Below are 144,179 nucleotides of genomic sequence, written 5' to 3' on the forward strand. Positions count from 1 at the left end.
AGGGTCAATTCTCCAGTCCTTACTCTGGCATAATTCCCATTGACATCAATGTAGCCACCCGAAAGAGGACTCCTGCTTTATCCATTTCTCAGCAGTAATGTAGCGATACCAAGGTCGTGAACCACGGACTCGTTATAGAGTTGGCAGAGAAGATGCTGTAGTTGAAATATAAATAATCATGCAAGCATTTAGGTACTGTTTAGTGGGTTTTGCCCCCCTCCCACCCGCTGCCCTTGCAATGTATAATAAATGGGTAATCATTCTTAATTCCCTTACTGGTGTTTTATATCTCAATAGCACATTAACTGCCAAGTAACTAATGCTCTGTGGACTGCTGGAACTACACACAAAAGCTATAAGAATGCTTGTGAAAAGCTTTATCTTGATCAATGTTTATACAAAGAAAGCCACTTAAAATAAGTTATTGCAAATATTAAAAAAAAAAAATGTAAATCACCATGTTAACTGTAAATGATATCCCTGTGCATTGCTGAGTTATTTGTGTTCCTTCCTTGCAAAGATTTTCCTTTGTGGGCTCAGTGAAACTTCCCATCATTCCACTAAGCCTTGCAAGGGAATTTCTTTCTAACGACTGGGCAGAGCCGAAATGTAGCTGTGAAACATTGCAAATGCTCAAAGGTGATGTCCTAACAAAAGTGGCATGTGTGTGTTTGTGCTGACTTGAATTGAATGTTAATGCAGACTTAAATCACGATTTATTTGTCTATTTTCTTATGACGGCATCTATTTCACGAAGCACAAGTTTGGTGTCTTGTGGATTTCACTCAGATTGTGTATATCATCACTCTAGGAAGTGATGAATGATTAATCTTTAAAGGGCCACTGCCAAGATAATAAATCATAGATACTGTATCTATGCTACAAATATTACCTTTGTTTATCAGAAATAAGAGAATTTAAAAAAAATCTAATTAATTTGACACTATTTAAGGCTGTCATTTTCGTGTGCATTTGTAGTCACTCTTTTTCTGATTTTCCTGAGTAGAATACTATTTGGGCTTCCTGCAGTGTAGGTGAATGGTAAAATGTAAACCCATTTAATTCCAGTTTCTAAAAACGATCATGAAAACACATGTATTCATTCGTGGCCAAATAGAAAATACATTTAATGAACATTATTAAAATAAGTGGAATACAAGACGTACTATTTGAAATCCTGGCACCACGGGAGTCAAGGGGGCCATGATTTCACCTACTGCATGCATACATCTGTGTATGACAAGAAGAATGCCATTCCACTTCATGTGCAGAGAAAATACTGTTATGTATATCTCTGATGTTAAAGGGGACACAAGGCAACTTAATTGCACTTCAGTCTGCAAATGGTTTCCATATCATTGTTACCAGAAGCATATATGAATAATTTATCCAACTAACGTACTTCTATAGCCCCCATTATTGTAGAATCTGAGTCCCTAGCCATCTTCAATGCCCTTATCTTCAACACCCATGTGTGGTAAGGAAGTTCTGTTATCCCATTATACATAGGGAATCTAAGGCGCAGAGACGAAGCAATTTTCCCAAGGTCACAAAGATGGTCTGTGGTGGAGCAGGGACTCGAATGCAGGTTTTCACGAGTTGTAGGCTAGTGCCCTGACAACTGGAACAGCTTTCTTCAGAACCTTCCTTAGGATTTAAAACGTCCCCCTGGACCACCCTTCTATCAGAAAGTTTTGTTTACTTAGTGCATTTGAGTAAACTTTGTGTGCAGCATGAATGCCTCCCTGAAGCAGATTGGACGCTGGAGACCAAGGGGACATAGATGCTGGAACTAGGGGTGCTGGGGGTGCTGCCACACCCCCTGGCTTGAAGTGGTTTCCAACATATACAGGGTTTACAGTTTGGTTCAATGGCTCTCAGCACCCCCACTAGTATAAATTGTTCCAGCACCTCTACAAGGGAACACAGATGGGGGAAGGCATTGGGTGAAGGATTGTGTGTGGGAGGGGAATTCTGACTTTGGAAATGGGGAAAGCATGCCCCCCCTCCTCGCAGGGACCTTGCTCATGGTATATTCCGTTGGATGAACAAACTTTCATTGGCTAAATCTACTAGCAGAATGCAGCAGAGTGTGTGTGTAGGACAGAGAGTGTATGACGATTGGACAGTGAGAGGAAAGGAATAAATTGAATCTGAATATGTAGTGTTGCCAACTCAAGCACTCAAAAATCATAAGATTGGCTTAAAATAATGACAGGTTTCAGAGTAGCAGCTGTGTTAGTCTGTATCCGCAAAAAGAACAGGAGTACTTGTGGCACCTTAGAGACTAACAAATTTGTTACTCTAGTACTCCTGTTCTTTTTGCTTAAAATAATGAGATTTTAAAAATGCATACATTTGGGGTTCTGATTTGCCTTCTGGTTTCTGAAACTTTTGGGTGCATCTGAGTTTGTTTTTTAAGCCCTTTCTCTCCAACTATGAAAGATAAAAAAAAAATTACTTTTACAAAAAAAAATGAAAGCTGAGATTCCCACTTACTCACTTGACTCCAGCAGCTGGGGCTTTGAGGTAAACCCCAAATATCATGAGACTCGCAACAAAATTGCGAGAGAGGGCACCACTGAATACAAGAGGCGGCAAGGAAAGAGGATTACATCGAAAATGCTGGGTGGGAAGGGAGAGAGCAAAACAGGAAAAGAAATCTGAGGATGGAGGAAGAGAAAAAGAAATATAGTAAACCAGAGAGAGGCAGAAGAGAGGAGAACAATAAGCCAAAACATAGAGGAGGATGGGAATGAATGGAAGGAGAAGGGAAAATTCAGAACAAAAATGTTAACTTATTTCTATGTAATGTACAGTTTAATGTCAGAATAAGAGCTAGGCAAATAATAGTCTTATAGCACTGTCCCTCCATAGGTCTCAAATGCTTTACACAGGAAGTCAGTATGAGTTTTCCCCTCTACAGATGCTCCCTGGGTTACGCAAGACCCGACTTACACAACTTCGCACTTACGGAAAAAGTTCCATAAGCCAGAAATAGGATTTTCAAGTTGTGGAAATTTTTGCGTAACATATGGGTATACGTTTCTGACTTGCGCAAAATTCGAGTTACGCAAGGCTTTCCAGAACGGAACGATTGCGCAAGTCGAGGGGGCGACTGTATATAATGGGGATAATGAGGCACAGAGAGGGGAAGTGGCTTACCTGGCATCACCCAACATTTTCTGTGAATAGTTGCTTGATTTTTAAAATGAATGTGCTTAGGCTGTGCTCGTGTCCCATTTGCACCCCATTGCTGTGAACGTCTGTGAGACTGATTTCACTGGCAGGAATGTATACAGGAAGTGCATTCCAAAGCAGCATGTGTGAAGATTCAAGGAAATGAAATTTTAAATTCACACCGGAAGCTCTGGCATGCTCTTCTCACTAGGAAATAGAAACAATACCGTGTGACTTATCTGGCCAACAACAACTAAGTAACAGTTTAATACTCATTATTTGCTATTTGTATATTCACAGTAAAGCGTTGGCCACTGAGCCATAATGTTAAAAATTTGCAAAATGTTAGGGATGAATTTCACCCCTATGTAAAGAGCAACCCCAAGGCCTATGCACCTTAAACTCTCCAAATGGGGGCTTACATGGGGGTTAAGTGGTGCACAGGTTAGCTACTGGCTCTCTGCACAGGGGTGAATTTCACATAAGAACATAACATAAGAATGGCCATTCTAGGTTAGACCAAAGGTCCATCTAGCCCAGTACCCCGTCTTCCAGCAGTGACCAATGCCAGATGCTTCAGAGGGAATGAGCAGAACAGTAATCACCAAGTGATCCATCCCGTTGCCCATTCCCAGCTTCTGACAAAGAGAGGCTAGGGCCACCATCCCTGCCCATTCTAATAGCCATTGATGGACCTATCCTCCATGAATTTATCTAGCTCTTTTTTGAACCCTGTTATAGTCCTGGCCTTCACAACATCCTCTGGCAAGGAGTTCCACAGATTGACTTTGCATTGTGTGAAGAAATGCTTCCTTTTGTTTGTTTTAAACCTGATACCTATTAAGTTCATTTGGTGACCCCTAGTTCTTGTGTTATGAGAAGCAGTAAATAACACTTCCTTATTTATTTTCTCCACACCAGTCATGATTTTATAGAGCTCAATCATATCGCCCTTTAGCCATCTTTTTTTCAAGCAGAAAAGCCCTAGTTTTATTAATCTCTCCTCATATGAGGAGAGACCTGTATGAAAGAGACATGGTGGCTGAGGTAATATCTTTCATTGGACCAACTTCTGTTGGTGAAAGAGACGAGCTTTCGAGCTTACACGGAGCTCTTCTTCAGGTCTGGGAAATGCTACAACACCACTGCATATCCTATATGTATACATTTGGATAATGAATACCTTCAAGGAAATCACAATCTACCTGCAGATGTTTTGTGAGCAAATAAGAGGATGAATTCAAATATTCACTGTGGGTAAGTCCCTCAGTTGTAACCAAAATGTTACAGAATTATATACTGTTATTCCACAAATCCCCTCAGAGGGTCTGAGCTATCTGCGGGCATGTTTGTGTATGTCATGTTGTGCATTTTAGGCCTGATCCTGAAGCCTTTGCTCACCTGTTAAAGGTCAAACAGTCAACATATTCCAGCCAAATGCAGGCTTCGTGCTGGTGTATAAGGAGGTGAAGTGATCTGAAGTATCTGGGACTTAGACCATTTAGGATCTATAGATAGCAATCATGCCAATCAGCATGATGAATTTCACCCCAGAGTGCGTTGGCAGTCAGAGCAGCACATGGTGCATAGGTGCAGTGTGCTTTCAGGAGCTTTCCTGATTCAGAATGTGGGCACATGCACTTTACGGAGGCTGAAGTTTTGGAGTAGTTCTCACGGGGCTGCTTGCGGGAATATAGGGATCAGGGTTGGGCCCTAATAAAGAGCCCAGTCCTGTTTTCAAAGGCCCTAGGATTGGGCGGTAGCGCTACCCATTTGTGTCCAGTGACCTCAATAGCATATCCCTTTATGTTCATTTCAACTGAGTCCTGCCTCCTGTCTCCCATGAGAGACTGCTCCAGAATTGTTAGTAGCGATGATAGCGGAGGCACAAGAATCTTCTGCTCACACCAATGATGGTGCTCTCCACTCACTCTGCATTGGTGCACAAGGACAAGGCAGCAGGGAATCAGGGTTAGGGAAGTTGTCAGAAATGGGACGTTTCTGATGTAGAAAAAAAGCGAATGACTTGCACTCTGCTTATTTGATTTCTATTGTTTTACGGTTTTCCTGCAAGATATATTTGCTGCTATAAACATACTGCAGCTTGTTTTATTTCTAATCATCTTTTGGTTGCAGTCTGTTTTATGTAAACAATTTTGCCAAGCCTCTTCGGGATGTTGAGTTATTGTGCTAACTTCCTAATTACTTAGCTTTTTTTGGCTCTCTTCTTGCATGGCAAGAAAGATTTAGTGGCCAGGAGATATTAACTCACTTGCTATACTCTCCAAGCTTCTGGGCTTTGGTTAATCATTCCAGCAAAGTATATTTTATTGCTGAAGGCTGTTGACATTGGATGCTTTCTCCAGCTTTATGTGATTGTAACTAGTACATTTAATGATGCGATAATGAACAAGAAAGGTGGAAGACACATTTCTTTGATGGAAATTGCTTTTCAGCTTTGGAACCTGATTCAAAGCCTATTGAAATCAATGGGTGTCTTTCGACTGACTCAGGGTTTTGGATCAGGCCTTGAAGCTTATGTCAGAAGGACAGGGACTCGGGGCTACGTGTTTGGTTCCCATCACTGTCACTGACTTGTTTACGACCTTGACCTCTCTGTGCTTCAGGTTTTACCAGTCTGTGAAATCAATCTAACAATACCTGACAGGCAGTGGGGCAGCTCCGGAGTTGTACAAAAGAGGATGCCGAATATTATTGCTGATCACACTAGATTTAACACTGTAACTTCCCCCTTGTGCCAGTCTCATAATGCTTCTGCCTGGTTCTGTTCTGCAGTTCTGCTCAGGACCTTCACTTTTAATATCAGCTCTGGGTGTATTCGTCAGAGTACACAAAATGTCTTTGAAATGCTGGTTCAGAAAGCCTGTCTCAACCTGAGTAATGTTACTGCAGTTCATTATTTGCGTTCTTTCCACTAGCTGAAAGTGGGGCTCCATTGTCCTAGCCACTGTGCAAACATGTAGCAAGAGACCATTTTTTCCTGGGCAGTTTGCAGTCTAAATAAACAGGTAATGTGTGCAAAGAGAAACGGAGAGGTGGTGTGACTTGCCCAAGGTGGCAGAGCAGGTCAGTGGCAGAGCCAGGAACAGAACCCAGGTATCCTAAGTCTCAATCCAGTGCCCAGTCTACTGGACTGTGCTGTGTAATTACAACAACGCAGAGTAATACTTGTTAACCCCTTGGACCACTCTGCTAGTAGATTGATAGGACATCAGGATCCTCCTTTGTCCATGATACAGTGGCTCCTAGACATCCCTCCCCTCCTTTCCCATCATCTTCACAGGTTATCTTGGTCTTGTACAAGAGACATTGTACTGTAGTTTGCAATAGATGGAGCATTTTGGGAAGAGACTGGGATGGCTGTTCTATTCTGGGATGGGTCTGTTGTGACGTGGAGTACTTGGTGTCCTGTGTTATGAAGCCTAATGGGAGAGAAAAAAGCCGTCTCTCTCCTCCTGGTCCCTCAGATTAATCTAACCCAGCACACCTGTTCTGCAGGGTGAGCAGCAGGGGAACCGGGCTTCTCTCTGTGCTCAGACAGAGCTGGATGTTTCTCACTGTGCAGACAAAACCATTCACTTGGCTGAGACAGAGGGGGGCAGGGTTGTATCAGGAGAGGCCAGACGCACCATCCTCTGTGGCTGAGTTTCAGCTGGGAATCAGGATTGATTGCTTATGAAGATACTGGAGGCAGTAAGTAGGTGCTACAGCCTGTGAGCAGTGAGAGACCCATGCTGGCTGTTGTTTAATGCCAGTAGGGAACGGAAAGATTTGGGTCCATTATTGGAAGAGGGCCGTCTGCTCAAAGTTGCTTTTGGGGCTGGACCCATCAGGACCCCCACTCAGTGAGCTATGGAAGTGGCCTCAATCCATTGGTTTTATGCTGAGAGCAGCTCAGTCGGACCAGAGAGTCTGGGTCATTGTCTGTAGTGTGTGTATCATTTCACACTGATTGAGATCTTCATATTAACAGGGAACTAAAGAAGTGCTGAAAATCTGTCCTGTTGTCATCACAAAGTACTGTGTTCAAAGTACTGCGGCCGTTCGAATGGGGATGCATTATCGCCCCAGTTTTAAACACCCAAACTCGATGGACTTTGCAGTAAAAAATGTTTACTTTTTTTTGGCTGGGGTCTATTTTTAATAATCACTATTATATAGCTCTCCACTGGGGGGCTTGGTGCTTTAGACGTGTAAGAAGCCAAAACGTCCTTGGCCTCAGGAGTTTATAATCTAAGGCCTTGATCCTAAACCCCGCCCACAAAGGTGCTTAACGTTGTGTAGGTGAGTGACCCATCAGTCTCAGCGTTAAAGCACAGGCATAAACTGCTTGCAGGACTCGGGCCTAAGGTAACACAGGGTGAAATTCACTATGCAGAGAGCAGCATAACACTCCAGTCTGGGCTTTACATGGCACCTTGTGCTGGCCTTCTTCACAGGAGGGAATTTCTCAAAGGGGCTGTTCCTGCACCATTCAGGTGAATGGGAGTTTGTTCTATTGATGTGAATGAAATCAGGATTGAACCCACAGAGAATACTGTCACCAGGCTACAGTAGCATGTGTGGGTAGGGAGAACGGGGAGGAAAGACTGTTCTTTGGATAGCATGCTCTTTACTTGAGGACAGCAGATCAGATCAGTTGTTTGTTTTTTTCATACATTTCTCGTTAATGTTTTCCTAGCTGCTAAGGTGCCGCCATGGGAGCAGGTAGAAGCAGTGCTAGGAAGCTGTGGAGCAGAGCGTCAAAATGGAATGTTTTGCATATGCTGAAATGCCTCCTGAAAACTCACTTTTCAGCAGCATTGTCTACAACACAGGAGCGTTTACACTTTAAATAACCCTCCCTACCAATAACTAAGCCACCAGGCTGCACCTGTGTCTGGACTGTGTAGCCTTGGGACTGTATATCCGTAATCCGTAGTTTACTTCCTGGTGCGTGTGATATCCTTGCTTACCATTTCCATGGCAAGCTCTTTAGGGCAGAGGCCAGTCTCCTATGCATTTTCCCTGCAGCCCTTAGCACAAATCGTGGGCCTGGGCCTGAAAGGTACTGAGCCCACTGAAGTTGATCCGACTAAACTCGGCTTTTGCTTTGTATTTTATACGTAGGTGCTTACATTGCTTGTGAATATTCATTATTTCCTAGGCCTGAAGTGAGGCACAGGCCTTGTCAGCCCTCTGCGTTGGGGTGAATTTCACCCATTATGCATTGTCCGGCGGGACGGGTTGGATGCATAAACAAAAGCTGAGATATGAATTGCCAACGGCAAAGGATCATTATTTTGGGCAACAAAAGCAGATGCTATGACAAAAATAACACATAAAGGCTCACAAAAGACAGAAAATCCCATCTTCCTGATGGCTCTTTGGCCTTTCCCTCCAGCGGAGGGAGTACAAGGGCAGTAGATAGCCTCTGGGAAGGAGATTCAACAAAGAGCAAATCAGCATAATCTCGGCCCTTGGCTACCTTTAGAACCCTGACTTGCCCTTCCTTGAATGCCATCCTATTGTGCTGGGACACAATGGAGGAGAACCCCACAGTGACACTGAATGAGTTACAGTGCCAACATCTGTGTGACTGTTCCTTTAATGGGGAATGGAGGAAAGGCAATACCTTACTGATAGACTAACTTGGAAGATCAATCAGCCATGGTAGGGCCAGGGCAATCAGGGAGAAGTTGCTTCTTTAATACTGGCACTCCCTCCCTACACATAGGATAATAGGGTCAAGCCCTGCAGTCCTTACTCTGGCAACACTCCCATTGAAGTTAATAGATGTTTTCCATCCCCAATTTCCTGTGCAGTCATGTTATCTATTCGCCTGCTAGTGAAGGATTCTTCTTGGCACTACATGCTTTGTTGAGCTCAGTTTGAAATGGCCCATGCAATGGGTGATATGATGCTCTTTGAGCTGGGATCTCAATGCCCCGGCTTTGATTAATTGTTTTCTCCAGCTGTGTTGACTCACCATCTCCCCGAAAGGGCACTGCAGCCCAGTCTGATTTACGGGAAAGGCATTCATCAATAATGGATTTTTAAGACTGAGAATGCCCCTTATTTAAATTGATATTCTTTAAGATCAAGTTGAATACAACTGTCTGCAGTCCAGCAGGATGTATTTCAGCTTCCCTCAGGTTGTTCACTCTAGGATTGGCTATGATGGAATGGCAGTGAATGGATGTTTCTCTTTAAGCGTGTGCAAAAGTAATATCATCATCCCAGACATATAGATGAATAGATTTTAAGGCCAGAAGAGACCATTATGATCATCTAGTCTGACCTCCTGAATAACACAGGCCAGAGAATTTCACCCTGTAATTCCTCCTTCAAGCCCATACTTCTAGGTTGAGCTAGAGCATTTATTTCTATATTTATTTATTTACAAAGACATCGAATCTGGAACTTGGACTGATACGTTTTTCTTTCCGTAGCCAAATGTTGATACATTATCAAAGATACTAAAAAGAATCATTTTTGCAATGTTATTTGCATTTATGTAGCACCATCTTTCCAATTATCTTTAAGCACTTTGAGATGCTGATTGTCAAAGATTGAAGAAGCCTGGGTCATGTGCACAGTGGCATAATCAGCTGTATGTTTAGAAATTATCTGTTGTATTATGTATCATACTCATGGGACAACTTCCCATCTGACTGTGAATGCTACTTCTTGCAACTTTCAATCTTTTTTTTTCACTAAGGCTAACATTCCTTTTAATATTCTAGCCTGCATGAACTTGTTGGCTGGTTGATTGAAGTGAGTTTCCTTTATGAATTTAAACATCAGTATTTACTGATGTACAAAGTTATTCCTGGCAAAGCTTCTCTCCGGCCAACATGCTATCACAAGCTAATTATTATAATTTGACCTAAAAATGTTACATGTTCTGGAAGCTCTCTCTGAGATCGGAGGGAAATACTTTGAGTTTTTAATCCCTCGGAATACCATCCAAAACCAGTGAAAAGCTGATGCACTGATCTGCCTTTTGATCTTTGCTCTGTGGGACTAGAATAAAATTGCTGATCCATGACACCCTCAATTTGTCAGGAAAAACACTGCGTTTTTTATTTACTTGTTATATAGCTCTTTTCGCCAGTTTGATCTCTCTCTAAACCTTTGTATCCCCCTGTGAGAGAGCCGCACAGGATCTAAAATTAAAAGTCTGAAAAGTCATTCATGTATAGAATCATAGACAGTATGCCAGAAGAGACCATTAGATCATCTGGTCTGACCTCCTGTGTATCACAGGCCATCGAACTTCACCCAATTACCCCATGTATTCAGCACAACAACGTGTTTGACTAAAGCACATCTGCCAGAAAGGCACCCAGTTTTCATGTGAACACATCAAGAGATGGAGAATCTACCACTTCCCGTGGTAAAAGGTTGTCCCCTTGTTTGGAGAATCATAGAAGTTAGAGATGGGAAAACATCTAGCTTGTCCTGTCAGGGCAGGATTGCTCCTGATGATGTATTTTTGAATACTTCATCCGTCTTGTATTAAATATTCTGAGAGAGATGGCTTCCATTGTTTCCTTTGAGAGATTATTCCAGTCTAATGGAACTCACTGACTGGAGATTTGAACTGATTCAGTCTAAATTTACCTTTCCTTTATTTCATCCCATTAGCCCTAAAATAGTTATAACTCTTATGGTTTATTTATTTGTATTGTGTTAGTGCCTGGGGGCTGCAGTCAGGAATCAGGACCCCATTGTGCTGGGGACTGTACAGACGCAGAACAAGAGATACAACTCCTTCCCCAAACAGTTTACAATCTAAATAACCCCCATCCCAGCCTGGACCTTGTTCAGCCCTAAAAGATCCCTTTGCCTCATTGCGGGCTGCACCCTCCATATCCCTGCATAACTGACGTCCAGGAAGCAGCAAGATGCACTTTGAGAGGACTGAATAATACATAGCACTGTTCCTGAGAACAGCCGGTTCATTCGGTGCTGCCAGTCCTGCAACCACAGGGGGCTCCCTCTGCAACAGCAACAGGTTGCCGTGACAGTAGGCTGAGATGTTAACATCTCATCTTCCAACCTGCTTCCTGCTGACACACACAACTTGAGTCTGCGGACACAGTCCCACCTGGCCCCCTTCTAAACCTTTCCCCTCGCGTGGCATGGTAAGAGCTGTAGCTTCAGGTTAGGAGAATGTTACAGGAGTGATCTGTAACACAGAGATGTCTGTATATACATATATATGTAAAAAGTTACTAGAAAAGTACCCATAGATGGTACCATTATTTCCTGTGGGTTTTGTAGCCTATGCCTCTTGGGATGGTAAATGGCTTTTTGTGGGCAGCTCATAACAGGGCAGATGGCCATTCTTTGAATCTTGGAGCTTCCTGACCCATTGGAATGGTTTGCACCTGCAAGCTTGATCACTGATCATGTTATAAATCCCATTGAGATAAAGTTCTTCTGGACTCCAGCTTACAAAGCATGTTGCATACTATTCTGGTATTCATAATGTGTTGCACCATGCCTTGATCAGCTCATTTGGAATAGAGAGAGATCTACCTGTAAAAATACAAGTGAAAGTGACCGAATTAACATCGGATTAGGGTGACCAGACAGCAAGTGTGAAAAATCGGGATGGGGGTGGGGGGTAATAGGAGCCTATATAAGAAAAATACCCCAAAATTGAGACTGTCCCTATAAAATCGGGACATCTGGTCACCTACATCGGATTGAGCTTTTTATATATTTATTTTTGTAAATGTGCATGTCAGGATTTACATCTTCAGAATGGGAGTTGTCAGGGGGCTCTGTCTCACTGCTTACCAAGGCATGTAAAGCTCAGCAGATGAAATGAACATCATCTGCCTGAGTGAGCAGGCTTTCCAGAGAAGCAGTGTGGTCTAGTGGCTGGAGCACAGCACGGGGATTCAGGAGACCTGGCTTCTAGTCCTACCCTTTTTGCTGATCTATTTGGTGACCTTGAGCAAAACAGTTCTCTTTCTCTGCCTTTTCTATTTAGATTGTAAGCTCCTTGGGGCAGGCACTGTCTCTTACTTTGGCTGTGTACAGCACCTAGCACAGTGGGGTCCCGGTCTTGGTTCAGGCTGTTAGGTGCTGCGGCAATATACACATTAGTAATTTTTGTATGTCAAGTGCATGGCGGTAAAGGAGTGAAATTTACCTGTGGCCATTGTGTACAGCTGTTGCACAGCTCCCCAGGACTGCGAGCACCCTGCCCTCCACTATTTTTAGAAACACGGACTCCGTGTAATCACATATTGAGCAGCCCTCTCCCCACCCACAGCACCCTCTACAATGGCCTGCCTGGAGCCCATTCTCCTGGCTTGCAGGGGTATGTGATGCCACTCCAGTGTGGACACTCAGCCTGAAAATGATGCCTCTAACCTCTGTGCCCAAGCTTCCCCATCTGTCAGATGGCACTAGCTAACTTCCCAGCTGCACATGTGACAGCAGAGTGGCGACATGAAGGATGCAAACCCCAAGGAGGCTTATTTCAGTAGGGTTTATAACATGCTTTTAGTTTAGGTGTTCTAGAATGGCTGCAAAGAGGAGTTGTTGTGTGCGTGTGTACATATCAATCAGAAATAAAATACATTAAACACACATTGACTATTACTCCTAAAATATTCTTCAAATGTGGTATTTATACAATATTTCAGTGGGTTTTAGTTATAGGGGAAATTTGAAGAGTCTGTGTTATTTCACCATTAAGATCATTGGTGGGGGGGTAAAAGGTGTGACAGTGTTACATTTCTAAAAGGACCCATTTAACAATTAATTTTAGCTCATAAACTAATTAACAGAATTACCAGGAAATTACCAGGTAAAGTCATTCTAGACTCACGGTGTAAATGCTGTAATTTTGGGGAGGCGACGCTGTGTCTTTTGTACATTACAAAGAGGTTGAATCTCTGCTTTTAAATGGAACGTTCAACTCAGCCTCACATGTGGAGCCATGGCTGGTGCCTCTGTAATATACTGCACTAAAATAATATTGACACAATAATTATATCACCATTATTATGTGTTGTTGAAATTTGTGCCCTGGAATATCTGGGGAGAATAGAACAAGTTTGAACTGGAATAGAGTGACCGGGAAATGATTTTTTTTCAACACATAGGAAAAATAGCAGTGTACATTCAGAGTTGATAATAAGTCATATTACTAGTCTAATTTTGGGGCAGTACAATTACAGCTGTCTTGGCGTATATTTAATAGAACAGCATCCCAAACGTATAGCTACACTAGGGTACAAAGTGTGCTTAGGAGAACTGAGAGATCCAGGGAATTATATTGCAATGCCTGAGAGTCCTTTAATGCTGATGCTCAGTAACCTATATAGCACATGTATAGACCCTAGTGCAACTGGCTAGGGTGAAAACTACAGCCTGGGTAACAGTAATTTTCTGCCTCTCAGTCTTTCAGGCAGATGGTAGCATCCTTGCAACTGTTACTCTCTCTCTCTAGGGAGTATCAACAAATTGAGGTGCAGGAGTGACATTCACCTTACCAGTTAAATCAGTGTGTGGTGCAGGGAGATGACTGGCCTGAATATAGAGGCTTCATCCTTGGCAGTTAGAGCTTGTATTTGTGACCCCCATTCCAGACCTGAGTTTAACTGTGGTGTCACATGGACTCACTGGGGTATAAAGGGAGACATGTGGCTGTGAAATGGGATAGGCATGTGCTATAGTACTCCTTTAAATTCTCTCTGCTTCTATTAGATATCACCATCTTTTAAGTCCCTCCATGACTGTTTATGTTAAAGAGAAATAGTTCAAAACCAGAAATCTGGTACCAAATTGTGGATTGGGATCCAGTTTCAAATATTGCCATTGGGGATAGCTCTGTAATGTGGGAGTTTGGATTTGGATCTGGGCTCATATCCTGCAGCTCAGACCCATATGTAACACTGAACAGAGGCACCCACAACATCAGGCAAATGCCCCCATGTAGAGACCAGAGTCACTGGTCCATAACTCCACATTTAAATCCAAACTTGTGAACACAAATGTTCATTTTTTTCTCCCTTTCCTGATTTTATAGTGTCTCTCCAGGGCAGTATCAGCAGCTGCTTGGGCAAGTGCCAAGCGAATGGGGCTATGCAACCACCTTGTATGGAGAAGCACAAGCCATGCAAACAGAGCTTGATGCTATAATGGTGATGTTGATAAAGGGGCATGTGGGCTTCATCTCTTGGTGTGACCGCCAGGTAAGAAATGCTGGCTAAGACATCTCATGCTGGAGGTAGGCAGGTACAGGATTTACTCAGCCTGTTAGTTCCTTCAGAACAATTCAAGGGCTGACCCCTTTTCACTCTTGCCGTGTCTACATGAGGCTTCTTTCTTGAAAAGGTTCCACTGTTGCTGAACCTGGTTTTATTCTTGCAGGGGCAGCAATGCTAGGAGAGAAAGGGCTCCATTGGGCTGCCACCGCTGTCTTAAACACGACTTCATCAGACTTTGCTCAGATCAAGTGTAAAGTACTGGCAACTGCCGGATCTTGTCTAAATTCGGTAGATTCAAAATGGCGAGTCTTCCTTCTGTCTCCTGCGGCACAGCAATGCGCTGCTGGCCCATCCCAGCAGCAAATTACTATCTTCCTCCTGCATTGGCTCAACTACTCTGCTCATCAAGGGCGTGTCTAAAACACACTTGAACTGACACATTTGAAAACTAGAGGGGTGACCTCTGCCAGAGAACACCTGTTGAAATACAACTCGCCCTGTCTACATGGGGGTTTTAAACCATGCTAGCTACATGTTTTAGCTGACACTCTTTATCCTAGTCTAGGCAGGCCCCAAGAGAGTGGAAGGATGGAGCCAATGTCCTGTCCACAACCTCACCTGCCAAATTCATCAGCTCAGACATCTCTGTGCCTGTCCCCTGAGCACCTTCCCGGAACTGACTGGTACGGCCATTACCATCTCTGTCCAATCGCTTCTCAAGACCAATTGCTTCCTAGGGTCTGATTCTGCCAGCCTTACGCTGAGTAGTATCATACTCTGCAAGTAGCCCCATCTGGGGCTCCTCACAGTCAATGGGTATTTTGCCATAGACTTAAATGGGACTGGAATGCCACCCACTGCAGCTGCTCAGGGAGTGAGGTGGATAAAGGTGGCATAGTCAAGCCTTTCAGGATGGCTTGGGGCTGTGGGGGCAGGTGGGGTTAGATGTCGCATTATCCACTTATAATCGTAAGCTGAGGTTCTGGCCCTTTGTTTCTAATGAGGCACTGTGAGTGGGTCACACATAAGAACATAAGAACGGCCCTACTGGATCAGACCAAAGGTCCATCTAGCCCAGTATCCTGTCTTCCAACAGTGGCCAATGTCAGGTGCCCCAGAGGGAATGAACAGAACAGGTAATCATCCAGTGACCCATCCCCTGTCGCTCATTCCCAGCTTCTGGCAAACAGAGGCTAGGGACACCATCCCTGCCCAGCTTGGCTAATAGCCATTGATGGACCTATCCCCCATGAATTTATCTAGTTCTTTTTTGAACCTTGTTTTGGTCTTGGCCTTCACAAAATCCTTTGGAAAGGAGTTCCACAGGTTGACTGTGCATTGTGTGAAGAAATACTTCCTTTTATTTGTTTTAAACCTTTAAACACAAATTGTAATTGTCTTATAATTTTCATGGCACTGACCTGGCTTGATGGTTTAATGTGCATTGTGATCAAAGCCTGGAATGAAAGAGAATGTATGTCTTTTCTCAAGTAAATTTGGGTTCTGTTCTTTTTTTTTTTTGCTTTGATACAGATGCATCTGCCATTATTTACACCTCCTCTCTGGGCAGCTATTATTTAACGTGAAAAATAGAAGTAACCCTGGAGCTTGGAAGCAAAAGACGCTATGTTTGTTTTCCGAGGTACACAGGGATTCCTGTTTTGCAGCTACAACGAGCATATTTCATAGTGTTGCAGACAGGTTCTGCCAATTAACATGAATTATGGCTCCAAAAGTATTCACTTACCATAAACCTGCAGTACATTAACTCCTGAGTCCCAGCCTTTGCCATTGGCAAATTCATTACAATGCAAAACGAAACAATTTTAAAACTTGTTACTGGGAATGTGCTACTCCTGCCGGATTGGCATTTATTTAACAGAAGATATGTTCTCTCTCTGGGTTGGAAGCCAAAACTGAACACATGTGACTAGGGATTAACTCTCTCCTTGCCCTTTTGCCTGGTAGAAAGTAGGGGTGGGGAGTTCTGGAGAAAGAAAACCTCTATAAGGTTCTGTTTGTGGAGTTTCAGGGTCAGGACAGGATTGGGACCCCTTCCAATGGAACAAACAAAGGGCTCATGGGGGCCTGGCCCATCAGTGCTGAAGCCCTATGCTTCTGCACCAAATCTGTTCTAGGATGCTGGCACCTGCTCCCACATAAAGGTTGAAGCTAGATCCCCATTATTAGCCTGACTTTCAACAGCACCTTCCCACAACTTCTTCAAAATGCCACTGATTTTGCTGGAATTTTGCAGGCCGCCTCTCATCCTAGGGTAGAGCGTTTCTGTGGAGTTTGGTAAAGAATCAAAGCCGGATTCTCTGTCACATCTGCTTTGTGCCAATGTGAAATTACAAAGCAAATAGGCAAATCTGCTTTACTGGGCAGTGGAGGATTCTGCTTCGTTGGGGTCTTGTCCAGCAGTGCTGGGCTGCTTAGTATGCAGTTCCCACTCTGGTTACTTGGAATAAGGGGCATGGCTGGGGGAGGATACTTGCAATGAGTTCCCCTTCCCTGGCTTTTCCCCAGCTGTCAGAATGGGTCCTGTTAGGTTGTTGGCAGCCGATGTAAGATACAGCAGCCTTCGGAGGACTGGGATGGTGACTGTTGGCCCCCTGAGCTGGGAACTGCAGAGTTGTTTTTGCTCCCCTGGACTTGTGCTGTGTGTAGCTTGGCAGGTCCATCGTAACTGGGCCAAAACGTTTTAAAATGGATGTTTTATTGGTTCTACAAAACCCAGGAACTTTGCTCCATATTTTTGACCACAGCTAGTGGCACCTTATCTATTAGCCAACTATTGACATAGATACAGCTATAGAGCACTCCTGTAACGGTTGGAGGGGGAAAGGTTACAGAAGTTTGGGAGGGCATGGAGAGGAGCCAGTGTCCCAGAAGGGTCATGTTTGCGAGGCGGTCAGCTACTGCAGTGATGGGGCGAGATCAGTGCCTAGACAGACCGATGGATCGCATGGCTCAAAACCCTTGCATAGTGGGCCTCAAAGGGCAGCTGTTGCTATTCCAGCCTATGGGCTGGAATCAACACAGCATCCCCAGCAATATGCCAAAATTGCCCACAATAGCTAATTAGATATGCTGGGTCAAGTTCAGCCCTGGTGCGCACAGAGCTCTCACTGATATGACTGGCAGTTATGCGTGGTTGCAGGAGGATTGTCTCCCCTGGAGTCCATTCACAATGCCCTCCGTGCACAGGACTCCCATTGACTTCAGTTGGGGTGAATGCTGACCTGCCTTTAGCACAGCTGTTCTGGTAACACATCGGGAGCCTCAGACAGGTTAGACTTACTCCGTATCCACTGAAGCCACTAGGGCTCGGCTGTACTGGGAACATGCATCATGTTGGAAAACGTATTACCTAACACGACTTAGCTGGCATGCTGTTGTTTAAACCCTGCGCTGAGTGCAGACAGGGTTGGTAGTGTTCTAACTCCATGTTAAAAACTGCTTTGTGTCCTTAGTGTAGACAAAGATGGTCATGTTTTAAAAGGTGTTAGCTGGTTTGTGGCTAACTCTATCCTTGCCACACTAAGGGCAAAGCGGTGTTTAATATTTTCTAACAAGACGCACTTTCCCCATGTAGACAAAAAAAGCGCTTCTCCCACCCAGTCCCCCTACTGGGTATCTGGAAGGGGTGGTTGTAGCTAGTCCTCATATGGTCCTTTGGGCTAGACATTTTCTGCTTATCTCTGTCTATGGAGGGTTTCATCCCAATTTATGTTGTTATATCAATAATCCATAGCATGTATTCATTAGCACCTTTGCCATAACCATGTTGTTAAGTTGTGTTGCAGTGAGGACACAGAAGAAGCCAGGAAAACTCAGAGAGAAAACTGACAATCCAGCCACGTCTCATGTTGCTGCATACAGGGATTCAGGGGTGTTCTATAACACCTATGTTGTAATGCATGCCTGGGCACAAGGGGATGGCTGAAGGAGTGTCAGATGAGCGTGTGAATTCCCGGCTTTCGCTGGCCTGAGTTACTACAATAACTTATACAGCACTTGAGGTGAACCATATCTATGTGCATAGTACATCCTCCACCACAATGTGCAAAGTGGAGCATTGTGAGTCAATGAAATAAAGACCCTGCTATGGACCCGGTTCTGAGGCTTATCTTGCCAAACTCTTTGCCCTGCCGTAGCAAATATGATTAGGTAGCAGGCTTGTAGGCTAGCCTCCTGCCTACAGTACCTGTATAGTTAACAGTAACAATTAGGAGTTTGTGGTCCAAATTTACTGATGAAATTAAAGGGGTACCATTCTGTTGACCTGAGTGGAGATACAACTGTGCACCTGAGAGATCAGTGTAACCACGAGCCTTCAAAGTACTGTAAACACAAGGATTAATTGCCCTAAACCCCGTTTGAGGTACATAATCATTTAATTTGGCAGACAGAGAATTAAACAGTTTACTGAGCTGGAATTAGAACTGAGGAGTACCTGGTTTAATCAACTCGACGACAGTTCTGGTCAAGTTCTCTTCCTGCGCCCTCTCCTGTGAGCCCAGCTAGTTTGCAGCCTCCTGCTTTGCCTGCTGCTAGTAATCTTGGTGAAAAAGCCCTGTTGATAAGAGAAGACACTTGAGAAACACGAGAAGAAAGTGGATGATTTAACAGGGTTTTGGTAAAGGCTCCATAGGAGCAACGTGGGACTTTTTCAAGAGAGGGCCTGGAACTCTACTGGTGTGGAAAATGCTATACGTAGTTCAGCTGCTGGTGGTCACCTTGAGCACTTTAGGAGCTGAAGGTGATGCAGTAATGAGTGAAGCCGCCCAACGAGAGCGGAGTTACCGACCGCCCTTGTGCTTGGAGTAAGGATTGTTAGGAGACTGGAGGCAAATTTAGAATAAAAGCAACAGGCTCAATTATGAGATTAAGTCAACTGGGATTAATTGAAACCACATAAGCAAACTGAAGAGGCGTATCATTGTGGATCTAACTGGTTTTACAGAAACTCCGTCCACCAAAGCTCCCTGGCATTGTATATGGTAACAAGCATTACATGAGCAGCTGTTATGCAAGAGTTAGCTGGTGAGAGTTGCCTTTTACAAATTAACCCTTTCACCTGCCACCAGGGGAGTCAGTATTGTAACTTTGCAAAGGAATAATTAAGGTGTGCCGTGGGCGATTGGTTGATGTAATATAGACAGGTATAATACAGAGAGGCAGTGTGGTCTAGTGGTAGGGCACGGGCTGGGCACTCAGGAGGCCTGCATGCATCAGGGTGTAGCTAGGTGGCTTGGCTGTACTGTTCCCAGCTCTGCCATGTGACCTTGGGCAAGTCACTTTAACTCTCTCTGCCTCTGTTCTTCCTCCCGCCCTATGTCTGTCTCGTGAGCTTCGATTGTAAACATTTGGGGGGCAGGGACCGTCTGCTATGTTTCTGTGCAGTGCCTAGCACAATGGGGCCTCAATTTTGGTCGTGGTCTCTGGGCACTACTGGGATACGACAATGGCAATAATAATATTACCCAAGTTGGAAGGTCTTCTGAACTAGCCTAGAAAAAGAGGGGTTTGGATTCTGATGAGCAAGTACCCACCCAAAGTTAAATTAAAAGTGAAGGGAGAAGCAGAACTGAAGAACAGCACTATGCAGGTTCTGAAATAACATAGCTTGCCCCTTTCATGGCTAATAAATCCAGTCTGATTAGCAATGTGATGTTATGAAAGTGAATACATAATACTTTTATGGTTCAAGGGCAAGTATTACTGAAACACCATCTCACCCTGAGGATTTTAACTGCATATTATCAGCACAGACATAAAAAGTCCGGCTTCAAGCAATACCTCCTAGTCTAAGCAATACCACCAAAGTTAGCATAAATGCTGTAACCAGAATTGAGCCATCAGCTAGATGTGCAGAATTTATACATTTATTCATATCTATGAAATCAACTGTTTTTTCTTAATTTGTTTGTGTTTTTAAGTGTAAGTGAAAAGCAGGATTGCCAACTCTCACAATTTTATTGTGAGTCTTATGATGATAGAGGTTTTTCTTGAAGTCCAAGCTTTGGAATCATGGTATTATGTGATAATCTTAACTTTTTTTTTTTTTTTAAACACGGCAAGTTTCTAGTCCTTATGGCTGCAGAGAAAAGCTGAGAAGGTGACCCCAGTGTACCCTGAAGGCTCAGTCACCAGAAGGCAAATAAAAGAAGCCCCAAATGATTAAATCTCATGATTATCTGGGCCTGACTTGAGAATGCTTGGGGGGCAATATTGGAAAAGTGCCAAATGTGAAAACCTAGAGCCTGGATTTCTCTATGCACAGCACTGCACAAGGTTCTCCAGCCTGCCCCACCAACATGGTTCAACCCAGAGCAGGAGGGACAGTTCACAGTTTTCCAGCCTCCATGCATATCCAGTCCTTGGTGCCTCTGGTACATATGGCAACAAGGGGGTCAATGAATGGCAATTGTGCTGGTCACTTACAGCAGGAACTGGACTGAGACCACCAACTCCATTTCACAGAGCCCTACACAAAACCATTGAGTGGAAACCACGCTTGCAATTTTTTTTTTTTTTGACCTGGCTTAGGTTCAAATCAGTGAACTAGACATGAAGATTTCCATGGCTTGGAGACATCCAGTCTCCCTCAAGGACAACAAACTATGATGACTGGTGCCTTGCAAAGAATGTAGGTAGGTTAGAAATGAATTTCTGATAAATAACATGCGGAGAATGAGAGGCCTTTTATCCCTAGTGTATTTCTCTTGCAGACAGGTTCCCCATTGTACGGTAGGGTGTGTCTGTGTCTACCTCCCCTCCATTGCCCAGCAAGAATAATTTATACAGAAAACATTTCCCTCCTGTTTGAATATTCTATTTAGCATGCGAAGTGTATATTGCTGTTGGCAAAATGTAACTAGACCTATAGAAAAATTCCTGGAGAATGTGCGGGGTTTATGGGTGTAGCAGGAGGGAGCAGCTGTTCCCACAGAACAACAGGGTTTTTATGGTGAGTGAGTGCAGGTAAAGCCCTGGCTGCAGGGCAACTGGATGTGTTAGACACGCTTCCATAGTCAGAGTCACTGATGCAACAGTATTACTTTAGGAAAAATAAATGCTGGGATGTGGTGGGGGTCTGTGTGAGGCTGTGTGTATGGATTCCATGCTGTGGAAACCACTCAGGATGGTTTTTCCTGAGAGTATCCCTAAGGGCTGACTGGAATAAACTATGTACTGTGCGTAGGCTTCCTCAAGCCGTGTGTTCAATTCCCAGCAGGTTTGACTCAGTGTTTTGGCTTTCTGAGGTAAATACTGAATATCATGAAGTTTTCTGTTGGGCGGGGGTGGGTCTTTCGGAAGAACCCCTTAAAAAAACAAAAACAAAAAAATTCGGACTTTGGTGGCTTATGTCTACAAGTCCCGGGTCAGTGCACCTCTCAGCCCAGGTTGACAGAGTTGGGCTCATGCTAGCACTCTACAAATAGCTGTGTAGACAGCGCTTTGAAGTTGCAGCTGGAGCTTAGGCTCTGACGCTTACCACCCTCCTCCAGGCTTCAGAGCCAAGCTCCAGCTTGAGCGGCAATGTCTACACAGCTATTTTTAGCACACTAGTGTGAGCCCAAGTCTGCCCACCTGGGCTGGGAGGCTGATTGTCGCAGCCTGTGTAGACACACCCTTTAAAGGTATGTCTACGCTTCGAGCTGGGGCCTGATTCCCAGCTCAAGGAGATGGGCCCGTGCTAGCTGTGATGTAGCTGGTTTGTTAAAAATAGAGTGTAGCCACAGCGATGTGAGGGGTAGAAAGGGCTGGCTGCCCCGAGTTTATACCTGCTGCCTCAGAGGGCTATGTATTCGAGGTGGCTAGCTCTTCCAGCAGCTCTCACCACGGCAGCTACACTCTAAGGCCTGGTCTACTCCAGGAAATTAGGTTGGTATAACAATGTCGCTCAGGGATGTGAAAAATCCACACCCCTGAGTGCCCCACTTAAACCAACCTAACCCCTGGTGTAGACGGCGCTAGGTCCATGGGAGAATTCTCCCATCGACCTAGTTGCCGCATTCGGGGAGGTGGATTACCTATGCCAATGGGAGAACCTCTGCCATCAGCATAGATGGCATCTTCACTGAAGGACTACAGCTGTGCTGCTGTCATGTTTTAAGTGTAGCTAAGCCCTAATTTTAGCACCCTAGCTTGATCAGAGCTAGTGCAGGTAAGTCTCCTCAAGCTGTTCGGAACTTAGAGATAGTTGTAAACTTTTGAAAGACCCACCATAACGTTTTGTTCAGAGTTATGAACATTTCAGAGTTACGAACAACCTCCATTCCCGAGCTGTTTTTAACGCTGAGGTTCTTCTGTACTGATTTCCACATCTAAGTTCTATCCTGCTCAGGCTTGAATTCCACACAGAAGTTTGATCAGTGTGTAGCCAGACCAAAGTGAGATGTTCCACCTTATCTGAGGCTTGTCTCCCCTGAGGATGGAAGTGAGCATTAGGTTTTAGTGGCTGCAGTTAGTAGTTGTTTGAACTGATAGCTAAAGCTATATTCTTAGCCAAACAAACTACTCAGTCCTTCAGGAAAGAAAACTAAATACAGGTCAGATCAGCATGGCTTTGTATCACTCAGAATTGCTTTGCAAGGCTGGAAATGGGAAGGTCTATCTTTTTGTAGACAGCAGATCTAATTTCTCAAAGGAAAAATATTTTGCTGGACTGATAATGGATCTGATTCTTGCTCTACCTATTTCCATAACTTAATTCTGAAAAGTAAAATGGGTTCTTTAAAAATTAATTAGGAGCTAAAAGCATAATAGGTCTTCTCTTAAAGTTACAGTGAATGTTATGCTTAGGAAAGGTGCCACCAACTAGCATCCTGCATTGGTGGGTGGAGCCCACCAGGATCATGAAAAGTCCATCTCTTCAGATGAGGTGAGGGGCCACAGATCTTATCAGTCAGTTATGGGGGGGACAAAGACTGGAAAAAATCAGAGATGGGTGCAGGTCATGGGGTCAAAACCAGAAGGGGGCCACCTCACAGAGAACCCTGGACAAGGCCCATTGCTCTGAGGACTCTAAGGAGCCAGTGGACTATCATGCAGGAGCTCTGCCTGGAAGCGTGCATGGACAGGCGAGCAGAAATAGGCCCCATGGTCACAGAGAAACCCTTCCTCACCCCCGTCCAGTGGGGATGGGCAGTATAGACTCAAGTCTCTGGGGAAAAATCCTGGCCCTACTGAAGTCAATGGCAAAGCTCCCATTGATTCCAATGGGCCAGAATTTCACCCTCGATTCTCCTGTAAACAGTCAAAGTGCAGGCACTGCTCCAGCATGGTTCTCAACCCTGTAGAGAGCCATTCACACTCCACGTCCATTCAGTCGGGAGGTGCAGAGAACTTTCAACCGGCCCTGAGTTCAGTGGGACTAAGGTCATTCAGCCACTTTACAGGCTTGCTCAGCACTGGAGGCAACGCTCAACATCTTAATTCTGGCACCATTTTAGGCAGTCTCTGTGGTGATTTCTTTTCAGGTGCAACCTGGACTGAAGCCGCTAGATTCACTGTCCATAGGCCACTGAACAGCTGTTTGATGAAATATACATGTGTGTATTTCTGCATATAGACAGGCAGGTGCTCTTCTCCCCAGTGTAGTAGGCACAGCTACAGTTAAGGCTGAGTTTCAACTTCCATTTTGATGTCCCTGCCCTTCTCTGTTTCTGAATTTCCCACAAAGTGCCGTGTCCTGTGACTGCCCCTTAGTTCCTTGGCCAAGCACAGCCCACCTGTATCCAGGAATCACGGCTGGTGTTTTACTCTGTGGGCAGCGTCAGACTGCTAATATTCAGAGCAATTGATGTCCTTGCTTTTAGAGGAGGTGATGGTTAAGAGGTTTGTTATAGTTTTTCTGGCTTTGGCATAATGCCTATTGCATTTATTCCTAAAGATGTACAGAGAGATCATACTTTAAGGCATAAGCACAGGAGATAGAACTAAAGCTGAGCATTCAATCTCAACTGTGCATTTCTTGATGCTTGATTTCTCAACTTTAATGTTGTGTAAGCAATACGTGCTTTTGTGTATTATACACACAAGTACACATGCCCAGTGGTCATTATTCTGTTGTCCCTTCTGCACTGACAAACATTCCTTAACTTCGTTGGATATTTTTGCTTGAGAATGGCAGACTTGGACCCAGTATAACTGATCAGTTTTTTACTTGGAGATCAAGTGAGGTCGCAGAGGACTGGAGAAGGGCAAACATTGCCTATCTTTAAAAATAGGAACAAAGAAGACCTATGGAATTATAGATCAGTTGGCCCTTTGGTACCAGGAAAGATACTGGAACAAATTATTGAACAATCAATTTGTAAGCAGATAATAGGATTATAAGGAATAGCCAGCATAGATTTGTCAAGAACAAATCAATGCCAAACCAATCTGATTTCCTTCTTTGATAGGGTTACTGGCCAAGCGGATAGGTGGGAAGCTGTAGATGTGCTATATCTAGATTTTTAGTAGGGCTTTTGCCAGTCACCCATGACACTGTAATATGCAAACCAGGGAAGTGTGGTCTACATGAAATTACTATCAGATGGGTACACAATTGGTTGAAAGACCTACGCAAAGAGTAGTTATCAATGGGCTGCTGTCAAACTGGGAAGGCATATCTAGTGGGCCCACATGGGTCAGTCCTGGGGCTGGTACTAGTCAATATTTTCATTCATGACTTGGATAATGGAGTGGAGAACATGCTTATACAATTTGCAGATGAAACCAAAACGGGAGGGATTGCAAACCCTTTGGAGGACAGGATTAGAATTCAAAGTTACCTTAACAATCTAGAGAATTGGTCTGACGTCAACAAGATGAAATGTAATAAAGACGAGGGCAAAGTACTTCATCTAGGAAGGAAACATCAAATGCACAACTGCAAAATGGAGAATAACTGGCTAGGCGGTAGCACTGCTGAAAAAAATCTGGGGGTCGTAATGGATTACAAATTGAATATGAATCAACAATGTTATGCAGTTGCAAAAGACTAATATTCTGGGTTGTATTAACAGGAGTGTTATCCATAAGACATGGGCAGTAATTGTCCTGATCTATTTGGCACTGGTGAGGCCTCAGCTCGACTACTGTGTCCAATTCTGGGTGCCACACTGTAGGAAAAGGAGAGAGTCCAGAGGAGAGTAATAAATCCCTCCCTTCGGGGGGAGGGATAGCTCAGTGGTTTAGGCATTGGTCTGCTAAACCCAGGGTTGTGAGTTCAATCCTTGAGGGGGCCATTTAGGGATCTGGGGCAAAAATCTGTCTGGTGATTGGTCCTGCTTTGAGCAGGGGGTTGGACTAGATGATCTCCTGAGGTCCCTTCCAACCCTGATATTCTATGATTCTATGATAAAAACTTTGGAAAACCTGACCTATGAGGAAAGGTTAAAAAAATCAGCATATTTAGTCTTGAGAAAAGAAGACAGAGGAGGGATCTGATAAGTTAAGGGCTTTTATAAAGAGGATGGTGATCTATTGTTCTCCATGTCCTCTGAAGGTAGGACAAGAAGTAATGGACTTAATCTGCAGCAAAGGAGACTTATGTTAGATATTAGGAAAAACTTTCTTACTATAAGCACTGTTAAGCTGTGGAGCAGGCTTCCAAGGAAAGTTGTGAAATCCCCATCATTAGAGGTTTTTAAGAACAGGTTAGACAAACACCTGTAAGGTGTTTACTCAGTGCAGGAAGCTGATTTCTCGAGGTCCCTTCCAGTCCTACATTTCCATGATTCTATGATTGCCTAAGCCAGTCTTTAGTAATGAGGATTTATCTCCCTTATATTTTTCCTCTCCCTTTCTTTACTTTTTCTTCTTTCTTCCTTTTGACTTTCCCACCAGTCTTGTATCTAAAACTCATTTATCAGACAAGTCTTCCCACGTCAACATAGCACTAATGTTGTAACGTATACTGTACTTACCTTTCTGCTTACTGCATATCCAGTAACAGTATTGTTTTTGCAAGCTTCATTACGGAAAATGTAATAAAATTTTACTCAGACAAAGAGAAATCTGATAGTGTGGCACTGCTTGAAAATTCACTTCAGTATCTGAAGGTTGCAGTATTCTTTACACCCCGCTGATATTTTATTCTTTAATAAATTAGAACAAACTCCAATCTTAAAAAAAAACAAAACACACCACCACTTAAAATATGGTGCAAATGTCCTGACTTCTAGACTCCCACAAAAATATTTCAGACTTACCAGCTGCACCTCATCAAGTGCTAATTGGTGGGTATAAATAGAGATACAGAAATTATACCTAAAATGTTTTTATCTGTCTGAAACTTCTCCTGGTTTGAGAGTTTCTATACATGGTGGTGAATGCCAGTAGAACTGGTAGAAACCTTTAATATGCACCCATTGTCCCTGTATTTCTCCTGACTACAAAAACACAAAAAAACGTGTGCCCCATTTGTTTTGGCTTTAAATATAATAGCTGATTTCAAGCAAACTTGCATGTTGTACCGTAGAGAGAGCAAGTGAGTAAGAGAGCAGATATCCATGTGCTGCAGTGGGTGGAGTGCACATGTTTTTCATCCTGGTGATGTGGACACAAATTGAAGAAGTAGTCTTATCCTAGAATCCTGGCATGTATAGGGGCCACAGAAAATCCTCAGACCCAGATCCTGGTCAGCCCCACTGGCAAGCTCTGCTGGCACAAGATGGTCTGACGCATAGCCATCCAGGGATCAGGGGAGTACAAAGGTAGTTTATTTGCATCTCTCTTCTGAATTGTGGTATGTGCTCCTTGGTCACAGCCAAGGATCTCAGTCTGTATATTGATCTTTAGTATTTATCTTGTTGTGCTTCTTGTATTTATCCACATAGTTGTAGTTATCTACCAGTCTTTGTATTGCTTAGTTGCTAAATACGGGAGGCTTAAACTTCAGTGTTGTCCGGGTAAGAATCTTCTGTGTTCCGTGTCCTTTTGGGTTGTATTCCATGGGCTGCCTTTTTTTTTTTTTTTTCCCCTTGGAGATTTTTGGGGGAGAAGAAAGCTTGCTCAGCAGTGTCACCACTTCTGTGGAGGGGAGTCATGTGCAAATGGATGAATCCTGTGCTGTGCTCTAAATCTGTCTAGTCAAGGGAGCCACCCTGATCACTTGCTGTAGGGAATTTCACAGCAGGGCATCCTTCCCCAAGAATGCCTTGTCCAGCTCTGATCCTTGATATCATCAGCTGTATCCTATCTGTTGATCACCATATTCTTGGAGTAGTGTGGAAAGAGGTGGTGCCTTTAGGTACCTAGGCCAAAGCCCAATGAGAGCTTTGAAGAGGAGGACCAGAAACTTGAGCTGTATCTGATATTGAATAGAGACACAGGGTCGTGTGCAGAACACTGGTGTGATGTGTTCTTGTCCATCTAGAAGTTGTTGCTGTGTTTTGGACTAGCTGCAACTTCTCTGTGGCTTCAGCAATGCTCAGCACTAGATAGATGCATTAGGCCTGTCCCAAAGCAACAAAGGCATGAATCATTGTGATTAGGTCTTGAAGAGCAGGTCTTCTTGCCGGTCAGAAGCAGTGGAAGTAAGCCTTTTTGGCTACTGCTACAAGTTGGGCATCAAGATGTATGGGTGAGTTAACTGTGGTCACAGAATACAAGCTTCTCTGACAGTTGAGGGCTGAGCACCCTCAACTAAAGGAGACCTTGTTGTCTCAAGTTTTGTTCTTCCATTTCCCTAAGGCAAGTGGCAGCACACTGTGGAGTAATCAGATTTAGGAAGCTTTGGTTCCAGTTCTCCTTTGGATCAAGAGAACTTTAGCCCAGGAGATACAACATGCTCACCTAAAACCTTCATATTCAAGGACTGAAGTTTCCTGCAGGGCAGTTTCAAGCAAACAAACAAACTCCTGATAAATGAGAATTAGGGATTCCTTTCAAACATGCAAGGTCTTTACAGGCATTCTCTAATATTTCAAAACCAGAGGGTACAGCATGCCTAAGTCAGGTCATATGCCTGTGAACCACAGCTTATGTCTCCTGTGGTCCGTGTTTCACAAAGGCCATATTTCTGATGCCACATGCACACAAAATAAAAAGAATAATCAAGAGAAATGGCCTTCTTGATATATACCTAATAGGACAGATATATACCATATGGACCTCTGCTTTCTAAACAGATTCTAACCTGGGCTACTCAGATTTTGAGTCTGCTATATCTAGCTATCTTGTGTCTTTCTTCAGGTTTTATATTAGTGCTTATTACTATAATATTTGAAAGCCTTCCACATAAAATTGATAGCAGTTGAAAAGTCCCTTATGTACTTCATGGAGCATCTGCCTTTTCTCACTTTTGGGGGTAAAAACTCTGGGATAGTTTTGGGAGGTTGGCTGGCTGACCTGTTTGTTGCAGGTTTTTATATATAATACATATTGTGTTGAAGGCAGTGCCAGTGTGAAGAGTTTCAGAGTGTCATTCTTATTGTGAGAAAGGCCTTTTCAAAGAGAGAGGTTTTTCAGCCTTTCCTAAAGCTGGTCAGACTCCAGACTTGCCTGATACTCTCTAGACGTTCAATTTACTTGACCATCACTGTTCCGGGACTTTATTCCCAGGTATTTGCATGAGTTTTCCATTTTTAAACCACGTCCTGTGTAAATCGCTCATAAAATCATTGAACAGAACTGTTTGTGCTGAAAAAATAGGGTATTTCCTCAAATTCATACAATGTATTGTATAATTTCCAGGTAAATCTGTATCGACCCTAACTTTGCTTCCCCAATTTAGGTGCACAGTATAATCAATTCCAATGCTTATTCTTGCTCAGGAAAAAAAATTGTAAATCTCAATTAACCATATAACTATCCAGTTTGATTAATGACACTCTTAGATTGTAATTCATAAAACAAAATGCACCTTTACCCTGCAAACTGACAAGTTCAAAGTGATATGAATTAACGGCCCTGTTCTGACAGCTGCACATTCCCAAAATGTGCCGTCATAAGTATCTAGAAATGCAGTGGATCGTTGTTGGGAAAACATCTGGCAGGTCTGCACACCCTCTATGTCCTTTCCCCCTTACGATGGTGATAACTCAGCTCTCCATCTTTGTGCCCACATGCTTGCAAAGTCTGTGTTCTGTTCTAGTCTGCTCTATTAAGGTTCTTACACTGCATCCATCACTGACTACCTTCTAGTAGTGCTCTAAGCTACGTGACTATCTGTCAGGGTGTTTGTTCTCTCATCCGCTCCTCAGGAGGAGGAGCGTGTTGAATAGGGTGTTTTGTTTGGGGAGGTGTTTTAAAATATATATAAATGTAAAACAACATGTATAAGCTGGAGAAGGTAGAATCAAAGGAATGTGCCTTGCATTTGGAGCTGAAGGTGGTGAGGTTTGTGATGGTCCTCAGCTCCTGTAAGAGGTCATTCTGTAGTCTCGGGCCGGCCCCCGAGAAAGTTCTGTCTCATGCACAGACGAGCTCTACCCTTATTATAGAAAGTTCCATTGTGCCAGAGGAGCAAAGTTTTCCACCACAGTCTTCATCTCAGAGCCTTAGTCCATCTTTTAGATACCCTGGGCCCAGGCCCTGGAGCACCTTGACAGAGACCTTGAATTTGTTCGATATTCTATGGGAAGCCAGCGTAGGGAGTAGAGGACAGGGCGGATGTCCTTGTGGTAGCCTGTGTTGCTGAGGAGATGTGCTGCAGTGTTCTGTACTAGTTGGAGTTTCCTAAGCATTGAATCTTCTTGCCCACATGTATCACATTGCTGTAGTCCAGCTGAGAGGTGATGAAGGCACATATAACAGACGCTAGGTCATCATTTGCCAGGATGAGATGGAGTCTCCTAGCCAATGGGGAGATGATAGAAAGTGTTACTTGCAGATGCTGCTACATCCAAGCTCAGTGTCAGCAAGGAATCCCTGAGCTGTGGACTGAACTGACCACCCGTGGGTGTGCCTTGAACCAAAGAAGACTGCATAGTGGTTGCAAATTCTTCAAAATGTTTTCCTCTGCTCACCAGCATAACCTCTGTCTTGCTTGGATTCAGCTTCAGCCAGATATTCTTCATCCATGAGTTGATCTTGTCCAAGCACATTTTGCTGTTAATGGTGTGTTTCTATGTGGTGAAGGATAAGGAGAGCTGTGTGTCATCTGCATATTACTGGCACTTGAGTCCTTGTTATCTGACCAGTTCACTAAGTCACTGCAAGTAGATATTGAATAGGACTGGCGAGAGAATTGATCCTTGCCGGACTCAACAAGTGAGGGGTCTGGTAGTGGAGGTGCAGTTTCCCATCACTACTCCATTGGGTGCAACCAGGAAAGACTTAAACTATTTTAGCGCATTACCCTGGATCCCAAACTCCCTTTCTCAGGTGAAAAAGCAGTATATTATAGTCGTCAGTGTCACATGCTATAGATCTAAAAGGGTAAGAATGGATGTCTGCTCTCTATCCACTGTCAGCAGGAGATCATCCATCCGTGCCACTAACGCTGGTTCTGTCCCATGTACTGGCTTGGTTCCAGATTGTGCTAAGTCTAGGATATTGGCGTCAACAGGATGAGCATCTAATTAGCCTTTGCTTAACATCTCTATGCACTTGCTCAGTAATGGGAGGTTTGACACTGGGCAGTAGTTGGCTAGAACCAATGTATCCAGGGTGGGTTTCTTCAGTGTGGATCAGTCTGTTGTGTGTGTAACCCTTCTGCCAGGTGGAGCCGGCAGTAACCGGGGCCCAGTTCAATATCTAGGTATTCCTCTTCAACAATATGACACGGAACTGGCTCAAGCCCCCACCCAGTAGCCTGGGAAAATTACACACGACTCCTGGGTGCCTCTGAGAGGCAATACTTCCCCACTCGCACGCACAGAGTCTGAGTGTAGAAAAGAAACGTTTAATGAAAGGAGGGAAGTCACCCGACATTAATTAGGGAAAATGCCACAAGCAGGATTCATAATCATAAAACTGTGAGCAGGACACTCACCCCAGAGTGTGTGGGGCAGTGCCTTCTGCCTCATGTTCTTGAGTTCTACAACCAAAAGTTCCTTTACTGTGCCCCCCTCTGCTCCCTCACCAGACCGCACTCACCGTGGTTGCCCTTGGTCAGTGAGGACCCAGGGTTCAGAGGTGCATCTGTGTGAGTTCACTTCCCACCCAGGGAAGAAGGCACCTTGCTGTCTCTGCCATCTGAGCACTTGCTCTGGCCGGCCACCCCGCCAGCTGCAGCTCCTCGCTGCCTAGCCGCCCTGCCAGCCACTCGTTCCATTCACCAGTCACCTTCTGCCATCTGCCTCTCTGCTGTGACTTCTGCAGGTCAGTCTCTTGAGGTTGCACCCATCTCTTAGGCTGTCTATACTACGAAATTAGGTCAATTTAATAGAAGTCAATTTTTTAGAAATCGATTTGATACAGTCGATTGTGTGTGTCTGCACTAAGCGCATTAACTCGGCGGAGTGCGTCCACAGTACTGAGGCTAGCGTTGACTTTTGGAGTGTTGCACTGTGGTAGCTATCCCACAGTTCCCGCAGTCTCTGCTACCCATTGGAATTCTGGGTTGAGCTCCCAATGCCTGATGGGGCAAAAACATTGTCGCGGGTGGTTCTGGGTACATGTCGTCAGGCCCCTCTCCCTTCCTCCCTCCCTCTGTGAAAGCAACGGCAAAAAATCGTTTCTTGCCTTTTTTCCCTGGGTTACCCATGCAGATGACATACCACAGCAAGCATGGAGCCCGCTCAGCTCACTGTCACCGTATGTCTCCTGGGTGCTGCTGGCAGACGCGGTACTGCAGTGCTACACAGCAGCATCCCCTTGCCTTGCCTTGCGGATGGCAGACGGTACAATACGACTGCTAGCCGTCGTCGTCGTCCCGTGGGTGCTCCTGGCTGACCTTGGTTAGGTTGGTCGGGGGCGCCTGGGCAGACATGGGTGCTCCTGGCCGGCCTCGGTGAGGTCGGTCGGGGGCTCCTGGACAAAAATGGGAATGACTCCAGGTCATTCTCTTCTTTAAGTTTTGTGTAATGGCGATTCAGTCCTGCCTGGAATATCATGCCAGCTGGAGGCTTCTGCCTCAGGCTGCTCTCCCAGTCGGTAGCACCGCGCAGTTGCACCTACCCCAGCCTACCCCTTGCTCCCATGGCTCATGAAGCCTGGACAGTAGTCAGGAGCTGTTCAACTACAGGCTGAGCAAGTGCAGAATGGTGGTAGAATGTGCATTTGGACATTTAAAGGGTCGTTGGCACACTTTACTGACTCGCTCAGACCTCAGCCAAACCAATATTCCCATTGTTATTGCTGCTTGCTGTGTGCTCCACAATATCTGTGAGAGTAAGGGGGAGACGTTTATGGCAGGGTGGGAGGTTGAGGCAAATCGCCTGGCCACTGATTACGCACAGCCAGACACCAGGGCAGTTAGAAGAGCACAGCAGGGCGCGCTGTGCATCAGAGAAGCTTTGAAAACCAGTTTCATGACTGGTCAGGCTACGGTGTGAAAGTTCTGTTTGTTTCTCCTTGATGAAAACCCGCCCCCTTGGTTCACTCTACTTCCCTGTAAGCCAACCACCCTCCCCTCTCCATTTTGATCTCTGCTTGCAGAGGCAGTAAAGTCATTGTTATTTCAAATTCATGCATTCTTTATTAATTCGTCATACAAATGGGGGGATAACTGCCAAGGTAGCCCGGGAGGGGTGGGGGAGGAGGGAAGCATAGGGGTGGGGTAGTTGTAGGGGAACCCCCTAGCATGGCATGCAGCTCATCATAGAAGCGACATGTCTGGGGCTCTGACCCGGAGTGGCTGTTTGCCTCTCTGATTCTTTGGTAGGCTTCACGCAGCACTGCTGCAGGTCCCTGTTATAACCTCTGTCCTTCATGCCCTTGGAGATTTTTTCAAATATTCCGGCATTTTGTCTTTTTGGAACGGAGTTTGGATAGCACGGATTCATCTCCCCATACAGCGATCAGATGCAGTACCTCCCATTGGGTCCATGCTGGAGCTCTTTTGCGATTCTGGGACTCCATGGTCACCTGTGCTGATCAGCTCGCTACTCTGGCCAAACAGGAAATGAAATTCAAAAGTTCGCGGGGCTTTTCCTGTCTACCTGGCCAGTGCATCTGAGTTGAGAGTGCTGTCCAGAGCGGTCACAATGGAGCACTCTGGGATAGCTCCCGGAGGCCAATACCGTCGAATTGCGTCCACACTACCCCAAATTCGACCCGGCAAGGTCGATTTAAGCGCTAATCCCCTCGTCGGGGAGGAGTACAGAAATTGATTTTAAGAGCCCTTTAAGTTGACAAAAATGGCTTCGTCGTGTGGACGGGTGCAGGGTTAAATCGATCTAACGCTGCTAAATTCGACCTAAACTCGTAGTGTAGACCAGGGCTTAGTGATTTCCAGCTCTGAGGCTGGGCAGAGACACTGTCCCAACGCAAGTGATTGTCAGCTCTTTAGAGAACTTAAAATAACAAGTCTTCTCATGGAGCCTATTTAGTTCTATCTTTGAAGACTGGGGAGGAACAGGTTAAATCAGACCAGGGACTCTTAGGGAGCATCCACAGCTCCTGGCTGAGATACTTCTCCCCACCCCTCTCACTCTCACAGCCCCTGGCTTAATGAGTCCCTTTCAACTGAGCAATCGGGGCAAGCTCAGCACAGTTCTGCTCCCCTTTAGTCATACAATAAAGATCACAACATTTCACTACCCCTGCATTCAGTACTAAAATGATTTGTAACCCAACACCAGCCAAAGTTGATCACTTGGAGTTACACAGCTCCTGTCTGCTAGATACCTATGCAGAGTTCATGTAAATAGTTTGCTCCTGAAGTCTCTCCCCCTCCCCAACTAGCTGTCAGGGGAGAGTTCATTCAGACCCTGCTTACATCTGTTCATAGAGGGGATGATATGATGAGACTACATAAAATGGTACGTCTATGATCTGTGACTGCTAGCAGCAAATATCTCCAATGGCCAGTGATGGGACACTAGATGGGGAGGGATCTGAGGTACTACGGAGAATTCTTTCCCAGGTGTCCAGCTGGTGGGTCTTGCCCACATGCTCAGAGTCTAAGTGATCACCATATTTGGGATCGGGAAGGAATTTTCCACTGGGTCAGATTGGTAGACTCTGGGAGTTTTCCACCTTCCTCTGCAGCATGGGGCATAGATCACTTGCAGGTTTGGGATTCTCTGTAACTTGACATTTTAAAATCATGATTTCAGGACTTCAGTAACTCAGCCAGAGGTTAGGGGTCTATTACAGGAGTGGATGGGTGAGGTTCTGTGGCCTGCAATGGGCAGGTCAGACTAGATCAGTGGCTCTCAACCCTTACAAACTACTGTACCCCTTTCAGGAGTCTGATTTGTCTCATAAAAACAACAAGGAGTCCGGTGGCACCTTAAAGACTAACAGATTTATTTGGGCATAAGCTTTTGTGAGTAAAAACCTCACTTCTTCGGATGCATAGAGTGAAAGACAGAAGAAGTGAGGTTTTTACTCACGAAAGCTTATGCCCAAATAAATCTGTTAGTCTTTAAGGTGCCACCGGACTCCTTGTTGTTTTTGTAGATACAGACTAACACGGCTACCCCCTGATACTTGATTTGTCTCATGAACCCCAAGTTTTACCTCACTTAAAAACTATGTGCTTACAAAATTAGACATAAAAATACAAAAGTGTCACAGCACACTGTTACTGAAAAAAATTGCTTACTCATTTTTACCATATAATTATAAAATAAATTAACTGGAATATAAATATTATACTTAAATTTCAGTGTATTGTATAAACAAGTCATTGTCTGTATGAAATTTTAGTTTGTACTGACTTTGGTATGCAGCCTGTGGTAAAACTAGCAAATATCTAGATGAGTTGATGTGCCCCCTGGAAGACCTCCGAGTCCCCCAGGGCTACGTGTACCTCTGGTTGAGAACCACTGGACTAGATGATTATGATGGTCCCCTCTTACCTTAAGGTCTATGAGGCAATGAAGAAAGAAGGGAAGAGTCTTTCCCTGAAAAAGGTGTTGACTATTTCAGTCATGAGTCTCTTTCACAAGCCAGAAGGGGCATGGGTTGGATTCACAGGTCTTGGGTCGAGACTTCTTTAGGGTGTCAACAACTTACATAAGAATGGTCATACTGGGTCAAACCAAAGGTCCATCTAGCCCAGTATCCTGTCTTCTGACAGTGGCCAATGCCAGGTGCTTCAGAGGAAATGAACAGAACTGGTAATCATCAAGTGATTCATTCCATCACCCATTCCCAGCTTCTGGCAAACAGAGGCTAGGGACACCATCCCTGCCCATCCTGACTAATAGCCATTGATGGACCTATCCTCCACAAATTTATCTAGTTCTTTTTTGAATCCTGTTATAGGCGTGGCCTTCATAACATCCTCTGGCAAAGAGTTCCACAGGTTGACTGTGCTTTGTGTGAAGAAATACTTCCTTTTGTTGGTTTTAAACCTGCTGCCTATTAATACATGTAATATTTTTGTGATTTCTATGTGTGCCTCTGTTTCGCTCTGTACTTTGCATTGCTACCCAATGGGTGCAAAAGGGTTAAAAAGCTGCTCTTAAGGTTCAGCAGGAGGCACGTGGTATTGTCAAGTAGTTGGTGGAATGAATGGGCTGGAAAAGGATCGGCTGAAACCCAGGCATATCAATGGAGGATCCACCAAGACAATTTGAGACACAAACAACTGACAAGTATCCATGGGCATCTCCAGCAGGTGGAAGATGTTATCTCAGCAGTGATTGATTGGGGAGGGGAGTGGCTGGTGGAAGAGACTCAGCTGCTCTCTCCTGGAACTAAGGAAAAAGGGACATGGACAGGGATAGCCGTGATGTCTTCGATGACAGCATGGCTCACGGGAGCCCTGGCCTGGAGCTGGCCAAGCTGAACTGTCTTAATTTTTGCCTCTCTTAGATTAGCAAAGGACTTTCAGAATCTGTATGCCAGGTGACTAATAAATTGTGACCTTGTTTTGGAAAGGCTGCCTGGAGTCACTGAGATCATTGTGTCCTGAAGGGGTATAGTACAAACACACACTGGAGTATATCTTGCCTGGTTCTTCTTCGAGTGATGGTCCCTATTGTATGCCATCAAGGGTTATGAGTATGTGCCATGAGCCCAGAGCCAGAGCTTTTTGAAAGTGGTATCGCTTGCCAGTCCGTGCATGTGCCCCTATATTGGTTTCACCCGAGGAGATAAAGGGCGGGGCGGACCAACTTCGTCTCCAGTTCCTTTTCACCACCTCATGGTCCAAATCGTTATTGTGCATTCTGATGCCAGTTTTGTTATCTGCTCTGTCTTAGGCCTGGTCTACACTACGGGTCTAAGTCGACCTAAGTTACGCAACTCCAGCTATGTGAATAATGTAATTGGAGTCGACGTAACTTAGGTCGACTTATTGCGGCATCTACACCGTGCTGGGTCGACAGGAGACACTTTCCCATCGACTTACCTTACACTTCTCGTTCCAGTGAAGTACTGAGTCCACGGGAGAATGATCTGTGATCGATTTAGCGGGCCTTCACTAGACCCGCTAAATCAATCCCCAATGGACTGATCGTATGTTTATTGGGGCAGAGAGTGACACTTACTCTAGCTGACGTGCCACATATATCGTATGTCATGGCATTTCCTAAACTATGATGATTATTGACCTTTTTATTGCCAGGGAAACTGAGTCAAAGTAATGGTCACAGCAAGTGTCAGTGGGCGAATGCACTACAGTGGTGATAATGCACAGCAAAGAATGCGCTCTAAGAATATTTCTTGGTGACTCCCTGCTGCCAACAAACTCTCCCCAGTACTGCTTTGCCTTACGGGGAACTTTATTCCCAGCATTTCTTTTGGGAGCTGGCACTGCTGGAACCCTAAAAGAGCATTTTTTTACAGCTGGCTGCAGCTTTCTGTCTTCCCACTGATTAAACCCTGGCGTGGTGCTTCCTGTTTTCCCTTTGGTAGTGTTGTGGCACTAGCACCTTCTCATGTGGCACCAGCGCTGAGTTCAAAAGGTCTTGTCTCCTTCTCCTATGCTCATGCTAGCACCACACCGCACTCTTCTACTTACAGGAGTTACGTACTAAGCAAGGCCAGCCTAGACCACTATGCCCACATGTGAGGGTACAGTCTGAGAAGTGGACTTCACTTCTGCCACACTTCACCTAGCACTGGGCAGGGAAATGTTAGCGGGACAAGGAGGGTGAGGTAATATCTTTTATTGGCCCAACTTCTGTTTAGTGAGAGAGGAGAGCTTCTGAGCTACACAGAGGTCTTCTTCAAGTGTGGGAAAGGTACTCCGCGTGTCACAGCTACATACAAGATCGACCAGCTCGTTTAGTATAAGTATTCTACGGGCCCATTCAAGGTGATGTGCCCCATTAACAGCCCTGTAGCCATACGGCAGAAAGCAGGGGTCAGTGGGTTACAGGATTGTTGTAAGAAACCATAAATCCAGTGCTGACCATAATTTTTGAATGTCTAGGAAAGTTTTCAATTTAATCTCCCAGGCTTTTGAAATTGTGCAGGTTTCCTTTGGGGGAGGAGAACCGATAGGTCAGATCCAGTGATCGCTTTGTGAAAAGTGTTCACCCACAGGTGACAGGGTGTTTTTTGTCTTATCATTTTCCTGTGTGAGTTCATTCAAGAGTGTAGTGAGGGTCTGGTTTTCCCTACATAGCTATTGGGGCATTTAGAACCAAAATGCCAACATTTTTCAGTATACTAGTTGCCTTTACCACTGCAGGCCTGCAGCCTCCACTTCTCTTTATCAAATCTACCTTAACTTTTCATGTAGCAGCAAATCTTAAAAGATTATAAGGTTCTTTGAAAGCAGTAGCTGTCTCAAGGCCTCATTAGCATAGTTATCATCATACAAAATGTATGTTCTGTTCTGAAAATATGCCAGGGGGAGTGGGATCGAAAGATGGAAGGTGAATAGTATTTAGGTTGAAAATCACTAGTATTAGTATAAGAGGAGGGTCCCAGTTTCAGAGAGCTCAGGGGTACATCAGCTATATAAGTAATCATGGCCAATGCGTGATGGCAATGTTCCTTGATTGTTTTACTTTCAAAATGCTTATGTTCTTCAGACAAAGAGAAATATTGCTCCTCGACTAAGAATTGGCAATATTGTAGGGCAATTTAAAGTAAAATATTAAAACAAAACCCAACTCCACAAAGTTACTGCTGCTGCTAATGAATGGTAAGTAAAGGAAGAATGACATCATGAAACCCAAGAGGGCAAGCACCTATCCCACCATTTCCCTACTCAGGTTGGAGGTCTGGCCAGAGGGCTGACTCTCCATGAGTTTTTCCCATACTTTCTGTCAGTGGCTACAGGAATTTTTATGTCAGTAAAGGTAGGCTTACTGCCAGTCCTCTTGCAGAAGGGGTATTTATTTTACAGACAGTAGTTACCCAAGGAATGCTCACTACCAGACCAACTTTTGTAGATAGTTGGGTTACATACACTTTTAAACATTCCTTTTTGCTTCATTTTGGTGGAGGGAGGGGAGAAATCAAGGGAACTTATTTCTGCTGGTGTTAGGTTGACAGCCTGCACATAGCAGTCATCTCCCAAACACAGGCAGCAGCAGAATCTTCCATAGCTAAGTAATATGTTAACCCTGACCTGAGGGGAGCATCTTGGACAGACTATTTTACACTTCATGCAACAGCGTCTTGGCTACACCACAGTAAGTGTATAGGCGTATAGACAAACCACTGGTGTAGAAAACAATGTAAGCGAGAAGAGGATCAGGAACCACATCGGTTTCGTCTCAGCCTCCCTGCAATGGCTGTTCAATAATGAGTGCCAGTTGTCATCATGCAGCACTGGTGTAGCCATGTTGCTCCTATGTTATCAGAGAGACAAGATGCATGAGGTGATATCTTTTATTGAACCAACTTCTGTTGGTGAGAGCGACAAACTTTGGAGCTTACACAGAGCTCTTCCTCTGGTCTGGGCTTGTCTACACTGGCAATTTACAGCACTGCAACTTTCTCTCTTGGGTGTGAAACCCCCCCCCCCCCCCGAGTTCTGCAAATTTCAGCGCTGTAACGTGCCAGTGTAGATAATGCACCAGCGCTGGGAGCTATTCCCCTTGTGCACTGCGACCACACAAGCCATGTGGCAGCACTTTAACGGTGCCAGTGAAGACGTGCCCCAACTCAGAGTATCACTGCTAAATAAAAGATTTGAACAGATTCTTTAGTGTGTAAGTAGTTAACACATATTTCAAGGGACCATTCAAGGGGAAGTGGCCTGTTAACACCCCCTCCAGTCAGAGGAAAGTGGAGGGAGCAATGGTTGTGATCATGGTTTTGTGATATAGACAGCTGTCCTCTTGGAGATGGATTCAGAACCCCCTCCCCCATTTCAAACTGGCCACCAGGCAGCCGCAGCTGGTAATAGCTTCTAGTCACTAGTAACCTGGGTAGGATTCAAAGTGGCAGCAATCACTTGGGCAATGACATAACATGCCGGAGAGCTCGTGCCATCTCCATGCTGGCAGATGTTCAAGGCAAAATTTGACAGAGAAAGAAACCAGGATTTTGCAGAAATCTGCAAAGATTCAGGGATGGACTTCAAGATGATATCAGGGATTCTTTTCAATCCTAACATCTAAGGCTAAAGATGCAGCCTAGAATAGCAGACGTTAGCACAACGTGTCCTGACAAATATCTGAAATGTTTCAGGACACCCAGTTAGCGACTCAAGGCTAATTAACACACAAGGCTACACATTCATCAAGCATGTATAGTCTTGGTACCCTTTAGGCAAAGGTAGAAACACCTGTAGGTTGAGCTCTTTGCTACAGCTCCGATAAGCAGAGAAAAGGAAGCCCTGACAGTCTTCATGTTCAGCTGAAGACATTTACTAATTCACTCACCACAGACAGTATGCTCAGCAAATGACGGGTTCAAAACAAAAAGCTTTGATCATATGCGACTGCAGCTATGCCTGAGAATACACAGTCCTACTGGAGAGGAAGCAGGGATATAAAAATTAAGGGTCAATTCTAATACCCTTAGTTGTAGTGCCTAACTCGTCCCACTGGAGTCAGCTGGGACACTGTCAGTTAAGGCTTTGTTTACACTACCACTTGTGTTGGTCAAGGGGTGTGAAAAAACACCCCCTGACCAACATAAGTTTCACTGACAAAAGTGTCGGGGTGGACAGCTCTATAGTGTCTCCCACCGACACAGCTATTGCTGCTTGTTGGGGGTGGTTTAATTATGCCGGCGGGAGAGAGCTCTCTCCCATCAGCATAGAGTGGCGACACAGTACAGCTGTGCTGCTGTAAGGTCTGTAACGTAGACATAGCCCACGGCACTACTCCATGTAATCAAAATCTGCCCCCAAAGCATGAAAAATAAGCCACTCTGCTATCCAGTTTGTGTTCAATACACGTCACAGAATGCCAAAAGTGTTCTCTAAAATGCAATGGAAAATCTAAAAACCAAGAAATCACATTTCCTTTTTACCCCTTGTGTTTGCAGCTAATGTCTGTAATGTTCATCACCAGTTCTGCAGAGACTTACGGATGGGATGAACTTGACACGGCGTGGCCTTGTGTTGGCTGGGCTTTCCCCCTCCCCGCAGCATTTCCATTGACTGGCTAAAGTGCTAAAATTACAGCTGCCTGGTCTACGCTAGGAATGTAACATATGTTAAAAATACACCTTTTCCCTAGTGTACACGTGGCCTGTAAATGAAGTTAAATATGGACGCAAGTCTTTGGAGGACTAGCGCGCCGTAGGTCTGGTTAGTTGCACAGCTGAAACCTAGGTGTTCTACAGCTGTGATATTACAGTTAAAGTCCAGCCCATGCTTCTGATATGTAGGTCGGCTGCTTTAAATCTCACCAGGGGCAACTTAATGCAAAAACCTAACCCACACCTCAACACAAAGCAAAACATTGGGCCCGCTCTGGCTCCCAGCCCTCGCTGTAGCAGGGCCTGATCCTGCAAGGTATTGAGGCCTTGATCTTTAAAGGCACCCTAACTCCCATTGAAATCAGTGGCAATTAGGCATCTAATACCTTTGAAGACCTAGGTCTGATTGCCCTCACCTCTCACTCAATGGGACCTGAGGCCACTCAGGACCTTGCATGAATACTTGAGTTTTTTCATGAAACTTAATACTAAACACACCAACCCTGCAGTCCACATTAAAGCCAACTGCCATTACAATCAATGCAATTTTTGCCTGGGTAAGGAAAACAGGATTGGGGCCATGACAACTCCAAATATTCTCCACTGACCAGACTGATATTTTTACTCACAGTGAAGAGTATCTTACACCACTGTAGCCTCACTGACCCAGTGGAGTAGATATTACTCATCTAGGGGAAATCCTGGCCCTACTGACGTTAATGGCAAAACTCTTGTTGACTTCAGTAAAGCTAGGATTTCACCAACCGAGTAAGGCTTTATCTCCACCCAAAAGATGAACTGCCGTCCCACACGCCCTCCCCCATTGTGGATGAAGTTACATGGCTATAAAGGTGCTTATACCAGTAAAGGAAGGGGAATAAACGTTTTAGTAGTATAGGGTACCTGTATGTAGACCAGGGCTTGTAGTGGAATAACTGATATTGGTAAAAATTGCTCCCCTAACCACAACAGTTGTATCTGCACAAAATCTGGGTGTAGACTGGGCCTATAAATAAATATCACAATGCAGCACCATACAATATCTCTTTACCATGACAATCACTAAAGACATACTTGAAAACAGAGGATTTATTGTTGAACAGGCCCATTAAAACTGGAAAAACAAATTCAACAACTCATTTATTTGTATTTTGGGGTAAAAACGTTTTTTTTCATGTTAAAAGCAGAATAGGTTTATTTAGTGTTCATTTCACACTTTTGACAGTTGCAGCTGTCAGGAAAAGAAATACAGTATTAAAATAAACTGAATAAAGTTGCTCACCAACAAAAAAAAATTTCACACTATGCAAATCTGTGGATTGTAACATCAACAGTATAAAATGTAACAAAATCGGAATTTTAATTTTTTTTTAAAAAGCTTTAAAAGATAACAGTCCAGGCTATAAAACTATATAAGCATTGTATAAGAAATGTTAAAGTCAACAAGTCTACAGATACATCTTGTAAAAACCTCAATAAATTATATATATATTTATAATATCTAATAACATTTGAAATCATGCACAAATTTGTACATTTTTAATGGGAAACCTAATGCTTTAGGTACTTGGAATGTACAATTAGCAGACATTTGTAAGAAAATACCAAAATTTCTTTTTAATTTAAAAAAAAAAATCTATAGAAATCTACTTTCTCAAGAACTTCCACTGACTTAACCTCAAACTATAAATTATTACTTTTATGAGAAGAGCATTGTATTGCTAAAAAAATAATACTAATGTGAGATGCTGTCAGCCTGTTATTTTGAATCACTGATATTTTGTATGCATAGGAGAAAAAAATAAATCAAACAACCATGTAATTATGATATTTGCCTCTTTGTGTTAGTAAAAGAATTAAAATCTTCTCATAAAAATACCTCCCCATGCCTTTCTGGTCCATACTAAAGTTCCCCTGTTTATTTAGTGTGCTTTTGAATAGTGATTTGGCACAGAGGCACATAAATAGTATACAAATTTAAGTCCATCAAATTAGGCATTATTGGCATTTTTAGCATGCGTTAGACTTAAAAGCAATATACAATCATTTTACTTCCCCTATAAAGAATGCGGCTCCTCTTACTGTTTTGCCAGTGTGTTATTTCTTAAATCCAAAAATGCAATGATACCGGCAAGGAGAAAAAAAATAAATAATGTGCATCATTCAAAGTCAACATTTAGCTTTGCTGCATACTTGTTTTTAAGATCAACCACAAAGAATACCTTCATTCAAAAATAGAAAAATAAACACCCACACCCCCTTAATGCACAGTGGTTAAACTGATGGAAGAATTCTTGGCTTTAGTTTTTCAAATATGTAAAAATCATCTCTCTGTTATTTGTTTGGATTTAACCACTGATGATGTATTGCAAAATAAACTTACCTTTGCTCACTGCAATCCAGGATAAACTAATTTTTTTTTAAATGAATATATTTATAACATTAAATGTAATTTGTTAGAGGACTGTACATCTATACATTCTCTCAATATTTCCCGTAAACACAAAAGAAAAACTTGATTAATATATTTTTCTCCATATTTAATAAGTTAAAGAACTTAAACGCAGTAAATTTTAAAGTTTACAGTAATGCTATGCTATTTCAACCAATGAACAGATATGTTAATGTCTATAAATAAATTTACAAATATACATGTTAAGATACAATTTTTAAAACAAAACTGTGAAGATATAAAAACAAAATCTTTTGCCCAAATCAGTATATCCTAGATTGCAATGCTCTTATTTCGAGAGATTTCCCTCTCAGTACTGCTTTACGTTGCATTAGTATTATACATTCTTTTATATATATATACAGTATATATTTATAGATATGTACACAATTCTCTGGAATAAACCTTTTTGATATAAGTTAAAGGCTCTTGCCTACAGGTACCCGTAATTTCTCTCTCCAAGTCACTGCGTATGGATGGAGACAACTTGCTAGCTTTAAAGGGGAGAAGTACCGAAACAGCTGCTTCTCTTGGGCTTTAAAGGCAAAAACCAAAAACTCAAATCTCCATCTCTTAGAGCCTGATCCTGCAGCATACTGGCAAAATACTGCATTCACATGAAGCCCCCCTGAAGACAACGGGGCTCTGGATGGACAGTCTACGCATGTGTAAGAAGTTGCAAGATCAGAGACTAATTCTGCTTGTGATTTAATTATTTAGCAATTCCCTGGAGACATGTGGTACCTTTATACCCGCCACTTTGATGCTTTCCTCCCTATGAACCCAAAAATGAACCTTCATGCATTTGCCCTTCCGTTTGGAATGTTCTGACTCTTCTCTATACACCAGTCACCTGCAGCGCTAGTGCAAGAGTGGGTTATGATCTATTACAGTCAAACCGCTGTTTGTCACCAAACCATTAACTCCTTTGAGATTTTGACTATGTCAGAAAAAAGGGGAATTTTTTTTTTGGGGGGGAAAAAATATTTAAGTAGCTGGGTAATGATCAAGCGACTATAAAAAAAAACCCAACCAACAAAAATACAGCTATTTATATAAATATATTAATCCCTGCAGGCAATGTGGCTTTTCAGCTTCACCAAAAAGGTTCATGTACAGATTGCATAAGCAAAAAATTTCTACATTCTTTACACTTCTCCTCCCCAGAAAAAGAAAGTGTTTTTTTTTCCTCTTCTTTGTATTGCAGGCACAGAATGGCAACTCTGGCACTCGATAATACATTACCGGAGGTCCAGAGGTCAGCACCCCTAGATTTAACCTTTTTTTTTTTTAAATATATATATATGTATATATAATAATCATCTTGGCAAGAGATTAGGTCCTTCAGGCCAAACAGTGCTTTTTGACTTCTTATACAGCAAAATGGGAAAAAAAATAACCCCAAACCCCCACAACCCTTCTACGGCTCAACAACAAAAAACTTCTTGAATTACCAAGCAGTTTCATTCAAAGATCCTTCACTACGGTTTGTCCTTGGCCTCCTCCAAGCCTACATTCGTGAGTTTTTTTTCCATGGTCCGTCTGTGTTTTTGGAGTCATCATGTCCTGATGACACCATTGCACTGCTGGTGTTTGGGAAGACATGGCTCATCTGGCAGAAGGTCGTGGGCAAACACGGAATCGTCTCCCGAAGAGCAGGTGCTGTGTGTGTCCTGGCAGGCAGGGGAATACTGCTCGAATGGCACGGAGAGGTCAAGGTACTCCTGCAAGGAGGGCAAGGAGAAAAGTCACATGGTTATGTGGTCAGGGGTGGGGGAGAAGAGATAGCTAATGATGCTGCAATGCTTTTCAGTTACCGCAAGCATTAGTGTTAGATCTGGGAATGCCATAGCTGGGTTTTGAACACCCCTGAAGCATGAGGGTTTTGGGACCTGGGATTTTGGCTTAGCCCATTATAAAGGTAGGGGCCAGGTCTGAATTTCAAACCACCTCCAGAGCTCAAGAGAGATCAGCTGCAGGATTCTGGTTCAGGCCCATCTCTGCTCAGGACTGATCTTTAGCCAGAGAGAAATACTTACATCAGTTGATGTTACAGTAAGGACCCTATCCAGGTCTTCCACTAGCTGCTTAAAGGTTGGCCGTTGCGATGGGACTGCATGCCAGCACTCCCTCATGATCATGTACCTGAGGAGAACAAAGAGCAAGAGGTCTTCCCTGTGATCGGGGGGGGGGGGGGGGAAGAGAAGAGCACGTGTGCAGATATACATGTCCCAGCACAGCCAGGCTTTGGCCCATGCAACTGCTGAGGCAGAGCCAGCCCCCGCTCCTTTGCATTGCCCTAAGCAAAGTGAGATATGCAGCTCCTTCTGTGCCTGAACACACTGCCCAGCCCAGACATGGCCACCAGTCAGTGCATTGCTGCAGGGCATAACACAACCCAGCTGGTATGCCTGCAGCAGAAGTAAAGTAAAGGAAGAGGACCCCCTAGGGAAACCTCTCCAGCACGGTGCCGTGGGAACCCGCAGTGCTGGAGCCCAAGAGGGACAGGTATGGAAACTGGGTGTGGAGAGTGAGGGAAAGCCTAGGTTACAGAGTACCGAGAAAGGCAGCTGGGTCTATCAGCAGCTTTATTACTGTAGCTGTCTATCACACGGTCCTTGGCAAGGGCATCGGGAGCATAGGCCTAAGGCTGCCAATGGCTTGGAGCTCTATGTAGCCCGAGCATTCATGGTCTTGGCAGCAGGACCGGAGGCCCCAAAGGGAAAACGAGGAGGAGGAAATTCACACTTCGATTTCTTTGACATACATGCTCACCCCTTTACAATAATGTGGGCAACCTGCAAATCACAAAGCTGGCCATAAATGATCACATTTGAAGAGGAAGCCATTGGATTATCCAAACAGAAACCCCTAATGTCCTAGTCGGAAATCTGGTTTGCATGGTAAACAATGATAAGGCCTGGCTCTTGCACCCAGCAAAGTGACAGGGCAAGAGGACAATCATCATGCCCTATTGGTCTTGAATGCCCTCTCCCTTGAGCAGTAACCAATGATGTTTACAGGAGAGGGCATCCTCCCACAGCACTTATGAAACAAGAGCACATACCAATTTCATACAGATTGGTCTGCTTTTAAAGCCAACATACAGCAGAGAAAGCTTTGCCTACAGCAGGTTTGTCCACAGTGTGGAGTAGGCAAAGCCAACTGGACCAGGGAAGAGTTAAAAGACAACAGTAGGGAATGGCGAGACAATAGGCTTAAAATGGAGCATTGCTAGCAGGACACTCACTGAATAGTGATTTGTCCTGCCTCAGTCCCAGCGTACTGACTGGAGTTAGACACAGGCAATTAAATGTTACTTAATTCACATTCGTTTAGGGCGTTACTGAAGCTGAAACAACAAGGAAGGAAACTAAACGTAATGATGCCATTTTCTGAGGCTCAGAACCAGCCTCCTAGCAATGGTCTCAGGGCCAGAGAAAGTGTTTCTCATCTGCACAGTGACCAACCTGCCGGGACTGGACAGAAGAGCTTATCTCCCTATTACTACTTGTCACTGTCATCTGGGTGGGCCAAACCCTCTCCTGACTTACACCTCACTTAACTCTACCAAAAGACAGAATTTGCCCCCCTTTATATATAGGGAACCTGTGTGTTGAACAGAAAGAGGCTCTGAAGAGCAATCTCTCAAAGTTCCTTATTACAGGGGTGCCATGAAATATAAACCCTTGTTTCTGGTATAGTGCCGCAATCAGACAAATACATCAGGCAGGAAAAGCTGTATTCAAAAGGTAAGTCACCACAGGACTATCCTCCCCACCCCCACCCACCCACCCACAACACATACTGCTCAGGGCCCTAAACAATTGCTTAGTCTGCTTATGCCTGAGCTTCACTAGGCAAATCCACAGACCTGAGCTGGGCATGGGTTGACATGAATCGACCAAGCATAACTGCATATTTTGTCTGTCAGGGACATAATGAGTCTAAATGCATCAGGTCTGGTAAGTTTATCTGGAGCCAGCCAGCCAGTCGCACAGCAGGGCCAGCTAAATAGTAGTAAGTGGGGGTCAGACAAAGGAACGGGCAGCGATATTTACACACACACTGGAAAGGGGACTGGAGAAACTGAATTAAGAAGGAAAATGAACTCATGCGTCAGTCAAGGTTTCTAGAAACCAAGCCGTAAGGATACTCCCTCCCATGCTCTCACTTACAGGTCATGAGTGCAGTTTGCTGGCTTGTCCATCCGATGGCCTTCTTTTAAGAGTTTGAAGAGCTCCTCGACTGGAATTCCCGGATATGGAGACCCACCCAAAGTAAAGATCTCCCATAGCAGCACTCCAAAAGACCAGCTGGGAACCAAAGAAAGATGTTTAAAATTCAATGAGGTTTTTCAGTTTGTTTGTTTTTTTGCTTTATTTCGGTGCAGCCATGCATAGCTAACACAGCCATCAATAGCATGACTAATTGCCTAGGCCATTTTTACTAGTTACTTGGAGATCTCTGCTGATCCAACTCAATAGCAAAGAAATCCCAGGCACCATGTCTGAAACTGAAATGAGCATTTAATCAGATAGGTGACAGCCCATTTATTACCCCTGGCGCTTTGTTAGGTCTTCCACCAGCTCCACTGAATGGAACAAATCAAATTATTCATGCACAGCTTCACTGAATCGCAGGCTAGGAACCACAGGCCACTGTGCAAGCTGATATCAAAACTTGCTTGTTACAACCCTTGTTTCGCTGGCCGGACTGGAAGAAACACCCCCTACAAAAATCAGCAGAGGTCTAATGTTACATGCCCTAGCACTGCAGCTGCGCTACATTTAAAAGTCCTCTTTTTCGAAATATCTTTTGCCTCCTTAATTTTCTTTTTTAAAATAGAGACGATCTGTCTCTCAATCTCTCTCTCTCTCTAATTTAGGTAAGCTGACGTGTCCACCTACGTGCTGAAACTCTGATTTCAGATCACCGAAGCTACAGCATGTGAAATTTACAGAAAGAGAGAATACAAATTTGTCTGAAGCTCAGCAGAGAAACAGCTGTATTTGGCAGTCCCACAGATTCTCTGCTAAACTGGCACAAGGAGCCCACTATTAAAAAATAAAATAGCCATTATGCTTCGCTGGGCGATTTCAGCTTTCATAGACATTAAAGTGGATAGTTCTGAGTTCAGCCGTGACCCGAAATAGTTTAACAGCCTGTTCTGCTCTTCATTCCAGTTATGCCCTTGTTTTACAGCGTGCAGCCACTGAAGCTAGCTAGGTTAAAGTAAACATGGTTTTGTACAATAAATTGATTGACCCCAAAATAGCAAAATTAATCAGATAATGTATTTAATGAATTATTGTCTGACCAGCTCCAGTAACTCTGAACAAGTCAGGTAGGGCCTGAACCTCCTACTGTAGCTAAGGGTATGTCTACACTACGGGATTAATCCGAATTTAGATAATTCGAATTTGGGAAACAGGTTGTATAAATTCGATTGTGCGCGGCCACACTAAGCACATTAATTCGGTTTTTAACCACATTAATTCGGTGGTGTGCGGCCACACTACCCCATTAATTTTAACCACATTAATTCGGTGGTGTGCGGCCACACTAACCCTAATTCGAATTAACAAAATCGATTTTGGCGCTACTCCGCTCGTTGAGGTGGAGTACAGAAATCGATTTAAAGCGCCCTTTAATTCGAACTAAATGGCTCTGTTGTGTGGACGGGTGAAGGGTTAATTCGAATTAACGCTGCTAAATCCGAATTAATCCCGTAGTGTAGACCAGGCCTAAGTGATCGTCCACATCGAAGTCAATGGTAATTCTGCTTGAGCAAAGACTGCAAGATCAAGCCTTTCTGCGATTCAGTCTGTTCATCTACAAACTGAGTATGAAAGACTTGCTTATGTTTATATAGGTACTAGGAGGCTTAGCTCAAGAGCTTGTAGATCTTTGGATGAAAGCTGCTATCTGAGGGTAGAGCAATGTCACACGTACAGAACTGTATTTCAGAGTCAATTACAAAGCTTATTGTCGAGCGGAGAGCTTTGTTTTTTGCGATCAGTCTTCACCAGCACTGGGCCCAGAGTTCAGAGTCCCATTTGTGCTTAGCAGGGCATTTGTCTTTATGATCCTCTGGTATTTTGTTTTGCTTTTATTTTAATTTTTTTTTTTAATGTGGGTAATGCTTACACATCGCTCTGGTGAGTGTAGACCCGGTCAAACAATGCCTCTGGAGCCATCCATTTCACAGGCAGCCGACCCTATAATTAGGAAGACAAAGGGAATGTTCCATCAGCATATTCACTCAGCCACAACGGCACCATCTGAATCTTCTATTTTAATCCAGTTTGAAACATTTTCATTAGCAACCACATCTGCTTCCCTGATCACTGTGCAGGCAGTAGTGGCCACATGTAAACAGATTATAACATTTGATCCCCAGTCTTCACTGACTATCTGTGTTATAAACACCCTCCCTCTTGCATGCTGCATTTCACTGCCAAGGCAGGTTTCATGTATCGAGGCATCTAAATCTCTGCATGAAAAACAGCATCCATCGTGTACAAAGGCAGCTGTGGGGCTGTTCCTTTTCAAAATAGAGTGGGACCGACACACACGGGCCTTGCTGGCTTGAAGAGACTATTGCACTCAATGCAAAAATGCTGCTTAGTCTGAATATAGAGGGAAATGCACAGAGTGAATTCACCCAATGGGGGTGTTTTTGTCATTTCAACAGGACTCTCTCTCTCACCCTGCCAGGGGGCCAAAGGGGGAATGCAATGTGTGACACAGGCCTGAAACGAGGGTCATATGAAAATGATTCCCAAGGAAACTTAAAATGCTGCAGGATTCATTCCTGTAGTGTAAATAACTCCTTCTAGAGCCTCAGCCTTAGGATTCTTTGTACCTGATGCAAATACTTTTCAGCTATAAGAGCGAGGGATGTATGTGAAATGCAGGTAACTCTAGTACTAGAACGAGTTATGTCCCTTGAAGTGAGGGGTACTGGAAAGCTCTGAATATGAGCCGTGCAGGGTCAATATAACCACAGCTGCAGTGAATAGGACCAACTAAGGTGGCTTGTTTTCTCCTTCAGCATAAAGTGAGTTTCACTTTGTCAAAGCTCACGATTCACAGATGCCACCTTGATGTCACAGATCCCATCATTACTAGAAATAACTGGGTAAGAAAATGCCCTGAAGGCACCAATCCTGCAACTGACAGTGCACGGATGGACGGCTGTGTCTAGGCAGCACTACTGATCTCAACAGGACTCCTGGTGGGTGCAGGGGCCCTGCCCGTCTGCTCCCAATTGCTGGATCAGGGCCAAACTGTTTTTCTCAATGCAGTAATTTGTTTAAAAAGAAGGTGTGGACCAAGGGCATGTGCTGCTGACTCCTCCACCACTGGGACCTCCCAGGCACTTGGCAGCTCCATACTCACATTGGTTGTTTTCTTGTAATAGTCGATGTTGTGAACATCTCTGGCTAGGCCAAAATCAGCTATTTTCATCACATTGTCTTCAGTGACTAACACGTTCCTGGCTGCCAAGTCTCGATGAATGCACTGCGAAAGGTGAGCACAGAGATAAATTTGGGCTCGTTAAGCTGCTTATGATTCGCGGTTTATGAAGTGCCATTTCATTTACTCAAAAGCCAATAAAGCTGCACCATTTAATTCTTCGCCCTTTAGGTCATCGCTGCCACATGCAGTCTCAGACAAACTGCTTCTTAGCAACATCTCACATACACGCTCGCCTCCAGTGGCAAGACAGCAGTGCTTCTTCATCTGCTCTCTCAGGGCGGGACACTTGGACTGGAGAGGGCCCCTTCTCCTCCACGGGAGATCGGCCAGATCCCAGGGCTGTACACCAAGCTGCCACCACCAGGGAAGAGAATGTGGGCTAATGGTTTCCTTACAGTAAGGCCATGGGAATCAAGACATTAAGATTTGATTCCCTGCTCTACGACTGACTCACTGTGTATAATCTAATGTCCCAGTTTCCCCATCTGTAAAATGGGCCTGATTGTCCAATTGTTTACATCAGTGTAAATCAGGAGTAACTCTGAAGCAAGTGTGAGAATAGTGTCGGGTCCAATGTTTGTAAAACGCTTTCGGAGCCCATGGATAGCTCTATGTAAGTGTCAGATCTTGTTTTGAATGGGCCAAATCCTTCGCTGGGCTAACTCCAAGGAAGTCTACGTTCACCTGGTAACTTAGCAGAGATACTGCTCTTCTAACAAACGAATGTTTGTCATAGACTGGGTCTCTGTCTCGGCCTTGATGCTCTGCACTTTCAGCATTACTGAAAAGGGGCCACAGAGGTTCCTGATTCTATTGTCTGAGATGAGATTATCTCTCAAAGTGACTTTCAATTTTGCTGTCATGCTGACATCACCAAGATGCAGCGTGCAGCTCAGCATGGCTCTAAATCTGACCGTGGCCGCCCTCGGATAGTGGCTGAGATTGACTGAGGATCGGACATCTGAAAGTCAATTACCTCTGCATTTAGATGCTTCTGTTGTGTGACCTTTGTATTTGCTCACTGAAAACACACAACTGAGATCTGCCTTTCATACGGACTCTGCAGTGTCCATGTATTGCCACACTGTTCACACACTTACTAGTGAATTGTTGATTACAGCAAAGGAGCACCCAGCTAAGTTGCTCATAAATGGATGTCATCATACTCAAATGGACTTCCAGTTCTCTTTGCAAGTAGCAATGCATTTCTTACTGAAAAAGATAACTCCTGTACTTGTAGGCTCTTAAAGGCAGAACCCAGTCATTTATTTGCCTGCAATGCACTTTGCACATCTGTGGCCCGACACATATGTTTATGTATGTGATAAATAATAACAAACTAAGTCTCTCAACTCACTTTCTGAGATGCCAAATATTCCATGCCACGGGCCACCTGGTAGGCGCACGAGACTAAATCTTTAAATGTTAACTGCTCTTCTGGCAGCTTGCAGGTGTCGAATGAATAGTCCATGCCGGGCGGCCGACGAGCCCTGAGATATTCCCGCAAGTTCCCTTTTGACGCATATTCTACCAGAACGTAAAGTGGGCCTGCCAACAAAAAACAGTCACAATCTGGCTGTTATATCATAATTACACGGCGCCTTGCAAAATGGAGTGAGCGTCACTAGCCTCATTTTACTGAAAGGGAATGAGGTGGTGAGGTGACGTTACACAAAGTCATATGACAAGTCAGCAGCAAATGTGGCATTAAAGAGGAAGGATGGGCCAGTGGTTAGAACACTAGTCTAGGACACTCAAATTCAAGCCCCTGCTCTGCCACAAAGTTCCTGTGTGACCCTGGGCGAGTCACGTTGTCTGTGTGCCTCAGTTCCCCATCTGTGAACTTCCCTACTGCACAGGGGTGTTCTGGGGATAAATGAATTAAAGACTATGAGGTGCTCAGATACTATAGTATTGAGGGCCACCAAAGTACCTAAGAAAGTTAGATAGGAACAGCACTCAGGTTTCGACTTGCAGTCAGGTTCCCTAGCCAAGCGGCCTCTGACAAACACATCTCTTCAGAGCCGTTCACAAACATTAACTCACCCGCCTAACTGCCCTGTGGGTGAGCATTATCCTTTCTGTTTGATGGCTGGAAAGGCTTAGACATAGAGGGTATTATGTGACTTGCCTAAACCCACAGAGTTGGGACTCAAAGCCAATGCTCTAATCACGAGCCTTGCCCAGCATATTTTGGGCATTCAGTGAGTAAATACTAATAAATGACAGTCAAACCACCAATCTCTCCGTTTCCAGCTCCATTTTCCCCCCCCAAAAGGAGAAGGACAATAAGGAAAAGCATATGAAAAACAAAATAAAAACCAGTATCAATAACAAGTAGAGACTTTCCTAACACCATATATTTGCTCCAATATCTAAAAGCCACCCAACTTCTCACTGAGCAAAGCACAGTTATTTATGTCTGTGCACACAATTAATCTTGTGGCCAATTCAGATGCATGAGGAAAGGGTAAAATCCTCCTGGCCTCTACACAGCCTGAATAAGCGGCTCCTGGAGCACAATATTACATTGGAGGGGGAAAACCCCTATGCTTGCTGGGCCAGGAACCTGCAGTAGAGGTACAGAAAAGCAACTGTGTATACATAAGGCTGCGCTAGTATGATGTGCACCACAGAGCAGAATGGGACTGTTTACCACTGAAATCATGAAGTACGATGGTAGCATATGGCTTTCTCTGAAACATACCATCCTGCGTGCAGGCGCCTAGGAGGTTAATGATATTTTTGTGTTTCCCAATCATCTTCATCATTTCCATTTCGGACACCAGGTCAGAAAGATCCTTGTCAGTAGCGTCATCTGGAGAAGACGGGGGGGGGGGGGGGGGGGAAGAGAAAGAAACTGTTAGGAAGGGAATAGGCATTTCTTGCAGTCTAGAAAGTAAAAGCATAACTAGAGTGCATTAGTACTATACAATAGGTTATACACTCAGTGAATGGTGGCTGGCCATCTGACCATTTAGGAGAGCTGGTCAGGAAATGAAATTTTCATCCTGTGGGAAATGTTAATATTTGCCTTTGTTCCAAATCGGGGTGAAAACTTGAAACATCAAAACTTGTTGCCAAACAAAAAAGTTTCTGAAAAATTTTGATATGGAAATAAAACATTGTGTGTTTTGTTTTGATGTTTAGAAACTGAAAAAAAAACCTGGGTTGTCGATTTGAGTTTTAGGATTTTTGGGGCTTCACCTCCACTCTACCCCACCTTTTTACATACGTACAAACAAACTTCCCCCCATTTTTTCGTACTGGAAAAGAATCGGGGGCAGATAAAAGATGTGATAAAATGGGTGAAAAACAATTTTCATACCTTTTACTGTTTCCAACTTTCTCAAGTTAGAAAAAGAGTTACAAAGTATGGAAAAGTGGGGCAAAAGCCTCCAGAATAAATTGGAAAACCATTTTTTTTTTCAGTTTTCAAAATCAAACCAAAACACAAACCATCAAAATGTTTCAGTTTGGCAATGTTGAAACTTTCCCCCTCAAACCCCACTTTCTCATGGAAAAATTTTTCATTTGAAAAAAAGTTTCAGCTGGTGTTAGTATTAATACTGTGCAGAACCTCAGCACTTCTTGCTTTGGCTTAGCCATGCCACTCGCCTCCAGGTATTTTCCATGGAAGGGAAAGCTAGTCAAGTTACTGCAGATTCTGTGCTTTAGGCAGGGAAAACAGGAGCATTTGGAGGAGCCCAAACAACCTCATTGTTTTGCCTCTTCTTAAACTGAGGAGATGTAATCTCAGGGAGCTTGGCCAGGGTTCAATTTGATATGAAGATCTACTGAAATGCTAATATGACCCTCATCACCCAAGTAGATGAGCACTTTACAATCCTGAATGGATTTCATACTCAACACCCCTGTGAAATAGGGAAGCATTATCCCTATTTTAAAGGCAGGGTGCTCAGATAGAGGGTAGATAAATTGACTTGTCCAATGTCATACAGGAAATTTGTGGCTGGACTAGGAACTGAACCCAGGTCTCCTGTGGCCAAGTCCACTGCTGTATTCACTTAGCCATCCTTAAGATAACACTTATCACTTCCTGTGACCCACCCTAAGTGGAATCTGTGGAAACAAGCATCAGCTATGGAAGCCAAAGGGAGAATTTGGCCTTAGGTTTGCTCTTCTTATGTAGTCATATTTTTAAAATAAAAAAACAAAACCCAAACCAAGATAAATGCCACGGGCAAATGCCTAACACCCCCACCTCCTGCCATTCCTTCACGGTGCTGTTCTCTGTACCTTTTAACATCTTGACAGCTACAGTGATGGCCTTGTTTGGTTTGTCCTTATCGATCCCAATCGCTTCTGCCATCACCACTTGACCAAAACAACCTTCACCCAGAGGTTTCCCCAGAGTCAGGCTGAAGCGACAGACACAAACAAATGAATTAATGTGACCACGCTGACAAGTGGAATGAAGACAAAAGAACGACACGTATATTCAGCTTGTGGGTTTGACTGACCGAGATCTCGTTAATTCCCACTTGGGATCAGCAGGCAGTTCGAGCTCCGAGACATTCGCTAGCATTGGCCCATCGCTGGATGAGAGGCGGGTGATTCTGACCAGCGGGGTATTGGAATTCATGGACGAGTTCGACTCCAATGACACCTGCTTGAATAGAGCAAATAAAATGTTATTGCCAACTGCCTCTGTGTCAGATACACGCAGAGGTGCTTGAAAAGGAGCCAGCCAAGAAAATCAGTTTGAACTAATCTTTGTTTATTGAAGACTTACAATAAATTGTAACCTGAAAATTAAAAAGATCAGTCTCATATTACGGGAGTGTATATATCTCGGCATGCAGAGCCAGATCCTCAGCCAGTGTAAACCAGAGTGGCTTCACTGAAGCCAGTACTCTATTGATTTACACCAGCTACATCAGTTGATACCAGCTAAAGTTCTGGCCCATACACATGGGGTGTGTTTGCGTCCGTGGACTCAGTCCTGTGAAAGCCAATAGGTGGTTTACAGCCAGAGAGGCTGAATGAGCAGGGTTTGCAGTCCTTTTTAATTCCTACGTTTACTGCTCTGCAGTGCCCGTCACTGATGCATGACTGGATGGGATTTTTATTGTACGGAGTGCCATCATTGTCCCTTGCAGAAAGGCCCAATCCTGGACCCACAGACATCAGTGGAAGTTTTGCTAGCGACTTCAGTGGGAACAGGTCCAAGAATACACTTCTTCTCCCACTCCTCCTCTTCAGGCTGGCTAGGGGTGTAGGATGGTAGACTATTCTCTGGGAGGTCCATTTTCCCTGGGGTGTTGTGACGTGTGGCCACAGGGCTGGCTTAAGGGTCTGTTTTACTAGACCTAGGTAAGCACAGGTCTCTGTGGAATTGCTGGCCTCTGACAAACAATTGTAAACTAAAAAGAGAGTTAACTGCCACACACGACATTTTCACTGAAAAATCTAAAGTAAATGAATAAGTGAAACAAACTGAGACACAGGGCCCGACCTTTATTCAGGCGAAGGCCCCGCTGACATTAATGGCATTTTTGCCTGAGTAAAAAACACAGGGTCAGGTTCCGAACATAGAAAGGAAATGTAAAGGTAGGCTGGGGCTATAGGGGAGATAGGAATCTTGTATCTACTTTCTGTTACCTGTCTCTTGAGAGGAAATTTGGAGACTTTCTGTACAGTGGGGGTGTTCATGGCTTTTTTGTTGGGCATTTTCATCCTACAGATAATCACGACGACAACCACTAGGATGAAGAGAACAAAGCCAGTCCCATAGCTGAGGATGCCAGCATAAACGGAGCCAGAATCATCCACCTCCACTAGCTCTGTAGAGTAACAAGAGACAGAAGTGAGGAGCGAGGACAGGCAACGGCAGCCAACACATACACATGCAGCGCGAGAAATTCAGGTAGGGCCTGAGCGAAAGCTCACTGTCACCAATGGGAATCTTCCCATTGACTTCAGTGGGAGTTGGATCAGGCCTAGGTTGGACACATCTTTGTCTATGTGTAACCCCACTGGACTCGAGCCAGGAGCCCTCCCAAACCCAGAACTCTGAATGCCTACACTGGGTGTTTTGCTTTTGCAAACAATGCAGGATTGGGCCCTTCCTCTATTTCACTCATCAGTTTTGACCCCAATGCTGGCAACAGATGTGCCCCAGACAAGAGATTAACATGGCAACTCAAGCTAAGATCCCACCTGAATCACGCCTGTCTCCAAAGGATGGTGAGGTTAAAAACGTGATACTTGGGTGAGGATAAATGGGAAACTTGGCTTAATTATAATTCATAATGTAAATATTTTGTTTGGACAAGTAAAGGAAGGACAGATTATCCCAATTATTTTAGCAAAAATCCCACCCCAGGATTCCAGAAGGTCAGAACTTCCTGGAGGCCCACTGAACAGTCTTGGGCCCAATCATTTTGATGGCTATAACATAATTAGCACTATGCACTCAAAGCTCAATCCTGCAACTGCTACTCAAGCAAAGCACAAATCAAGAATGATTCCCCACCTGCTCCATTCAGTCCAGGCACTTCTGAATTTACAAGGGGTCAAAGCAAAACCAACAACATACTAACAGAAAGAAGATGCCAATGGTTCTTTAATCAGCAGTGGAACTCCTTATAGTGAAATCACTGTTTCCTTTCACACAGTCACTTCACTCTGGGCTAAATGCTGAGCTGGGTAAGTTGGGTGCATGTGACTTGAAAGCGGCCATGGGTACAGTAGTGAAGAAAACTCATGGGGGAACTCTACTCCTTCATGGGCAAAGGGGATATGGAACCACTCAAGCTCCACCCCAAAGTCTAGTTATTTCAATGTGAGTCTTTCCACTGACTTTATTAGACTTTGGACTGTGTCTGTGAAGGAACATGGCAATGCGAAAAACGGAGGTTCCACTCAAACAGGGCATGGCTTATACATGCACGTACACACTGTGCGGCAAGCTACATGGCTGTGAGCCAGCTAACCAAATGAGCAGAGAACCTTTGTGTAGAGCTCTGCTAACCCCCAGTGAAGTCAGAAGCAGTTGAGGGACCTCACAAGATCAGGGCTGGGAGTATGGATGCCATGAAATACTGTTGGGCTGGTTCTGCTTCGTTTGATCACAGCTCCGAAGTCTCTGATCAAGGCCTTTACTCCCTTTGCTGAAAGTGGAAGGGTCACCGCAGACGGACTACAATCTGCATCGCCCTAATGGTTGGTGCAGTCTGGACCCCCCCATTCCAGTTTGCTATATCTGGAGCTTCCTTGCATCTGAGTTCACTATAAAGTTCCACTTTAGCTGGGCTTTTTTTTTTTTTTTTTTAAATATGTTACGAGTTCATACATTTTAAAACCAATGCAACAATTTGATGATACGATCTAGGCAGATTCTTATAATAATGTAAACCTCCGAACTTAAACCAACAGAAATGTTTTTTAATCAAGGGGATGGCAGAAGCGGAAACAGAATCAGACACCAGCCATTTTAGAGAGAAGAACCGGCAGATCCCACTTGCCTCAAGGCCCGTCTTTGAGGAGACACTCTGATCCCTAACAAAGGCAATTAATATGAAAAAAATCACCAATTCCGTTAACGTCAGGGTTTAGAAATGCCAAAGTTTCTGGTTCAGAAAAATGTTCTGGGGCACGTCTGTTTGCAAGGGCTACCAACAGTGGTGGTGGTGGTAGGGAGGATCAAAATGTGTTTTATAACCAGGGAATTTGAGAGAATATAATTTATTTGCTGCCCATTCCATGGATTATTAAAAATGAGAATTACATAAAAAGAAAAGGCTGAATTTGGGTCTGCTTCTGCAATTGTTCTGGGGCAGAACCCCCATCAGCTTCAGGGGGAATGCTGCTTGAGTAAGGACTGCACCTTCCCCAAGCGAGTTCATGCATTTTAACACAAGGCCAGCTTTCAGGGTGTGGGACAGTGCAGTCTCTCTCTCTCTCTCTCTCTCATCAGCAGTGCAGATCTCTCTATTGCATGGTCTGAACTTGTCCTATGTCAATGTCACTCTTGCACATGAAATGAGTACAAGATGGGGTCATCTCAGCCTCCATAGCTCCCATTGCCGTCAGTTGGTGCTCAGAGTATTAGTACCTCTGAAAATCAGCCCAGCAGTGCCTGGGAGCCAGGACTCCTGGGTTCTGTACCTCCATCTCTACAAGTGACTCTTGCTGTGACCTTCCATTTATAGATGAGCAGGTTGAGAAATTATCTTAAAGTAGGAATAATACTACATGCCTAAATCAAAGGGATCTTGAGATGTTCAGATCATTATTATCTCTGAAGTGCTTTGTGAGCCTCAGATGACACATGAAGTATGTCAGTATTTAACATGCAACTGCAATATGCATTAGAGATCTGCACAGCAAACTGAAGAGGAGAGTTCTTTCTGCAGAGAAGTCGACTAAAGATCAAAACTCACTGCTCCATGTAATGTAGAGTTTGCGGAAACTTGGCATTTCTAAATTAAACACTGAAGCATCACCAAGAGGAAAGAAAGGGGACAGCGCAGAAGGAAATACCTGGTAGAACCGTCAGCCAAGCAGAATGATGTGAAAACCCAATAGAATTCCCAGCGAGACAAGTATATTCCCCTGCATCCTCAAAAGTAACATTTCGCAAGTACAGTATTTCTAGCTCCTTATCCGTTGTGTTAACACCTGCCGTCTACAGGGGAAAAAAAATACACATATATAGAAAGAGGAAAAACAGAGGATAAGCCACATTCCCAGCAAGTTTGAGGACACCACATGGATTTACAGGCAAATTTCAAAAGCAGATGAAGATTTTTTTGTTTGTTTTCAGTGGCCCTGTCGTCCACATTTATTTATTCATTCCCGTTTGCAACCTGTAGTAAAAGCAAAAGGTTCCCTTCACCAGGCTCTTACTCTGTCCCACTAATGAAGCATGCAAGCAAAAGCATCAAAAGGAAAAATTGCCCCCACAATAGGACTGACTGTTGGTTAGCAGGGTGAGTGTGGGGAAAAAACAGAGCTTGTAAGAAAAAGAGAAAGACAAAAAGAAGAGATGTAGAGAGGAAAGGGTAAAGTGCTGACCAGATAAATGGTGATTTAATACAGAAATATGTTCATCAGGAGGACATTATTTTTAATATCAATTTCAACACCAAAAGCTTATCTATTAATAATACAGCTCTTGATGCTATAATGTAATTCTGGATCATCATTAGAAAGCATCCTTTAGGGAACACTCCTACATTATCAAGGAGATAGACTGGCTGACTTGCCTCTCACTTTATAATTAGTTGAAAATTTTCAAGACATAGGCAAAATTCTTCTTGAGTGTAAACCAATAGAATTAAACCAGGGACTAACTGGACTCGGCTATTCTCTCTATTTATGCATTTGCCTGCATGATCTAATACCGATGTTAACTGTGAATAACTATTGGAAAGGAAAAAGTCTGTTTACTGACTAGACTAATATGGGCAAAATCTTCAAGTGAATTTGATTTCTTAGAGCTTCGAACATCAAAGATCATTAGCATGCAATCCTGTTATCAGCACTCAGCTGTTAGGAAGAGAAAGGAATATGAGCAGAAAAAGCGGATAGCAAAATTTGACAGTCATTTTATTGTGGGAATTTTTCCATTGCAATTGATGTATAGGCATTTAATTCTTTCAAAATAATTAGCAAGGAAATAAGGTAAAGCCATTCAGCATCAGTTGACAGGGTTTAATACAAAATGAAGAGTCATTTTAATCACTAGCTTCTTAAAATGTTAAAGCTCATTCTTGCAGTTGCTAGGGCCTTGGGACAGAGTCTATAGTTTACCTGGTTTTGGTTTGCGAATGTGGAGCCAAAATGGTTTTTCGGCTATGCCTACGAAATTGTTGGCTCTACACAGATATTCTCCTTCATCTTGTTCTGTCACATTGAACAGATTTAGGTTAGCATCGGCTTCAGCGTTTTTACTGATCCAAGACTGCAGGAACAGACAGAAACCTGAACTTCAGTAAACCAAACAATACCTCCATCGAAGCTACGTTAGCTTAGGACTGATTGAGCATGACTGTTTTATACTTTAATTTCTGCTCACCGTACTCACGCGAGGAGAGCTACTGAAGACTTGAGTGATCAAGGTGACCTGGATCTGGCCCACTAACAGTGCACAAGTTCACTCCTCTCCTTTTACTGGTGCTTCTCCAATTAAAAGGCATACATAATCTCTCTTTTAAAAAGATAATTACCCTGTTCTGCATCTAACGGCAGCCAGAAAGCCAAAGATTCTATGGTTTCTTAATAATGCTGTAGACAGAAGCAGCAGGAAAACGGCTTACATGGAGATTTGTGTTTGCAACCCAACTCAGCAAATACTGTTTCAATTATCAGGATTCCAAAATAGAATTTGGAGACAAAATATAAGCAGTGGCAGACTGAAGCCTACTGCTGACTTTGCCTTTCAGAAATTAGCTGTAACTTTTTCCACTGCACATAGGAGACTCTTCTTTACTAAATAAAGTGGTGCATATAAATCAGTCCAACTTCAGACCATTAAACGGGGTTTTATTTCTTGTCTTCCAAGCTGCTGCTTGTTTGTTTCTAAACAGTTGTTTTTCTTTTGTCTGAAACGGTGCAACCCTGTTGGACGGTCTCAACACATGCCTGAAAGCCTAGAAAAATACTCCTTTCAATTCTGGGAGACAAAATGAAGCGATAGCGCTTTGTTATTCCCCTGCCTGGCCCAATCTACAGACACAATGTTAGGGTGTGATTCTGCAGAACTGACTTGTGAAAAGGACTGCAGGATCAGCTCCATAATTAGGAACTTAAACTCATTCCAGATGAGCCTAGGGTTTAAATTCTGATGTGAACTTTACAGTTTCAGGCCCAATCTCACTGCTGATATTCACCCTTTGCAAAGTTTGTTTGAACCCGTCTTTAAGTTGACTAGTGAGACAGTTTCCTTGCTGCTGCTTCATTATTTATAATTAAAGTCTCTGTGTATTGATAGAGAGGGTACAGTTTATCCTGGGCTAACACCATCCCTTGTTGGAGACTGGAATGAGGAGTTTTCAATCCCCCTGACTGGCACATGGATAACATTCCTCCGCGCATCCTGCTAATTCCTCCTGTGTTCTACAGAATTCTTTTTGTTCGCAGATTAGGCCCAGCTTTGTGGTAACTGATCCAGATGGCAGTTTGGTTTTGTCAAGCAATTTCAGAACGGATTAAAGTGTAGCATTAAATTTAATGATCAGGAGAGTCTGTGCTCCCCCAGATCCACATGCAGAGGGCAATCTTGACATGCAGCTCTTCCTTCCCTCCTGCACAAAAGGGGCCTCAGCTGCTTCTAGTGTGCCATCCAACCCATATTCTGGACTCCGCAGAAGCCCCTCCGCTGGACTAGGGACTTGCCCGGGGTCAGGAGACTGGGCAGCCTCATGGAAGTGCATCACGTCCCTCCAACCCTGTGGAGATTGCACTGGAGGGACTTATAGCCAGGAATCCCTTTTAAGGCAACCATGGCCATGGGAGATCTTGGTAGCATGACTCCAGCACAGCTGCACTGCTAGGAACTGAGATCGGAGCCACTGTCTCCTCCCACAGAGGCAGAACAAACCTCTGTTTCCAAATGCTTGCCTATGCTCACACCTTTAGGAAGGTATAGCTCACTCTGTCCAAAGAGGAGAAGGCATTTGGCAGTTCTAATAATCTAGCACCTCTGTCGCTCAGTGTTTAATTTTTAAACACTATTTACATGTATAATTCTTTGTCACAGCAGAGCAGGATCCTGGGTTTGTGACAATCTGCTGTTTGCACAACTTTGTGAACTTCCAGAGGTAGCAGCACTTTATTCTGTAAGGACCACACGAAACTATATTGAGTGGCATGTAACACAGCACTTGGTACTTTGCTGTGAAATCAATGGGAAATTAACATATGCATATTTTAAGCAAATCTTTATGCATAGCCAGAAAAACAAAAAGTTGTATCAACTTGTGGTGCCAACTACGGAAGAACAGTCTCAAACCATTTCTTCCAGTGTGTTAGTTCAATCTGGGTAATGATTTCCAGGGTCTCTGGCTTCCATTATCATTTAACTGGCTGAGTTATAGTACGGTACATACAGTCTGACCATTCTTTAACTTCACATGTAGAAAAAAAGTGTGCCTTGAAACTGACAATATGCTGGATCTGTTATGTAAAAGGGACATCGTCGGGTTGACAATCAAAGGCCAAATTGTGTTCTCAGATACAACTGCAAATCTGGAGTAACTCCATTGAGCCCTATGAATTTTAAATAGATTTACATCAGCATCTCAGTAAACTGCAAAGGGTTTTAAAAGTAATACACTTTTCATGGTTTACACTGTTTTCTTTTTGCATTTGCTCAGTCCAGGAAAATGGACCAGTCAGTTTTAGTTTTGTTTGCTGTCGCTGGGCCGTATTCTCTCACAACACTGGAAGGCCCCATTCAAGAAAACACTTAAGCACATGCTCAAGTTCATTCCTATTCAGCAGAGCACCTAGCACATGCTTAGCTTTAGGCTACAATGGAACCTAAGTGCTTTGCCAACTAGGGATGCTTTCCTGAATCTGGGCTTGGATGAGGGGTAACTGCTTTAATGTCACTGGTCTGAGCAGTGAGAAGAGAATCAGGCTCATGGTGACATCCTTGTTCTCAGGCACTAGCACCATGTTGTGTTATTTAGGGTGCAAACACTGCGGAACGTTTATATGTTAAAAGTAGAGGTATGTGTGTACATGCACACATATGGAAATATGTTTTTTTCATCCATTTTAGGCCAAATTCCACCTGACAGCATCTCATTCATTACGACACAGTCCCCACAAGTGTCATGATCATGACTCTCACAACCATGTGCTGGCCCAGGGTATTTATCTAGGCTAGTGTACATAATCAAATACGCTCTGACCGTTTCAGTTTGGGCTCAAACTGTGGCGTAGCTGTTTCAGGACACTTTCCTATCCCGCTTCCAGAAAAAAATGGGGGGTGGGGGGGGTGGGAGGGGAGACATTACTTTAAATGACACACTTGTGATATTTTACTGTCAAAAGGGACTTTTACAGCTAAATGTTCTGGCTTTGTGTGCCACTTAAAGATATCTTTAAAAAAAAAAAAAAAAAAAAGATATCCCATCTGCCCAGATTACTCTCATTATCCTTCCCCTATAAACACTGGAACAATTATATAAGGGAAACTTGGAACGCACAGATGATGAGATTTAAACAATACTTTCCCTCCTAGGACCTGTGGTGTTGAACTGCTGATGCTGCCTGGGGGGGCTCTGTTGTGTTTCAGAATTCCAGTTTCGAGTTTATGAATATCTAAATAAAGTTTACTGTCTCACCACGAACGAGAACACCTAATCTGTGGACTGAGCTCTCAACCTAAGCGCTGTATAGCTACAGGCAGAGATTTATTTTTTTTTTTAGAAGAACAAGGGGAAGGAAAACCATCCCCTCTAATTTGTATCTTTCCTGGTTCTAAACATTTAGGGCAAACTTTTCAGATGCGCTCAAGAAACTAAGCAGCCTAAGATCATGTTCACAAGTGACATAGGCGTTTCGGAGCGTAAGTCCCATTGAGTTTTAATGAAAGTTGGGTTTCTATCGGCCTACCCGTCACTTTTGAAAATGCTATCCTTAATGGCATTTATTTGCCCCCTCATCTATCCACTTGTGGGTGGTTTAACAAATGGTCAAATAATGATGTCACCTGCACAGTGCTGTGTTCACCCCAGTCCACAGCTCTGAGCTCTCTGTATGTCTCCTCTTCTCCACAGCACCAGCTATAAATTTCACCAATGAAACAGTAGTTGGCAATCATTGCAACTCTGACTGTGATAGGGCAGATGACTGTACATGTCCTCTGACAGTCAGAGGCAATACTTAGCTGTAATTAATCTAACATGACACTAGATATCATTGTTGCCTCTCAATTAGGTACCAAAGCCTCATCTAGCTGCAAAAACATGATCCTAAAAAGGCAGAAAACGGAGTTCCTAACAGAGCAAGGCTTCGAACACAACTGCTTTTTACTTCTCTCTCTCTTTTTTTTTTTTTTTTTTCGAAATGCACAGATTTAATTAAAAGTGAAACTGTCAAGGTATAAATCATGGGCCAAACTTTGTTTTTTTGCACAGAGGTCACTAAAGACTGGATTTGGCATCACATTTTTAAACACAAAAGAAAGATTCCTTACCTGTATTAGTAATACAGCAAATGAATAGAGCCTGAGCATAAAAAGCATCTCATCTACTTCGCCCATTATGGGTGAAATCTTGTCCCCGCTGAAGTCAATGGCAAAATCCCCACTGACTTCAATGGAGTCAGGATTTTACTCTATGGATGTACATTTTCAGAAGGCCTCCTTAATTTTATGCCTTCAAACTTTGAGAGTGGTTGTTTTGAACAGGCACCTCTATCCCTTGGCTAACTGAGGAGTCTGCACATTCACTGCTATGGAACACACCCCTCTGGATTCACACCAAGATCCATAACTTTCTGGCAATACTGCATTAGCATTGGACAAAGCAGGGATCCAGGAAGGTAACATTTCTGGGAATCCTTGTAATATCTAAGCAGTTCAGATGGCATCACTGAGATACTGAGACCACCACAGAGGAGGCGTTCGTCCTCCCTTGTATGCGAAAGCAAACGGTGTCTACCAACCTTTAGCACCGTGACATACGGCGTCCCGTTGGATCCATATTTACTGCCGTTGACTTCCACGTGTTTCAGCCACTGGATGTGAGGCTGGGCATCACTGTAGACCTTGCAGTGAAATTCGACGTCGCTCCCTACCACCACAGTCTGGTTGGCAGGGAGTCCTGCTTGGAGGATAGGCCGGTGGGGTGACCTTTCTGAAATGAAAAAGGGGAACCCGTTTTTAACCTCTCTCCGCACTGCCAATGTCTGCACAGGAGCTTGTACTAGGGCTCATGCAAGGCACTGGATGAGCAAGAGCAAAGAACACAGCTCTTTGCTCTCCCACAGAAAGGGTACACCCGGGGAGCTGCAGCATAGGCTTCCCAGCCACTGCCCCAATCAACATGCCTCAGTCCTGAACAGGAAGCATCACGTCCAGGATAGCACATTCACTCCTTGAACGCTCGCTGAGAATGAGGGCCAGCTGGGTTTGTGGTTATGGACCTGCGTCATTCACTTCAGGGGACGGGGTATATGATTAATCCCCAAATCATCATTGCACATAAGCCATCAAGCAGCCTCTTGATGACGACTGCGTATCAGAAGTTAAGAGGAAGTAGAGAAATCTTACCTAATACATCTAGCTGGTAAGTGTGCCTAATGCTGCCGTATTTGTTCTCTACAACGCACGTGTAGTTCCCTCGGTCGGACGGAACCACACTCTCCATCACTAGGCTCCACTGCTGATGCCGTAACTAGAGGGAGGGAAAAAAAACCCAGCCAACCATAAGGCATCACCAGCTAATATTTCGTTGGACCATTATAATCAATGAACAAATGGCAAAACACAATGGGCCTCATTCTTGTTTATTCCCAGGCCTCTTTCACCCCCACTCTGCCAGTGTGATGGGGCCGCAGCATGTCTGTAAATATAAGTTCTGACCACTTTAAGGACAATTTACGCTGCCTGCCTGGTGTAAAGTGGTCCTTATGTGAGAATCAAGCCCAGTCAGTACAGTGGGCTGTAGGTGCTCCCATAATATAAATATTGGGCCGTAAGCCCATTGGGGCATGGGCCATCTTTTTGTTCTGTTTGTACAGCACCTACCACTACGAGGGCCGGGTCTACAACTAGAGCTCATTGGTGTGAAGGTAAAACAAATAATTGCTAGCTGCACTTCTATGTTGTGCCTTTCATCAGAGGGCCTGAAAGTGCTTCAAAGACATTAAATAAGATAGCATCACATACTCCAGTCAACTGAGGGCCAGAGAGGTTAAATGGACTCTGTCAGCTTAAAGAATCACACCTTTGGGTTTTTTTGGCAAATCTTTAACCTACTTGTGTTACCAGTAACACCCACCCACCATTCAGTAGAATTGAAAGAGACCAGGGAGAAAAAAAATTCTTTATTTTACAGTTTGTTTATTCTGGGTATTAGGCAATACTTTATGTACAGTAAGCCTCAATATTTCCTTTATATAGTTATCTGTTTCCCTTTCTCATTGGGCACGTCTTCCGTTGGGTAACAGGTGAGACACAAGATTAAAAACCATAGGAAAACCATGAGTGTAAAGCACAAAACTGTCAGGGTGACCCTGGCTCGAGTGTAGTACATGAAACTCCATGTCCTTTTTTTTAATTGATTGGATTTCAGACCAATGGTGTCCACTTTAAGTGACTTGGCCAAGGTCGCAGGGGCCCATCAGTTACAGAGTTGAAAATGAATGCTGGCGTCCTTGCACAACTCACTAGACAACTCTCAGTTAGTTAAGTGAGATCACATATGTGGGAAGCACTGAAAATTTTGAACTGGTGTAGAAAGCAATTGTGAGCAGTCAAGACTCAAAGTGATTCATACACACACAAACGTGCTCGGTATGCATAATCCCCGTGAGCAGAGTCAGTTAACCTTCCCAAGTCTCTAGACATTAATTAGAAGCCATCTGCCCCCAAACAGCTGTCAACAGTATTTTAACAACATGTTTTGGAGCGGATTCTTGGTACATAGAATCAACTGGCATCAGTGATGCCAGTTCTGCACACTACAGAAGACCAAGGGCTGATGCAGAAAATGAGTGTGTAATCAATTGTCAGCACTTTTAGCTATAGCAGGTGAATTCAAACGGAGCTGCTGTAATCATCTTTCACTAGTTGTTATCTGGATCCTCATGCCTTGTTTGAAAGGGATCAGAGCACAGTTACACTGTCAAAAGCAGTGTTTCTGCAGTAGGCATTGGGTGTAAGGGCTATGAAGCAAACGTGGCTTGGTTTTAATGGAGGAAGTCACACTCTTGCCATAAAGCTATACCTTCCCCCAACCTTTTGTATCTCAGCATCTGCACAAGTAACAGTGTTGACTGGCCCATTTTCCTAACCTTGTTTCTAAGTGTTGACAACAAAGCATGTCACTGCATTTAAATGTATACATAATAGAAAGAAAGAAAGGTTTTGGCTGCTGAGGATTATGGGTCCAATTCTGCACCCGGAATCCAATGCACTCGTGCAGCTAAGGGCTAAATCCAGACCAAAATTTTACCATGATTAGAGCATCTCTTTACTGACCCATCTCTTTAATGATACTCTTCCTGCAGATTCCACTGGGCATTTTGTCATGTAATTTACAGGTGAAACTGGACCAGACTTGATGCCAGAACTTGGGGGGGGGGTCTCGATCTAAACCTGTTAATGACCTATCTCCATAGTGGCTTGTATCATAGCCTTGCATCTGCACACCCCTTTTTAATCCTTCTCTCCTAGGCATTTGTAAAGCACCCATCATGGTAGTATCTAGGATCTGAACTCTGGTAAAGCTTGGCTCTAGATATGAAGCATGTGGCAGAGCGGTGTAATAAACCTAGATCCAAACACTCCAAACATCCAACCATGTGTCTTGCCTATTCTAGTCAAAGTGTCCATCACCTCATTGTACGGGACTTGAGTTCTGGGGAAGTGGGGTCTGAATACAGATTCAAACTGTGGCTCTGAGCTGTGTTCCTGTGACACAGAAGGTGTCTGGAAAGGTTTTTTTAAAAACAAATAAGGAAAAGTTTGTCAAAAGCTGAGTCCAGACCCAAGGGATCACAAGAAGGATGTTCTCAATTTTGGGCAGTCGCTGTACTTGATAAACCATTAGAAACATAAAGTAACTCTTTGCAGACTTTAATCAAATCAGTGATACTGGAAATTCCTCTGGTTTATTTGGTGTTGTCATTCTTGGCTCTTTGTGAGACAAATATTTGCAGACACACTTAGAAACTCAGCCCATGTTTGCTAGACTGGTATGCAAGCCGGTGCAATGGTCTGGGGAAGGGATAATCCTCAATCTCCCTCTTCCAGCCCCCCATTCCCTTCTAGGGTCATTTAACACACACAGGCTTACAATATTATAGATTCCAGCAAGGATTTAACTATTAATTCTCTTTGGGAAATTTCATGTGATAAGTCATATGAATTTCACTCCTTTGCCATTTAAGGATGAACTGTATATAATTTATTTCAACCATGTTTGGAAGTCTTCTTTTCCCCCCCTTTTGAGTTTTGATGCACATTAGGTGGTATCTAAATCCCATTTACTAGAGGCAAAAATTTGAGGTTAGGACGGGATATTAAAAAAAAAAAATCCAAACTTGCATGTTGCAAGTTCCAGCTTTCTTGTGCTGGCCACAGATTTCCAAACAGCAAAGTCTAAACTATTCTGAACTCTGGAGAAAAAGAGAAAGAGGAAATGTTAATTTGTGATTCTAGCCTTTGCAGGTTAATCCACTGGGCTTGATCCTCAGCTGGTGTAAACTGTCTAAGCTCCACCAGCTGTGGATCTGGCCATTCACTTTCACCGGGCCTAAATCCTGGGATGAAAACTCAATCGTACCTGGAGAGTTAAATCTTCAATGAATGATACACTGAACGGATTTATTTTTTACTTTCTTTCTGACACTGATCCTCATCTGATAGATCCTCATAGACTGTCTAGGAAGGAGTACGGCAGAAAGGGATCTAGGGGTTATAGTGAACCATAAGCTAAATATGAGTCAACAGTGTGATGCTGTTGCAAAAAAAGCAAACATGATTCTGGGATGTATTAACAGGTGTGTTGTGAGCAAGACACGAGAAGTCATTCTTCCATTCTACTCTGCTCTGGTTAGGCCTCAGCTGGAGTATTGTGTCCAGTTCTGGGCACCGCATTTCAGGAAGGATGTGGAGAAATTGGAGCGGGTCCAGAGAAGAGCAACAAGAATGATTAGAGGTCTTGAGAACATGACCTATGAAGGAAGGCTGAAAGAATTGGGTTTGTTTAGTTTGGAAAAGAGAAGACTGAGAGGGGACATGATAGCAGTTTTCAGGTATCTAAAAGGGTGTCATAAGGAGGAGGGAGAAAACTTGTTCACCTTAGCCTCTAAGGATAGAACAAGAAGCAATGGGAGGTTTAGGTTGGACATTAGGAAAAAGTTCCTAACTGTCAGGGTGGTTAAACACTGGAATAAATTGCCTAGGGAGGTTGTGGAATCTCCATCTCTGGAGATATTTAAGAGTAGGTTAGATAAATGTCTATCAGGGATGGTCTAGACAGTATTTGGTCCTGCCATGCGGGCAGGGGACTGGACTCGATGACCTCTCGAGGTCCCTTCCAGTCCTAGAATCTATGAAAAATAAGTTGGCATATTTACAAGAGACGAGGGTCTCTATCTAAGCTCTACGAGGGTAGGGAGCAAGAAAGAGAGAAACAAAGCGATGTCTCTGTGTCTAGAGATGGAGAGAGAGAGAGAGAGAGAGTCTGTGTCTAGACAGAGAGAGGGATTAAACCAATAGGGCTGTAACAGGCTCCAAACTGCCTCTGATAGCTTTTTAAACATTTACTTATTGCTGGAAGGTGCCTGTAGAGAAAATAAAGCGTTATCGTTACTGTGATGCAGAGGATTAAACTTTTCTATCTGAACTCGAGGGTAGATTCAAACCACAGAAAAGTGGGAAGTGGAATTACTTTTAACTTTAGGTTTAATTCTGCGAGCATAATTTAGTGCAGCTGTCGTCACACATTTTTGTCTAAAGCAGTTAAAACTGCACATACAAGCCTGAAAGCAGTTCATGATGATCCGCACAGCATGTAATTAGTACAAAATGTTTGTGCTGTACGGGGTAGACTTGGAAGTGTTATCTATTATCAGATCAGTTGCAGAGAGGAGTTACCTCCCTGATTCTCGTCTCGCCTTAACGTCTCCAAAGATCTAGAACTGCCTGTGCGCCCTCAACCTTGTCAACAAACCACAATGTGCTGATTAGGAAGCTTCTGTGCGACTCTGCTGTGTTTATAACCATCCCACCAGCTATTCTATTCCCCAAAATGGTAAATGGGAAGGCATTTGGTATAGTATGGGGGGGTGGTGGGGGAGGAATCAAGAGCAACTGATTTTCCTGCTAAGTTACTGCCTTATTTTGATGTACAATTACAAGGTGGCGCAGAAATTGCTGGTCTGATAAGTCGCCTAGTTAGGCATTTATTTACTGGTTTTCAGTGTCCGTGGGCTCTGTTTGTAGACATCACAGCCGCAAGACCTTCGAAATCACACTGCCAACCTGTCCCTCTTTGGCATTACCCAGGGCAAAGGGGCTTCCATCATTTCACCACAGGTCAATCATTTACATCACAAGAATGTTAATGACTCCCAAACACAACAGAGTCCCAGTATTTCTGCAGGGCTCGTGTTACATAACTGAATGAGGTATGCTTAAGAGCTCAGACCAGATTCTGATCTCTGTTACACGGGTGTAAGTCAGGAGTCACTCCACTGAGTTCAGTGTTATCACTCTGGGTTTACACTTTTGTAACTTGGATAAAAACCTGTCTCTTTGTACCTCGTTGCATCTAGTTCTTGCAGCTAGCACAGCAATACACCTGATCTGTTTTTATTAGGTTACTTTTAAAAAGACTAGCAACATGAGCAAATGCTCAGCGTTGGCATTCCACCAAAACGGGCAGCAGCTAGTTTTAACAATTATTTGAACAATTAGTATGATTATCAAAAATATCCTCATTCTGGCACAGTCACTGTGGTTCATGATGATATACACAGATCTTCTTCTCTCTCACTTATGACAAAGTTGCCAGAATAACGGCAGTACTGAGGGAAACGCAATTTGTATATATCTTAGAAAAAACATCTTGAGCAGAAAAATGTCATAAGCCCTAATGGGCATGGAAATATTTACTATGTAAAGCCAGGGATCTCACGCTCATTTGCCCCTCTCAGGATTGTGCAGTGAACGCTGGCTCCGATCGATCCATCAATAATAGATCGAAGAGATTAATGAACACAGCACGGTCAAGATTAGACCCACAATGCCTTACTTTGATGCCCCCAATTCGGTGTTCTCCCTTGAATTCTTTGCCATTTTTCAGCCAGTATATGGATGGGGTGGGGTTGCCTGCTGCAGGGCAACGGAAGCGAACGGTATTTGCTGCCGGCACAGCTAGCAGCTTCTTCTCCATCCTTTCTGAACGGGTCCAATAAGGAGCACCTGAGAAGTGAAAGACACAAAACAAATAGGCTTATTTCTGTAGAATAGAACATGAGGTGGAGCATCTTCTTTCTAAGAGGCTTCAGCATATGTGGAGTGGTAACTCAATTGCTCCCTGTGTAGTTAAGATGAATTATACTGAAAAACTTTCCAGTCAAATGATTCTCATATATGCAGACAGAGTGGTTGCATTTAAGACCTGTTTGCGGCCAGGTTCTGCACTTGGTAACACCAGCGTAAATCTGGAGCAACTCCACTGCAATCAACCAGTGGAGTTATTCCAGACTAGGATCAGAATCTGACCCTCAGACTCTACAAATGCATACATGTAACTTCAACAGAATGGCAGCCAAGAACTGTGGGTGGCAGTACGGTGTTGGAACCGTGAAAGTGTGATGATGGTCCAGCAATGAGCCAAGGTAAAGTAATGTTAGCAGAAAGCACTGAAAGAGTTTGCCTCTAAGTGAAGGGGAATGTATCCCACCCTCCTACAAAAACAAAAAAGACAAAAATCAAACTCCAAACTGGTTTATCATGTTTACTTTCTTAAACTACAAGTGGTTTTAGTTTAAGGATTCATATTACCTTTGAACAAGGATAAGTTTTAAATACTGCTGCTAACACAAGATACTTCTATAATCTGCCTTAAGTAGACAGCAATGTTTCTTGGCATTGCTACAACAATTACATATATGCATTACATAAATACATATTAAGACAGTGGCAGAAAACTTATTACATTGTGTGTATGAGGAAGGGGGGCACAAAAAGTCTCCCAAAGTATGATTTCTGCTTAAGGAAACATTACAGGGTTGTATTTCTGGGTGTTTTTCACATCACCCTGTGGGCTACGTTCTGCCCTTTGATGCATACGGCTCCCAGTGAAATCAAGGGGAGACACAGGCATACAGAATTTGTCCCTAATGGCTTGCAGTGGTTGGGAGAAGAAGGCAAGGCTGGCAGCTAAGACGATACAACGTCTAAGTCGAAAGGAAGTGTCCAGCAGCAGAACGCCAGCCCTGGAGATGCAGGGCATGCGAACCAGTTTTTGCAAAGAGGAAGACACGTCTCTGACACAGACAGGGGACACCTGTGAGAATGGTGTTTGAGCACAGGAAGGCCTTTAAACTCCTCATGTGGCCTAACAGGCAAGAGAACCTCCTTGCCAACATTCTCAAAAGCACCAAAGTGGCTTAGGAGCCTATGTTTCATATGCCAAATCATCTAGGTCCCATTGAAAATTAAGTGTTTTCACTATTCCAACATCTTTCTGCTGCCCCTAATGAATTTCAATGACACTGAAAGTCAATGGGATTTTTGAAAATGTTACCCAATCTTCTTCCCTCTCCCTTTTTTTAAGCCTTGTCTCCATTAAGACTTTTTTTGCCTCAAATTTTCCTTCCTTGCTAACACAAGTGCAGACACCTGGGTGGGAGCATTAGCATAGACAAAGCACTGTCTGCAATTTAGACACAGACAAGCCTAGAAATGCTTTGAGCAGGGTTTGACCACATAGGAGTAACATGCCAATGGCTGCCTAGAGATCTGTCTACATTAGGGCTCCAACCACTGAGTTAAATTCCAGGCTCTGTCACAACTTGATTGTATACCTTGGGTAAATCACTTCATCACTCTGTGCCTCTATAAAATGCAAGGTGTGGAGGGGAACATCAGTGACATTTGAGAGGCACCCAGACACTACAGGGCTGAGGACCATAAAGATACAGACCAGTAGGAAACCTTAGTTGGCAAAAAAGACTTAGCATGGACGTAGCTTCACTGTACTTCGTACATTCTCTTGTGGGAGAGATTATCACAGTCCCAAACTGCCTCCCAGCAATGTTTCATCTCCACTGACGTGTTACAGACAGCAGCACAATAAAGGAATGGCGTCAATTCTCACCCAGCAGGAGGGCGCCAATGTTACTCTCATTTATTTTTCTCAGCTATGATGTGTAATCAAGGCTTGCTGCGACAGGCCAGCCATGGGTCAATAGTAAATCGCAGCTACCGTCCAAAGGATTAGAAACTACCTACTGTGTGTGTGCGTGTGTCAGCTCTGAGAAATGCTGTCACTTAGGTTTCCATTTCTATTGAAACCCTCGATAATACTGGGCCTTTGCCCAGTTTTGTATCTTCTCATGGAACTAGGTGTGCCAGACTGTAATCTCTATAACTTCATGCTTGGCTTAGTCCTGGAAAACTTGACTGAATGGGAGAGATCCTCAGCTGCTGTAACTGTTACAGCTCCACTGAAGTCACTGACTATCATATGCATGGGTCCAAAAAGTACATCCAAAAAGTGCCACTTTTATTATATTAGCCAGGTAAACTTCTGGTGCAACAATTACACTTTGCATTTTCCCACATTTAACAAACATACCTGAATTAAACTGGCTGGATGATTTTGAGGCTAAAACTGTCCATGTCTAACATGGAAAGTCCTCCCCTCTTGCTGGTTCTTAATTCAGTATTTAATTTTAATTCCAGGAAAAAACTTTTAAATGCTGTAGAATCCCCTGGGGCCAATACCTAGCACTGAGAGTTATTTTTTCCTCTGTTAAGTTGCCAGCTTATTCCTCCCCAAAACAGACTGAGACCTACATAGGTTTAGCTCTTCATGTTTCTACTTGTATCTAAAAAACAAAAACAAGGCTGATCTTACATCATAGAGCCCGAGCTGTCCTGTCTATAACAGCACACCAACGCCGGGGGCATGAAGTCATTTTTTCCTGATATGGGTGCTGCAGCTTATCTAGTCTGAGCTATAAGAACTTGCTTGCAAATTCCTTGGGCACTTGCATCACCTAACCTGCAAAGCTATGCCCAAAAGGAGAAAAGTAGGGGATGGGATTAATTAGTGAGCACTTTTCCTCCACAGCCTTGTGCTGGGGCATCACCCCACCTGCATCCCTATGTGCCACCACAGAGGAAAGCTGCTGAAGACACTGTGCTAGCATTATGCCCCCCAGATTTCAAGAAAGCACAGGAATGGACATGCCAGCCCTCCCTGCCCCCTTGGAGAGGTACTAACCTCACCGGGCTCTTGCACTGAGTCCAGAACACACACTGAATCCATGCAGAGCTGGGCACAATCAAGCTCGTAAGGTAAACTTCATGGACTCAAATGTGACAAGAATTTCATCCTCTGTTGATAACACGTAGGCTGGGATTTTCAAAGGTACCTAAGGGAGTCAGGTGCCTGAATCCCACTGAGTCAAGAGTGCCTAACTCCCTTAGCCCCCAGCAGTGAAGTACTATACATATTATGGTTATAATCTAGAGTGCTTCCATTAAAATCACAGGGATGGTTACTCTGAATTTACATCATTGTAACCATGAGCAGATTTTGACACAGTGACTGTCTCTGCTGAAATTAGATTTTCAGTTGCTCAGTGCATAGCTCACTGAAGTGAAATGCACCTCACTATCTAATCTCCATTCCTTACTTTCTCCTACTGGGCACAGCTTTCGAAGGCCAGAAGGGACCATTGTGATCACCTAGTCTGACCTCCTGTATAGCACAGGCCACAAAACTTCCCCCAAATAAAAGCAGATCTTTTAGAAAGACATCCTAACTTGGTTTAAAAATGGTCAGTGATGGAGAATCCACCATGACCCTTGGTAAACTGTTCCAATGGATAGTTACTCTCACTGTTAAAAACGTGTGCCTTAGGGCCCAAGGAATTAATTGGCAAGCAAGTTCTTGTAGCGTAGGCTACATCTGCACCAGCCAGCATGCATTTTTAGCATCTGCAAACATGAGACACAAGTTCCACTGTCCTGCCTCGCTGGAAAGCCATCAGGCTGTGGGAAAGGAGGTGGAAACTGTAGATTCAGGAGTGCACATCTCTTTATTTGCGGAGAACAGCTGTATTGTTTGCACTGCTCTCAACTCTAATTTGTTTTAACGCTTCATCAACCAGACTGCAGACCACATGGACCCAAATACTTCAACAGCCTTGACAACTGTAATCATGAAGACTAAATATTAAGGGCCTGATTCTCCCCTCATATATGCTTGAACAGCTCTCGCTGACTCCAGTGGGAGCTGTTTGTGTATCTCAGAAGTCAGAATCTGGCCCTAGCAGCAAAACCACCCACATTTCACCTAGTTTTTAACATTACTATGCTGAGTAGACCGCTTACGGCCCTGACCCCACTGGGATCAGAACTGTGCAGCTACAACCGGATTAAAGCATTTGTAGCAATAAGCAACAACAATAAAAGGAAATGTAGGAATTGTATCGTTAACATGTTCTTTGGAAATCATAGATGCAGTAAACTTGGGTGCACAGCAAATGAACATGAGAGCGGTTTCAAATGCCATAAAATACCTGAGGCAGTGACCCTCCTCTGGGCATGGAGGTGTAATAAGACAGCCACAGTTCTTAGGTTCTGGGAGCTTTGGCTTCATGACTCACAAAGCAACAGACATGTGGGGATGCTTCATGACGACTGCTCCTTGCCATGTTATACTTCATATGTGCTAGACCCCACACCCTCCCCATTTCTACCTTCCCGAGTCTGGGGGGAGCAGGGCAGGCCAAGGTTGAGATCTAAACTTCCCAAGCAAAAGGAATGTCAGTCAGATCAAAATTCACTTAAAGACGCGTTTGAATGTAATGAGAGAAGTACAGGTTGCATCAATCACTGGCAACAAATACTGCCACCGAAACCCAAGGACATTTTATCGCTGGACATTGTGGGGAGCAGGATTGGGCCCTTAAAGCTCGTAAGGCAGAGGAGGGAGTGCAGTGGACACCAGCTGGATCAGGCCCACAGTGATTAAACTAATTGCTCTATTCCATGACCTACCTCCTTCACTGGAGTCCTATTCCACATGACTGCACATTCACAAAGGGACCTCTAAAATCTTGGGATCTCCTGCGCTGAAGTCCCACCCCTGTGCAATTTGGACACAACTAGCGTCAGGCTTGGCCTGAGAATAAATATCTATGGCAGTGTCCCATTTAAGGTGTGTTCATTCTTGCTATCCAGGGAAGCTGACCGAATACCAGTACTTTTAGTTTAACTTGCACGTAGATCGTTTTTTATTTGTAGGGGAGAAAACGCTGCTAAATCTCCTCTGAAATGCAAATCACAAACCCCTGTGAGTGCTCGGATCACAAACCATTGAGGGCAAAAGTGAAATTTTAAATAAATACCCTCTAAATTAACTCTGGGCAGTAAATCTACATTCACTGGTGTGAAAAACGGAACAGCAAATATTATCTAGATCCTTTCCCACAATCACATACTAAGCCTGGCCACCCATCCTATTTGAATGACCAATTAAAAAAAGAGGAGCGACACTTGAAATAATTAATGTAGCTGAGCGCTCATTTAACAATTAGGTACTGCCATGAAATTCTGCACCAGACAGAATCAAGTCTAATTGTGTAATTTCCCCATCTGACGCCTCTGAGTATACAGTCAGATTTAATTGGAGATTACATTGGTTCTTTGAAGGTGCTCCGGCTAGCCAGCAGGGACTCTGAATAAATAGATAAAATTGGAGGGATGGGGAGGAGGGTTTGAAAGAAGAGTTTTGTTTTCGTTTTAGAATCAGAATAAACAGCTGTAGATAATTTAGATGCTGCAAGCACAGATTGCAATTTGTAACTTGGCTGCAGCAAATCTGGGTGTGATTTGAAGTTACAGAAGCTATTCCCGTGTGTTTTTTGTTTAAGGAGGGGTCACCTCCAATTTTACTGTTAGGAGCAGAGGATTAAAGGAAGATGAAAGTAGCAGAGAACTCCATGCAGATGCGTGTATGTGTCCCACTTAGGAGAGTCTTTGCTTTGTTTTCTAGCTCCAATACTGCTGGCCCCAATCATTCAAAAAATCACAAGTCAGGCTCCAAAAGATCACGAGATAGGCTTAAAAACCACAACATTAAAAAAAGAATACACTTGAGGTCGGATAGGTCTTATATTTCCCTTCTGATCTTGGAAACCTTAGGGGGGTCGCATTTACAAGCTTTTCTCTGCAGCCACGAGAGCTAGAAACATAATTTAAAAACCAAAACCAGAATGAAATAAGCTGAGAATCTCACATTATCACGACTCCAGGAACTGGAGCTTTAAGAAAAACTCCACGTATTGTGAGACTCCTGATAAAATCGTGGACTGAGAACTAAGGGTCACGACATTCTCTCTCCTGTGGGGAAAACCTGAGAGAAAGTTGGGGAGGAAGAAGCTCCGCCAGGTTCCCATGGAGGATTCTTCTGTGGGGCACGTCCCTGAGGAAGGGCAAGGGACTTGGCTCTTACATCGTATGGGTCCCTCATGATCTGTGCAGTTCTCCAGATCTCTGCAAGAGGCATGGGACCATTTGTGAGGAAGCACTGGGCCTTTGTACTGACCCCTGCTCCCGCTCTGACTGCATGAGTCAATGAGGGGTTGGAGGGAGAAAGAACAGACATCCCCCCAGCCTGGCCCCTTTTCACACATGCATATACAGAAGGTTTCCACTAATAGTCATCATGGTTTTCACTGGCACGTACCTACTGCTAACTGCTTTTTGCCAACGGGAAGTGTGGGGTCCGGACAACACGTAAGGCCCTGGGATGAAGAACTCAGAATACACTGCCCTGGGAGTTAGGGGGAGACCTAGATGATCAAACAGATCTGTTCCATCTTTGGCACTTAGAATTAATGTACCACAGATGGTCATGTGTCAAAGCATCCCATACAGCAGCAAAGGGATTGATGACATGGCTCCCATTTATGCAATAAACTCAGGAACACTGGACAAAGATTAACTGGCGGGTCCGACTACATCTGGTGGAAAAAGCACTTTCACATTGCCACAGGCCACATGATTTCACAGCTTTCTCTTTTGGCACACTAGCTTAATTGACCATTGTATAGCCGACGAGAATGCAGCTCTTCATAGCTAGGCCTTTGTGTAAATCTAGTGGTTACCTTCAGCTCTAAAAAAAGAAGCCCTAAAAGTCAAGGAGATCCAGAATATAAGCTATAAATACGTGTGGCAAAACATGTGTGGTTTTTCTTTTTAATTTAAGAAAAATGTGTCCTTTTGTAACACCACACAGCCCGTGTTTTGTGACACCCGCTGCTAAGAGATGAAGCAGTTTACTATAAACCACATTTCAAAATAAAATCTATATATAAACCAGCAAAGAACTTTAAATTGTGTTAAATCAGGTGTTTCTCTAAGTCAGGGCCAAATCCTGAGTAGTGATGACTACTTGCTTCATTTCCGCTGGCTTTAAGGCATTAAAGGTGCTGAGTGTTTGTCAGGAGGTGCTGGTCACCTTGTAGAAGCAGGCCCTTAACGACCAGGTATCAGAAAACCACTAACTGCTGCCGATGGCTCAGCTGGCACCATAACTCCCAATTACTGTTCACCTCTTGCAAGACACTCTGGTACACATTTATTACAGTGGCAGACCTGTTTTACAGAGTCCTAGAGATCTAATGCTGTGGGTAGGAGAAATGTTCCAGTCATACTGAATTTCTGCCAAGGTACATAGCTGATTTGGAATTCAAATACTAGACATATATTTATTAACACACACACACACACACACACACACACGCACGCAATTTGCCTTGCAGAAATATAAAGTGCATAATAAAACACAACACTAACGCCTCTGAAGCATGTAATGATCCAGATTAATGATATTACACTCAAAGTACCAAGCACGAGGGTTGAAAGAGCCTCACTGGAAAAGGAAAACAATGTGAGTCTCAGATTTGGGGCTGATTTCACCATGAGTATCAGAGGGTGCAGATCAAATGGAGTTGTTCTTGCCTAGGGCATCAATGAATCTTGCCTATGGCTGCTCCTTCCCTCAGCAAGCTAGCTAGTAAAGAAAAAGCATTAAACTGGATAAAAAAAAAAAAAATACAGGCTCAGATACTCCATTGGTGTAGAATCAGTATAGCTACACCGAAATAAAAAACACAGATAGAATGAGTTTGCCTGAATTTAAATACAAGGACAGGCTTAATACTATAGTTCAAGAAGCTGAAGCGATAGGTCAAATCTATCTAGATTTTTAGAAGGTCATCATCGCCCTTGTATTTGAGCATAAATATAAAGACCTTATAATAAATATCTGGCCTGCCATCATTTATGAACTTCTAGACTCTAGAGCACACATCATTATGGTGGCTAGGTACCAAATCTAGGGGAATTCTTATTTCCAATGCTACAGGCTATCACCTTCAACTTTGAATGAGGTAAGAGACCTCCTTAGGGCACTTCAAAAGGTAGGTAACGCATTCCTGTTTTACAGACAGGGAAACCGAGGCAGAAAGCTGTTCTGTCCCTTGTCCAAGGTCACCAAGTGAGGCCACAGCACAGATAGGACAAGAGCTCAGCATGATTGTGTCCTATCCACCAGGCCGCACGGTTCCCCGTATACATTCTGGAAATCTTCTGTTTTGAATAATAATTATAATAATATGCTGTATGTCCTATATTGTAATCAATGAACACAACACCTTCTTGAGTGGAAATAGTATGAATGATAGCTTTAAAGAAACAGACTATGCATTCCATTACCTGTGTCTTCAGACTCGTCATCATCATCTTCATCATCACCCGATGATGGAGAATCTAGAAAGGGAAGAAAAAAAAGTCACTTGTTGTGCTACTATTAGTGGTGTTTCAGTATTTCATTTTCTTGATACCACTACAAGAAACAGTAGATCAAACTCAGTCATTTTTTTAAACCACTATGGAGCAGACTTTCAAGCGGCAGCTTCCATACCCACCCTCCATAACTGCATTTTTGGGCACAAGTGAGAGGATTTTCACATTTGTCTGGGGAATGGAGATTGATGGATAAATACCACAGGTGTGTGCATGCCAAAATGGTGGGGAGCTGCAGCCCTACTGAAAACTAGGCCCTATGTGTCTCAGAAACTCTTAACTGCAGGGCCTTTCTGCGATTTTTTTTGCTGTTTTCTGCAGAATCTAAGATTTCATTCAAGAGAACAATAAAGGAAGCTCTCCTCTTTTCCACTGCTATCAACTTTCCCATGCAGAAGAGCTAACCAAATAGCAGAAGTAGCAGAAATATGAATTGTTTCCCCTCAATCTTGGGTTAAAGTTGATCAGCAAAAAACCAACAAACAACCTCCTTCCCCCAAGACTTGTGATTTTTTTTCTTCTTCTTTATGATGGCTAAAGATTGCCGGAAAGCATTTTTCCCAAGAAGGATCCTGCCTGGTTATTTCAAATCTTAGATATTTAGGTCCAGATGCTCAAAAGTATTTAGGGGCCTAACTCATGGTCCAGGTGCCTAAATATTTTTGAGGAGCTGGACCTCAGCTCCTGTCTAGGCTGAAAGACTCTGAAGCCCTGATCTTGCAAAGACTTATGTATGTATATGGAGATATACCTCTCTCACAGAGCTGGAAGGGACCCTGTTAGGTCATCAGAGTCCAGCCCCCCTGCCTTCACTAGCAGGACCAACTATTGATTTTGCCCCAGATCCGTAAGTGGCCCCCTCACAACCCTGGGTTTAGCAGGCCAATGCTCAAACCACTGAGCTATCCTTACCAAGATGCATAACATTACACACTGTGAGTAGTCCCATTGACTCCACACTGCTATGGGGTCATGAATGGTGCATTACATTAAGCATGTGTGTTAAGTCTCTGAAGGGCTACGATGACTAGTGAACTAGTGCAATGGTGAAATCACAAGAGCGATTCAATTAGAATTGTATTTCCTTTTCATTTCATCTTCCCCACCCGTATTTTTCTGACACAGACTCTTCTCACCTGTTCTCCAGAGCAGGTCTTTCTAGTAACACTCTTGGGAACGGAGTACTACAAAGGGGAAGATGCTTGAGATAGAAGGACAGGGAAACCCCCCATTTATCATGCTGTAATGAAGGCACCATGCTGCAGTTGTGACAATCAGGAGACATGGGTCAGGTCTACATTACAAATTTGCAGCTGCGCCTCTGTAGCACATTTGGTGAAGGCGCTTGAAGTTGATGGGAGCTCTCCTGTCGGCTTAATAAATCCACCTCCGTGAGAGTTGGCAGGAGAAACTCTCCTGCCAACACAGCACTGTCTACATGGGGGGTTAAGGTCAGCAAAACTACGTTGCTCGAGTGTGGATTTTTCATACTGAAGTATTTATGTAGTGCAGACCCAGCCTAGGAAAGCAGGTACTTTACATAAGTGCAGCTCTGCCTGCCAGTGGAGTTGTTAAGTGTTTTCATCTCTGGAGACTCAGCACACACATTTGCAATGGCAGGTCATGATGCTCCTACAGGCATGAGAAGCTGAACTGCAGTACCTGGGGTGGGGGATGAGGGGGGCAGTGGGCACAGCTGATCTGCATCTCTTGCCTGTTTTGTGCTGCTCTAGAGAAACACAGGGAGGGAGGATTTGAGGGGAAACTAGGGTCATGGCCAGGCCGTCCAATCTATATGGATGTACTGGACAAAACCCTCCCAAGGGAAGCACATGGCAGTCTTCTGCAGCTACTACAGCTCGGTAGATTTCTGACGGGAATAATTCCCTGGCTCCAAACAGTGCATGTCCTACAAAGCAGCTGCTCTCTGGCTCTGCCTCCGGGAGCCACAAAGTCCTGACCATGCAGAAGGGCTTTGAAGTGTTTGGGTGCCAGGTGGGACCAGAGACGACGTAACTCTTGGGGTGGGGGGCTAGAGACAGCATGGGAGTGGGTGGGCTCTGCCCTGCTACATCAGCACTTCAGGGAGCAGGGCCAAATGGAAGGCAGAAATGGAGGTGGGGGGACACGTGAGGTCACGCGCCGCCTCTGGGTGGTATCATGTAAGGGAGCCACTGCTCCCACTGCACCTTGCGGGTGTGAGGCCCAATGAGGCACTTTACCTCCTCACTCCCCCAATCACACAGTTGACTAACACTGAGAGGTCATACCAGATCCAACCAATTGTCCGCTACTCCAATACCCCACATCCAATAATGGCCAGGATCAGATATTTCAGATGTAAAAACCCCCATAACAACGACAGACTAAACCTCTTGTTATCTCCTCTCTAAGCTACACAACCCCAATGTTTCAAAAAAATCTCTCCTCATATCCAAGTTGCTCCATGCTTCTAGACACTTTCACTACCCTTCTCTGGATCTCTTCTTTTTTGGTTATATCCTTTCTGCAATGGGATATATTATTTTTGAGACCAAACCAGCACATGCCAGGTGAGCGCATATCACTAATATGTAATGTCTTTATATTATTTTCTGTATTCACCCGTCATTTCACACTGCCTAACACCATGTTTGCATTTATTGAGCGGTCTACAAAGGTTGTTAGTTCTTTTTTTCTGAGTGGCTACTGTTTGTTTAGAAACCACCAATCAATAAAATTATACCCTGAAGCCTGTTTGTAAGATTTAGCATTATTCATTGCCTCTTACTTTAAATAATCTCCAATAAATATAAAAAAGGCATCATATTATGCAGCTGCTTTTACATTTTGATACAGCCGTAAAAGAAATTGGCAGTAGATTTTTAGACAGTAGGAAATTCTATGAAATGTTCAACATGTGGCCAGAAATGTAATGCATCCAATTTAGCCAAAGTCAGGCAGAATATCCTTTGTTACAAGATGAGCTCTTGCAATTTCTGTATCGTCTTCTATCCAGCTGACTGATAAATACAGTGAAAAAGCTAACAAAGGTATTACTGTTCTACAGAATCTGGAGAGACCTGCAGAAATATTCACTGTATAGAAACACAGGCGTTACCATATTGCATTAGATTATTGGGGGGGCATCATACCTAACATCCTGTCTTTGGCCCAGATTCATTTAAGCACATGCACAATTTTCAGCATGTGTCTAAGCCCCAGGACTTAAGTCCCACTAAAATCCCATGGGACTTGGTGAAAGTTTTGCATGTGCTTGAGTGCTTTGCTGAACTGGGTCTTTTGACAACATCTGCTATAGACCCTGATGAAGGCAAGAACATGACCAAACGTGCACTGCTGCACAAGGGAGGGGGAAGAGGTAAAATCCTTCCTGACCCTGCATCTTGAAAGCATGAGGTTTGGTAATCCTTATTTTGGCATGCATGATTATAATGATATTTATATGCTTTAAAATATACCAGTCTTAACTGGGGGGGGGGGGGGGGAGCACATTTTTAATTAAATACTATACTTTGACAAGAAATCAAACAGATTTTGTGGATGGTGTTTTCCTTTCCTGTCAGGGTAAGTGTTATTACCTACAGAAAGAAAAGGTCTGTCTCATCTTACTCACAATGCTGAGTCTGTTCAGAAAGACTAGAATCAAGGTTTTAAAAATGGGTGTCTAAAGTTAGGAGACTAAGTTCATATTCAGGTGCCTAAAGAAGTGGACTGACTTCAGAAGTGCTGAGAGTTCCAGACTGGAACTGAATTCTATGGGAGCTGCTGGGCACACACTACTTTTGAAAAACCAGGTCACTTGTGTCGGTGCCTAAATATGATAACAAGACCTTAGCATTAGGCACCCATTTTTGAAAATCTTGACCTGGGGTTTTCAAAAGCTGCATTTTGGTACTGTGAGAAAAGAGCAAGTAACCTGAGATCCTGTCCTGCCAGGACTCCACTCACCCATCAGCTCCAAGGGCAGTTCTGTGCATGGGAGGATTGCAGAACTGGAGTGTCAATAATTGGCATGCAGGATCAATTCTGAACATTTATTTATTTATTTTAAGACGGATGTAAGCGTTACTGTTTGCAGGAGGGAAATGGGGCTATCCCTTCTTAACTAGTGAACTGCTGAATCCCACCCACACCCAGGGTCCTGTGTTTTAAAGACCAAGCTTAAAAGGTTCTAAGTTTATTCATACACAAATCTATTCTTTAATTAACCTTTACGGTACAAAGCAATAACTTTGAACCTGATTTCCAAACCACCTTAATGAAAAAGTTGATTCATTTTACTCCTTGTGATGGAGGGTGTATGCCTCACACAGGCCCAGAAAGGGTTAATATGGACCTGAGAGGCCAATTATGGTACCTGGCTGCACCTGGAAGGAAAACCCGGCTTAACTGATCATGAAGCCCAGGTGAGCAGGAGCAAGCTGGTTAGTACAAAGCCAGGAAGTTAAAAGCAGAAGAGAGCTGCAGGGAGAGAGTGCGCAGTCACTCTCTCTAGGAACAGGGGAAGAAACCGGGAGGGAGGGGAGAATAAACCCTGGGATCCTAGCCCTGAAAGAAGGGTCAACCCAGGGAAGTTGTGGGGAAGAAAGGCTGGGTAGGAAGAGGCCCAGGGAAACACTGGCAAGGGGACTATGTAAACCATGGCTGAAAGTATAGGGTCCCTGGGCTGGAACCCAGCGTAGAGGGGAGTGCCTGGGTTCCCCTACCCACCACTGGCAAAGCGGCATGAGCAGCGTCAGGGGCCAGAGACCTGACACCAGATCTAGGAACTGTTTGTTGAACTTTGTTACCCCGAAAGGGATGGACTTTAACATAGTAATTTGGTCCTCCTGAGTAAATCTAACGAGGGCCTGGAAGCATCATTAAGAAGGAAGCTCTTTCTCAAGAGACACTAGGTACCTGTACCATTTATTAAATGGAAATTTTAATATGCATGTCTATAAATTTAAAAGACCTACTTTTGCTCAGTTACAGCGTAAACTCCAGTTTGTTACTACCAATAACAGTGTAACTCCGAGTAATTATGGCACATAATCTTAGCGAACAAATATTTAGATATCTAAGGAATTCTAACTAACCCTGGTGTTACTTTTAAAATGCAGGAATGTAAACCCCACTCTCAGATTACAGTCTCACTCTTGGAGTTGAACGCTAAGCAATCACTAATAATTATGAAGAAACATAAGCGAATATAACAGGCGCCACTAGTGCCACCCAATGCAAAGGCTTCAAAGTTTAAAACAAACATGGCTGACAGCTAAAACTGAAACTCCCACATTAGCAGCACTTTGGTTGTAATGACACTGAGCTAACAGAATCAAAGATGCATAATGCTGGCAGAATGGTGGTTCAGGTTACTCACTTGCTCTCAAGCTGTTATTAGCTATTATTAGCCAAGAAGAAAAACACAGGGGCTTAAACTTTTAAAAGCACAAGATTATCAGTCTTTCCACTATTAAAAACAATTTCTCACTTTACCACTTTTTGGTCTGACAGCTGTTTCACTTGATTGTATAGCCAGCTGCCCTTTCCTGCCTCTGTTGCTCCTTGAACTCAAAAGCATTTTAATGTCACTTAAAAAAAAAAAAAAAGATACAAACATTTCTAACAACCTGAAGTTCCCTATTCCCAATAATCGCACCTAGTTAAAGAAAATCTTTCAGGCCAAATACTTCTTTAACTATTTAATTGATATGACCCTGAAATGTTCTCAGTGATCTCCAATAACGTTCAATTAAAATCAGATGTTTGTCAAGATTCACTGAAAATGTCTTTTTCCTTAAACAATTTCGATTTCACTATTTGTATAATGTTCTAGCTTTGAACCCCCTGTGATGGGACTGAGTGTATGTCTCCAGACTACATCTGTTTGGTTATCACTTCGGGTGCAGGGGAAGAGTGACTTGGTACTGTAAAAGGTTAGGGACAAATTTTCAAAAGTGGGTGCCTCCATTTTTGAGTGTCCAATTTGAGACACCCAGGCCAATATCCGCAAAAGGTATTTTAGGCACCTAAATACCTTGGAGGATCTGGGCCCAGGGTCTAGTTTATCGAAATGCTTGGCACTCACAACTCTGAAGGAAATAAACGGAGATATGGGCACTTTGAACCTAGGTGACCCAAAAATCAGTAGATACTTTGAAAATCAGGCCTTAATCCAGGGGTTCTCAAACTGGGGGTCATGACCCCCAGAGGGTCGTGAGGTTATTACATGGGGGGGTCACGAGATGTTACCTCCATCCCCAGATGTTGCTTTGCCTCCAGCATTTATAATGGCGTTAAATGTACAAAATGTGTTTTTAATTTATATGGGGGTCACACTCAGAGGCTTGCTGTATGAAAAGAGGTCACCAATACAAAAGTTTGAGAACCACTGCCTTAATCTATTTAAATCAGGATTATTATCAACTAATGACACTGATGTTTATCCAACCACCTGTCCAGCAGTTTTCAATAATGATGGGTGTTCTTAGCTAATTATCTACTAATTACTTGTCAGAAACTGAGACATTCTGGCACCCTGGAGTTCAGTAATCTATGTTTGGAGCAGTTTATGGTCATCCAGCCCTAATTATCTTAATCATGCTAAAAAGGTTAGGCAAATGACAGTAGCTGTTTCATTGATACATACTTATTTGAAAGTTTTGATATGTTCCATTTAATGCCATTGAAAACCAGGAGTCCATTTCCACTAGAATGAGAAGGGGACACTGCACATATTTGGGGCACATACTCTGGATGTCAACACACAGACTCCACATGAAGCTGTCAAGTGGAAACCAACTGGCGTGAGGAAATGAGGGCGCCCAAGAGAAATGTTATGAAGAACGCTTAGCGGGAAGGGCAAAACAGTCCATCACACACCACAGAGCAGATGGAAGCAGCAGTTAATGACAGAGGGATGGAAGGGGCCAGAGGGAATAAGATATACATTTTTAACAGTGAGAGTAATTAACCGCTGGAACAATTTACCGAGGGTTGTGGTGGATTCTCCATCACTGGCAATTTTTAAAATCAAGATTGGATGTTTTTCTAAAAGATCTGCTCTTGGAATTATTTTGGGGACGTTCTATGGCCTGTGCTATACAGGAGGTAAAATCAGATTATCTCAATGTCCCTTATGACTATAGAATCCGTGAAAGTCTGTGTTTCCACCCTGTGTGCCAACATTAGCGCAAGAAGGATGCAGTAATAAATTTAATGCCCTAAGATTAAGTACCAGATTCCCAAATGGATCGTCTACAAAAATGATATTTCTAAAATGAATCTGCAAAATTACATCATGTGGTTAGGGAGGAAGTACTGTCTATCAGCTAGAACTGGGGATTAGTAGTCAGGACTCCTGAGTTCTATTCCTGACTTTGCCACTGACTTGCCCAGTGACCCTGAAAACAAGTCACTTAACCTCAGCGAGCCTCAGTTTACCCATCCATAAAATACCTCAAAAGGGTGTATATCATTTAAGGTACTTTACCAAGTACTGTGAATTAAATATCTATAAGCATTCAGGGGGATTTTGGTTTTAATCTGTATAACAGCATTTCCAAAGCTCCCATGATATGAATCTCCAGAATCTTACACTCATTACAGAAAAGTGGTTTCTACTTTTGCCTACTTTGACTTTGCCAAAAATTGAGAGTTCATGTAGAAGCCCGCAGAACATAGAGAATGAATGCAGAACACCAGCTGTGTTGGCCATCTGTAGAAGCAAGAATAAAAAACAAAACAAAACAAAAAATGTGCATTACAGCACTCACCTGTTACTCTGACTGTGAAGTTACCTAGAACCTCACTGGAATGCCGTGGCTTGCAACTGTATAGCCCAGAGTCATCATATGACACATTAATGATCTTCAACAGTTTTTGTCCAATATGAGTTCTGTTGGTCGGTGCAATCCCAATGCCATCTTTGAACCAGAAAACTGACATAGAAGAGCCCTGGGTGTTACAGGAAAGTTCAATGGTATCTCCACTTCCAAACACCAATTCCTCCAGAAAGGCAGTTTCGCTCCCCAGATATTCTGTGATGGAGAAGAAAATAAATAACTAAATAAAGCAGGCATCAAACACTGATGAAAGAGCCTGGCATGACTGATGACAGCAGCCATGGCACCTATATCCTTGCTAATTTCATGCACATAGGAGCCAAGAGATGAAAACTGCAGAAATGCCATCAATTGGTGACAAGCAATGGTTTACCTTAGTCAGAAACAGCATTCAGCACAGTACAGGTGCTGTTTAGACCGAGTACAGGCAGTCCTCAGACTTACGACACAATTGGTTCCTGAAAATTGCGTCTTAAGTCGAAAATGTCATAACGCGAATTTCCCATAGGAACAATGTCGGATCGAGCGTTGTAAAGTCAAAACCAACGTCGTAAAGTCGAAACACAATGACAATTTATAAACGTCCCAAATGCCGTTTGTCGTAACTCAAACGTCATAAAGTTGAGGACTGCCGGTACTTTAATAGCTCACTTAGAGGTACTGACTTGGCACCAAACCCTGCTTGCTTTACTCACTGTGAGTAGGGTCAATGAAGTGAATGAAATTCAAGCAAAGTTGCAGTATGAAAACAGTAGGTGCTGTCAGTGAAATAAATGGTTCTGGAATTACTGCCACCAGGTTTACAACTTGTTCCCTAGAGCCTCACATTGCAATATGCTAAAGGTCAACAGGACTGAAGCAGGACTAGGCAGGATTGGGCCTTTTGGGGTTGGGTGTTTGGGTTTTTTTTTTGGGGGGGGGGCAGTTGTGTCAGCATTGCCATTACAAAGCCTTCCGTCTTTTTGAGGTTTGTAATTCAGCTACAGTCATTTTCTGTAAGCTGAAGCTCACTGCAATAGGTATCAGGCGTGGGGCTTTGTTTCTCTTTCTTCAAATTAAACAATATGTTATTTTGGCCAATTTTAAATTCAGGTGGTTTTTGTTTTGTTTTGTTTTTTAAAGAAAAGACAAATAGTTCATGAGGGAGGATGATTTTGGCTCCCTTATTTGTGTATCTTATGGCAAATGGATAACCCAAGGTTAATATTTAGGGTGAAATCCTGGCCCTAGTGAAATCAATGTCAAAGCTCTCACAGACTGCAAGAGGGGCAAGACTTCACCCCTTATGCTAATGTATGATCTTTCACTTCAAAACACTTTATAAGCCACTATGCGTCTCTTCCCCTCTGGGAAGGGGAAACATGGGGGCATCTCCACAACAAGTTATCTAAGTTCTACTCCTGCTGTTCTCCTCTTCCCAGAGCTTCCCATTCCTGCTGCTTGTCAGAATTAAGCGCTGCCCTCCTCCTGATCTCCCAGCAAGCAGGAAGGCAAAAAATAATAATAAAATAAATAAAAATCACTAGACTCGCAGTCATGCACACACAGCACCATTGTACAGCTTGCTTTCTGGCAGGGCTAGAGAGGCTGTCTCCACTCCTTCTTGAGGCAGGAAAAAGCCAGAAAAATGGCCAAAATGTGGGATAGCCTACAAAATGCAGTGCAGTGAAGCTATATTCTTATGTGGAATCATAACCACATATGATGCTGCACGCTGGGTGGGCTGGGGCAAACAAATAAGTCCCTGACTTGAAGGGCTCATGGTCCAGAGTCCAAATCCTAGTCCCCTGAGTCGCTGCACAGATTTCAATGGGGATACTCACGTGACTAAGGATTTGGCCCTTACCATGGTCATACTTTACAATGTAGAACACACACAGACTGGCATATGGTTAGTACCACTGGAATGCTTCCTGGAACACATGGACCTTAATGGAGACTTTGTTTCAGAAATATGAGGTGGTGTGATGGTGCACACAGAATGGGTGAAGGAGACTCCAGGAGAGAAGGTTGGACAGAGCACAAGGGGCAGGAGGAGTTTTTAAAGTTAACCAACCCATTCAGTAGCTCTGAAATAGCCACTGCATTCAAAATGGGGCAGAATTTTATCTATCCAGCCAGCCAGGAGCTGCACAGACAAAACAAACCTAAGGCTGGACACAAGGTATCTATAGTCAATCATGGTGTTCTAAAACACAAGAGCTTGTGGCAACAATGCTGCAGCATATTGGGCAGTTCCTGTAGTAGACGCTGTTGTGTTTAATTTTATGAGACGGTGACAAAAGAAAATAAGTTTAAAGCCTAGATGTTTCTCATAGGTAAACTGTTTGTTTAACTTCCATCAATTTTAACAACAGTTATACATACACATTGAGACTGCAATTCCAGGGGCTGATTTTGCACTGGCATTGATTTTACACTGGTGTAACTATTTACTTCAACAGAGTTACTCCCAGTTTATACCAATTAATGAGAAGAATCAGTAAACTGCCACTGAACCTCGAGGTGAAACCCTGGCCCTGCTGATGTCAATTGCAACACTCCCACTGATTTCAATGGAACCATTCAAAGAAGATGGGTCCAAACCTATGATTCAAATACACCTTAAATTTGGCTCAGCTTCAGATCCTTGTCCAGATCTGAGGAAGTTCAGGTCTGGATTTGTACTTGGACATCAGTGGATCAGATCCTCAGCTGGTGTACTCACTGCAGCTAAACCAGTTGACACTAGCAGAAGATCTGGGCCTGTATCTTTAGGTTGTCCTGTGGCAATTAAGTGTTATGATTAGAGCTGGTCAAAAAATTGGCCTCCCCTGGATATTTTTCATGTTCAGTGGAAATTTGAATACCAAAATATTTCAGCCATAAACTTAAATACTTAAATTTATAAGTGCTGCTCAGTTGTTTTATGGAAGTTGTAGGTCAGGTGCCTCATGTTCCCATTCTTCTTTATAGGCTTCGTGCTCAGACTACATATCCATGATGCACCATAGTCTCCGCTCTTGGAGCGGGAGATGGTACATCATGCGAGTCATTGGCCATAGCCCCTCATGGGAGATGTCATCTGGCTGGGAGCCTGGCCCATAGAGGAAAATGTGAATATGAGGCAACCAAACCAGAATCCCCAAGAGGTACTGCAGCAACATTTACAAACTGAAATATTTCAGTTTTCAAGTGTTCAGTATTTTGATGAAAAAAACTAAGTTTCTGCAGAAAGCACACACTTTGCATGAAAAATTTCATTTGGTCAAAAACCCAGTTTCCCACTGAACAACAGTTTTGTGGGAAAACTCCTCACTGACATCAGACCTGCGAGATCCCTGGGAAGAACACAGCTGAGGTTTTAACTATGAATTTCCTTGATTTTGCTGGTTTGCACCACAACCTGAGTATTACTTCAATAGCGCTAACTTCTGGCCTGCAATGTAAGGACCCCATATATAGCTTCACACTTGCAAGCCTCAGTACTGTTCTTTGTCTATTGACCTTGATGGAAGTTCTTGCTATTTTAATCCATTAGAAAACAAACCCCATGCAGCTGCACAATTCATCCATATAAAATACATGGTTTTACCCAAGTTGTTTGCCAAGTGATCAAGACTTGTATATTTTGGCTTTTATATCATAAATTCACCAAACGGGAACAAGCCCAGACAAATGCAAACTGCACTGAATGGAAAAGCCATTTAAAAAGAAGCCTCCCTTTTAAAGTGTTAATGAAACTGTTTCATGACAAAGTGACAAACTCTTTTTACAAAAGTCATACTGTAATAAAGGACACATTTACGCTACGCTTTGGACTGGCAACAGCTGGACTCTGAAGTCTCTGCTGTGGCCACAGCACTGTCATCTGTTATTTCTGCCAGCTTTGTTTTGGTGAGGGTTGTTAGGATGGTACCTTGCCCTTCCCCCTACAGTGCTGCCCGACTGGATCTCAACTGAGTTACTTAGCTATATCTATCTATCTACACACATTTTAATCCATATGGACAATGGAAAATAGACAGGTCTGTTTTTCTAGGCTTCTTTTCTAGTTTGCTTATAGACTCAGACTTTAAGGCCAGAAGAGATAATCGTGATCATCTAATCCGATGTCCTGCACAGGCCACAGAACCTCACCCACCCGCTCCAGCATTAGATCCCTAACCTCTGGCTGAGTTACTGAAGTCCTCAAATCATGGTTTAAAGACTTCAAGTTACAGAGAATCCACCATTTACCCTAGTTTAAACCTGCAAGTGACCCGTGCCCCATGCTGCCAAGGAAGGTGAAACCCACCCCTTCCCCGGGTGGTCTCTGTCAATCTGACCTGGGTGAAAGTTCCTTTCCCAACACCAAATATGGTCATCAGTTACACCCTGAGCATGTGGGCAACACCACCAGACAGACTTGGCAAAGAATTCTTCGTAGTACACCTCTACCCTGATATAACGCGACCCGATATAACACGAATTCAGATATAACGCGGTAAAGCAGTGCTCCGGGGGGGCGGGGCTGCACACTCCAGTGGATCAAAGCAAGTTCGATATAACGCGGTTTCACCTATAACGCGGTAAGATTTTTTGGCTCCCGAGGACAGCGTTATATCGAGGTAGAGGTGTAACTCAGAGGCTTCCCCATCTAGTGTCCATCGTTAGAGATATTTACTACTGGCAGTCGCAGATCGGCTACATGCCACTTTAGGCAGTTTCTCTGGTCTTCTCTCCTGTGAAGTGCCTAGCACAACTTTGGGATCTGTCAAAATAATCATTAGTTTCACTTCCGGGCGCTCTAATCTTGCAACATCTGTTATTATAGTTATTTATTTGTACTATGGTAGGGCCTAGAGGTCCCAATAGTGACTGCAGCCTAACACAGTAAGAGGGACAACCCCTGCCACAAAGAGCTTATAATTGAAACAAGAAAAGACAAGCATGGGAGACTGGAAGTGTTTCACAGATGAGACACTGAGGCGCAGCTGGGTTTAGCGTGCGGGTGCTGGGAGGTGTTGGTGGCCTATCCCTATGATATACAGGAGGTCAAACTGAATAGATGATGTGATAGTCTCTTCTGGCCTTAAACGGTACGACTGAGTGACTTGCCCAAGGTCAAAGGGGAAGCTTATGGGCACAGCCAGAAAATGAATTCAGATCCCCTTTGTCCCAGTCCAGTGCCTTAACCACAAGACCATCCCCAGTCCAAAGAGAATACCATTTTCAATGCCCTTTCTTTCCAAAACTTTCATGAACTATTTCTATTATAATTAGGTCATAAAATTCCTCCCCCAAAAGAAAAAAAATTAATTTGGGACCTAAATGACCTAACACTGTTTCTTCAAAATCCATAGACAGTTACAAACAAATATTTTCAGAGGTATAAATTATCACAAGGGTTATGGGAGCTTATATGTCACTTGCCAACAGTGCTAGAATTAATGAGTATGAAGCTTTAATAGGTTCTTATAAAGGAGGAGGTAATTTAGGTTTTGGACTCCCATGATATGAGTAAAATTCAACCATTTATTAGTTTATCCAAAGCAGTAATGAGCAGAGAATTACCAAGAGGCACTTCTAATGAAGATCAGCTCTGCAGTAATGCATGTCACTGCTAGAAAGACCTTGTAGCAAATTTGTTAGAGAAAAGATGCAATTTTCAGACTGGTTAGAATTAAAAAAAAAAGAAATGCCACAAGAGCTAATAAAGAAATGTCTTCTACAATAAAAAGCAACTGGCTCAGCTCTTGCAAATGACTGTGCGTGCATTCACTTATAAGATACTTCATATCTCCCTATTTGCTTGGCTCATCCATAGCAATAATTTCTGTGTGGTTTTTAGTTCCAATGTGTTAAGTATGTCAGTATTTCCATCAGATGTCTACTCCTCTGAGGCATCAAAACTCAGTTTGGGATGAACCTGGAAACAATTTTTTTTTAACTCATGCAGTCGTTTTTAAGCTGCAGCAGTACAGTTAGAATTGTCTCTCTCTCTCTAGGTCTCTCTCTGTCATGCACCTAAACCTCTTAACCCGACAACGATGTTTTACAGGATCATTTTACAGTTCCTAAGTAACAAGGGACTAAGTGATTCTGCTATTTTACTTTCAAATGGGTATTTTACTCTTTGAAAACTGGGCAGGTAACATGCAAGATTTTAATAAGCACAGTGGTAATAACACTATATCTATCCCTTCATTTTAATTCTACAGACAGAAACTCTATACTACTTAATTCAGCAACTATATTTTATCATGACAAATCTGTTGTGACAACATATTAGGTAGGAACATGGGAGTAAAATACAGCATCAGACCATCTGCCTATTGAGTGTGGTGTCCTGTTTCTAGAGGAAGATGATTACACCAATATGGTACTTGGCCAATAGTGTGAAGCTAGAAGTAAGGAAACGTGTGCATATATACTTAGATGGCCCATATCTTCACAGAATCTCATCACCCCAAAACTAGCAATGAATTTAACCTCATCACATCCCCGTGAGGTAAGGAAGTATTATCCCTATTTTACAGGCAGAGAAACTAAGGCATAGAGAGATTAAATAAATAATTTCCCCAGGGTCTTACAGGAAGCCTATGGCAGAGATGGGAATAGAAGACAGATCCCTTGCACCTCAGCCCAATTCCTTACCCACCAGACCATCCTTACTCTGTTGGGTAACCAGTTTATTCCATCAGACTTGAGATTTGACTTCCCTTCTCTTAGGGTGACTTCCATACAAGGGTTAATAGGGGTCATAATTATCTGTCCACGGCACTCACTGACTCAATCTATAACTTCTATGTGGCAAAATATCCAGATACCATAGGACACACTTTCAACCTTCACTTCAAACATCTTTGCTTCCCTCATTCAGACGTCTACTTGTGAATCAAAGATTGGAGGAAATTTTTGTTCTAGAAGTCACAGGTTAAAAAAAAATTCTGACTAGAAGGCATGCTGAGTTCTACCATTTCCTGTGGTTTTTCTCATTATACTGACTGAAAGCTATTTATGTCTTAGGGGGGAAAGCTACATAGGTTGAACTTAATTTATTCCTACTGAAACTCCACTGAAGTCAAGGAAGTCACATTATGGAATTATCAGTCCTCTTGTCATCTGCACCTCCTTTCTATTTAAGGTGCATGTATTTCATGCTGCACATGAAGCCTCACACAAAAAGATAGTCACTCCGCAATCTTATCGAAGTGTTTGATTAATTCGGTATTGTGAAGAACACACCTTGTTACCTGCAGGCTAACCTGCTCCAACCACCTTTCACTTAGAATACAAACTATGCAAGGTATGCTCTCCTGTTAAAGTTAATTTATGATCACTCCATGAGAATTGAGCTCAAAATTATACAGATGACTCTGTGGAGCAATGGGAACACAGCTCTGAGGCCCACTCAGCCCTCTGCGTCACAGCAGACTTTGCGGGGGGGGGGGGGGGGGGGAAAAGGGCTGATATAGCCAGCTCCTCTGCCTTCCCCAGCATATAGGGCCTGTAAGGGTAGTTCCAGGAAGGGGATGTGGCCAAATGAACCACTATGTTCTAGCCATCCCCAGCTGGCAGTTGGTCCCGCGAGGGCCATAACTCTACTGAAAAAATTTAGAGCAGCTCTGGCAAGCTCCAGGATCAGGAAGTCTCAAATAGCTAGGACTCTCTCCCCACCCAGCTAAGGGCAGAAGCTAATAGACACAGCTGAGCACTGAATCCATGGGTGCAGATTCCAATTCCAATCTCCTGGCAGAGGAAGTCAGGAGTAACTCCATGAAGTCAAGGAAGTTACAGTAGCATCAAAATCAGAGTCAGAGAGAACAGAACCAGGTGAACTCTTGTGTTACCTGACTGTGCTCCTGCTATTCTTCCTTCCTCCTTCTATTATAAACCCGCTCACTACCTGCGTATGTTAAGATCTAGCCACACTCCCCAAAGCAAGGACATCCAAGGTTCTCATCAATCAGAGATACAGAGCGACATGAACACTGCATTGCCATGTTAGCGTGGAGATACTGAATGATTATGTTTCTAGGTGGGTGAGTGAAGTGTGTTAGGCATGTCACAGAACATGGAGTAGAAACAGATCCTGCACCACGCAGCTCCCAATCTACATCCAGACATCACATTAAAAGTGGTAACCCAGAAACAGAGGGGAGGTGAAAGGGAGAGCAACAGTTACAATTAAGATCGTGGGATTGCTTGTTTATAAAGCACATCTTGTCAGTAAAGATAAGGTTCAAGGGAATGACCCTTGCAGTGAGTGGGGGAGTTGATCCAGGGCAGCAAACATCAAATGTTGATGAAATGTCACCAAACAATGTCAGGCTATCATGATGAGATTATTCTGCAGTGCTCTCCAACTTTACAGAACACAAAATCTCCCCCCTCTGCTTCTGGCTGCTGTGATCCCAACAACTCCAGTCCTTTTGCTCAATGCTTCGGAGGATAATGTGGCTCAGATAGACTATCACTGCCCTGAGATATTTATACTGCTTTGCAGAGATCACATTACATAGATTTGATATTATAATGCCAATGAAGCAGTGGTGCCTTGTTGAAAATGCCATTACAGACTTAATATAATGGCTACATAAATGAGCCAACATGTGGTAGGAATCAAATGATCAGTGTTAGCAACAAAATTGGTTTTGCCTGACTTCTGTGTAAGATCTTTGACAAATGGGGAAAAAAAAGTCAATGCACAGTTCTCAACCTTCATGGATCATTCTTCCACAGTGTCAGACTGTAACCAGTGTTGACCCAAGAAAAACAGTGTCTTTCCTTTCAGATAACAATGCCATCTGGGATGTTTCACTAGGTAGGTGTTTGTTTCTTCCATAGAAGCTAATGCAAAGATCAGTAATTGTTCAGGAGTTCAGAATCTGTAACTAGGGCAAAAAACTGTTTGCTTCTTTAATAACAAAAGGGTGCCACCTCTCAGTACTATTCTGCAATCTATTTAAAACCTTTTTAAAAAAAAAGACTGAGATCAGATGAAAGAAGACAAATTCTTTAAATGATGAAAGGCCAAAATTCACAAAACTGGTTGCCCAAGTTATTCACCTAAATCCAGGTATGTGGTCTGATTTTCACAGGCAACAAGAACAGGGATTGGGGTTGCCCAACACTCCTGACAATCACAGGCATCTACAGTAGAACACTGAAGTGGCCTGATTCACAGAAGCAATGGGCACCCAGCTGCCTGACTGAAGTCAACGGGAACTCCTGGGTGCTCCACACTATTGAAAAAAAATCAGGTTAGATGTATAGGTGCCTAAACAGCAATCATGGGGCCTGACTTTAGGAAACCAAGTTTGCAAACATGTGACCTTAGTCTTTTGAAGAAGCAATTTCATCTTTCAGCAGTAGTTTGTGGTTTTTTGTTATTAAAAAGCTTTAAATGCATTTCAAAATAATAGTGAGAACCACTGCAGTATAAAACAGTTTATCACTATGGGAGCCTCCATACTCTGGAACTGTTACTGGCCTAAGTTTCTTCCTAAGAAGTTAATGTTCTTTTACTAAAAAAAAGCAAACAGATTAACTGCCATCATATGACCACAACTGTATTTAGAAAAATGTTAGTCCTCTTAGTAAAGACTTAATTAAAAAAACAAACAACATTAAATGTAATTAAAAATGATAAGCAGATTTTGTTTTGTTTGTATATTGTTTTCTTTATAAACTTGGATCGATGGGAAAAAAATCAGTAGTGTTTGGACTGGATACAGTCATACTGAATTTGAAGGGCTTCTAGGATGGAAAAGCAGATGTTACAAATCTGCCTCATCTATTGAGCCACTGTTGACTCGCTGTTGTGCAAATCCTAATTTACATCTGCATGAAAGGTTTCAGAGATTAAATGGCATTCAAGGAGTAATATTAACTTTTCTCCCTCCCGCCTATCCTCCTTTGAATGGATTTACTACTAGCAATTAGCTTTCTGTTTCATCAACCAAGTAGAAAACAGGATTCGTCAGGATTCTACAGTATTTTGTTTTTAATGGAGTGTTTTCTTAAATCACTTAATTGAGATACCGAGTCAGAAGAAGGAATAAAATAACACACATAAAATAGTTACAGACATACTCTGGCTCAGATTTACTCTCCTTTCTCATAAGGTAGCAAGTCAAACATGTCTCATTATACTAAACTAGATACAGCTAACAAATTGGGAATATTTAAAATCTACCCTTAGACACAGGACTTCGATGGCTATTGCGTGTCCAGAATTGAGGGCAGGATTTGGGCTCTGTGTTTTTCTCTTAAAAGCAGTGGGCCACAGTGATTGGGGAGTTCGTCTTAAAATCCGGTGCACTATATAGCTCAAAAGTGTTTGCATTTGTTTCACAATGTGGGGATCCTTAAACAGAACTTAAATGAAAATGACAACGACCAACCTTGATTTTATCCCAATTATGATTCAGAAGCATTTTCTAAAAACAGGTTTGAAGTATTCTTGACTTATTAATCAACACACAGGATATTGCAAACACACAGGATTTTGTGTTTGCAAACACAGGATGTTGTGAGGTGCCCATTTTACCTGAATTGGGACTGCAGAAATAGTTGCTCAAAACAGCCCATGGAAACTACAAAGCCCCAGAATGCAATGCACCAAGAAGACGACTGCTGGATCAAGATGGAGCTCTATACCTGGGACCTGTAGCCCTCATGGATTGAAGCTCCCTATTAAAGATGAAGGAATAGAGAGCTACCTTTTAGAACTCTTTGGGCCATGTTTGACTTGCAGGCTATGTTTTAGGCTGCATTTTAATACATTCCAAAGTTGGCTAACAGCTGATGGCAACACATATGCTTAGCACATTCTGGGTCTCTCCTCAAGATCTGAGCCGTTTACAGGGGGAAGCTAGACTGGCAAAGTGACAAGACTGAATATCCTGCTGCACCTGAGAGAAGCTACTGACAGGCAGGCTGAACTGCATAAATACAAGAAAAAGCAGCAACCAGCCTCCTGCCCTCACAACGTTTTAAGCATAAGGGGAAAGGAGACTGCCACTAACACAACGTTGCATGTATTGTTAGTATTTTGATTTGCGTTCCTTATACCCCAGGCTCTCAGAAGGCCTTGCAACAATTGTCAGGTTCAGCTTCTCAATAACCCTACGAAGTAGGTAAATATTAAACCCACAACACAGGTAGGGAAATTAGGGCACAGGGTGGTTAAGGACTGGATCCTGTTCCCACTGGAGTTAATGGATGTCTTGTCACTGATCTTTATGGGAGCAGGACATATACTTGTCAAAGGTCAGGAAGGAACCCTGTTGCTGAGGTGTGACAGAACCTCAGCATCCCAGCATCCAAACCTTGACCATAACCACAACATCCTTACTCCCTTTGCCGGACCAGCCCACACAGCGGGGCTGTTGCGAAGGGTACTGGCTAGGCTCTTGGGAAGCTTGCAACAAGATTCAGGCAATTAAGTAGTGAACAAGTAGTACAAGAGGCGTAGGAGAGGGAGGGAAATGCAACATTTTTTTTTTAACCTTGCTATAAAATCTTTCAAACATGTACATCATCATTATAAAGGCAAACGTTGCAAAGATTTAAAGACTGTTTTGGGGTATTTTTATTGCGTTCCCTCCCTTAATTCCTCCACCTCCTTCCAAAACAGTTAATCTCCCGCATACTGAGACTTACCTACCTCAGAGAGGCGTTTTGACAATTAGTTAATGTCTACATGTGAGTGCTCTGGATGTGTCATGAGACAAACATTTAAACAGTGCAAAGTTCAGCAGGTCTAAATGGAGAAGTTTAGATTTAAGTTTTGTTTCTGAGGCAGTTACTGAAACAGCAAAGATTCATAGAGCTGTAACATAGTTTCTTTTTCATTCCCAGCTAGGACCAGCCTGGGCATTTATTAGTGATGCTTTATGGAGTCTACTTCGAGATCACATGGCATCAGAAAAATCTACCATCCATAAAGCCCCAACCTTTCCCCTTCAATTCACAGCTATGCAGATACCAAATCCCAGTTCCTCTGAGTTTCCTTGCACTTTTAATGTGCGCTCCTCTAATCTTCATTTAATGCAGGCAGCTGGCTGTAAATACCCCAGAACAATGAGTTTAATCCTAAGCATCCTGAAAGCCCCCTGCACCAAAAACGAAGCAAAATAAAAAGAACAGCCTCCTGACAACAAGATGGAGAAATCCATGCTATCCACTGGGCTGAAGGAGAAAGACACAATGAGCTAAATTTTGCCTGGCCTGCTAATTAAAAACGGAAGCTACTACACTCTGGAGCCAATGTTTGGGGGTGGGGGAGTTTTCATTCTATTCAAAAATGGGCTTCCAACTGGGACCATATTCACTCAGCATTAATTGTCATTCCAACTACGAGTGTCCTAGTTTCAAAATGAAAACTACTCTCCAGTGCAGCTAGTGAAAGCGAACACCAGTTTCAGTGCATTAAACAACATGTATTGATTGAATTTTCCCACCCACTAAAACTTTAATAAGCATTCAACCTCAAAACTCCTGGCACTGTTTCCTCACTCTACCTTCTCCTCCATATAAAGAGGGAAACTCCTCTATGTGGAGATTAGGGTTTGTGTTTTTAATTATGAAACTATCAATTGCCTTTAGTTCAGTCATTTTAAAAAATACACTTAAAAAAAAACCTCTCACAACACATATTAGGAGATGGTAAAGGTTTCTGGCGCTTATTTTTATGTATACCGTGGATCATATTTTGGGAGTAAAACAGGACCAAACAAAAAAATTGTCTTCCTGTAATGATATAAAATGGGCCCCTTCCATAGTTCCTTATTCTTAAGGGTGAGCTCAGAGCAAGTGTCTTCAGGGCTTAGACTCCTCTCTACAAGTTATATTTAATAGTGTAAAAATAAAATAAAATACATAAATTTGGTGTATTTTCATTGTATACTTAACAAAACCGAAGGCCAAACTTCTCAAGTTTAGGGGTCTAAGGCTAGGCATCTAATCCCAATCTAAAATTAGTAGCCTGATTTTATAAAGGTGCTGAATCCATTGAATTCAATGGAAGCTGTGTTTGCTCAACAGCTTTCAAAACCACATCAGTTATTTCAGTGCTAAGGGTGGATTTAGGTGCCAGGCTTCCCAGTTTGAAAAGCTTGTCTGTAGTCTCCAATTTCCCCTTCTGTGGGGTTTTACTGAGTTTTATCCATTTTAACCTAAGCCAGAAATCATGGAGATGGGTTTTAAAAGCACATATAGCACAGAGGCTGCAACATTCCATCTACTGCAAAACTTCGCTCTCATCCCTCAGCTTTAAAAAGTGAAGGTCTCTCTCTCTCTCAAAAAAAAAAAAAAAAAAAAATCACTAAAGGGAGTAGACAGCTCCCAATTCAATATTCTGTTAAATTGGCCTCTAGATTTTTTCAGCTTGTTTGATTTTTTTTTCTACACAAATTTCTATTTTCACCTTGCTGCACTCAAATGCCATGGTGATGTCTGTTCCACTTCTTTAGTAGGAAATACAGTCAGTTCTTTATTTTTATTAAGTCCATGAAGTTATACAAAACAGACATGGAAAACAAACCCTAAATTATCAGAACTTGTTGGCTTAAAAATAACATACACGCACACAAATCCGATCAAATGCAACATTTGATCATTTCCAGCAGCAGGGCATCAAGTTCAACAGAATTGATCTTTTAATGGTCTTGTGTAACCGTATCTATTACAATGGGTTTCTAACAACACGTAATAAATTAAGAGAGAGTTCAAGGAAGTCATGCGTGTCTCTGTTCCTACCCCTCAAAAAAACAAATTTTAACATTACCAAATCATACTCTGTCACAAATCAGTTCAAAATTCTGGAACAGATTCGGCTACAGAAATGCCAGATTCAGTTTAACACTTCTGTTCCAAACTCCCTTAATAATTCCGTAAGGAAATGCACTTTCCAAGACTGGTCACTTCCTGTGTCCTGGAGTAAAATAATAGTCTGTTTGGTTTCTGTGATCTACAGACATTTGTACATTGTTTTATAACTTCTGAATATATTTACTAGCTTCCTTAGGTAAAGGTCCCTCGCCACTTCCAGTCACCTGCTTACCCTATGTGATCTCCTGATTTTGACAGCTTTCTCTTTCCTTCTCACACCAAAGTTTTTCAAACCTTTCTCTATACCACCAAACCTCCCTTCCCACTCCCCCAAAATTGCTAGTTTTAAAAACACTCCTTTGTGACAGCTGAGAATGAGCTCTTAGAGAATCTCTTTCCCCTCCCCATTCAATTAGGATGGACAGATTATTTGTATTAGCGCAGCACATAAACGCTCCCAACAAGAGATCACGGCCTCATTGTACATACACACAGTAAGTGGCAGTCCTTGCCCCCCAAAACCTACAATCTTATAGAAAAGACAAAAGGTGGGAGAAGGAAGTATTGTTGTCCATTTTTTAATGATAGGCCACTGAGGTACAGAGAGATTAAGCAATTTGCCCAACATCACACAGAGTGTCTGGTAGAGCTGGAACTCAGTCCAGATCTCCTGAGTCCCAGGGCAGTTCTTTAACCAGAAAGGCCATTCTTGCCCTCTGACAACTGAATATAGACTATGACTATCTTTTGTTGATTGGGCCAAATCCCACGGCCCTTACCGAAGAAAAAACTCTCTCTGACTTCAAGGGGATTTATCAGAGAAGAAAAAAAAAAAACCAGCAGGCTTTGTCTCATGGATTGGCATACTGCGTGTTTAGATATCACTTCTGATTCCAAAGATTTTCACCAATGATTCACATATGCCACGCTACAAATATAACCGAGGACACAGTTTCAGCATAATTAACGTGTGTAGAGTGGAAGTGATTTAACTAAGCTAAAGCTTTAGATGGTCAAAGACTGACCCAGCTACCGGGACATAGTTAGGTCCCAGCCATGCTACAACTCTGGGGCCTGATCCTGCACTTCTGAAATCAACTGCAGCTTTACCATTGACCTCAGTAAGTACAGGATCAAAACTTATAACTGTGTCATAGCTAGGTCAGGGGACAACTGTGTTGTCACCATGTTCCCTGACAATTATATTTGTACCATATATGGGGACTTAGATGCAATCACTTATGGGGTGGAATCCAACCTGCACACAACACAACAGTAGCAAGAATGTACATTTTGCCCAGGACAAAGAAATTGATTCTTTTCATATTTGCTTTCCTACTTGAATCACTGAAATGGCAGTTTCTGATCATACTGAGGATTACTGCTGGGTTTACAATGGCCTAAAATAACATACTGGGTTATGATTTGGTCATATCTCCAGGCTGAGACATGTTGAGTTTTCTCAGAACTTGGCTAGGAAAACCTACGGTGGTGCAGGGAATAGCGTTAATGGTTCAACAGATGGCCTTACAAATCCTTTCTGAACCAATGGTGCATTTCTATGCTGCTGGAGATGCTGTCTTTCAGATCAGATATAAAACTAAGGTCCTCACCACCTGTGGTCTTGAAAATGTGGAACGGCTCTTTGGCAGAGCTGTGTGTTAGCCTCAGACTAGCCAAACTCTAGTCTGGTTAATCTGTTAATGAAATTCTGCCTACCTAGTTTTCTCCAATTTCGTATGGATAGTAGATAATGTTTTCACCTCTCAGCTCAAGTATTCTTCTTCACTTTCTGTCCTTAACTATTGTGTGGTATTGCTCTGCATTGTTAAACGGTTGCTACTTTTTCACCCCAAAGGTAGCTGCACTCAAGCAGCAGGTTGGCAGAGTGTTGGGACTTGTTTAATTCTACAGTAGCATTCCCCCCCGTCCCCCGATGAACAGTAAATTAAATATTTACACATTTTTGAGAATACCTAAAAAAAATGTTTCAGGCATTTTTGCCAGGACTAACACATTCCATCTTCTGTATTATCCTACTCTAAATGGCTCCTTGTAAGGAGGATTTGTGTTTCAGTCACACTGAAGTACTGGATCATATGGTATTATTTCAGATAGACAGTTCAATGTATTATTTGGTATTATGGTACGGCCAGAAGCCTCAACCCAGATCAGAGCCCATTGTGCTAGGCACTCTACAAACGCATAGTACGAAACAGTCCCTGCCCCCAGCTGCTTTCAGTCCAAACAAACAAGATAACAAAAGGTAACCGAAAAGATGCATTATCCCCATTGTACAGATGGGGAACCGAGCCGCGGAGAGATCAAATGACTTGCCTAAGGTCACACATGCAAACTGTGAGACAGCTGAGAACAGAACCCTAGTCTCCTAAGCCCCGCTTCAGTGGCCTTAATCACAAAGGCCCAGATCCACAAAAGTATTTGAAATCAATGGAAAACTGGAGCCTAAATACCTTATGGATTTGGACCTAAATATCCCTTCTCCAGAACACCAAACTACTATATCAACCCCAATCCCTTTATTCAGGCACTGATGCCAACCTCAACAAGCCATCTGCTTCATATACAACTATCTATTCTGTGGTTTCCCACCCACCCATGAAGAGCCTGAGTTGATCAAGTAGCCCATGACCTTCTCTTTCAAATTCCTTCTTAAGACCCACATCTACCACCATAACTATAAATAAAAGTGAGTCAAAGACAAATTTATTTCTTCACTAAATAATAGACATGTTGAAGTCATAGTACAAAATCAATAAACACATCCAGGGACTTATTTTCATTTTTGTCTGGGTTGTGTGTGCATGTGGTTCAGCAGGGGGAAGATTCAAAAACATTTTTGGGGACAGAGGTTTTATGGCTGGGTTTCTTTTGGCTTCGGATCCAAATAAAGGTGTTATTTAATTGAATCAGTAGCCAAAAGAAACGGAAATACAATCTCCCCCCCCCCCATCTTTGGTCTTTCTGGAGTCCCCAACTCCTTCTGCTGCCCCATCCACTTGACATGCCCCGCCATCCCTTCCATCTGATAATGATTGCAGCAGCAATGGGGGAAGGAAGAGGCAGCCCTGTAAGTGCTCCCCTCCCTGAAATGCATTTGGCCAGTGAATGGCTAAAGAGCTGAATGGAGGCACAGTTGAGGCCCCTGCTCAGCATGGTCATTCTGCTCTTCTCCACCTGGTCATTCTGCTCTTCTCCACCCAAGAGAGTCTGTGAGCATCAGTTGCTAGATTCTGAAACTGCTCTCTTCCCAATGAGCTGCCTCTGAGCAACAACTGACTGAAGATGGGCAAGCTCAGCTGAGACTGTAGCCGATTCATTTCGAAGAAGAGAAAATTGTAAAGGGATTTTATGCAGTACCTGCAAAGGTAAACCGTGGTCAAGACATTCAAATCTAGAAGTCTCAGCGTGACCTGGTGGACAGAGCACCAGACTGAGATTCAGAAGATCTGGGATCTACTCCTGGCTCTGGCTTGCTGGGTGACCATGGGCACCTCCCTTCTCTGTGCCTCAGTTTCCCCATCTGTAAAATGGTGATAATGATACTGACCTCCTTTGTAAAGTGCCTGGAGATCTACTGATGAAAAGTCCTAAATATTATTAATATTATTAAATATAGGCCTCTAACTCCAAGCCAAGTGGATCTGTGGATGCCGAGAAACTTTGAAAAAAATATCCACCCACTTAATTTGGTGCTTAACTATAGATTTCAAGTGCCTAAAGTCAGGCACTTAATGAAAATTTTGACACTGATGTTTTAGGACTGACCTGGAATGACCACTTCACATTCAGCCATGACTCACCAGTTTCTCAGGACAAGCTGAGTGATATATTTGTAGCAATTTTTTTTGAAGGGAGGATGAACAACATTTGCTAATTTTTACAAAACTTTTTTGCAATCACAGAAAATTTGCTCCTTTCCCTCTCTCATCTTTGGATTCTACCGCTGCAAAAGGGGACTAATGACATACATGGAGTGGTGTGAGGCCCAAGTGCTATCTGTACTGTGAAGTGCTTTTAGGCCTGTTAGTGGGAGTTCTGGGCTTCCATCCCTGCGGCTCATTTCTCTAGGCCTCCAGGGAACCATCTCCACCACATTTTGCAAGAAAGAGGCTTTCTGAGTTTTCAGTAAAAACACCTTTCATGAAAAGCTGCTGACTGGGGGGAGGGGGAGAGGGAGGAGGAAGAACTGTGTGCTCATGCATAACAAGCTGGCAAAAAATATCGCATTCACTTTGTACGGTAAGTGTTCTCCCAGCCCTAATCATGCTCAATAGCAAGCTCTTTTTTTTTTTTTTTTAAACACAGCATTTATCAGCTTCTTTATGCACCTTGAGCTATCAACTCCTCCCAATTAGTCATTAATCCACAGCCTCAGTCTATTAACATTACTATTTCAATCAACTGGGGAACTTTTCTTAAAAACTTCATTCTTCTTTCATGAAGTGCTAAAGGACAGTTGTTTACTGTCAACAAGCATATGTATTCCAAGGCAGAGAGAAATATGGTTTTTACCAGTTCTAAAGCAGAAACACCAGCTACCAAAGGAAGATTAAAATCTTTTCTTCTAACCCCCCCCCCCACCCACCCACCACAAAAAGCTTTATTCTTACAGACACAAATCACACATATAGAAAGTGGATAGCACTGTGCCTAATTCCAGTTATTATTTTAATTAGAGACAGGGTCATAAAGGATTTGTCTTTAGGTGCACATTCGACTTATCTTTGCATCCTATTTTAACCCCCTTGCCTTTCAGTTTCTATTGGGCTTTTTCCTTCCCCTTCATATTCTAGACTCAATCTCAGGAGGTAAATTGCTCTGAGCCAGTGTGCTGATTCTTTACATATTCAAGTACTGGTTAGTAACAACACATTTGCAATAGTGATCTATTTACAGAAGTTTATAAAAATCAGATTACCAACTACTTCAGGACTACTGCAATCTCCAAATAAACGGTTAAAACATACGCTGGGAGAGGATTTCTAATACTTGAGTCTCACACTCCAAACCAAAAAAAAAACCTTAAAACAACACACCACAAAAAACACTTTTCAGAAAACTCTCTTTGATACCCCATCAGCCTGTTTGTCTGCTGGACTCTGGGGAACTCTCCTTAGAGGGTACGCAATGTACCAGGGCTTCTCCATTGTACCACAGTGTATTCTAGCAGGAGGCACAGAGTGCCACCACATTCACTGATCTTCTGTTCCTATGCAAATTGCTACAGTATTTTTCACACTCCAAGTTCTGGTGAGGCTGGCCTGGCCTCCTGCCTTCCAGTATGTGGACTGCCAGAGAGCAGTCTGAGCCCCACCTCAATTACAGACCCCTGTGGTGGATTATTAACACTTTCTCTGTTGTATTGTGCTAACTTCAAATCACAGCGCAGGGTACTAATGCCATGCGACATTGATATGATGGAAACATACTGACATGAGAATCTTGCTAATATGACAGTGACTGACATTCCTCTGGTTCTCTCTCTCAGACTTCAAGCCAAGAGTTACTGTACATCAAAACAATATTTGTTGCTTTGTCAGAACACTTTGCTTCAGCAGATTCAGACTGCAAGTAGTTATGGGGGCTGTGTCAAATCTAGATAAGAATGATAAAAATAAACAAGATTCACAGAACAAATACAGCCACTGGCAAATCACAAGAATTATTTTCCAATATTAAGGCACATTTCTGGAGAAATGGGAGTTTATGGAGGACCAAGAATCAACCAAACACTAAAAGCAGACAGTATAAAAAAAAAAGGCACAAAAAACAAAACCAAATCCACGCACAACACACAGCTGACTAGTATTATAAACTAATTTTTTTTCTGCTTGGTACAATGTTTGGATCATTAGAATCCTTTCCAAAGGATCCCTGCTTATGCTAAATAGCTGCTCATACTGTAATCTGTTAAAAGCTTGAGCCTGTTCTCTTTGAAAGTCAATGCGTGTTTTCTGATGCAGAATTCAATGGGCACAGAATCAGCCCCTCATTTGTGTTTTACCAGGCAGGACTACAAGCTGGCAATACAGAAAGCTTCAAAAAAAACCCACAGAACAAACTGACAAAACTTGCCTCTGACAGAGCTGTAGAGACTCCACAACCAAATGTCAAGAGCCTTGTAAACAACACTGCAGAGCTTCGGTTCATAGTCAACCAAATCCTGAGGTCCTTACTTTGGGACCAGCCTTGTCCCATAGACCTGCACAGGGAGAGGGCCCTCTACATGCTGCAATCCCCCTTCTGCATGAAAAAGTGTGTGGGGGTAGGGGGATTGGGGGGCTCTTGGCAACCTCCACAGCAGCATTTCCTCCTTCCCCCAGCTGGTTGCGTGCAGGTCCAAACACTCACGCGAAGAAGCGAGTGGTCCAGAAGGGATGCACAGTATCCCTCCAGCACCCGTGTGGCCTTCAGAGCAGAAATGTAACATTACTCTGGTCCATCCTCCCACAGTTAGAATCCCCCCTGTAACAGCACTCTCAGGAGCAGCTGCTGGCTGGGGAAGAGAGAGAGAGAGAGTGTGTGTGTGTGTGTGTGTGTGTGTAAGGAACTCAGGTGGGGCAGTGTGAGGGGAGCGGAGGTTTTCTCCTCCTCGGGTCGCTCTTGTGGGTTTTCAGGTCCTCAATTCGAACTTGGTTCCTGCTCTGGAAATTCCCCACTGACCTCAATGAGGGAGTTTACTTCAATGGGGAAATCGAATAAACTGAGTAAGGCCCTCGGGTGTTGCCCCAATAACACCACCTAGCATTTTAACAGCTCCTGTTGGCTCAACTCAAAACTCTGAGAGCTGGTCTACACTGAAGAGTTCCTGGCTAGGGGTGTGAAAAATCCACTGACCTAATCCCTGGTGTAGACAGTGCTAGGTCGATATAAGAATTCTTCTGGTCCACCTAGTCAACCCTTGTGTCACTGTACTGAGTGTCTACACTGAAGCGCTTCAGCGGCACAACTGCAGCTGTAGCGTTTTAAGTGTAAACATAGCCTGAAACTCTGACATTTATCCTCATTTGCTCTATTACCACAGAATATTGGACCAAACTCCCTGGCTTAACGGCTGGGGTACACACATAAAAGTTGTACTGATTTCAGTAAATCACTGTGCTCAAAAACTGTGTGTAGACTGGTCCCTAGTCTTAGATCATGAATGCACATTACTAAGCAGTCAGCTTTTGGCCAAAAGCGTAAAATATGTTGAAACTGATGATCAAGCAACAAGAGTCCGAAATCTATTCTTCTGACCCCAAATTCCCATTTATCACTGCACAGTACGTCATGAAAGGCCACAATTTGCTTCGCCTCCTCAGAGTCTCAAATTTGACTTGCTGAAATTGCTGTCACACCTGGCTTCCTTTGGTGAAAGAAAGAGAAAAAGACAAGCTGCCATATGTCAACCTGAGGTTTTAAGATCAGTAAAGTGTTCACCGGTGCAAACTAAACTATGCTATATTTCATGGTGTCTTTTAGCAAGCATTACCTTGCAACACCCATATGAACTAAAATTTGTGAAACTTTACATTGAGTTAAAGGTATAGATCCTGGGACACAGATCTGCTCCAAATGGAATCGATTGGAAAGTTCCCATTGCCTTGGTGAACCAGGACTGAGACCCTTCTTTACACTAATACTTGAAAAAACTCTCTACAATGCAGGTCCAAGATTTAATGCAACATCTAAATAATTACTGTCTTTAACAAATTCTATAGCTTTCCCTGGGTTTTTTTTTTTTGAAACAAAACCAAACAAAAAAATCAAATTTCATACTAGCTGCTGCACTGTAGCAAATACAGTACCCTAACTTTCATACTAATCCAGTTCTTCTGAAACTAAACCAGTGTTTCCAGTGGAGAAGTGTTTCCTATTTTAAAATGTTTTGATTCTTGAAGTTGGGGTTTTGATATATTATGCAACTTGAGTCTCACAGCAAATACAACACCTGGCTAGTCTCAGTTCTCCTCAGTGTTATAATACTCCTTTAGATAGTCTATCAGAAGGACAGGGCAGGTTTACAACTGATTACCTTTCACATTTTAACTACCAAGTTTACCCAAGGTTTTACTCTGGTCTTATCTCAGAATTCTTGTTTGTTTTTGATATTACAGAAACTTCCTGGTTATTCAAGCCAAAGAGTTTGTGTTCTTTAGAGGGCAGCACATAATGAATATCACATTCTCAGCAACAATGAAGCCCCTTCTTCACAAACACACAGCACAGCAGCTTCAAACAATGTCCACCTCATTTGCTAACTATAAGCTGAAAGTGCATCAGAAAGAGGGGAGCAGTGAAGATGGTTATAACTCAGACAAAATTATACACCAGGGTTTTTATAAGGGTCCCAGATATACAACCAACAGACAGGAGTGAAAATTAAAGTGATAAGCATACATAGCACTCAAGGTACAGCTTGCACGAGGAATAGAGCTCAGATATGCATGAGGAAAAGTGCACATTCAAGGTGCAAAAGATTATCTAAGGCTCTTTTTGCAGTGTAGAGGCTTGCAGTCTCTAGGATACTTTACATGTCTGCAGCATAGATATCGCTTGTATAATGATTCTATCTTAAGAGTTTTCACTTGGGGTGCTAGATATTCACACTTGGGCTCGGGCTGGAGCGCCCATTTACACACACACTGTGAATGGATTTGCTGAATTGCAGTCCAATAAGCTGCAGAAAGGGAGTATGTCGAATTTTTATGAAGTTGCCTTCCTCTTTGGCATTCAGCCTGGTGCACGGAGGAGACTAAGGTTTATAAACTAAACAGTATTAAAAAGAAATGAAAAAGGGGAAGCTGAGAAAGTTCCATCTGACACAGCTACCGAACAGCTTTAAGGGTATAGATTTATTTGTGGGTGGTTGGTTTTTTGAGAGAGAGAGTCATAGAAAAGACAACAGAACAGTGTGGAAAGCTGTACAAACACATTCACAGAACACTGACAAAAGATTAGTTACAAGCATTTGCCAATTGAAAAACTGTTACGGGTACTTCATGGAGTCAGGAAACAAGGAATACTACAGATCAATAAGGTTTAAATAAGCTGCCTGGCTATCAGATTCAGCCTAGCTGAGAGAAAGTAGTCACGTTGCCAGACATTGGTCATTTTTATCCCATTTTATGGTAATAACTTTTTCCAGGATTAGAATATTCTACGTTCTATACAATCAGCAGAGGATCAATGTAATTATACTGTGTAAAACAATAAGCATGCTGAGCCCTGATCTTACAAAAACTTGACTGCAGTGGGCACTAGTCACATGTAAAAATTAAAACACCCGCATAAATCTTTGAAAGATTTATACCTACAATCAGGTTGCTTTGCCTGGATACTTGCCTCCTCAAGATATCCAGAGTCTGATTCCCATCTCAAACTGTTTTCACTTTGGTATAATTCCAGTAAACTCAACGGAACCACACTTAACTCTACCTGATCGAAAAATTTTGGGAAAAATCTATCCTGGATTTTGGATTTGAAATTCCAACTAAATTTGTCAAAAAATCTGCATTTGGTACATGACTGCCAGCTCTATTCCAACTTATGCCAGTAACACCTCAGAGCAGAAGCATGTTTGTATCCCTAGGGCATTCTCACCATGTATATTAAAGGTGTCAACAGCTAAGCTACAACATCAAGGATAGATAGCTTTGCTCCCCATTTTAAGATGTCTTTGGGGGTTTTGATAAGATCTATACAACATTCAATACTGTAGATTAAAATGATTGTCACAGAAATGTATTTTAGTCGGTCTTGCCTTTACTATCCCAAAATATTGTTCAGTTAATGTCTCCAATTCTAAACTGTTTCCTAGTTAGCAATATGTACCTTTAGACATATGAGAGGTTCAGTACATTTTTAAAGGAGTTAATAATAGTGATATCTTCGTAACTGTTAGAAACAGAGAGAACTGGGGCCCTTTTCATTTATTTTTAGGTTCTGTATCTGAAGTAGCAGATACATGCATTAAAGTTCGCTGAAGGGAAAAAAAGAATGTAGTGTTTTCTAATATCACATTTTACGCCCAAGTTCTACTCATTCATTGGATAGAGAAAGAAGAGCTTAGTGTTACAGTATGTACTGAGACTAAGCTCCCATTAATTTGAATGGAAGTTTCATCCTAGAATGGACTGCAGGACTGGACCCCAAAAAGAAAGAGTGCTGATTTGGAAATTTCCTCTTCAGAAAATTACTTAAACACATGTTTAAGTGCCACTGACTTCAATGGTACTTAAGCACGTGCTTAACTTTAAGTGCATGCTTAAGGCACCCTTCCTGAATAGGGATACTTTCCTGAATCGGGGTGAAATTTTGAGAGATGGACCCATGGAAGTTATCATAATGGTCAAGCAGGCTCATTTTAATTGCATCAGTTAATTTGCAGATTGACACTTCTCTTCACAAATTTTAGATTTCCCAGCTTGTTAGCATCCTCATTTACTATTTGTTAATGAAGGCTTAAACAAAAAACAAAAACAAACCACAGGCTTAATCCAGGCTCCTGCTAAATCTAGACCAGGGGTAGGCAACCTATGGCACGCGTGCCGAAGGCAGCATGTGAGCTGATTTTCAGTGGCACTCACACTGCCAGGGTCCTGGCCACCGGTCTGGGGGGCTCTGCATTTTAATTTAAATTTTAAATGAAGTTTCTTAAACATTTTAAAAACCTTATTTACTTTACATACAACAATAGTTTAGTTATATATTATGGACTTATAGAAAGAGCTCTTCTAAAAACATTAAAATGTATTACTGGCACGCGAAACCTTAAATTAGAATGAATAAATGAAGACTCGGCACACCACTTTTGAAAGGTTGCCGACCCCGATCTAGACAGACACAGAAACACTGACGTGTACAAGTCCCGCGTCAAGTCTGTTAACACTCTGCACTCAATAGATTTGCCAACTCACTCTTTGCTTTTTAAAGGATATGGTGCAAAACAGCAGTAACTCTCATCATCTGTTACTAATGCCCTGTTAATTTATGATTCAGTGAAATATGCTAGTCTTAACATATACATTTGTTTTTTTAATTGTTACTACTGCAAAAGGACTAAATGAATCTATTTAGCTGAAGAAGCATGATTAGACATATTCTTCAAAACAGCACATTATAAAGAATTTTAGGTCTGGATTACAAAGTAGACAATGACACTAATTTATATATGACACAGTTTTATAGTTCCTTTAAAAATACCTTTAAGAGAATGTGTAAAAACTGACCATCCCTATAGGCATTATGCGTGTCCATTAAAACTCACACTAATGAAGTTAAATTTCATGGTGGACTCTGGAACACAGTCACAATAAAACAAAATGACCATCAACCTAGATAATTATGTCCTAGACCATGTGTCCTCAGCTAGTCTGAAGCTGGGAAGGATAAAGGAAAACAAACTTGGTATTAGCTGTTTGAAGAAAATAACAAAACAAGTATGCCATCAGTATTTCAAATTGGAGAAGTTGCAGGGGACTATTAATATTCAAGTATCAATGGTAAGTTCAAACGAAAATGGCACTTTTTTTCTGGCTTGGAAAAGTGACTACTTGGAGCAGTACAGTAACTTTCACTAACTGTTGGCAAGGACTTGATCAAATGCAACAATTCTACTACACTAAACTTCAGTTCCACTGACAGTTTTGATGGCTTTTTTCCTTTCTGTATTTTTATGCAATAATCTCTCACACACATGCAAACTTCTTTCTTGATATAAGATTTCTAGCTCAAAGTGCTATTCAGATGAATAGAGATCTAATATGTAGAGAAATTTCCCTTTCTAATATGATGTGTGTGTGTCATCTATATCTCAGGCAAAACTGAGGCAGGACAGCCAGCAGAAGTATTTAAAGTGAAATGTTGCTATTTCTATCAATCCGCTCCCTAACAACGCAGCTAGCATTACTTGACATTCACAAATCGTACGAAGTAATATCTTTATCCGAATACTAATGCAAATTGGAAGGGCTTTTTTTATATTGATGTCTATTCTGTGGCTGCTGAATAGAGTGACCGCATGCTCAAGGCAGCAAAGGAGTTCACTGACCTCCCTAATCATCTCTGTCATAGCCAGTGAATGACACACACATTCAATGCTGCCTTGCCTCTCTACTTTCATTCATAAAAAAAATTGACATTGTTCTTCCTGCAGCAGCCCGAGAAAGGGAGAGAAGAGAAACTCAGCCTAGATGAGGCCCCTAGTGTTTTCAGTTTGGATTCTATTCAGCAACAACCCCGCCATCTGCCTTCTTCCTGCCAACAGCAGAACACCTCCCTGTGGAGATGTTAAAACTTGCACCCCCTCCACCTCCACTAATAGCTAGTATTCATATTAGCAAACATACACATACCTCTAGAATGCCTCCCTTCAATGTGTGTTTTATGTAGCTGAGCATAGGCACAAAGCAGTAGCTGTTACAGCCTTCACAGCCCCGTGTGGAGAATTAGATCACTAGGGAAAAATCCTTCCAAGCCCCTTTATGGAAAATAAGGCTTTAGACTGTAAATGCGAAAGCTAGTGAACAACAACCTTCAGTAATGAGCCAATACCCATGACCCATTTGACTAGGAGAAAGAATTTGCTTTTTGCCATTCAATTTAAAGATTGAAAAGTAAAATGTGGTTTTACTTGGCTCCAACTGTTTATATTCTTTATACAGTTTCTTTCGCAGAATCTTTTTCCAAAATAAGGGTGCCCTGTACATTCAAAATAGGTCCCTTACCCTTGAGTGACCAGCCAATTAAACATCATTACAAGCCAACCAAAAATTCTTACTCCATATTTCAAATCTGTCAGAAAATTCTGCCTCATTTTAGTGGCTTTTGCACATGTACCTGTTTTCCCCAAAATCAGCGCTGTTGCAGTTACATTTTGCACATCAACGTGATGTATGTCAAAAACACCCCTATTTTCAACAACTGAAACCAACAGAGAAATATTTTAAAATATGCTCTACATTAGAAGCATTCAGCTGGGGCCTAATCCGGCCCCATCTGAAGTTGTATAGGTGTTTTGGCATTGATTTCAGCAGGATCAGAAGTGTGTCATTACTTTGAAAAGCTAATATGGTAAAAATAAACTTGTACGTAGAATTTCCACCACCAACTTTGGAAATTCCACAGTCTAACTTAGCTCTTAGACACATCAGCCTAGGACCATTTTCTTTAACCACTTATATTCTAGCAACACACCGGAAGACACTGATTGTGCATCATTTGCTATATTTCAAATGCCATCCTATTAACTTAAAGTGCAAGCCTGGGCGCTTTAAAGAACAGAATAACATTACCGGGGTAAAATTGTGCCATGGGCTCCAAATTGTGATCTCAGCTGATGGGTGTAAATCCAGACATACTCCAATAGAGGCAGTGGGGGCACTCCAGATTTACCCTGGTGTTACTGAGAACAGAATTTGGCTCAAATGGGCCAAAAAATAAAATAAAGACTAAAACACGAAAAAAGCTGGACTACTAAATTCAGTGAACTCCTGATAAGCTCGCTAGCACAGGCTGCTCTTGTTTCCTCTTAAACACCATATTCAGCTGCTTTGACAAAGTAGCTGAGATGTTGCCCCATAAATCAATTATTTTGGCTGTGAAAAATGAGCCAAATGAGTTACACTAAGAATCTGGTGTTTTATTAGTACTTTCTTGAAAACAAAACCAACCCCCAGTGTGATTTATAGCTTTAACCAAAAGGGGTATGGAAGTAAAGCCCCCACCTCCCAGCCTCCACGAAACACATTTATTCCCCTGTCACTTTTTTTGGCGAACATGCTTCAACCCCTTTCCTGAACAATGGAAACTTTCTGTTTGGTGTATGGAACCTTTAAAAAAAGAGAGTGAGAGAGACTACCTTCCATTAAAGGCCTTTGCAAAATAAACAGACTCAGGTAGCAGCTGAGGCATATCAGAGCGACACCAATTTTAAACATTCCGTATATTTTTAAAACAGCTTTTGTCCTGTATGTTAACTTTGCTCACGGATTAGAGGATAGTTACTGGATTCCCATCAACATTTTCTTTCTCCCTCTCAATATTTTCACAATTCAGCACACATTATTTCACGACTTAACTAAAAAATAAATAAATAAATAAAAACTATGACGGCTCTGGTTTTATCCCTGCAAAGTGTACTTACACACACACACACACACATATAAATATAGAGAGATATTTTAAATTAATACAGAATGAGAGTCCATGTAAGTAAGCAGCTTTGCTTTTCCAAGCTCTGATTAGTAATTTTGACATGAACCAAATCTGTAACATGTCATGACTCCAGCTAGCAAGCGAAACAAACCTGCTCAGTAAACGAGATCACTTGTAATAACTATTTTTGCTCACTATTTTACTAGTCTTTGTAAACAAAAATCCGACTACAAAGCAAACACTACAAAGTGCATGGGACACATTTCACAAGACGAATAGATCATGAGGGCATGTTTGAAGAGTGGATTTGTACAGTATTAGTAACTGAAGTTTAAATCCTGACCTTGGACTCTAATATTTAAAACATGATAGTCACTCTATGTGTGTTTAAAAGGTGCTTATATTTCTTACTAACCAGAATTTTAATGTACATGGCTCTTTATAAATAAAGATTATAATTAATTACATAGTCTAACCCTCCATCACTCTACTGAGGATGGGCATATATTCACTTTATCTGTGGCCCATCTTTGTCACAATGCACTTTAGCAGCTACCTGAAAACCACCAAAAAAACCCTGGCTGTCAACTGAAAGTCAAATTCAGTGTTAATGGAAACCCTGTGAATAATTAAAATCACCACTTAAGACAGGGGGTTGCCTGGTCTGGGTGGCACTTACTGCAGTTTTAGGTGTACCTTAATTTTTACCCCTTGAAGAGCCTCAGATTATCAATTAATATAGTAAAAACACCAGTTCTCAGTTGGAGTGCCCATGCAGATGAATGTGGCCAGAAAAACAAAACACCAACAACCTTTCTTAATTCTAGGGATACACTTCGGAACTGTGTTGCCAAAACAATGCACCTGCAAAGCTGTGCAGCTCAGATGCACTCAACAGGACTGTTCCTCCTGCTGCTTTAACATTTACATTTAGTTTGCCTGGGAGAACACCAGGATTGCAATAGCACAAGGAGGTGGAAGGTGCGTCAGAGACATCAGTCTTGTGCATTTCTCATGACTGCTGGTGGAGTAAGCTGGCAAAGGAACAAGGATTCCTTGGGGATTTGTCCCCATTCCCCCTCCCCTGGAAGAATGCAAGAGCAAACCCAACCGCTGGATGGGACCCGTACCAACATTCACAGCATCCTATACAGCTGCCCTTACCTGTTGGTTTTCGAGTGATCCTGTCTTCTAGGTCCGAGATGGGCAGCCTGGCTTCTGGGAGGCTGCTGACAGTCACCACCAGGTAAAAGCAAAAGAAGGCACTCCACGCAGCAATCATTCCTCTGGCAACGCTCGGAGAAAGCAGAGTGGTATGAAAACTGCCCCAGCCAGCCTCAGACATCCTCCGGCCGCATGCTGTCCCTTCCCCGGGGTCCCGGCTGCGAGGGGGATCACTGCTGCACCACCACAATCAATGCTCTGCCACAAGAGTGAAAGACACGCGCACAGACCTGTGAGTATCACGGAGCAGCACCGCACAATTAAAGCAACAGAATTTCTCTTTCATGTGAAAGAGTTGCTATCTGCAGCTGCTTCTTCTTGTAAGCGCAGAAGTTGCAGAACTGTTATTACAAATACCACCCGATTAACAGCTTTTCGGTGTACAAGAGTTTGCAATCCACGTAAAAGCTACTTCACTTATCTGCTTTACCATGTACTAAAGGAGCAAGCTATTGAAAAAACACCACCACCACCGTTCATCTGCGTTGTGTACCCAAGATGCAATCCACTTAAAAACACCAGCTCATTTGCTTTTTAGGGGTGTGTAAAAAACTACATTAGACTTTTGTGTGTGTACCAACGCTGCAATCGGTCCTTTTCTTTTAAAGGAAACAATCTCCTTCTCTACTTTTTTTTTTTAAATGCACAAAAGTTGCAATCTGTTGACTTTCCCTGTTTACCAGCTTTCCATTTTTGAGGCCCCATAAAACAAAGGTAAATATCACCCAATCAAGCTGCGCTCTGCCTTGTTTTTAAAATGTGCAAATGAAACCTCCATCCCCATCCCGCTTCCCTCCCGTTTCGGACGGTCTCTAGAGAGGCTACCCTGTAACTAGCTGGCTGGCTCGGAGTGCATCTCTCGCCGCAGAACAAGCACAACCAGGAGCGGCGAGGAGACAGAGAGGCGCTGCGAGCTCGCAGGTCCCTGGGAAACTTTTTTTTATTCCCTTTGAAAAAACAACCCCGCAAGTTAAAGGCAAGAACCCCTGCCAGGCGCAGCGATGCGCTTCCCCGATCTCTGCAAAGCAGCCCCGGGGACTTCGCCAGGGGATCCCGGGGCTGATGGGCTGCAGCCCCTTTACTAACTAGTGCAAGGAGCCGGAGGGGTCCCTGCCAGCACCCCCCTGCCGGCTGCAATGCAGGCCCCCCAAAGGGAGAACGAGCCGGCCATGGGAGGGGGCCGCTAAGAGCCCCAGAGGGAGCGGAGCTGCCCCCCGACGCAGCTCCCCAGGGCGCCGGGCTGCCCTGCCCAGCCCGCTGCCTCTCCAGCGGGCAGGGACGGTGCCCCGCACTCTCGCTGCAGCCCGAGCCCGGCTGCTCGCGGGTCACCTACCTGCCCGAGTCCCGCGGCAGCCCCCGGCGCTCCCTGCCTCGGCACCGCCTGCTCATGGAGGGAGCCACCGCTGCCGCCTCTTCCCTCCCGCAGCCCCAGCGCTTCTGAGCCGGCCGCCCGGCCGCTCGCAGGGGAGCAGCCGCCGCGCTGACCCCGCCTCCCCCCGCCTGGCTCCCAGTCCGGGGGTGGGGCGGCTCCTCCCCACGCCCCAACCCCCGGGAAGGGGGCGGCTCCGCGCCAGCCCGCAGCCCGGCCCTGCTCCTCCCGCGCGCTGCCTGGCTCCCTCCGGCCGGGACGGGCACGTGGGGCCGCGGCAGTCAGAGCCGGGCGGGTGATTTACCAGCTCTGCGGCGCCCTGACAGAGGGGTTCGAGGCAGGACCATTGCTTCAGTTGTAATGCAAGAGGTGCTGGGGAGCAAGCAACTTTTTTCAGTCATAGCTGACGCAGCAAGTCCAGAGGTGCCGGGGCTCAGCCCTGGCACAAATTAAGCACTGGGCAAGACTCTCACTCCAGATTCCTCCTCTGCCACCTCCCTCCCAGTTTGGGGAGAGTTTGCGTCTGGCCCCCAATTCCAGTCCTGGAGCATGTGCTGGACCAGAACCCAGACCCCAAAGCCCCTGGATGAGCTGGCTTGGAAACATGGAGCAGAAGCTAGAGGGTTAAATTCCCTCTCAGTGACAGCAGAGTACCACATCTCTGGGAACCGCTGAACCTGGAATGGACCTAGCCCTGCAAAATATGCTACAGGGAACCGTCCTGCACTGCCAGGGGTGATGGACTAGAGCTGTGGCTCTCACCCTTTCCAGACTACTGTACCCCTTTCAGGAGTCTGATTGGTCTTGTGTTACCCCCAAGTTACACCTCACTTAAATACTATGTGCTTACAAAATCAGACATAACAATACAAAAGTGTCACCGCACACTACTACTGAAAAATTGTTCACTTTCTCATTTTTACCATTTAATTATAAAATAAATCAATTGGAATATATTGTAATTACAATTCAGAGTATAGATATAGAGCAGTATAAACTAGTCATTGTTTGTATGAAATTTTAGTTTGCGCTGACTTTGCTAGCATGTTGTTAAACTAGGCAAGTATCTAGATGAGTTGATGTATCCCTTGGAAGACCTCGGAATACCTCCAGGGGTACATGTACCCCTAGTTGAGAACCACTGGACTAGAGGCAGTCTCTCCTCACTGATTCCTGTTATTCTTGCTATTTTGCTTACATCATATGGCTTCATGGAGTTATAGGAATCCAAGCTGGAAAAGACCCTTGAGGTCATCTTCTGCTGAGTGGGGCGGAGGAGGGTTGGGAAGGGGAAGAGAAATATTTGGGTCTGAGTGATTCCTTCTGTTGTCTCATTAGTTATATATATTTATAAAATGACAGAAAACATCCTTTCAAAGGCGGTTATAGTCTCAGTATGCACACAAAAGGTGTTATGAGAGTTCATTATTTAATATTTTTATGGTGCTTTCAGACAGTAAAGGCTACATAAGTGCTATTTTTCATTATTTATGCTTAATTATTATTATTTAACAGGGACAGTATTATTTTATCCCACACTTTTTTTTCATGTTATCTTCACTAGAGAAATATTTGTAGATCATATTACTTGTCCCATAACTTCCTAAACTGTGGGTGGGCATCAGCTACACTGATTTATTAATTATTATTAACTTTTTAATAGGAGGAGAACAAAAAGAGACAAAAGCATTTTGCTAGGTTGCTTCTGAGCATTGTAGCATCAGAAGCACAGCCTCCAGAAAACCATAGTTTTCAGGGACTCCACCCTCTCCTAAAATAAAGTCAGATTCTTCACAGCACAATCAGCTCCCCCAGAATGAAGCCAGGGTCCTCAGAAGACCACCCTCTTCACCATGTGTGAGAGATTAAAATTGGTTTAAAATCTTACCATAATCATCTCAGGCGCTGTAATATACCTACAGATATACCACAATTGACTCACTGTCATGCATCATTTACAGCTAAGAGGTGATTCAAATTGTTTCGTGCTGGGAATAAGTCATAGTTTTGTCTTAATCCTCTTGACATAGTAAATCCCTGAGATAGGGAGATGACGATATTATCCACATCATCTGAGAAAGCTCTTGGGGATCCAATGAAGCAAGGGGGTGTAATAGTTAACCTCTTAGAGCAAATAGATACAGGCCATTGTCAAAATTGTAAAAATTTAAGGCAAATGTTTTGGCACTTGGCAGCTTTGAGATTTCCTTGTAGCAAACCAAATTAAAGATGATGATCCACGTTTAGATCTCTTTAAAAAGAACAGGAGTACTTGTGGCACCTTAGAGACTAACAAATTTATTAGAGCATAAGCTTTCGTGGGCTACAACCCACTTCTTTGCCAGTCTGGAGTCACTCTTGACTTCAGCGGAATTACTCTGAGATTGCACCATTGTAACTGAGATCAGATTCTGTCATGATACCTTTATCAGTCACAGAGATATTGATGTCTTAATACTGTCGTATTGTGTCAGGAAAAACTGATATGGATCTAGGGCAAGGTAACCCCAGATCTCAGCAGCCCTCTCATGTGAGAACATGAATTTTAACTGAAAACAATGGGGGGTGGGGGGGAGAGAATCAGACACATTAATAAAATAGGGTTATTGTACAGGCACAAGGATCATTTGCTAGTGTGTCAAATTGCAAGATGGTGTTGCTCACACATGCTAAGTTATTGGTGCCAGAAAATCAATAAATAGCAAAATAATTAAAATGACAGTAATAAATTAACATAGCACAGAAAGGGACACATTGTGACCTCATGGTAATTTTGAAGATGTGCATCTCATTTACATGTATCATTAGTGTACAGAATTTGGCGCTGCACAGAGAGCAGTAACACAATTAATTATCCCTCATAGTACTCCTGTAATTATTATTGTCCAGGGTACACGAGGACACTGAGGCAGAGAGGTTAAGAGAATTTCCTAAATCCACATAAGGCAGCTAGAGGTAGCACAAAGAATTCCTTGCTCCTACGTCTGTGTGCAGTACAGTAGATCATGCTGCCACATCAGATGAAGCCAAATGCTACCGTGACCTTGAATCATTGAAATGTTGGATCAAGTTAAACCCTGAAAGGGGTTATTGACAGAGTCTTGGGGCAAGAGTTGTGTCTAGAAACTATGACATCTGATCCAAACATAGTGAATTGGGAGATTGCCTCTTATGCTAGCTGAAATATGTAAAGATCTGAACATGCAATCATATAAACCCAACACTTTAATAGTTTTGAACTGTTTTTAATATGGAGGAAAACTAAATGCTTTGGGAGCTCTTTGCAACAGGAAATCAAAGTGGTATTGAGATAGTCCTGTAAGAAGACCTTCACAGTTTGTAGTTTTCCCCAGAGCAGAATATTTTTAGGTTCCCCAGTACATTCAATTGAAATGGTGGAACACAGATCCACTTAAGCACAGATTTTTGGAAACTGCCTCACTAAATTCTGTGGTGACAACTGTAACAGCTTCCTAGATGAAGTGTATGCAGCTAAAAACTAAGATTCTGAATTGTAACTTGGCCACAATCTTACTATAAAGTCAATTTATATGCACATGTAAACACTATACAACACTCTCTGAATTTATTTTGAAGTCATTATGCCATAAGACATATATCTATCCCCAGACAGATATACTGAGTGTACCTTTCATCTTAATTTATTGCTACATTTAAGAAAGAAAAATATACTGGATTTTTTCCTTTAGCAGACTGTAGGAATCACTATCATTATTAAGAATTTGTTAAGTTTTTACTCTTTATAGAAAGTGCGTTCACACACTGTAAATTACTATTCTTAGTGCCCTTTAATATCCACAGTTGTCTGTGATGAAAATCAAGTCCCTTTAAGATGCTCTATCTAGAGCAAGGGCTGCATTTGTTCTTGTGAATACATGATATAAGTATGTTGCAATGTTCTCAGCATCAGATCCTATTAATGTTTTGTTTTAACACCATATTAATATGCCTGGACCCTGTCCTGGAAGAAACTGTCAATGCCTCCTATTGCGGGCAATCTGTTGACAGCTTTGAAACAAGTTACAGTCAGGCGGCCACTAAAGAAATCAACTCTAAGCATGAGCATCTTGGCCAACTACCGCTCATTCTCCAACTACCCCTTATCAAGAAAACTCATTTAGCAGATGCTGACTGGCTAGCTTCCCAAACATCTAATGTCCTAAAGCTCTTTATATCCCATTTGAGCAGGGTTCAGAAGGCAAGGGATGGACGCTGGCTGTCCTTACTGATAGAACACGCTTCTCAATTTTTCAGCAGCCATTAACGCAGTCAGTCACAAAGTGTTGCTGACACTTGTTACAGTGGATAGAATAGTCTTCAAGTAGTTCTGCTCATTCCTTTCCCAGAGGGTGGCGGTGGGTAATTTCTCCCCATTCCTGACCACTCTCAGCAATCCTCAATCCTGTCACCTCTTCTGTTCAACATCTACATGAAGTTGCTAGATAAGTTTGTGAGATGATAGGGGTTGCAGCAGTGTCTAAGTACACCAGTGTCACTCTGCTGTGCATCTCCTTGTCATCTCCTGACTACCCAATGTCTGGTGAAAACTGGGATCTATTTGGAAAGACATCTGACTGCAATTCAACTCAGGCAAGGTGGAGGTGATACTGATCGGCAGTTGGAAGTGCTTTGAGGACTTGGTGAAATCTATAACTGTTCCCTCAGTTGAGAGCGTCTGCCGAATTGTCATCAAATAGTCTGAAGTTCTTACTAGATACAACACAGCTCCTTGACTCCCAAGTTGCTTTAGTTCTCAGAAGAAAAAAAAAATGTTGGTAAAGATATTGCCCCTTATCTTGTTAGATGCAATTTTCATCCACATCTTTATAACTTATTGGTTGGACTATTGCAACAGGCTGCATCTGTGACTGTCACTGAAAGTCATCTGGAAACTCCAGGTAGCTTGACATGCAGCTGCCTGTCTTCTGGGGGGGGGGGGGGTGTTGGGCTGACAAGAGCTCTCTGTGCTGCTTGCCAATTGAGAGCTGAGTAAAATTCAAATTACCAGTTGGCATAAAGAAAGTCCTAGGCCCATGTTACCTTAAGGACTGCTTCACTATCTCGGAATCACTGCAAGACCTGTCCTTTGAACCTGATGCCCCCAGGATGATGCTCATGGCAGGCAGAGGCAGGGCTTTTTCAGTGATGGGCCCAGAGATCTAGAATTACTCTCTGCAGGAATATGCTTAAGTATGAACCTGGTCACATAAAGAGAAAGATGCAAGATGCCTGTCTGCTCAGGTCTTTTTAATCAATTAAACTGTTAATTCCTGGGTTCTTAGTTGAATAGTCAGATGAAAAGCTGTGGACAGCAGAGGAGTATGGTGATTTGTTCTTCTTACCTGGAATGTTAATGGACCTAACTTAAGCCTTGTAAAATGTGTCCAGGTAGCACAGTGGTTGGTATCCTATCATATAATATCTGTCATATAATAGCCCATTCAGTGGATCCTCACATTTTCATATTTAGTCTCCTTATTATACAGAAAACAAGTGTGACTCAATATGGAGGATGAGCAAAACATCGAAACAGGTTAAATATTAATGAAAATTTTAATGCATCGAAGCAGGTGCTTCAGGATTATACAGAGGCACAGCTGCATAAACCTCAGTATCACATCAGATTATGTACATACAATGAATTTGGCCAAAATAAATCTTGTCATAACTGGAAGGCTTGGATGCACTGAATACCATAGCTACATAATACAGTAACAAGTTATTTCTCCAGGCTGATAAAAAGTCATTAGCTAAATATCAGACTGGGTGAAAATATTGGTTCAAAAATCAGATCTTCATCAGCCTTCTTGAGAAGAGGTCAAGGTTTCCTAACTTTTAGAATTGAAGTGTTGGAGAGAATTAGCATAATAGAAATGCATACTGGAGTAAGTTTGCCACAGATCATGTCAGCATCCATTTGTATCAATAAGGATGTGAAAATGGCTAAACCATTTTTTATTGAACTTGTCAGTTTGAGAGATTGAGATTCCAAGCAGGTTTATTGAATTTCAAGCTGATACTCATTGTTGCTAAGCGTAAGAGTCCAAATGATTGTCAGGGTAAACATCACATAAGGCTAAACCACCATGCTAAGATTTCCTCTGTGCTTGCAAATGAAAAGTATGGAACTTTGAAAGGTTGTGAGAATGCAACTTTGTCTTATAAAAGTTATTTCACACAGCCCAAACTGTGTAATAAATAAGGGCAGATGAACAGAGTTTGGAAAGTCAGAAGCCTAAATAAGGGAGAAATGCTATGTTTTGAGTAGGGTTCTCGATTAATCACAGTTAACTCATGTGATGAACTCAAAAAAATAATCACGATTAAAAAAAATTAATCATGATTAATCACAGTTTTAATCACACCGTTAAATAACAGAATACCAACTCAAATTTATTAAATACTTTGGATGTTTTTCTACATTTTCAAATATATTGATTTCAATTTCAACACAGAATGCAAAGAGTACAGTGCTCACTCTATATTATTATTTTGATTACAAATATTTGCACTGTAAAAATGATAAACAAAAGAAATAGTATTTTTCAGTTCACCTCATACAAGTACTATAGTGCAATCTCTTTATTGCGAGAATGCAACTTACAAATCTCGATTTTTTTGTTACATAACTGCACTCAAAAACAAAACAATGTAAAACTTTAGAGCCTACAAATCCACTCAATTCTACTTCTTGTGCAGCCAATCGCTAAGGCAAACAAGTTTGTTTACATTTACGGGAGATAATACTGCCCGCTTCTTATTTACCTGAAAGTGAGAACAGGTATTTGCATGGCAATGTATTTACCAGATATGCTAAACATTCATATGCCCTTCCATGCTTCGACCACCATTCCAGAGGACATGCTTCCATGCTGATGATGCTCGTTAAAAAAATAACGCATTAATTAAATTTGTGACTGAACTCCTTGAGGGAGAACTGTATGTCTCCTGCTCTGTTTTACCTGCATTCTGCCATATATTTAATGTTATAGCAGTCTTGGATGATGACCCAGCACATGTTCATTTTCAGAATATATTCACTGCAGATTTGACAAAATACAAAGAAGGTACCAATGTGAGCTTTCTAAAGTTAGCTACAGCACTCGACCCAAGGTTTAAAAATCTGAAGTGCCTTCCAAAATCTGAGAGGGACGAGGTGTAGAGCATGCTTTCAGAAGTCTTAAAGAGCAATACTCAGATGCAGAAAGTACAGAACCTAAACCACCAAAAAAGAAAATCAACCTTCTAGTGGTGGCATCTGACGCCAATGATGAAAATGAGCATGCGTCGGTCTGCACTGCTTTGGATCGTTATTGAGCAGAACCCGTCATCAGCATGGACGCATGTCTTCTGGAATGGTGGTCGAAGCATGAAGGGACATATGAATCTTTAGCGCATCTGGCACTTAAAAATCTTGCAACTTCGGCTACAACAGTGCCATGCGAACGCCTGTTCTCACTTTCAGCTGACATTGTAAACAAGAAGCGGGCAGCATTATCTCCTGTAAATGTAAACAAACTTGTTTGTCTGAGCGATTGGCTGAACAAGAAGTAGGACTGAGTGGACTTGTAGGCTCTAAAGTTTTACATTGTTTTATTTTTGAATGCAGGTTTTTTTGTACATAATTCTACATCTGTAAGTTCAACTTCCATGATAAAAAGATTGCACTACTGTACTTGTATTAGGTGAATTGAAAAATACTATTTCTTTTGTTTTTTACTGTGCAAATATTTGTAATAAAAAATAAATATAAAGTGAGCACTGTACACTTTGTATTCTGTGTTGTAATTGAAATCAATATATTTGAAAATGTAGAAAAGGCCCAAAAATATTTAAATAAATGGTATTCTATTATTGTTTAACAGCGCGATTAATCACGATTAATTTTTTTTAATTGCTTGATAGCCCTAGTTTTAAGATGAGCTTTGTAAAAGGATAAGAGGTTGGTGAGCTGGAGAGATACAGGAAGGCTATTCTGCAGCAGCTGCATAGGAGGTGGCTCTTGCAGCAGTGAAACAGTATGAAAGGGCAGAGAGGAGGGGAGTGCTGGATGATTGGAGGAAATGGGGAGAAGAAGAGAGAGACAAGGCTGGAGAGAACCTCTGGAGGGTTTGAAAAACAAAGATTTGGAACTGGATACTGAATCCTACTTCAACATATCTCCTATCGATGCTGGCCATGTCACCTCCTCCACTGCCATTGGCTGGTCTGGGCCCCTAGAGAGTGTGACTGTAAGATGCCTTCCGCCCCCAGCACAGATCCTACCAGCTTCTGCTACCAGAGGCCTGGGAGTGAATCAAGCCCTTAGAAGAAAATTATCTCCTGATTCTAGGCTTGGGGAATAAGAAGGTAAAGATACAACTTCTGCCAGATAGACCTATCAAATATACACCATGTACAGTGTATATTCATTAAAAATGAGCCTTGATCACCACATTTCCCTTGGATAGCCATAGAGACAGAATTACTTCTGGGGGGCAAGGGATATTTTTTTGAAATGACAGACTACTTATGTACACCTAGCCCTATGAGAGTAATGCGGCATTGTAGTAGGACCTGCTGAACTTTCCTAAACCAAGGTCAATGTTGTCCATTTGCTGGGAGCCCCGTGGCCACACTTAGGTAATTCCACTGAAGTCAGGAGTGACTCCAGATTTGCACTGTTGCCTGGTGTAAAGGAGATCTAAACCACAATTCAGAGGAGATTGACGCTGCCCTGCTCTTGAGCATGAAGGTGCAGTCCCAGATGCAAGACTACAAAGCTGCATCTAATTATCATTAATTATTAATACAGAGGTAGAGCCCTAAATGTCCTAGGCATTTTTCAAATACAGGGGGAGGTACAGTCTCTGCCCCAAAGAGGATGCAGTCTGAAAAGCTAGACAAAGTAGAGGGAAAAGGATGCAACATGCAAGCAAATTGATCGGGCAGGTTATAGGTCCACAGTTTATTAGTTGGCTGTTTGTTGCTCTAAGATAAACTCATTAAATTTCCTCCAGCAACTGAGCCCCCCCCTTTCCTCTCAAACTCTTTTCCTCCCCAGCAATCCCTAGCTCCAGATCCACTGTCATCCCCCACCCAGAATTGGACTCCTTTTTTGCACAGTAAGTGGGGAGAAAGCAAGCAGACCACTCATCCACTCACTTCCTGTATGTAGGTGATGCAGAAGAAGTGGGTCTTCAGTGGGGATTTAAATGAGGAGAGGGTAGCGGCTTTGTGGACCAGCTCAGGTATTGATTCAAGCAGCCTGCTGGCGTATTGGAGATGTGGACCTCGCTTGGATGAGGGTTGAGGCCATGCACAGACTCTGTCGACACAGTTTGCCCAGACTCTTAGTGAAATCTTCATCAGTAAGTCATCCTCAGCGTCCCACATATGCTCCTCGCTTGTATAAAAGTGGGTGGAGTCTAAGCATTTTCTGCCCCAATCCACAGAACTGGTGTTGGTGCCCAACTGGTAGTGGCAGGATTATCCAGATCATCGCTATGGAGATCCAGGCTCCCATCTCCCAACCCTACCCAGGCAGCACCGAAGGGGCAGTGGCTGTGCTGCCATTAGTGCTGACTGACGCCCGTTTGGTGACTGTGTGTGGCAGTCACAACACATACAGTGGCAGTTAGTGCAGCCTTAACTTACCTGCAGCTCCTCTGCGGTCATGATGCTTAGTGCAGCTGCTCATTGGTTCCTGCTCCAACCTTTCACCCTGTTTACTGTATCCACAAGCTCCTTGGGATATTTTGCTAAGAAAGGGAAGATGGCTATGTAAATTACAAGGGGAACACTCTGTTTAACCGTTTTCTCCCTTCGAATTACCTTACTGTGGATTTTCAAGGGAACTGCTCCTCTCCACAGTGTGGGCTGATTGGGAGGGGGAAGGATATTAGTTATTATTAAAGTTCTTACACTGGCCATTTAATTAAAACAATAATTATCAATAATTAATAACTATTTGAGGTCTTTAATCTATTAGCGACTGAAGAATTTTACTCAAGATGAGGATGTTATTTCTACTGCTTCCAGCAGAGCTTTTCTCCTCAGTGGCACTTTGTCTTACTTTATGATAGGACTTGAACGCTGGGACAAATCAGTCATTCTTAACGCCACTTTAATACTGACAGTGTATTCCCACAAGACAGAGCTCATACAGTACAATGTCTGACTACGTCCCAGCCTCATCTAGTGGCTGATTTATATGTGTATCTCCTTGGCAATTCTTGTGGCAGTTTCATTTTGACTAGAAGCACAGTAGAAACCCTGCTTGGAGTATACTACTGTGAAAATAGGGCGTGTGGATTCTACCATGAATCCTGGACACATTAGTATATTAAATACACAAGCCATTTTTAAAATCAAATGATCATGAAAGGATTTTTTTTGGCTCTGTATTATGAAACAAAAAGTGTGGGCTTTACAGATCCCATGTTCGTCTCTAGCAATTTTGCAATGATCAAGCACTTCTCAGATGATGGTCTCTAAGTACTTCACAAACAGAAATGAAGTATGCTCCATGACAATTCTGTCAGATAGGTATTATCCCCACTTTACATGTGCTTAGTCTGAGGCACAGAGAGGTTAACTGGCTCTCAGTCCTCTGCTCTCATCATGACACCAAATACAGGACTGTCATAACCAGGGTATATTAACTCTCGGATGCTCCTGAACATTTGCAGAAGTGGCTTCTATGTGATTCTGTCGATGCAGCATATTGTATGTCTAGATCAAATGAAACAAAAAAAGCAATCTGTGGTCTTGGAGGTTTGGCTTGGTGCAGCACTGAAAGGCCTCTACATAGTAATTGTGGCATAAATCATTTCATTCATCATTAAGAGAAAAAAATATTTGTGGTGCCAAAAGCAGTAGTTACATAAGAAATTGGATCGGAGGCAGGTAAGGCGTTACACAGAGCCAGTTAATCAACAAGGGAAATGTTAGTAGAATTAACAATGATACGAGAGTCGTGTTTTGACAGGTATTTCCATACATTCCAAGACATATTTAGATACTCTAACATCTTTCCTATGGATGCAATTTATTGCTCAAGTTATAGCGCAGTATGCAATGAGTAAACACACTTGCAAGTGGCTGTGAAATGAAAAATGACAATGGGAAAGGGCAGTTGTCCATGTAGCGCTGATGTGTTCAGAACCACAACCTTTTTGGAAAATGGACATTTTTTGTTCTTAAAAAGGCAAAATGCCTAGAAAATTTCTCATAACAGATGGACTCTAGAGGTATGTCTACACTGCAATTAGACACCCATGGCTGGCCCATGCGATCTGACTCTGACTTGGGCTCCCAGGGCACAGGCTAAGGGGTGTTTAATTGTAGTGTAGATGTTCAGGCTCAGGCTGCAACCTGAGCTCTGGGATCCTCCCACTTTGCGGGGTCCTAGGGCCTGGACTCCAGCCCGAGCCTGAATGTCTACACTGCAATTAAACCACCCCTTAACCCAAGCCCCGCAAGCCTGAGTCAGCTGGCATGGGCCAGCCTGGGGTTTTTAATTGCATTGTAGACATACCCTAAGACTGGGAGTATTCCCAAGGAAAGGGATTCCCTCTTGTTGATTATCCTTTCAGAATGAGAAATGTTACATGATCCAGCTCTCAGGATCCAAAGCTTTGGGGTTGCTGCTCTTCACAGATAAGAGTTTGCTTTGTCTCCAAGGATGACGGTAAAGGACAGAGGGACCTGGTTAAGACCACACAGCCCACAGGAAAGTGTGGAGCTAACAGGGTTGTTGGCATTTCCAGAGGCTGAAGACTGGGATAAAACTATAGTTCAGGCAGTTAGTGGAGAGTCTGCAGCTTGCTGTGAGTCTGTGTGGGCCTCTGGAGGGAGAGACTCTACACAGAAGCCATTTCTTGAACCGTGCCAAGGGTGAGCTCTATTAGACTCTGAGGGAAGGAAGCCCCATTGTTAAGTCATTTACAATGGACCTGGGAAAAGCACTGGGAAATATATATTGTTGGGAATCAACCCTGCATTTGCTAGATGAGCTAACATTCCTTTACAACTCTTTTTTTTTAATTTCAGGCCAATACACTGGGTAAATCTGGTAAGACCTTTTGAAAATGTCAGCCACAACTAGTACTAACCTTGGAAATCTTAAAGGTGCCTTAAATGCTCACCATGGGCAGATGTAACTTTTACTTGGGTGGATCACTGGTCTGTGAATTAGGAGACCTAAGTTCTGTTCCCTGATCTGCCACTGACTGCAAACCTGGACAATTCACTTTTCCTCTTTGTGTCTCTCTGATTCTTTGTCTGTTTTTAGACTAACAAATTTCTTTGGGCATAAGTTTTCATGAGCTAAAACCCGCTTCATCGGATGCAGTCTCTAAGGTGCCACAAGGTCTCCTCGTTCTTTTTACTGATACAGACTAACACAGCTACCACTCTGAAACCTGTTTTTAGACTGTAAGTTCTTCTAGGCAACAAATGGCTCTTGCTACATGTTTGTACAGGACCTAGCACAATGGGGCCATGAGCTCAGTTGGGTACTCTAGATTCTACATATACAAATAATAATATTATGAAAAAGGTGTTAATGGCCCGCTTTTAGGGTTCTCGGAAGCAAACGCCTTCACAGGCTTCATTAAAGTGGGCGCGTGAAGCTCCGCTGCCTAGGAAAGACAGCTGCAGACAAAGGACGGTGCTGATGCCTGGATCCACCTGGCAAGACCAGCCAGGGGAATGTGGAGCTAACAGGATTTCCTGCATTTCAAACCCAGAAGCTGAAGGTTGGGACAAAATTATTGTGTCAGCAGTTAGCAGAGAGGATTCTGCCTTTTGCTGTGAGTCTGTGTGGGTCTCTGGAGAGAAAGAAGCAAGAGAGCTTGCTCTTTAGAGACGTCAGCAGTAGCTGGTCTGAAGCTTCTGTACAAAGAGAGCTGTGTCATGTGTGTTGTTCTGTTCCTACCACTGTGGAGGGAAATAGGACATGTGCCCACCGTGTAAATAAACACATTACACTAAGAACATATCCTGGCTCCAGGTCACCAATTTCTCATCCAAATGGAGCCCACACTGCAAGGCCCCAAATTTTGGCTACTGCTTGGCCAAAAAGGGCAACAATAATAATTTACCTTTCAAATTCTTTGCTCATTACTGTCTTCTCTTTTCCTTGTTTTCTTCCTGCTCCCTGGCATGTCAACCTGCTCTCAAATCAATGTGGAGCTAGAAGCATGTAAATCATTTCAGAATATCCTAGCATTACCGTACTGCACATCTCTACATCTGTCTATGCAGGAAGAAGGATTTTCTTTTTCTTGAGAAATTGCTGCCTAGTTTGTTTGCAACATCTGTGTGAGATATTCTGTTCAATGAGGCGTTCAACTTCTGAGGCCTTGGCTACACTTGCAGATGTACAGCGCTGTGAGTTAAACCTGACTTCGTGCAGCTGAGTAGGGAAAGCGCTGCAGTCTGTCCACACTGACAGCTGCCCAGCGCACTGTTGTGGTCACATTAGCAGCAATTGCAGCGCTATTGGGAGCGGTGCATTATGGACAGCTATCCCACAGAGCACCTCTTCCCATTCTGGCGCCGTGGGTTGTGGGAAGGGGGTGTAGGTGCGGGGCATTCTGGGTCCTGTCCCAATGCCCCATGATGCATCGCTTTGCATCCCAGAAATCCCTTTGTTTCCATCCACCTTTGGCGCCATCTTTCAATGGTTTCTGTGCAGCGCGATCTGTCTGCGGGAAATGGAGCCCAAACTGCTGAGGCGTTTGCTGACTTATCTCGCCAGCACGTCACGTTTGGCTGTTGAACTATTCCTTAAGATCCAAAGTGACAGTGAGAGTGAGGAGTCTGACGATGCTATCGAGCCGCGTAACGCGTACGACACGAAATTGCTTGTGGCATTCACGGACATGCTCAGCACCGTGGAACGCCGCTTTTGGGCTCGGGAAACAAGCACCGAGTGGTGGGATCACATCGTCATGGAAGTCTGGGATGACGAGCAGTGGCTGCAGAACTTTCGGATGAGAAAAGCCACTTTCATGGGACTGTGTGAGGAGCTTGCCCCCATCCTGCGGTGCAAGGACACGAGATTGAGAGCTGCCCTGCCAGTGGAGAAGCGGGTGGCTATTGCAATCTGGAAGCTGGCAACTCCAGACAGCTACCAGTCAGTCGCAAAACAGTTTGGAGTGGGAAAGTTGACCGTTGGAATCGTGTTGATGTAAGTTTGCAAGGCCATTAATCGCATCCTATTCAGAAGAACCGTGACTCTGGGTAACGTGCAGGAAATAGTGGATGGCTTTGCACAAATGGGGTTCCCTAACTGTGGAGGTGCGATAGATGGGACGCACATTCCTATTCTGGCACCACCCCACCTAGGATCCGAGTATGTTAATCGGAAGGGGTATTTCTCTATGGTTCTCCAGGTGCTTGTGGATCACCGTGGGCATTTCATTGACATTAACACAGGCTGGCCCGGAAAGGTGCATGACGCACGCATCTTTCGGAACACTTGGCTGTTCAGGAAGATGCAGGCCGGGACTTTTTTCCCAGAGCGGAAGATCACGGTAGGGGAAGTTGAAATGTCCATTGTGATCCTTGGAGATCCCGCTTACCCGTTAATGCCGTGGCTCATGAAACCCTACACAGGGAGCCTTGACAGCAGCAAGGAACGGTTCAACTACAGGCTGAGCCGGTGCCGAATGACTGTGGAGTGTGCCTTTGGCCGTTTAAAGGCCCGCTGGTGATCTCTGTATGGGAAGCTGGACTTGGCTGAAAACAGCATCCCCGCGGTTATATCCATGTGCTGTGCCCTCCATAATATTTGTGAAGGGAAGGGTTAAAGCTTCACTCAGGCATATCCTGGGCTAAGGAGTCTTTTACTTTATGCAATAATAAAGAATGTTTTCAAAGCCAAAAAATCCATTTATTGAAAAGAAAAAAAAATTATTTATTGAAAAGAAACAAGGGGGTGGAGTGGGGAACAGTACAATCACAGATTCGCGTAGGTCCTGTCTGGTGTGCTGTGCAGTGAGTGCTGCACCTCAGGATAGCTATACTGCATGGTGATGGGGGTTGAGTGCAGAGGGTAAGGGTCGTGGTTTTCAGGGCTGGGTGGTGAAGATACTGGTGTTGGAGGCAGTGGGTGGCGTGAAGAACACGGAAGTTGGGGAAAGTGGGTTGGAGGTGACAGTGGGGCACAACAGAAAGAGTTTTGGGACAAGGGCTGTAGGGGAGGTGGCGTTTGCGGTACTGCTCCTCTTTCTGCATGGCTACCAGCTCCTGGATAGCATCTGCCTGGCGCTCCAGGATACTTATGAGCCTATCAGTGCTTTGCTGCCGGTGCACGGTGCTTTGCCGCCGGTGCGCTGCATTTTCCTGGCGGATCCTGTTTTCTCTCTCCCTCCAGTTCTGTGCTTTCTCATTCTCTTTAATAGATTGCCGCATCACTTCTTGCAGCATGTCTTCTTTGCTTTTTCGCGGTCTCTTCCTGAGTCTTTGCAGTCTCTGAGCAGACGATAAGAGGGACGGCTGAGGTCTCAAGGTTGATGCAGCTGTATAGGCAAAATGCAACATTTAACAGAGGCAGCATTGTTTATACCATAAATTCATAGATTCATAGATTCTAGGACTGGAAGGGACCTCGAGAGGTCATCGAGTCCAGTCCCCTGCCCGCATGGCAGGACCAAATACTGTCTAGACCATCCCTGATAGACATTTATCTAACCTACTCTTAAATATCTCCAGAGATGGAGATTCCACAACCTCCCTAGGCAATTTATTCCAGTGTTTAACCACCCTGACAGTTAAGAACTTTTTCCTAATGTCCAACCTAGACCTCCCTTGCTGCAGTTTAAGCCCATTGCTTCTTGTTCTATCCTCAGAGGCTAAGGTGAACAAATTTTCTCCCTCCTCCTTATGACACCCTTTTAGATACCTGAAAACTGCTATCATGTCCCCTCTCAGTCTTCTCTTTTCCAAACTAAACAAACCCAATTCTTTCAGCCTTCCTTCATAGGTCATGTTCTCAAGACCTTTAATCATTCTTGTTGCTCTTCTCTGGACCCTTTCCAATTTCTCCACATCTTTCTTGAAATGCAGTGCCCAGAACTGGACACAATACTCCAGCTGAGGCCTAACCAGAGCAGAGTAGAGCGGAAGAATGACTTCTCGTGTCTTGCTCACAACACACCTGTTAATACATCCCAGAATCACGTTTGCTTTTTTTGCAACAGCATCACACTGTTGACTCATATTTAGCTTGTGGTCCACTATAACCCCTAGTTCCCTTTCTGCCGTACTCCTTCCTAGACAGTCTCTTCCCATTCTGTATTTCTTCCTAAGTGGAGCACTTTGCATTTGTCTTTGTTAAACTTCATCCTGTTTAACTCAGACCATTTCTCCAATTTGTCCAGATCATTTTGAATTATGACCCTGTCCTCCAAAGCAGTTGCAATCCCTCCCAGTTTGGTATCATCCGCAAACTTAATAATCGTACTTTCTATACCAATATCTAAGTCGTTAATGAAGATATTGAACAGAGCCGGTCCCAAAACAGACCCCTGCGGAACCCCACTCGTTATGCCTTTCCAGCAGGATTGGGAACCATTAATAACAACTCTCTGAGTACGGTTATCCAGCCAGTTATGCACCCACCTTATAGTAGCCCCATCTAAATTGTATTTGCCTAGTTTGTCGATAAGAATATCATGCGAGACCGTATCAAATGCCTTACTAAAGTCTAGGTATACCACATCCACAGCTTCTCCCTTATCCACAAGACTCGTTATCCTATCGAAGAAAGCTATCAGATTGGTTTGACATGATTTGTTCTTTACAAATCCATGCTGGCTGTTCCCTATCACCTTACCACCTTCCAAGTGTTTGCAGATGATTTCCTTAATTACTTGCTCCATTATCTTCCCTGGCACAGAAGTTAAACTAACTGGTCTGTAGTTTCCTGGGTTGTTTTTATTTCCCTTTTTATAGATGGGCACTATATTTGCCCTTTTCCAGTCTTCTGGAATCTCTCCTGTCTCCCATGATTTTCCAAAGATAATAGCTAGAGGCTCAGATACCTCCTCTATTAGCTCCTTGAGTATTCTAGGATGCATTTCATCAGGCCCTGGTGACTTGCAGGCATCTAACTTTTCTAAGTGATTTTTAACTTGTTCTTTTTTTATTTTATCTGCTAAACCTACCCCCTTCCCATTAGCATTCACTAGGTTAGGCATTCCTTCAGACTTCTCGGTGAAGATCGAAACAAAGAAGTCATTAAGCATCTCTGCCATTTCCAAGTTTCCTGTTACTGTTTCTCCCTCTTCACTAAGCAGTGGGCCTACCCTGTCTTTGGTCTTCCTCTTGCTTCTAATGTATTGATAAAAAGTCTTCTTGTTCCCCTTTATTCCCTTAGCTAGTTTGAGCTCATTTTGTGCCTTTGCCTTTCTAATCTTGCCCCTGCATTCCTGTGTTGTTTGCCTATATTCATCCTTTGTAATCTGTCCTAGTTTCCATTTTTTATATGGAAAACTTTACCAGACAGAGTAATGATTCCCCCCGCACTTAAGGAGTAGAAAACACACAGGGTCTACACAATAGCATAATTTTCCCGTCCGAAACAGAGCACACATATCCCACGGGAACCTCAAAATGGTGAGTAAGGGGGATTGATTGTTTCAGGGCTGCACTGTCCTCTGGGTTTCTGTGCCTTGGGGAGAGCCAACAGCTTCAGGGGGCACCTACACTGAACACTGTCCCAACATTTTCCACAGGAGTTCGTCCTGGACGATATCTCGCTGCTGAGGGTGACCTGAGAAGCAAGGGAGGGTCTTCTACTGCAATGCGGCTTCCGCCCTGGCCCATATGCAGCTTGCCTGTGTGCAGCAAGGGTCCCCCCGCCCCTCGTGGCACAGTGGCGCGGACACGTTAGCCTGGTTGGGACAAGGACCACGGTGGCTCTCCCGATAAACCTGCGCAAGCGCATTGCACACGTTATGGATGAGACATTCGAGGAGATTACCGAGGCCGATTACCGCGATGTGATAAACCACATCAATGCACTATTCCGCATCTAGGCATGCATGCCTAACCCTCCTCTCCCAAAGAGCCCGCACCGAAAAAATTCCTTCCCGAAAAAAAAAAACGCTTACCAGGAACCTGCTCTTCTGTTTGTCCTCCACCAAGTACCAGCCGCTGTGACTGGCTACCTTCCTCCTGGCTCGAGAAGAGCTCCTGGCTGCATGGCTCCAGGGATTCTGGGGTGTCTCCATCCGGCCCACCACCATCACTCCCGTTTTCCTCCTCCTCCTCCTCTTTCTCCTCCCCTCCCCCACACCGGCTCTGAAGTGTCCATGGTGGTGCTCGGAGTGGAGGTGGGGTTAACCCCAAGTATCGCATCCAGCTCTTTGTAGAGCAGCTCCTTCACTTTAATCCTGCACTGCAGGGCGTCCTGGTCATGGCCCCTTTCCATCATGTCCTTTGATACCTTCCCGAAGGTATCGTAATTCCTACGGCTGGAGCGCAGCTGGGACTGTACAGCTTCCTCCCCCCAAACACTGATGAGGTCCAGCAATTCGCCATTGCTCCATGCTGGGGCTTGCTTGGCGTGTGGAGGCATGGTCACCTGGAAAGATTCGCTGATAGCACTCCACACCACGCTGGGCTGAGCAAACAGGAAGGGGATTTTTAAAATTCCCGGGGAATGTAAAGGGTGGGTCACATGGTTGGTTACCTGAGGCCAGGGCAGTAGAGTTTAAACTGATGACCAGAGTGGCTAGAACAGGCATTGTGGGATACTGCTGAATAATTCTGGAGGCCATTCACAGCGCATTGGGTGGCCACACTGGCACCGCAGCGCTGCAGCGGCAGCGCAATACTCGCTATTCCTCTCGGAGAGGTGGAGTACATGCAGCGCTGCAACCACGGAGATACAGCGCTGCAAATGCCTTGCCAGTGTGGACGGGGTGTGAGTTACAGCGCTGGGGGCGGCTTTACAGCGCTGTAACTCGCAAGTGTAGCCAAGGCCTGACAGACAACCAGTAAAGCTTGAGAAATTGTCGATACTTGTTGAGAGTGTGAGTGTCATTCTGTTTGCAGCCTAGCCCTCACTGTAGGCACACACAGAAATGGTAAATACATGCTTCTTCCTATGAATGGACAGAGGAAACCTGAAAAATCAAGCAGCCTTTCACATCATGAATGTTTATTTTATGTTTGATGATGTTGGAAAACTTTAAAAGATCCATGAACCAAATTGAACTGGGTCAGTGAAATTTTTATGGAGAAATATATTCTTCAAAAGCCAGAACAGAATCATACCGGGAAAAAAAACAAGAAAGGCTTGGAACTTTCACTGTTAATATGGCAAAGATGCTGTTTGCATCATTGGAGATGAAAAATATTATAAAGTATTATTATTGTGTAGAATAGTCATTTGTATTGATTCTAGTTCTTTTATTCTATTGCTATCTCCCTACCTGTCTCAAAAATGTCCCAGGCTCTCTCTGTATGTATTGTATATTCAGGATGTGACCCACATACTCTTTTGGATCTGCCTGATACTAGACAAGAGGCACTGGCTACCAAGTGAAAATCCAGGCCATAAAATGTCATATAAGCTGGAAAAAATAATTTGATTCCAAGAGGTGTTATCTACTCTGTTTTATGCATCTTTTATTTAACTGCACTAGCAATAAAGGATGTAAACTTGTAAGGTGGTAATATTGAAGTGTCCCAAGACCACCTTTGAATAAGGGAATCTGGGATCTGGGTTAAGAAAGCCAAGAAAACCTGGCTAAGATTTTCAGAGTAGGTAGGTGGCTTCTAAAATATAGTTATTGCCTTGCCTAAATCATCCAGTGTTATTTTGAGTGTGTTTTCCGTGTTCTGTATTACAATTTCAGTTCCCCAGGAGGCCAAAATCCTAAGGGCAAGGTTCTGTCGAGTCCAAGTCTACATTATAAACGGGACCTCTGTCCCATCTAAGTGTCCATGTATTCAAGCAGAAACTTTAAAGTGCTGGATGGGTGATGCTGGACCATGGTTCACCTCCAATTGTTAAGTTAATTTTCAGTTCTCATTTATCATCTTTTCACATTAACAATGATTTTAGATAATTTCCACCCATCACTACAATGCAGCCACCTCTGTGATGGATGGAATGTGTCCACTGTTTATCAGGGCACAGAAGATTTTAAGAGGAAGACGAGTACTGTTTCCAGAGTCATTACAACATGATGACAAAACAACACAAATGAGACAGTGTCCTAATGCAATGTCCTTTGTCCTCCAATATGGGAAACATATGTACCCTGTCCAGGAATCTGGCAAACCATATAGCTAATATACATATAGAAAGTTGGATCTCTTTATACATTGTGAACATGGATCATTCTCATGCACCGTAAAAGCAGTGACTGTGGGTCAAATTCTATCAGTTTATACCTCCCTCATATAACTTCACAGGAGTTGCACAGGATTTTTAAGTAAGGGGAGGATTTGGCCTACTGGTTTTCAGTTAATGTTGTATTCTACTGAGTCATTCTTTAGAATTTGTCAGCATTGCAAATTCTCTTTTCACAATCAGCCTGCTTCCAGTAAAACTGATAATGGCATTTTAAATGACCTTCATTTATCACCAGTACTTGAACTGCATAAAAGACAGGGCCAGATTCTCAGCTGGCGTGTTTCAGTATAGCTTCATTGACCTCAGTGGAGCTACACTGACTTTCCCCAGCTGAGGATCTGTTTTATGGAATTTAAACTGGCAACATCTCGATAATGCTTCTATCAAAGACAGAACTTGCAAAGTACAAAATGCACATGTATAGAGAAAACAACGCATACTTGGGGCATGATACTATCTCTTTCATAATGCAAAGGCTTGAGATTCCAGGCTCAGTATTTTTCTGCAGGTGATACCTTTGCAGATAACAGACATCTGCATATCTGACAGTCTTTCTAATTGCACACATACTCCCTGAGGCAGCCAGTCAGGCTACTCAAATACAGTATTTGTAATTCACATAAGATCAAGAATGTGAGAGTAAAGGTACAGTGATCACCCTTAAAAGCACCCCAGCTTTCCAGAATATCATGCATAACAGGGATATATGTCTTAATGACTGGAGGCTCCAGTCCTGCCCTGAGTCATAGAATATCAGGGTTGGAAGGGACCTCAGGAGATCATCTAGTCCAACCCCCTGCTCAAAGCAGGACCAATCCCCAGACAGATTTTTTTACCCCAGTTTCCTAAATGGCCCCCTCAAGGATTGAACTCACAACCCTGGGTTTAGCAGGCCAATGACCCCTGAACCCTTTGGAGAGCCCCACTGAAATCCAGGGTAGGGCCTAAGGCCCTTGGCAAGCTGGAAAGAGTGGCCACTGCATTCCATTCATTTCTCACAGCCTAGACTTCAACTTCCTGAATAGTTAGTAAATTAGCATCTAGTGAAGACACTTTCAAACGGCCCTTTTTTAAAAAGTAGATTGAACATCAGTCATTTAGTTTTGAATTTTTTGAGATACAGTAGTGACTTCATGAATAAGAAATTCAAATAGGTGGGTCTCTTTAAACCAAGTTGAAAAAATGACATATTCTTTCATTTAATCCTTTGGAGTCCAGTTACCTATTTGCAGGACTTTAGCAATCTGAATCTTTCCTGTGCCATCGGACCTCACTTAGGGCACAAACAAGGCTATGCCATCCCTGTCTACTAGGGTGACCAGATGTCCTGATTTTATAGGGACAGTCCTGACTTTTGGGTCTTTTCCTATTACCCCCCAACCCCTGTCCTGATTTTTCACACTTGCTGTCTGGTCACCCTACTATCTACGCTGGGCTGTGCTTTGCACATCCTCTATGTTAAGTCCCATCATTTCCCCTCCCTTAAGTACTGTTTGATGGAATGATTCTTTCTGTTGGCCCCTTTCACATGTTCCTCCAGCTGCACAATGGCACTCCTGTGTTGGCAGATGCTCTGGCTTCATTTTTAACACATGTCCCTGATATTCCCATTTTCTTTTCTGGATAACATTGGAAATGCTGAACTCTCTGACGGATCTCGCCATTTGTTATAAATTTATTTCCATTTAATACCGAGTATTTTCTGGAAGCATTTACTTTCAGAGGCATTTAGATGTCTGTCTCTACCTTTGGTGGATTTTCAGCTTGACACCACTGTCTATGTTAAATCATTTGTTTAAATCTGCATTTCATTTAACTGCTCAAGCTGTACCTTTATATAAAGGCTTTCTGATGTTAATTATTCCTGTTGGCCTACCACAACACTTCAAGATGTTGCAGAGTGGATCCCTATTTCAACAATAGCTGTAGTAAATAAAGTATATTTAACAAGTCCTTTTAAGCCAGTGGTTCCCAAATTTTTCACGGTCATGCCCCCCCTTACTCCTGTCCACGCCCCACCCCGGGAGCTGTGAGTGGGGTGGCAGCTCTGGGGGTGGGGGCACAGACGGGGTAATGGGGCCAAGGCTAGGGCTGCAGTTGGGAGTGGATCTAGGGCTGGGAGTGGAGCCGCAGGTGGGAGCTGGGGCAGAATGGGGCTGGGTGGTACTCACTCGCTGTCCTCTGTGGGGGCTGGCCTGGGCCCCACCACACCCCTCCCCCCCCGTGAACGCTCCTCTGCACCCCTATAGGGGAGCACGCCCCACAGTTTGGGGACCACTACTTTAAGCCAAAGTGACCTAAGCAGATACACCCAAGTAAGTACTAAGGGCCCAGTTGTGTCACTTTAACTTTCGTTGAATAGCACCTTCTTCCGCAAAAAGCTCTGTTGACTTTAATGGGAATAATTCCAGAGTAAGGTGCTAATCAACATGAGCAAGTCTATCGAGTCTGGCCCCAAGACATTGCTTTTTTCAATTTCACTGTTGTAAAAGTGTCAATCTTTTTTATCAAGAAGGTTGGATATCAGGTGGCAAGGCTCACCCTCACAGCTATGGAAGGCCTCACTTGTATAATTAAGAAAGCTGAAGAATAATTTCATTCATAGTTCAATATGTTTTCTTGGTTGGTGGTCCTTTACTGAGGGAGCACAGAGTTTTTGTGCGGCTGACATGCTGTGCCAGTGTTGGGCACCACAACAAAGAAATTCATCTTTAGAGCCGCCAGATTTTCCAACATTTCTTTATTTTTTATTATTTCTCAGGGGACCCCAACCCTCCAGCTTTGTAAATTGTCCATCTAATCTGGGTGGCCAGAATGCAACCCGTGGGCTAAAGGTGACCCATAGTGAGGGCCACAGCTGTCTTCTGTTTCAGTACAGAAGCACAGCCCATGGAAACTATAAGTCCCAGCATGCACTGCCCAATCTGATCCAAGTAGAGATGGCTCTAGGGGCCAAGCAGCATCCAAGGACTCCAGCTCCTCATGGAAGCTTGGGCCATCTGCCATTGACTCCATTTTATGGAGGTTAGATACAGCCTCTGGGTTTCCAGAAAGTTACCAGTGTGGCACATGATACTGAACTCTGTACCTTACCTAAGGTTTACTAGTATATCGGGCTTTGAGCATCTTTAGGGTTACCATACGTCCGGTTTTTCCCGGACATGTCCGGCTTTTCGGCAATCAAACCCCCGTCCGGGGGGAATTGCCAAAAAGCGGAACATGTCCGGGAAAAATGCCGTCCGGGCACTTCCCCTCCCGCGGCTGCTCTGTGAGTCCTCCCCTCTCAGACTTCGGCTCTGTTAAGAGCCAAGCTGCCCGAGCCAGCGCTACTGGCTTCGGGCAGCCCGCCTTGCCTCCGGACCCCAGCTGCCAGCCGGGCACTTCTCCTCCCCGGCTCCAGCTGCCTGTTCCTCCCCTCTCAGACTTCAGCTCTGTAAGAGCCAAGCTGCCCGAGCCAGCGCTACCGGCTCGGGCAGCCCCCCTTGCCTTTGGGGAAGGGGTTGGAATGGGGGCAGGGAAGGGGCGGAGTTGGGCGGGGCCGGGGGCAGGGAAAGGGGCGGGGGAAGGGGCGGGGCCGGGGCCCCGTGGAGTGTCCTCTTTTTTCAATGTTAAAATATGGTAACCCTAAGCATCTTGGAAACCCAAGTCCTAACCCCATTTGAACGACGGCTACCATCTTCTTGTGGAAAATTGTATTACAGTTTACGCACACTGCCGCTCTGCAATAAGGCCACATGTGCTAAACCAGGTGTTCTCAAACTTTTGTACTGGTGACCCCTTTCACACAGCAAGCCTTTGAGTGCGACCCCCCCTTATAAATTAAAAACACTTTTTTACATATTTAACACCATTATAAATGCTGGAAGCAAAGCGGGGTTTGGGGTGGAGTGTGACAGCTTATGACCTCCCCCCCATGTAATAACCTTGCGACCCCCTAAGGGGGTCACATCCCCCCGTTTGAGAACCCCTGTGCAAAACCATGTCTGTTAAAACCACATGTGAAACTATGCCTATATAAGCATACAAAACAGCATCATAATATGGCTGCAGCATTTCTCTGAGTAAAACTGTTTAAAAGTAGTCGTTCTTTTCTAAAATATAGCAAAATAAATTTGCTAGGAGGGAAAGAAAACAAACTAACGTGTCTCTCCCGAGGAATGCACAGCTATGCTGATGACTGTTGCTATGACTAGTATAAATTCTACTCTGGAAGAAAATACAGGTTGAAAATTACAATCTCACCGTACAAAATGATGAAGAGAATGCCACGGAGTGGGGAAGCCCCTTGATAACTGCTGGGAATGTCTCAGATTGAAACACTTCTGGTTTTAGGTCAGAAAGTTGATTTCAAGGAGATACACCCTCCCCCACCCCATAAAAATCTCTATTCATATGGTGTTAGGAGAATGTCCTAATTTACTTAAGTTAAACAAAGGCAGATACCTAGTGAGAATTGCTGCAGCCAATAAAGTATTATTTCAGTCCTATGCTTGCAACAAACTACCCAGTATAAAAATGCAGTTCACAGGAATAAGAGAATTGAGAAAAGTGGAACGATTTACTCCTTGAATGAGGCGAAGAACTAAACTGTATGAGGAAAGATGGAGCAAATGGGATGAACAGACTAAGAATAAATGGTTACCCCTCTGGTGACCCATACAACCATAGCTCTGTGTG

At 43.3% G+C, this 144,179-nt stretch overlaps 1 protein-coding gene across 6 annotated transcripts; it reads right to left on the reverse strand.

The window, feature by feature from the left end:
• Positions 1-44,469: 44,469 nt before the first annotated feature.
• Positions 44,470-119,152, reverse strand: FGFR3 (fibroblast growth factor receptor 3). Of its 6 annotated transcripts, none has more exons than XM_024199050.2 (18): positions 119,087-119,152; positions 117,694-117,951; positions 88,498-88,761; positions 80,648-80,701; positions 71,937-72,106; positions 66,224-66,347; positions 65,617-65,807; positions 59,479-59,623; positions 56,596-56,777; positions 55,455-55,600; positions 55,231-55,352; positions 53,678-53,788; positions 52,328-52,518; positions 50,890-51,012; positions 49,636-49,706; positions 47,664-47,801; positions 45,525-45,630; positions 44,470-45,209 (listed from the first exon to the last, which is right to left on the reverse strand). In XM_024199050.2, the coding sequence occupies exons 2-18, from the start codon at positions 117,872-117,874 to the stop codon at positions 45,045-45,047; spliced, it is 2,484 nt and encodes an 827-aa protein (XP_024054818.1). In that variant the 5' UTR covers positions 117,875-117,951; positions 119,087-119,152; the 3' UTR covers positions 44,470-45,044. The 6 variants fall into 6 exon arrangements, with proteins under 6 accessions (XP_024054818.1, XP_024054817.1, XP_024054815.1 ...); XM_024199049.2 differs by having other exon boundaries at positions 55,455-55,603; XM_024199047.2 differs by having other exon boundaries at positions 56,590-56,777.
• Between the last annotated feature and the right edge of the window lie 25,027 nt (positions 119,153-144,179).

Source organism: Terrapene carolina, unplaced genomic scaffold, assembly GCF_002925995.2.
Source record: "Terrapene carolina triunguis isolate 2854851 unplaced genomic scaffold, T_m_triunguis-2.0 Scaffold66, whole genome shotgun sequence".
NCBI lineage: Eukaryota > Metazoa > Chordata > Testudines > Emydidae > Terrapene > Terrapene triunguis.

Excerpts from the sequence above, each read along its gene's own strand:
- FGFR3 (XM_024199045.2), bottom strand. The coding sequence starts at position 117,874 with ATGTCTGAGGCTGGCTGGGGCAGTTTTCATACCACTCTGCTTTCTCCG. Across the intron at positions 80,702-88,497 it reads CTTCACAGTCAGAGTAACAG|ATTCTCCATCATCGGGTGAT; the intron begins GTGAGTGCTGTA and ends TTCCCTTTCTAG. Across the intron at positions 72,107-80,647 it reads TGACGAGTCTGAAGACACAG|GTGCTCCTTATTGGACCCGT; the intron begins GTAATGGAATGC and ends TTCACTTCTCAG.